This window comes from Cavia porcellus, unplaced genomic scaffold (genome assembly GCF_034190915.1).
Source record: "Cavia porcellus strain 051 isolate PalLab524CR breed Dunkin Hartley unplaced genomic scaffold, mCavPor4.1 scaffold_29, whole genome shotgun sequence".
Classification (NCBI taxonomy): Eukaryota; Metazoa; Chordata; class Mammalia; order Rodentia; family Caviidae; genus Cavia; species Cavia porcellus.
Genome location: NW_026947512.1, coordinates 27000638 through 27144816, shown reverse-complemented (window position 1 = coordinate 27144816; position 144179 = coordinate 27000638). Strand labels below are relative to the sequence as shown.

Here is a 144179-nt window from a genome sequence, read left to right as displayed (position 1 = left end):
CTAACTAATTTGATTCATTAGTTAGCACTTGCACCATATTAATATTAGATGAGAAAAGCAAGGGAAACTAGGTGTGAAACATACATCAGGAATTCTGTTTTATAGATTGAAAACTATTCTGAAATAAGAAAAAAATTAAAATACCAACATAAGAATCACTAGAAATGTTATATTTAGTAATGAATTTACTTTATAATTGTATTAATTAGTCTTCCACAACTACAACAATTGCCTGAGGTAGTCAACTTATGCAATGAAAAGTTTTAATCTGACTCACAGTTTTGGAGTTTTGGTCCACGATCAATTTGTCTCCTTGCTTTGGCCCTATGGCTGAATATCATGGAAAGATCTGCCATCTCCTAGTAACACTGTAGCTAGACACTGAGCTTTTAGTGCATGGACTTTTGAGGACGTTTAAAATCCAAACTATGACAATGATCAAATTCTTTCCACCAAAAGAAAAAGAAATTGCACAGAGGAAATTCATAAAACTCGACTACTAAACAATTGCATGTTTTTCAACATTCAGTTTGAGGTTCTTTCATATTTTAAGGTTTCTTTTCTATTATTTATGCTCCTTTTGTACTCCATGATGCACTTACTGTCATATTTGTAAGTGGCACTCTGTTCTTAATTCAGTAGGAACTATCATCAGTTTAACTGTAAATAGAGAGTGCCTATTAAATACATGCAGATAGAGATTGTGAAAGAGAAATAACTAAGGGCAGAGTTATGGGAATATCACACACGAAATGACTACGGAAAGACAACCCAATAAAGAAGAGATACTTACCCCAAGACGAGACAGAAAAAGTTCAGACAGTGAAGTTTCAAGACAAGAGATCAAAAGTGTCAAGCGAATCAAAGGATTACAGAAATATTTTATTAAGTCTAAATATTCAAGGTTCAACTGTGCCCCCAAAAGGTACTGTATGTTCAAGTCCTAATCCCTGTGATTGTGACTTTATTTGGTGATAAAGCCTTTGTAAATATAAGATGTGATTATATTGGATTAGGTGGGTATATAAGAGAAATTTAGACAAAGAGAGAGACACACACAGTGAAAAAGTTCACGTGAACATGTAGAGAGAAATTAAAGTGGCACTGCGCAGAGCCAAACACTTATAAGGAATGTCAGTAACAACCATAAAGTAGGCAGTGAGTGATTCTTGCTTAGTACCTCCAGAGGTAGTAAGGCCCTGCTGTCACCTGTGAGACGTCCACTAAGCTCCAGCATTGTGGGAAAGTAAATTTCTGTGGTTGTAAACCACCGATTTAGTGATGCTTTATTATAGGAACTCTAGAAAACTGATACATCAAAAAGAGTTAAATGATTACAGGGTTTACTGAGGGCTTCTCAAGGCAATTGTTTTAGAGTAACAAAGGGACAGTAAATTACAAATAGTTTGGAAGTTTGTGAATGGTAAAATTCATGCCACAATCATAGGCCATAATTTAAACAGTTGAAGTTATCAAAGATTTCATTCACTTCCATTAACAATTACTTAAATGGTTTATATTAATTTTGCAAAGTTGCAGTAAAGTGTATTTTTTATTTACTATCAAAATTTTGAGAATTAGATAACATTCTTGCACTGTGATTTAAAATATCTTGCCATACAAAATTTGGTGTTTGTATCTCATATGTTTATTCTATTTTAAAAATTGTCTTCCTTCATGTATTTTGACAATACTACATACATCCATTTTCACAGTTAAGTTTGTATTGAAGAGACATTTTTCCCCTTTTTGAGTTTCTTATCCTGCGGTATAATCTAACTCAGCTTTCTTTGTAGCCAGCTCTCTGTGCAAAAAAATCAGGATACCATTTCATTTTATCTTACTAAGTTCAAGATGTAGTTCAGTCTTAAAATAACATAAAGACTAGACAAATAATTCTCTCTGTGACATCTAACCCTGAAGCCTCTTCTGTGTTGGCCATTATTTCCAGGACAGGAATTTAACAACTAACAGCAATCATTATTTCTTCTATGATATATTTCAACTGACTTTGATGACTGTCTCTGTTTTTTTTTTTTCTTTAAATCACTTCACTGAGGTATGACTAACATTTAACTGTACAAATTTAATGTGCACAACTCATTTTTAACAACAAAAAAATGTATCTGTAATGAAGCACCTGGACGGAAAGTCTTGCTATAGCCAATATTTTCCCATCAATTAATGCATCTGTAGAATCAGATGTTGTAATGTTTCAAAGACACTTTAAAGATAGTCCTCTTTACCACTGTGTCCCACAAAATCCATCATTGTAATTAGTCTAACTTTGGCCCACTGGTGAGAAAGGACTAACGGTAACAAATAAAACAAGAATTATTGAATGTTTCATTAAGTTGTTCAATCATTTTTTGTACACAGTAATCTGACATGGTAGTCTTCAAGAAATGCCAGTTTTAACCTATGAACAATTTAAAATGTTTTTATATAAAATGTAAAGGGATCTTCACTTTCACATTCTATTTATTTATTTGTTTTTGAAGATAGTAAAGCACATTAGAACGAGACAGAACAAAGCCAATCGTGACAATGCAGTGAAATTGGTACAGAACTTCAGAGCAGGATACTGGGATAACAGTAATAGGTGTCGTACTGTATCTTGTTATCTTCAAAATAGTTGTCCATTCAATCAGGTATAGCAAAATGAAACCAGAAACAAAACATTTATAAAACCAGTCAAAGCAGAATAGTGAATAGAACAAAACAATCAGAGCAAAGCAAAAAGTGAAAACAATACTTGCCTTCAAAGAGAAGATAGAAGGAAATCTCCCATATGTGCTATTTTGCATACTGTCATCCTCCCAAGAGATGCTCAACCCCTGGCCCCAGGTCATCATAATCAACCCAACAATGCAATCATTTAGTTGCTATCAACACTGGCTGTCCTGGAAACCATCCAGCAGCTAATGGGTTTGGGGGTGGAGCATGTCTGATTCTCAGCTGGAGCTGGTAGGCTCACGGAGATGCTGACTTAGTCTCTCTCCTTGGCACACCCGCAGGCTTGTTGCTTTCTTGGTCAGCCCCCAAGTTCCAACACAGCTGGTCTCAGGAGATTCCAACTTGTTCACTCCCTGGTGCCTCATTTAATTTATAATTATTTGCCTTACAGAGATAAATAAAAATTCATATATTAAGGAAATTTCCAAAAAAAAAAATACTACGCTCTCTTAGTTTATTGAATTTATATATTTCCTTTCAAATTATAGTATTTCATAAAATAAAAGCCTGGAGTATATTAAAATATTTTTGAGTACTTTCTAAATGGAATTTTATTGCCTTAAATTGTCTAATAGAAAGGATTCTATTATATAAAATACATTTTGTTTATTTGCTCATGTGTCAGCTTGAGTTTTATTAGTAATATGATATTTAATTAAATTAAAGAGAATTTTAAATAAAACAATTAAACAAATTAAACCATGAATCAAGCAGTAGTCACATTTTTTGATACAATGAAACAATCTTTGATACAATCAAAACAATCTTTTGATACAATGAATACAACTTGTTCATGTTCCTATGATAATTTTTACACGTATTTTCTTTCTTTTACTTTTTAATTTAAAATTATTTTATTATGAGGAGAAAATAAAGGTGAAATAATACATACTAAGATTCAAACATATGTGAATTTTCAGAAATCATTTTTAATTTAATTTGAATGATGGAATATCATCTAAACCAATTGTTTATATTATCTGGGTAATTAACAGTTACTTTCAATTAATACATTTTTTTTTTTTTTGTACTGGGGATTGAACCCATGACCTAGTGCTTTCCAGGCAGGCATTTATGCCGCTGAGCTAAATCCCCAGCTACTAACACATTTTTATTAACAGCTTATTTTCAGCTAATTGCATTTCATAGACAAGATGTTTTATTTTTCCTAAGAACTATTTACTTCATTATGATGCTGTCCTCTAAAATTTGTTAGATATTAGTAGAATAACAACCTAGCATATGGATTATATTCTAATAAAATAATATCACTATACCAAATACTAAACTGCATCCTTATGAGTCTTCGCTAAAGACTGAAACATATCAAAAGCATCCATTTCCTCTGTCCAGAACAAAATTGGTAGCAAAGTTTAGAAATACCATACATTTATTCTGAAAACTAGTGAGCCCAGTGAAAGGTTTTTGGCCCAGACAGGACACTGTAGCCAGGTAAACCTCAGCGGGAAGCAGGAAGCCCCTATCTCCCCCACCCCTAGGAATTTACCTGTGACGCCATGTTCTCCGCCCCTGGGAATTTGCCTATGGCGCCAAACCTAGGACCAATGGGCTACCTGTGCATCCCTAATGCCCGCCTTAGGTTCCACCCCAAACCGAGGCTACTTACATACCCCCCCACCCCCACCACGAGTCAGCCGAGAGTGGGGGGTGCCGGTCATCTCTCTCCGTGTTCTCAGAATAAAGGCTGCTTTTTGTTTTATACTTCTCATCTTTTGGAAATATTTTTCATCTTTTGGAAATAATCCTACCACCCAGCACTTAAATATTCAGCTGAGGTTTGAAACAGCTTGGCTTCAAATTGCATGTTCACTAGTAACTTAACTCGCTTTGCCTAGGGGGAAAAAAAATGAACCTGTTTTATAAGGTTTAAAAGATTCAGAAATGTGTTATGTTGTACTGTATAATAAGTTAATTGCATGAGAACCTGGGAAAAAAGATGTTAGAGGCAGTTAGCATGGGGAAGGGAGGAAAGCCATTTTCTGTGAAGTCTTTTAAGGCAGTTTAAGATCCACCATGACTGAGTTGCAGGGGAAGCTGCAGAAGAACTTGTATATTTTCCTTTTTCTTTCAGATGGTCGATTTATTCTGAAGCGCTTCTAATCTAGTTTCATAAATATATCTAATAAAACAAGTTCAGTAAATGTCAGTGGAGAGACTTCTACGTTTTCCTTTTCTCACAGCTAGAATGAAAGAAAATCTGAAGTGACTATTCCTACTTCTACACTAATTATTAAGTTTGATGATCTCACCAGAGTCCTTTTGGGAAGAAGTAAAAGGCATTAGCCCCCTAAGGAGTAGGAAAGGGGAATCGGAGTAATTAGAACTTTTCATACAAATGAGAAAGATATTGTAAAATATCTTAAAAAGATGATCTTTATCTTAGGTCGTGCTTATATAGATTGCCCTGAGCATTATTTTTCACGTGATTTAAGAGGAAATATAAAGATAAGAACAATAATAAGTAAACTTGGCAGTTTGCTGCCAAGTTAAATAAGTAAAAAGGAGATTTTTATACACCTGAGTCTGTAGAGGAAGATTTGACCTAAAATTAGAAAATGACCAGTTGCTCATAGTTTGAATTAATTAAAGGGAAGAGAAAATATTCTTCACACTTTGGGCTTTTGCAACTTTAATTCATACTGTGTTTAATTTGCATGAGTTATACCCTCAAAGTATGGTTGGCTATGTCAGGTTACAGGCTCAATGTGTGATGGGTGAAAAAATACAACTCACACTTTGAATGATAGATGACTGAATATTTATATGTAATTTATATTACTGACATCTGTGATGATTAGAAAATGAATTATACTGATTCACCTATCAGTTGTATCTACGATAATTAAAATTTACCATGTTGTTTTATATCTTGATGAAGGCATCTTTTCCATCCTTTTTGAGCATAATAGGCAAAACTTCATTATATCATTTAAACAATACTATCTTACATAAATCTCTGTGATGATAGAAAGGCTGTATATTTTTGCTGTTCAAAATAATTGTCTCCATCCACTTGATAGAGCCCTTAAAATATACATAGTGAGACTGAAGAACTGATTTTAAACATTTTCAAAACTTGTAAGGAGATACAATTAACGTACAATAAGCAATGTAGCTACAATTTCCATTTGCAATGCTTTTTGTTCCACAAAGTTTATATTTAGTGGAAAAATAAATTTTCTTCTTTCTGAATTTTTCCAATGTCATTTTCTTGTGGTGTGAATCTGTTGGTGATGAATTCCTTCAGCTTTTGTATATCTAACAAGACTAAGCTTTGTTTTTAACAGTATATTTTTCTTTACTAGATAGAGAATTCTAGACCGACAGCTTTATGCTTTCAGTACTTTAACAATGTTTGAGGGAGAAATAATTTTCCTGGTAAACAAAAGATAAGGGAGTTCATCATTACTAAAGGCAATTTTTAAGTTCTAACAAAGCTTGCTGATTATCAACATAAATGTATAAAAGTGCAAAGTTGAACAATATAACATTAGCATTTATAATATTCTAACTGTAATGGTAATATAGAAACCAATTTTTATCGTTAACAAAAGGGTTTAAAAATAAAATTATAAAAACTATAGCTATAATAAATTTTTAGAGGATAGAAATAGATATAATTTATGTTATCAAAACTGGGCAGTTTAGAGGGGGAAGCAAAAGTGCAGAGTTTTGTGAAAACTCTGTAAAAAAATCTGTGAAAGTTAAATTGTTATCTTACAACAGCCTTGTTATGGTTTATGTTGGTGGCCCCCAGGCCTCATGCATTTGCATTGCACATTTGTGATTGGTTCATTGTCTAGCACTTGGATTGATGGTGTCAGTGCTACACCCATCTAGGGATGGAGCCAGCACCTTCAAAGATCCAATCCAAAAATGGGCATTTGAGACAAACATGCACTTGTCAAATGAAGAAATACAAATGGCAAATATATATGAAAAAATGTTCAACATTATCAATCATTCAAGAGATGCCAAGTAAAATAGTACTGAGATTCCATCTCACCCCAGAAAAAGAATGCAACCAATAACAAATTCAGGAATTCAAGAATTCAACCAATAACAAATGCTGGAGTGGCTCTGGGGGGAAAGGAACTCTTTTCCACTGTTGGTGGGAGTGCAGACTGATGTAACCACTGTGAAAATCAGTTTTGAGATTCCTCAAAAAACTAAGATTAGAGGTCCCATTTGACCTAGCTATTTCCTTTCTTAGTATTTTCCTGAAAGAATTAACAACATCATACCACAGCAATATATGTACACCCATGTTTACAGCATCACAGTTTGTAATAACTGAAGCTTGACAATTGTAACAATTGTAAATTGCCTACTGAGAATAAATAAAAAGATGTGGTATTTTTATACAATAAAGTATCACTCATCCATAAAGAAGGATAAACGAGATTTTTTAGGTAAGTGTATGCAACTTGAGACCATCTTCATAAGTGAAATAAATCAGACTTGAATGTGTAAACATCATATTACCTCCCTGGTGTGAGAAACTTAAAGAGTAAATAAGGACCAAAATGTACAATAGATATTGTGAAAGGGGAAGAAATCGTTCAAAAGTAAAAAGGAACCCAGACGAGGGAAAGGGAGACGAAGGAAAGGAAAAGAAAAAAACCAAGACAGTAGTACTCTTAGTTTCTCTTAGTTCACTGAAAAGAAAGATCTGTGCTAGTGCTATCTGGAGAATTTTTTATGCCTTTATCATGTACTCTTGAGTAAGTATTTTAAAGATAATAACATGCAACATATTAACTATTGTTATTCTCCTATTACTTTATTACAAAATTTTGGGTTTTCCCATAGACAAGCACCAATACCCCTAAATAAGTGGCCTAAGTCCTATATATAGAACAAACCATTCCAGACCAGGAGGCCCCCAGCTGCAGAAAAATAAGGAACCTTAGACAGGAAACAGCTGCTCTTCTGGCACTTCAGGGCCAGAAACGCTTTTCAGCTCTTTATCTCAGTGAAGCCTGTCCTTGCTGCAAGCCTCTCTCTGTCTCTCTATCTCTGTCTCTCTGTCTCTGTCTCTCTGAAGTTCTGAGGATTGAACCCTGGTCCTATGCTGCATTCCCAGCCTTTTATAACTTTTATTTTATTTTTTATTGTTAACTCTGTATCTCTTGGGTTTTACAATTTTTTTCTAATCTCATGCTCTACATGCACATAATATCCATTTTTTGAAAATGGGACAACATGAACATTGACAATAAACAATATTTTGACACAAAGTTTTGGTATGACCATTTGCTGTTTGTACTTGTTCATAGTAGTCTGATACCATGTATAGTTTTGTTATTAAGCAATGGTTTGGTCATTTTCATAAATTCTAAATTTCTCTGTAAAAAAAAACTATTTTTTAAGTTATTGAAGCATAAAAAGAAACAAGAACACTCAATTGTTATCTTAACCATCAATGTTTGAAATCAAATAGAAATAATACATATCAAAAACCACACCTTAAATAAATATATTTATTAAAATTCATTCAAGAGGGGCTGGGGATTTAGCTCAGTGGCATAAGCACCTGCCTTGCAAGCAGGCAGTCGTGAGTTTGATCCCTGGTTCCGATAAAAATGAAAACGACAAAAAAAAAAAAAAAAAAAATTCATTGAAGAGATTGCCCCCAGAGGGCAGGACCTTTGAGAAGAGTCAGAGTGTGTGCTTTTCTCCTGCCCTGGGATGGTGAGGGATGCAAGAAGAGCATAAGAGCACATGCTTTTGGCAGGTAGATGAACCAGAACTGCAAGGCCTAGAACAATAAGTGGCCCCTGGGCATACTGGTACACACACATCTTTATGGGGGTAATCAGAGAGACATAGAAATATCTGAAAAAGCAGTAATGAACCAGCACTTGAACTCTGGGGAGCTTCATCAACACAAGCCTAGTACCATCCCCACATCCAGAGGTCAAGATCAGCTCTATACCCCAGCATATTTCTGGAATGTAACATGATCACTGTTACGGATTAAAGACTGGTGGTCAACTTAACACCAGCAGAATTAAATCACCATGGTGCTGAGCATAGATGTTCCACCTGAGGGGAGTTGCCTGCATAAACAGAGATGTGGAGAAAGACAGAGGCGAGGCATTGTGGTTTCATTAAGTGTTGCGGTTTGAGCCATTGGTTCTCCTGGAGGATCTCTGGTCTTTACATCAAGCATCGCTTCCTGGCTCCAGAGGGGAAGACATGTCATTTAATCTCCAAGAGAAACTCATCATGCTGGCTTCTTGGCATGAACTCGACTGTGCCTACTGACAGAGGAGCTCAAGGCCTCCATGTCACTGAGGATGGTTGTGGTGCTTTACAGGACAGCCCTGGTCTTTATTATGGGCATGACATCTTGGCTTTAGTGTAGAACCCTCAGTCTACCATCACAGCTCCTTCACCCTGCTGGCATAGACTTTCTAGTTTTAACAGCTGACCTTTGGGCCTTTCCAGAACAGATCCATTCAAGAGACTTGCATGAGTCCTTGTGATCTCTAGACCTCCCATTGGACTTGTGAGAGGCATTGGCATGGGCTATGGGTCTTCATCTTAGCTCATACACGACATTGCTGTGGGATCCAGATCCTTGACTGAATATTCTATGTCTTTAATGTTGTGAACAGATTTCCTGTACTTTCTTGCATTTAACTCTGGGTGACCATCATAAATAATATAATCTCTGTGTCCTGATTCTGATTGTTCTCCACACAATCCCTGACTACAACAGACACTATCACAGAGGTGTAAACATCAGGGGTGTTTTAGTACTTTTATTCTCCCTTGTTTGTCTGATTGGCTAGTTGGAAGTCATCTTATTTATTTTGTATTCTATGGTTATTTTTGTTTTAGGGATTTTTTTCTCTTGCCTTTCTTTGGCCTTCATTTTCTTCTCTTCTTTTTTTCAATCCTTTGCTCTTTCTTCCTTCTTTTGTTCACTATTGAAGTTTCTTTTTTTTATTTTCTTCTATTAATCTTCTTTGTTTCTTTCTTCAACCACTTCTTGTTAAACTTTAAAGCAAGTAAACATTGTCTCTACCCTTTCTGATTAATCTTTTACATTATATTTCATTCTTTCCCTCCTGTGTCCTCCAGTTTCCCAAAACTTGAGTAATCATCTGTTGATCTCTATCTTGACTCTACCACATCTGGCACCACTCATCACTTTAGCCTGTCCCCTGCCCATCTAAACTTCCCCACCCTTTTCAGAAGGGCAAAATCACTTCACTAAGCAGAAAGTGAATACATACAAATACATGGTACAGGTTTCATTTTGTTATATAACCTTAGAGCTTGTTCCTGTGAATGGAAGCAGTTGATTAATGGTTACCATAGTTTGTCAGTAGTTAAGCTGTACTTGAAGCTATTATTATTATTACTAACCATACTTTAGCCAGGATGTTATACATGTTATAAACAATTTTTCTCCCCTGTGTAATAACACTGTGATTGTGTGTAGTCATAAACATCACCACAGCCTGGAAACCAATAAAATTAATGGAGAAATAAGATCTTTTCAAAGATATAGAATAATTAGTGAAACTTATGATCCCAAAATCAACCCTACAAAGAGTACTGAAAGATATTCTAGACAGCGATAAAAATGATCAAAATTTCAAAACAACACCAGAAGAAAACCACCAGGCAGGATAAGCAGTTAAACAGAGGGTAAAAGCAGAGACCAACATAAGAAAAATACCGTGACAAAGATAAGACAATAGATATTAGTTATAGCCATCAATGTAAATGGCCCCAATTCACCAATTAAAAGAAACAGACTGGCAGAATGCATCAAGAAACAAGATCCAATAATGTACTACATACATGAACTCATTTAACTTAAAAAGAAATTGGTAGAATGAAAGTCAAAGGATAAAAAACAAACTTTCATACAATAGAAACCCAGAAAGAAGCAAGAATAGCTACTTTGCTTGCAGACATTGTGAACTCTAAACCAAGTATAATCAAAAGAGATGGAGAAGGACGCTATATACTTGTTAGAGGAAAATTTCAACAGGAAGAGATAACAATCATAAACATATATGCACCAAATATAGGAGCACCCAACTATAAAAGACAATTATTAATAGACATGAAAAATCAAATAAGCAATAGCACAATTGTAGCAGGAGACATCAATATCCCTTTGAAACAGACAGATAGATCAACTAAACAAAGAAAAACAGTAAAGAAATATCAGAACGGAGCCAAATCTATGGACAAATGGACTTAGTAGATGGTTTCAGACTACTCTACCTAATATCATACAAATATATTCTTCTCAGCTACACATGGAATATTCTCTAAAATATACCACATACTAGCCCACAAAACATGATTAAGTAAATACAAAGGAATTGAAATTATCCCATTCATATTATGTGACCACAGTGCAATTAATTGCAAAGGAAACTGCACAAACTTCATAAATACATGCAAATTAAATAATGTCCTCCTAAACGATGTGTCATAGATAAAGTAAAGGAAGAAATTCAACAATATCTACCGCTAAACAAGAAGGCAGGTACGACATATAGGAACTTATGGGGCACAATGAAAGCAACTCTAAGAGGGAAATTTATATCAGCCAATTCTCAGATCAGGAAAGCAGAATGAGCACAAATAAACAACCTAATGTTACACCTCAAGCATCTAGAAAAATAAGAGCAAAATAAGCCTAATACCTGTACAAAGGAGGAAATTATAAAGATCAGAGCAGAAATTATTTCAATAGAGACCAAGAAAACAATACAAAGAATTAATGAATAAAAGATTTGGTTCTTTAAAAATATAAATAAAATTAACAAACCCTAGCCAAACTTATCAAAAGAAAGAAAGAAAAGATTCTAATTCATGTTTTAAGGAATGAAGAGTGAAATCATTACCAGTCCTGTGAAAATTCAGAAGATATCAGCTAGTGAGATTGAAAATGCAATTAAAAATTTACCAACAAAAAAAAGCCTAAGTTCTGATGGGTTCACTGATGAATTGTAGAAGAAATTTGGAGAAGATTTAATGCCAATACTCCTCAAACTCTTTAATGAAATTGAAAGAGAAGCAATACTCCCTAACTCATTCCTAGAGGCAAGTATTACCCTGATACCAAAACCAGAGAAAGACCAACCAAAAAAGAGAACTACAGGCCTACCTTCTTAATGAACATAGAGGCAAAACTTCTCAAGAAAATCTGAGCAAACAAAATACAGCAAGGCATCAAGAAGGTTATATACCATGATAAAGTAGGATTCATCCAAGGGATGCACCCTAACATATGCAAAACAGTATATGTAATATATCAATAGAGCCAAAGGCAAAATTCATATTATCATCTCAATAGATGCAGAAAACACTTTGGATAAAATCTATCATTCATTCATGATAAAAACCCTGCAGAAAATTGGAATAGATTGCCTTTACCTCAATCTGAAAAAAGCCATATATGACAAACCAACAACCAACATCATAATAAATTGACTAAAACTAAAAGCTTTCACTCTAAAATCAGGAACAAGACAAGGATGTCCATTATCACCACTCCTATTCATATAGTTCTGGGAACATGAGCCAGAGCAATTAGACAAAGGAGAGAAATAAAGGGATAAAAGGTAGGAAAGGAAGAAGCTAAACTTTTATTATTCACAGATGGCATGATACTCTACCTGTCAGACTCCAAAAACTTCACCAAAAGACTCCTAGAATTAATAATCAAATACATTAACATAGCTGGATACAAAGCCAACACTCAAAAATCAATAGCATTCCTGTACACAAAAGACAAAGTCACTCAGAGAGAAATTAGAGAAACCACACTCTTCATAACAGCAACCAAAAAATGAATCACTTAGGAATTCATCTAACAAAAGAATGTAGCATCTATATAATTGAATATTATAGTACTCTGAAAAAGAATATTGAAGAGAGTATCAGAAAAGTGAAAAATATATTCCTTGCTTGTGGACAGGAAGAATCAACTTAGTGAAAATAGTCATACTCCAAAAATTGTTACATGGATTTAATGTAATCCTGGTCAAAATATCATTAACCTATCTCACAGAACTAAAAAACATTACTAAATTTTAACCTAAAAGCAGAAGAGACATAGAGTAACAAAGGCAATGCTGTGCAACAAAAGTAAGACAGGAATCATCACAATCCCTGACAAAATCATCATGGTATTAGTAAAAAATAACAAACCTGAGGATTAGTGGAACAGATTAGAAGATGCAGACATACCTATAAACACACCCAGCCATATTACCTTTTACAAAGAGTCCAAACCTCTTCACTGGAAGAAAGGTAGCCTTTTTAATAAATATTGATGGAAAACTGGCTCTTTACATGCTGAAGACTAAAACTAACATATGTCTATCATAATGCACTAAACTAAAGTCAAAATGGATCAAAGATCTAAATAGAAAACAGAAATGCTAAATCCATTTGAAGTGAAAGTAGGTAAAAATCTTGAAAACCTAGGGTTGGGTAGAGAATTTATGAACAAAATCCAAACATCACGGAAAAGATTTCAAATAATCAGCAACTGAGATTTCATTTTATTAAAAAGCTTTTCACATCACAAAAATGACAGCAAGTGCACAGAGGAGGAAAAAGTTTTAGCCAACTATCCCTCAAAAGGACTTATATCTAAAATATATTAATGATTGAAAAAATTAGACCCTCCAAATTCAATGACCTAATCCAAAAATGGCAGCTGAGATGAACATACATTTCCCAGATGAAGAAATAAAAATAGGAAATAAATATATGAAAAAATGTCCAACATCATCAGTCAATTAAAATTAAAACAACACAAGATTCCATCTTACCTTATTAAGAATGGCTATCATCAAGAAATCAACCAAAAACAAATGCTGGATGTGCTATGGGGAAAAAGTAACCCTTCTCCACTATTGGTAGGAACATAGACTGGTGTAACCACTATGGAAATCACTGTGGAGATTCCTCAAAAACTAGGGTTAGAAATCCAATTTAAGGAAAAGATGATGGATAAATAAGTAACAAGGTACAGAACCTCTCTGAGAGAAAAACTCAGATGCTGGAACTTACCACCATGGAGAAGACCAGACAAAAGGAGAGGGATTTTCATGACACAGGAAGAAACTAAGGGGAAAAAAGAAAAGAAAGAAAAAAAGAATAAAAGAAAGAAAGAAAGAAAGAAAGAAAGAAAGAAAGAAAGAAAGAAAGAGAGAGAGAGAGAAAGAAAGAAGAAAAAGAAAAACTTGGATGGAAGGCTGGAGCCAGATGCTCTCTCACTGGAACTGGCCCAACTCATAGGTGTGGTGCTCTCTCCAGAGCCAGTTGGACTCACATCTTGGCACTCTTGCTGGAACCACAGTTGTGCTGAAGTTGTGGGCTGGCAAGACCAACAGAGAACAAAACTGGCATGGAGACTTGCAATAACCAGTGGTGAGTGCTCAGAATTTGGCTCTCCTGGAAGAGGGAGATGATCAATCAGACAACATACTGGTATTGGGCAGGACAGGACTGAACAAGAAAAGGCAATGACTTCAGCTAGCTGCTCCCTGCCCAGGGCACATTGGTGGAATCTGCTTCGACTGGAGCATGACCCTGACCAGGACCAAGTAGCCAGGGACAAAATTGTATTGAAGTTGTCCTGAACCAGTTCTGTCCGTGTGGTACACACTAACATGGTGAAGGCCTCTGCTGGTTGACTGGCTCAGAAGGGAGGGGCCAGCCTACACCACCGCTGCTTGTACCTCAGTGACCAAAAGCAACCTGGAGAGGGCAGCTACCCCTTGCCAGTGTACTTTAGAAGAACCAAAACTAATAGTTAAGGGGCTGAGACCTCCATCATACACCTATATGGAAGAAACTAGAAACATGACAAGAAAAAGAAGTAAGAAAAAGCCTCCAGGCAACCCAGGGAAAATGGGGCAGGGAGAAGGGATCAAGGGCAGCAAACATGCAATATAAGGCATGACAACAGCTGATATAAAGAAATATCTTTGTGACATTATAGATGAACTTAAAACTGGAATATTAATACAAATAAAGCAAGATATAAGAAGATTAATAAAAGAAATGCTAAGCACCTCTCAAGAAGACACAGATAGAAAAATAGAGGCCGGACAGGTGAGTGGAGCAGCGGCTGCAGGGAATCCCACCCAGCCTGAGGGAACTTTCTTCCTGACCTGTTTACCAGGCCGGTCCCTGCCAGACCTGTGAGTGGAGCAGCAGCAGCTGGGAGTCCCGCCTAGCCTGAGGGGACTCTCTCCCTAGCCCGGGGACCAGGCCTGTTCCCTGCTGGACAGTAAGTGGAGCAGCAGCGACTGGGAATCCCACCCAGCCTGATGGAACTCTCTTCCTGGCCTGGGGAAAGCCCTGATTCCCTACCAGGTCCAGTGAGTGGGGCCACCACAGGGAACCCCATCCCAGACTGGCAGAATTCTCTTCCACATCTGAAACAACACTTGAAGCTCCAAAATACAGGAAGATGACAAAACAAAAGACCAAAAGCAATCTCAAACATCCAACCCATCCCAAGAAAGCCTAGGAGCCATGTGCAGAGAAGAAAACACATGCCACATAACTGAAATACCTGAAATAATAGTAACTGAAATAAAGAAGCAACTCTGGGAAGCCTTAAAGGAATTCAAACTAGAAATAATCTCTCAGGTAAAAGAAGAAATGATAAAAGAAATGAAGCAGATGCTAAACATGGCTAAAGAAGACACAGTTAAAAAATTGGAGGAACTAAACAAAAAGATAGAATCCCTGGATGAACAATTTAAGAAACAAATAGAATATGTAAAACAGATGCAAAGAAAAATACAGGAAATCAAAAACTCCATTGAAAGTTGTACAAACCGCCTCAATGAATGTGAAGATAGAATCTCAGACCTCAAAGACAAGATTACAGCTAATGAACAGGAAAGAAAAGATCTTTTAAAAATAACAAGAAATCAGGAAATAACAATTCAACGCCTGCAAGATGACGCAAAGAGAAACAACATAAGGTTGATAGGGGACAAAATAAAGGATGTCAAGAGGATATTTAGAGAAATAATCGCTGAAAATTTCCCAAACACGAGATTGGAAACTGATATCAAGATCAATGAAGCATATAGAACCCCAAATAGCCATAACCAAAATAAATCTACACCCAGACATATAATAATGACCATCCCAGAAATCAAACAAAAGAATAGAATATTAAAGGCTGTCAGAGAGAAAAGACAGATGACCTATGAAGGAAAACCTATCAGAATCATAGCAGACTTCTCAGCACAAACAATAAAGTCAAGAAGAGCATGGAGTGAAGTATTCAGGTTCCTAAAGGAAAATGATTTCCAACCTAGGCTGATGTACCCTGCAAAACTGTCCTTCAAAATCGATGGAGAAATAAAATACTTCCATGACAAAGATCAGCTGAAAAACTTCATGATCACCAAGCCAATCCTGCAAAGAATATTGAAAAACAGCCTAGATACATTTAGGAAAAAACCACTAAACAAAGCAGACAATTAAACAGAAGAGAGGGGCTGGGGATTTAGCTCAGCGGCATAAGCACCTGCCTTGCAAGCAGGCAGTCGTGAGTTCGGTCCCCGGTACCGATAAAAACAAAAAAAAAAGACAAAAAAAAAAAAAAAAGAATTCACAAACAGAAGAGAAAGATAAACATGCTACAACAAGATAACATGTCAACAATAAACAAATATATAACAGTTCTAACTATTAATGTAAATGGTCTCAATACACCAATAAAAAGAAACAGAAGGGCAGAATGGATCAAGAAACAAAATCCAACCATATGCTGTCTACAAGAAACCCATCTAACCCAAAAGGATACTCACAGACTCAAAGTCAAAGGATGGAAAACAATACTTCATGCAACAGGAACCCCCCAAAAAGTGGGGGTAGCTATTCTGTTTGCAAACAAAGTGAACTTCAAGCCAATAATGATCAGAAGGGATAAAGAAGGTCACTACATACTGGTTAGGGGAAAACTCCAAGAGGAAGAGATAACTATCTTAAATATATATGCACCAAACTCCAGAGCACCCAGTTATATAAAACAAGTACTAACAGAAATGAAAAACCAAATCAGCAGTAACACATTTCTAACAGGGGATCTTAACACACCATTGACACCAATGGACAGATCAACCAGACAGAAAATCAACAAAGAAATAAAAGAACTGAATCACACCTGTGAACAAATGGACTTAATAGACATATATAGAGTATTCCACCCAACAACAACAGAATACACATTCTTCTCAGCAGTACATGGGGCATTCTCTAAAATAGACCATATATTAACTCACAGAACATATTTAAATAAATGCAAAAAGAGTTGAAATTATCCCTTGCATGGTATCAGACCATAGCGCTCTGAAATTAGAAATAAACGATAAAAGATATTGCAAAAATCCCAAAAACACATGGAAACTGAATAACACACTCTTGAGTAATCAGTGGGTCACAGAGGAAATTAAAGAAGAAATTAAGCAATACCTACAAGAAAATGAAAATACAGATACAACTTACCAGAATCTGTGGGATGCAATGAAAGCCGTCCTCAGAGGAAAATTTATTGCACTGAGTTCCCACATCAGGAAAACAGAACAAATACAAATAAACAACCTGATGCTACACATCAAAAAGCTAGAAAAAGAAGAGCAAGTCAAGCCCAAAGCCAAAAGAAGAGAGGACATTATAAAAATTAGAGCAGTAATCAATGCAATAGAGACTAAGAAAACAATTCAAAGAATCAATGAATCAAAAAGTTGGTTCTTTGAAAGAATAAATAAAATTGATAAGCCCCTAGCCAACCTTATTAAAAAAGGGAATAAAAAGCTCAAATTCATTCAATAAGAAATGAAAAAGCTGAAATCACTACAGACTCTATAGAAATACAGAAGATCATCAACACCTATTTCAAAAACCTCTACTCTCAAAGGTTTGATAACACAGAAGAAATAGACAGACTCCTAGAAACATATGAAGTACCAAAGCTAGATCAAGAGGATGTAAACCTGCTGAATAACCCAATCTCTATCAATGAAATTGAAAATGTAATTAAGTCCTTACCTACAAAAAGAGCCCAGGCCCAGACGGATTCACTACAGAATTCTACAAGAAATACAAAGAAGACCTAATGCCAACACTCCTCAAACTCTTCAATGAAACTGAAAGGGAAGAAATCCTTCCCAAGTCATTCCTGGAAGCAAATATTACTCTAGTACCAAAACCTGAGAAAGACCCACTGAAAAAGAGAACTACAGACCAATCTCCCTAATGAACACAGATGCAAAAATCCTCAATAAAATATTGGCAAATAGGATGCAGCAAATCATCAAGAAGATTACACACCATGACCAAGTGGGATTCATTCCAGGCATGCAGGGATGGTTCAACATATGTAAATCAATAAATGTAATCCACCATATCAATAAAGCCAAAAGTAAGAATCACATGATCATTTCTATAGATGCTGAAAAAGCCTTCAATAAGGTCCAACATTCATTCATGATAAGAACTTCACAGAAAATTGGAATAGATGGTCTTTACCTCAATATAATAAAGGCCATTTATGACAAACCAACAGGCATATCATACTAAATGGCCAAAAATTGAAAGCCTTTACTTTAAAATCAGGCACAAGATAAGGATGTCCTTTATCACCACTCCTATTTAATATAGTACTGGAAATACTAGCCAGAGCAATTAGACAAGAGAGAAAAATAAAAGGGGTAAAGATAGGAAAAGAAGTTAAATTGTCATTGTTTGCAGATGACATGATACTCTACATAAAAGACCCCCTAAACTCCATTGAAAGACTCTTAGATATAATAAATAAATTCAGTAATGTAGCTGAATACAAAATCAATACTCAGAAATCAATAGCATTCCTATACACTAACAACAAAATCAAAGAGAGAGAAATAGGAGAAGCCACTCTCTTCACACTAGCAAGCAAAAAAATGAAATATCTAGGAATTACTCTTATGAAAGAAGTAAAAGACCTATACAGGGAAAATTATAATACACTGAAAGAAGAAATTGAAGATGATATCAGAAAATGGAAAGACATCCCATGCTCATGGATAGGAAGAACAAACGTGAAAATGGCCATTCTCCCAAACCTGTTATACAGATTCAATGCAATCCCAATTAAAATACCATCAACATACTTTATAGATCTAGAGAAATCACTCCTAAAATTCATCTGGAACCAGAAGAGACCTAGAATAGCAAAGGCAATTGTAAGCAGCAAAGGCAAGGCAGGAGGCATCACAATCCCTGATTTGAAGTTATACTACAAAGCAACTGTAGTAAAAATCAACATGGTACTGGAATCAAAACAGAGCCAAACATCAATGAAATAGATTAGAAGACACAACCACAACTACAAACACACTCAACCACCTTATCTTTGATAAAGGAGCCAAGCAGGTTCACTGGAAGAATGACAGTCTCTTTAATAAATGGTGCTGGAAAAACTGGCTCTCCATTTGCCGAAAACTAAAGCTAGACCCATGTCTATCACCATGTACTAAGTTAAAATCTAAATGGGTCAAAGATTTGAATATTAAAACAGAAACACTAAATCTATTGAAGACAAATTGGGTAGAAACCTTGAAGACATAGGAGTACGTAGAGAATTCATGAACAGGAGTCAAACTGCATGGGAAATACTTCCCAGAATCAATAACTGGGACCACTTCTTATTAAAAAATGTCTGCAAGTCAAAAAAAATCTCCAGCATAGTTTAAAGAAAACCCACAAACTTTGAAAAGATCTTAGTGAACTGCCCCTCAGACAAGAGACTTTTGTCTAAAACATATAAAGAATTTAAAAAACTCAGACCCCCAAAATTCAAAACCCAATCTAAAAATGGGCATTTGAGATGAATACACACTTCTCAGATGAAGAAATACAAATGGCAAATAAATACATGAAAAAAGGTTCATCATCATTGGTCATTAGGGAAATACAAATTAAAACCACACTGAGATTCCATCTCACTCCTGAAAGAATGGCCAGGATCAAGAAAACCAACAACAACAGGTGCTGGAGAGGCTGTGGGGAAAAAGGAACTCTCCTACACTGTTGGTGGGAGTGTAGACTGGTACAACCTTTGTGGAGGTCAGTCTGGAGATTTCTCAAAAAACTGGGATTGGAAGTCCCATTTGTTATAGCTATTCTACTTCTAGGCATATTCCCAGAAGAACTGAAAGCATCATACCACAGTGATATATGCAAACCTATGTTTATAGCAGCACAATTTGTAATTGCCAGATCTTGGAAACAACCCAAGTGTCCATCAACTGAGGAATGGATAACAAAAGTTATGGTATTTCTGTACAATGGAGTACTACTCAGCTATAAAGAAGGATCAAATTGAGATATTTATCAATAAATGGGCACAGCCTGAAAGTGAAATAAATCATAAGTGAAATAAATCAAACTCGCATCTGTGAACACTGAATAGTTTCCCTAGTGTAGGAAGTGATTCAAATATATAAAAGTATGTGGTAACCATGATTCCCCATTATGTGGCCTTGAAGCCTTATAAAGTTTTCACTCATTAATTGGAATGGCTTTAATCTGGGCTGTTTGATATTATGGACTGTGATGCAGTGAACAGCTATTTTGAAGAAAACAACAATCATAATAGCTAGTGCTGATTTAATACCATCTTGTTTTAAAGCCGCACCAAACTGTGGCTCTTCTGTCTCCATTGGTTTTATTATGTTGTATCTTGCTGGATTTTATCATATGTGGTAGTATAAACAAAAATTGTTATAGGCAAAGAGACAATATAGAAACCATTGTTTATTTTTCTGTTAGCTGGTTCTAAATACTCTACAATGCTTTCATCCACTTGAATGGTGTTACACTGTCTTGATATGTTTGATGCTATAGCATATGAAGTTATATTCAAATATTTCAAGGAAAAAGACACTATGGTAACTTCTATTAAGTTGGGTTATTTGGTGGTGAAGCACTAGGTTGCTGAAACTGTCATGCTTTGACCTGTATTGTTACATTGTTAAGCCCTCTTTTATCTCAACCTCTCCCTTATTCATTAAGGAATTATTTTTTTTTCCTTTTTTAAAATAAGGGGAAAAAATCAAAAAAACTAGCAGGATATATTATAGTAACCTTTTTGATTTCCTATTAACTTGATTTGAAGTCCTGTAATACTCCCACTATCTTGTTTTGACTGATTAGACTCTGTTCCGCTCTGTATGATAGTATTAAGTATCAGAGTATAAGCAACTACTTTGAAGGCAATAAGATTCACTTGTTGCCCATTCTAGTTTGACTATTATCCTCTTTTGAAGTTCTGTAAGGTTTACATGTTTAGGTTTTATTGGACTTGTTCTCTACTGTTTTGTTAAACTTTATAATACCTAATGAGATGGACAATTCTTCTTAAGGAAGCAAGAGGCATTATGGTAACTATTGTTAATAACCTTGTACTCTTTTTTTACATCATGTGCTATGTCTATCCTTGGTTTTGACTGACAGCTTTGTTTTATCATGTTTGATTTTATTCCCTTACAAAAAAAGTAATAAGATGTATGGGAGCAATAAAACCCAAAATGTGTAAATTTTGTTTAATAAAGAGAGGGGGAAAAAGTGCCCAACAGATACAACAGCAAGTGTGTTTAGGTGTATTAAATAGATGACCATATTAATATTTTTGATTGGATCATTGAACACAACTATTTGCAGTCTCACTATTTGAATGTTCACTTTGTATGCTTTGATCCTGTGACCTGAATCACTGTTTCAAAGATGATAGTGTGTAATCTATTAACTGGTGATATCTTACTTTTTTTTTTCTTTTTGTAGTTCTGTATTACTTGTACCCTTACACTGTTTTGTTTTGTTCTATTTTTTCTCTTTTTCCTTTTAAATAAATAAAAAAATCATCAAAAAATAAAGTAAAATAAATGTTCAAAAAATCATCGAAAATAAAATAAAATAAATGTTCAAAAAAATAGAGAACACAAAAAAGGAGACAAATTTTTATGAAGAATATAAAAAAACATATAATACATGAAACAAACTCAAAGAGTATACCAGGAAATTAAAAACTCCATTGAAAGCTGGCAAAATTTCCTGAAAGAAACAAGAATTAGATTAAGAAAACATCAAGATACGTTTGCAATGCGTGATTGCAAAGAGAAAGATCTCTTAAAAATAACAAGGAAACAGGCAGTAGCAATAAAAGGCTAGAAGATGACAAGAGGATCTATAAATTAAGAATAAAAAACATGAGTGAAGAAGCAGGGGTAAACACAAAGGCAATACAAGGGCTATTGACAGAAATAATTAAGAAAAACTTCCCAAACATTGGAAAAGGAAATGATATTCAGATGTATGAGACATACAGAACTCCAGCCACCTACAACCAAAACAATCTACAACCAAGCATATAATAATCAAGATCCCAGAAATTTATCACAAGAACAGAATATTAAAAGCCATCAGAAAGAGGAAACAGATCACCTATAAAGGAAAACCCAACAAATTCATGACAGACTTCTAATCACAAACCATCAAATCAAGAAGAGTCTGGAGCAAAATATTACAAGTCATGAAGGAAAATAATCTCCAAACCAGACTGACGTACCCTGAAAAACTGTCCATCAAAGTTAATAGAGAAACAAAATGCTTCCATGACAAAGAGGAACTGGGGGAGTTTGTGACCAGGAATCCCCCCTTACAAAAAATACTGAAGAACATTCTAGAGAGGAAGGAAAAAACACCAGGATTTCAGGAACAGTGGCAGAGAGGCTTCAGTGAACAGGCAGATAGTGGAATGAAGGAGAAAAGTAGACAACCAATGGCAGAAAAAAGGCATAGCAGAAATGAGGCAGAGAAGGTTGGCTATAATCTCTAACATAGATGGCCTTGATACACTAACAAAAAGAAACACAGGCAGAGTAGATCAGGAGGTAGGGTCCATTGAGATGCTCTGTATAGGAAACATAATTAATCTGAAAGAAGGATTATGGACCAAAAGTCAAGTATGAGAAACAATGCTCTATGTGACAGGGAGCAAGAGAGAATAATGGGTAGCTCATCCAGCAGCTTAATATAGATTGGAAAGACATGTTTTGTGCAGTGCAGTACTACTCAGGTATAACGAAGGAAAACCTTGAAGCTTTTGTAGGTTAAAGAATACAACTTAAGATCAAGCCCAGGGTTAAAAAGATTCAGAACCACTTAGGTAAATAGCGGGTTGCCTCCCTAATCTACAAACTAAAGAAGTTTGTGGGACCCAAAATGTACAATGTACCCTGTGAAAGTGAAAGGGAAGGAATTGTCTAAAAAAAGAAAGCAGAGAACATTATTAATAATGTATCATGATTTAAAATCCATATTGTTCTTAGTTTGATTATATTCTGTTATATTCTGTTCCAGTCTGTCTATTTATACTAGACTTGAAGGCACAGATAGCTGTTTCAAAAATAGCAGGATATACTATGGTAACCATCCTTAATTTCCTATTAATTTAATCTGAAGACCTATATTACTTATACTGTTCTATTATGACTGCTCTTTTTTGAATCTGGTTTGGTAGATTGCTGTTTTGGATTGACTAATTTTATTCAAATCTGTTATGATTGATACTATCAAATCTGAGAGTATAGGCAAATATTCTGAAGATGACAAGATTTACTAGGATACCCACTCTGACTTGACTATAACCTGTTTTTGAAGCTTATAATGTCTCCATGTTTTATTTTTATTAATATTATTATGTACTGCTATGTTCAGTTATACTATGCCTGATGATATAGACAACTCTATTGAAGATAACAACAGACATCATAGTAACCATTGTGGATCACCTTGTGTTGTGGTTTTATATGGCTTTTTGTTTTGTGTTTTTCGAAGAATTTGTTTTGTCTTGTTTTGTTTTTCCCTTTAATACAGAAAGGATAGATATACATGTAGAGACTCATGTATGCATAGAACTTCTAAACAGTTTATGAGAACTGATTATATAATGCATGATGAAATGAACAACTACTTTGAAGAAAAAGAGACACTGTGGTACCCAGTGCTGATTCTGAAGCAATACTGTTATTCTTTGTTCAGAGTGATTTTAGTCTGTTTTGTTTAATTTCAACATATGTGAAGGTATGGAAAACTATTTTGAAGAGAATGAGAGACACTATCATAGCCATTGTTGACTTTCTTATTGTCTCGTCTTAAAGAACTAAAATGCCTTCATCATCCTGTTCGGATCAGTTTTATACTATGCTGTTTTGTATGAATTGACTGCTTGTGAAGATATAGACAGCTATTTGCCCTAAGGATATTTTTTTTCCTTTTTATCAGTACCAGGGATCAAACTCACTCCCACCTGCTTGCAAGGCAGGTACTTATGCCACTGAGCTAAATCCCCAGGCCCTAGACAGCTATTTGAAAGAAAATAAAAGACAATATGATAGATAGTGAAGATCTTCAGTTGTCTTGCTTTGAAATCTGTGTCTCTTACATTGTTTTCTTGTGTTCTGTTTTGTTCTGTTTAATTTTACCCTCTTTAAAATAAAAAAAAAAGAGATCCAATTTGACACAATTGTTCCCCCTTTTTAGCAGAAGAATTAAAAATCTTACACCGTAGAGAAGTTCTTTTCTCTGGAGAATGTAAAGAATTTCTATTATGCTATGAGTAAAAGATAACACAATAGAAAATATGTGCAAAATACTTGACTAGACAGTTCAACAATGACTTTGGATGACTGTTATGGATTAAGAACTGGTGGTCAACTTAACACCAGCTGGATTACACCAGCATGGTGCTAAGCATAGATGTTTCACCTGAGGAAAGTTACCAGCATAAATAGAGACATGGAGACAGAGAAGCTATTGTGTTAATGCATTGAGGCACTGTGGGTTCTCCTACATGTTTCAGTTTGAGCTGCTGGTTCTCCAGGAGAAGCTCTGGCCCTCACATCGAGAATTGCTTCCTGGCTCTGGAGGGGAAGACGTGTGCTGTTTAGTCTCCAGGATGAACTCATCATGCAGACTTCCTGGCATGAACTCGACTGTGCTTATTGTCAGAGGAGCTCGGGGCCTCTGTGTCACTGAGGATGGCTGTGCTGCTTTGCAGGATAGTCCTGGTCTTTGTTGTGAGTGTGACTTTTCGGCTCTAGCATAGAACCCTCAACCCACCAGCACAGCTCCTTCACCCTGCTGGCATAGGCTTCCTGGCTTCTACCACTGACCTTTGGGTCTTTATAGCACAAATCCATAAAAGAGACGGACATGAATCCTTCTTATGGGCTCTAGACCTCCAGCTGGACTCGTGGGAGGCATTGTCATGAGCTCTGGGTTTTCATCTGGACTCATGTGGGCCATCGCCATAGGATTCAGGCCCTTGACTAAATACTGTATCTTTGGTGTTGTGGATGGATTTCCTGAATTTTCTTATGTTAACTCCCAATGACTATCATAAAACAGTATTATAAACTCCATGTCCTGATTCTAATTGTTCTCTTCACAACCCCTGAGTACAACAAAGAGTAATTATTGGATGGAAGTTATTCACAATTGTAAAGACTAACATAGCCAAATGTTGAGTACGTGGAAGTATTCAAGTGCTACTGATGGGTATGTCAATTTGTATAATCCATATAGAAAACTGTCTGATGTTATCTATTGCACCGAAACAAAAATGATGTCCTAATATTTCACTCTTAGGTATGTATTCACCAGAACTGTGTGCACATATATACCAAAATTCACATAATTTAATGTTTACTGCAACTCTATTTGTATTAAATATTAGACTTGTAATAAATATTTGGACTTGGATCAAGTCCCAACTGGAATTACCCAAACAGTCATAAACATATATACAAAGTACATGTATAAATAAAAATATGATATATTCCAAAATGGAATATTACAATGACTTAAGAATTAGCAATATTTATTATATCCAGCAAAATGAAAGACTATCCCAAACATAATTTTTACTGGAAGCCGATAAACAGAAGAATAAATAACTTCTTTTCCACTTATATAGAGTACCCAAATCTCAAGTTCATAAAAGTGGAGCTAGAAGTCACCTTGTGTGGGGAAAAGCAAAGGTGAGCAGATTGAAAGATAGTACAATTGGGGGCTGGGGATTTAGCTCAGCGGCATAAGCACCAGCCTTGCAAGTGTGTGGTCATGAGTTCAATCCCTGGTACCAATAAAAAAGAAAAAGACAAAAAAAAAGAAAAAGAAAAGAAAGATAGTACGAAGTTTTCTGGGAGACAGGTCTTTAGGGATATGACCCACATATGGGTTACATGAATGTCTTAACCAGTATTCAGCAAATCACTCACCAATTTTCTTTCTATGCCTGTTGTACTTCATTGCAAAGTTTAAGATGACAGCATCTCAATTTCTTGAGCCAGTTACTTCCTACACATATACAAATAACTTTTAGAAGGTCAATTTCATGATTTCCCAAAAAAACAAGGTCTCTAATCAGCCAGTACGGGATATGTTCTTGGCAAAATTTGCTTACATTGTCTCAGTATGGGTTGTGGGAACATGCTCAAACTGAAGTTCTGTAAGTGATTTTTAAAAAACGTCCCTTATTTTCTGTTCTGTAGTTGATACAAAATAGGACTGAATAGTTTGAGCAATTGGTGAGTTTATGAAATCCAGAGGCTGACGCCAGCTGTTTCTCTGCACAAGCCACAGAATTTGAGCTTGTTCCAAAGAGAACATGCCTGGGTTTAAAAGAACAAATCAAAGAGCAGGGCAGGGAATTAGCATTCAGTGGGAGTGCAGTAGGAATCTGGATCAAATCTGGCACCGATGGGTTCCTGGTTTGATATTTCTGTTTATTTTGCAAGTTTCTGTTAGGAGGAGCATCTGGTAATCCCTTACTTCCCAAGTTATATTTCAACTTCCTTTAAAAGCAAGTATTTTTCTCCAGTAATCACAAGTTTGAGTGGAGAAAGAACTGGACAGTCAGAGCTCTCTTGCAAATATATGTGTGCCTAAAAGATCCAAAGCATGAGGCTGCAAGCAAAGATTATTTGGTTTATATTATGGGCTGCTTGTGTAGCACAAGGTAAGAACAGTAAGTGAGAAAGACTGTTTTTCCTCATAACTATATTATGAAGCATTTACTGATGTTTTTTTCACAGTGATCATTGTTTAAAAATGTAATTTAATTGTCACAGTAGGTTAGTATTTGAATAGTTTTTGACATTTGTAAGCATATAATTGGTCTATGTGAGTGGCATATCTGATTATTCATCATAATTTTGCTTCAAGTAAAATTCAAAAAATGTTGAGTAATATTTTTAAAAACTAAAATCTGGTGTAGTCATTTCTCTTATAGTTATTATAAAATACACTTTTTTGCTTAGAAGTTTCCCAAGAATGCTTTACGTAAAAATATTAACAACCACTTGTGACTTATTGCAATAGTCTTACAAGTCTTATATGCAAGAATTATTTGGGTTATTTAAAGATTAGAAAGATTATACAAATTTGAAACACAATTGAATGTACAGTATTTGTAACAGCCAGCTTCTTCAATTTGTTTCTTTTTCCTTGTGGTTATATATAATTTACACTTACAGATTGGTCTTTTGCATAAGTAATTGTTAATATTAGAGTTTTTCTCTGATATCAGTAAAACACACTCTGAATTTATAATTAAATTTAATTCTATGATATTTCTCAATAATTTAAAGTGTGTCACCAAAGGAAGTTTGCTACCCCAGCCCATGATAGGTAATTAGTTACTTAATTCATAACTATTTGATCCAAAATTTTTATTCCTAATGAATAGTAAATAATTTATAAATTCTGAAAAGTTTTTAATCAACAAACTTTTATTATTTATTTGTCATTCATTCATTTTGGTACGGGGCGCTGAACTGAGGAAGAGCTGAATTCTGCTTCTACCCTTTTAATTCCTGAGACTAAGCTGTTGCTGAACTGCCCAGGCTGGCCTCAGACTTTTAGCCTTCTCGTCTGTCTCCCAAACTGCTGGGATTACAGGCCTGTGGCAACTTCTGGGAAAAACAACAAAGTTTGTTTGTATAGGCCCTAAATAATAATATTAGCAAATATTACAAAATCCCCATCATAGATTGTCTTCCAAACTAGAAAATAAAGACAAGTATGTTTTTTGTTATATCCTTAAGTAATTTAAAAAATTATTTATGTCAAAGATTTTTGAAAGATTATGACTTTTTAAAGTTGTATTTTTAAATATTTAATGACTTGATTTTTACCATATAAGCCCAATATCCAGTCTCTTTTTAAACCAGGTTAACAACCACTTAATTGCACGTACAAACATAACTAGTTTTTAAAAACAAGACTTTATCATATTGGAAAGGAGTTCAAAATATTAACATTGCTAATCATAGCAAATAATTTTTCTTGAAATAGAAATTGAATATTTTCTTAGTTTAAGGGAATTCTTTTAATGTTTTACTATTTACACACTGTGTGCTGAAGTTTCATGCAGATATTATTTATCCTGTAAGGAAGATTATTGTATTACTGGAATTTCAAAATCAAGAATGGATGCCAACTTATATCAAACAGTTTGGTAATTACAGAGTAGAATCTGAAATATTATTAAATAAAACCCTAGGAATATATATGATAATCAAATAATAGTGATTTGAACTCCTTGCTTACATAACTGATTCCAGCTGGCTTGTTTCACTTGTTTTTTATTTTTTATTATTATGGGTTAAAAAGGTATATCAGTTTCTGCTGGTGAGTTGAGCAATAGTGTTATACATATGGCAGGGAAAATAACTACATATCTGCCTCTTTTCCTAACAGATAGAAGACAATTTTAGTATTTAAAATATTATCTAGTAACATAATATTCATAAAATCAACTTTAATTGGATATAGGACTCCTACTTGTTTGGCAGATAGCCCCTGAAACCAAATTAGCTTAAATGCCAACAATTTCATGTCTATGATACCTAACAGAAATTTACACAGCAGAATAACCTTGCTCACTGAAAACATAGGTGTATACTTTTATATTTACTTCTGATATTTCTCACATTGAACACTGACTACTAAGTTGAGAAACTGAAAAAATATGGATTCAGACATTATTAGAATTTGCTTTATTAAAAACTGGGTATAAAATGTAAGTGTTTGATAAATATTTTCTGTACCCATAACAGTGAACAGTCTTCAAAATATAGTATTACTGATAAAAAATAACAACAATCAATAGGAAAACAGATAAGCCCAGTTTTTAATTTGCTTTTCCTTTTTAGCATATTGAGACTATGTAGCTTTTGAAAGCATCACATTGTCTGCATTCAGATTCCTAGTTATATAGGAACATTAGTTGCTTTCTCTGGGGAAAATATCTTGGTTCTGGGACGAACTATAGGCTGCCAAGAATTGGGTCAGATTTACAGAACAAAATTTAAGTTTCTCAATCAAACTTTATATTTTCAGATTTTTATGACTAAGTAGACTTTTTAGATGCAGGGTTTAACAATTAAACCCTGTGTGATTTATTTATTTCATTTATGAGTATATAAACACAATCATTATGTAAAACAAAAACTCTAATTATGCGCCTACCACCTTGTTTTGTAGGCCTATATCGTCATTGTTTTGGGATCTTTGCTATTGTTATTTATTTGTCTTTTTTGTTTCATGTTTTTCTAGGAATTTGTTTTATTTTGTTTTGTTTTGTTTTTCTCTCTAGTGCATAAAGGATATATATACATGTAGAGACTCATATATGCATAGAACTCCTAAACAGTTTATGAGAATCAATTATATAATGCATGATGAAATGAACAGCTACTTTGAAGAAAAACAGACATTATGGTATCCATTGCTGATTTCATATTGTCATGCTGTGAAATCCAAAAATGCTATTATCCTTTGTTGAGAGTAGTTTTAGTCTGTTTTGTATTGTTTAATTTCAACATACATGAAGGTACAGCAATTTTGCATGCACTTTTTTTTTTTTAATATTTTACTGGTACCAGGGATCAAATTCATGACCACAGGCTTGCAAGGCAGGCACTTATGCCATTGAGCTAAATCCCCAGCCCTAGGTACAGCTATTTTGAAGAGAACGAGAGGCATTATGGCAACCATTATTGATTTCCCTATTGTCTGATTTTGAAGGCCTATAATGCCTTCATCACTCTGTTCTGATCAGTTTAATACTATTTTGTTTTGTATGAATTCATTGTGTGCGAAGATATGGTCAACTATTTAGAAGAAAACAAGAGACATTATGGTAGCCATTGTAGATTTCCTGTTGTCTTGCTTTGAAATCAGTGTCACTTAACACTATTTTCTTTTGATCTGCTTTGTTCTATTTCGTTATGTTCAGTTTTACCCTTTTTAAAATAAAAAAAAAATTTTAAAAACACTGTGTGAAATTAGGCTACAACCCAGTAATTGAAAGATGATTAAAATGAACAAACCAAAGAGTACTGAACTATGTCCTAGTAAATATTAACTATATACTTTGATAAGTCAATGCTTGTTTTCGAATCCTGAAGATTTAGGTAAAAATTGCTCTTTCAGGCCTGGAAAGATATTAGAGATCAAAGATTAAAGGATTTCTGGGTTGGGGGTTTAGCTCAGTGGCATAAGCACCTCCCTGCAAAGAACAAGGTGGTGAGTTCTAATCCCTGGCACAACACAAAAATTGAAGCATTTCATTTCAATCTGAAAAAGGACAATTTTTTCATATATTATATTCAAGTACAAGATGATTTTAAATTTGTGCTACTATAAAGTAGAAAACAATTAGTATTATATTATGAAACTAAATATAAATCATAAATATCTTTATCAAATATATTCTAATGTTCTGTATCATTATCAAAAAAAAACCAAGTGATAGCAGATATTATCCTAAATTCTGTATTTAATTTCAGAGTGATAAATGAAATCTTCCTCTCTTCTCCCTCAAACCCCTACATTTTCAAAGATAGTACTGTGGATATTTCCTTATATGGCAGGATTAGAACTATGCAACATCCTAATTGCCTTCAATATCTTCTCTCATCCTAAAATACTTTCCATGTTGATATTACCATAAATTTATGCAATACATAATTTGCATAGGATGACAAAAACTCTCAAGAAATATTATAAGATATTTAAATTTAGTATTATTCTTCATAATTTACTGTGAATTGTCGTCTCATAACTTCCCTGCAACAAGTTTAGTGGTGATAGTAGAAACAAATGAGTATGATGAGGGTAAGAATAGGACGCGTGAATTCTGGAAGATGAGGTATTTATCTGTGGACAGAGGAGACCTGATGCATGAAGCGGAATAGTGAGGAAAAAGTGGTCGAGAAACTTCCTGTAGGCATGTTCTGAGAGTGAGAGACAGGTTAAGGCAAGCCTTGCTTAGTGTAAAATTAAGTTTATCCAGGTAATGAATCTGGGGCTCCTTAGCTTGCATATAAACACAAGCTATTTTTAATATTAAAAACTAAAATTATTCTACAGTAAATCCCCACATAAAAGTTCTAAATAAGGTTAGCAAATATTCTTCGTTTTTGGTCTTTGGTTGTTAACGTCTGATTCTGACTCTAAATTGATCTGTTTTTATTGGCTCAGTCTCTGATGGTTTTGCAATTCTCATTCTTTCCAGTAATTCCCCCTCCACCTCTGCACACACACCACCTCCGTCTTGCCTAAGGCCTTTGAGATTCTGCCAACCAACCAATCTGTCCTGTGCTCCGTTAACCACTGTGTACCTCACCCATTTCTTCACTTTAATCAGTCTCCACACAGTGTGTGAGGTCACTGGAAAAAATGAGTGCTGTCTTTCCTTAAAATTACAAGGAAATATTATACAAATGGCCCAGAGAAAGTAAAATAACTAAACAGAAAAATAACAGCATGAGATATTAAAAGGAAAATAACATAAAGATCTGGCAAAGTATTTTTATTTGCTTTGACATTTTAACTTAGGAAGCCAAGTTTCTCATAAACCTTGTTAACTGGAAATATAATAGATAGAAAATTGATTACAGAAATATTCCTTCAAAGGTTACTGAAAGTGTATTTTTGGAGCTACTTTAAAAGTTATCACATAAATTCCAATTTGGGATACATGGACAAGCTGTACAATGGAATTACAAAAATTAGTGTTTCTGTGTTCTTGAGATAGAGCTTTCAAGTGCACTGAATAACTGTGTTCTCTATTGTGTTTTTACCACTGTCTACTAATGCCTTGTCCATACTGACCATAATCTACATTTATAGATCTCTTCTTTCCTTCCTTCCTTTTTCCCTTCAGTGATTACTTTTTGACTTCTAAGTGCTCAACAGTGTAACAGTTTCCAAAAGATCACATAGTGTAAAAGACAAAAAGAATTAATGTCATATTTTAGTTCATTAATACTGTATTCTATCATATGGACGATACTGAGGTAAGGAAAAGAAGAATAATTCAAGTAAAGCAAGAGACTGCAATTGGATGAATGGATAAGTCAGAATGGGTTTGAGAAGTTGTTTGTAAAAGGTGCAATAAAAAGAAATAGATCAAGATTGAGAGAACATCTCAGATAAGGAGATAAATGCAGTTTAGCAAGATGAGGAGAACAAACAGAATGCATCCCTTACGAATAAAAGATCAAGAGTAGGTGTGGTGGATGAGATAGAAGAATTAAAGATGAATAGAAAGAACACAAGGAAAATCATGATTTTAAAGTTATATTTGAGGGCTAAGGATATAACTCAGTGATATAAGCACTTCCCTGGCAAGTGCAAAGTCCTGATTTCAATCCTGGTGCCAATAAATAATAAATAAATAAACAAATAAATAAAATTTTACTTTAGCTAGGAGTGGTGGTACAGGCCTATAATTCCAGCATTTGAGGCAGAAGGATCATTGTGAGTTCAAGGCCACCCTGGGCTACATAGTGAGTTTAAAACTATCATAAACTACATCCCTAGATCCTGTCTCAAGAAATCAAAAATAAAATTAAAGAAAACTCAACTGCATAACACAGTCACCCAGTTATCCATATCTGTACTCCATATTTTTTCTCATGAGGTTTGCTTTATCTTTGAAGTTCATCAAACCCGAAACCTCTTAGTGATACTGTAAGTCTATACATTAACTTAGCTGATAGACAAAGAGCAAAAACCTACCTTAACATAGGGAGCAGCTTCAAAGGTTTTAAAGAATGTGTTTAGGGAAACAGATCATTCGTTCTTAAAAATACAGTAAGTGAGGCCTGCTCATTTCACCCTTAAGTTAACTCTAAGCTTTCTATACATTCATCGGTTCTTCAGATTTTCAACCTTCAAGCTGGATAAATATTCCCAGTTCTAAACTACGTGCATCTCTCTTCAGGTCTGGCATTACATTTTGTGTTTCTGTGTACTTTAGTTCTGCTAATAAAACCTTTCTAGGCCTCCCAAAGAGATCCAGCCCTCAACACACACACACACACACACACACACACACACACACACACACACACACAGAGAGAGAGAGAGAGAGAGAGAGAGAGAGAGAGAGAAGGGAAAGATCGTTTATATGTAAATAACTAAAAGCAGTTCTGTCAAACAGGAGACCTTGTCATCTCCTTATTTCTAATTCCACCGTCAATCTAATTTCCACAAGTACTAAAGATTGAATTTGGTACAACATGTGCTCTTTTCTTTCCTTTTCCTTGCAATATTTATCTCTTAGATCAAGTACTTGGATGCTAAATTACTCCTGCTATAGAACTTCAGGGTCTCATTTTCATGCTACCCTGTGGCTCTGCAGCTTTTTGTGGAAGCCAGTCAAGCCTGATAAACACATTCTATATATGCTGACAGTTTATTTTAAGAAGTTAAATTGTGAGTGGAACAGGAATTGGCATTAGGAAAGAGCGATTCAAACACTACACATTTCAAAATAATTGAAGTCAGTGGAATTTAAAGCTGTATCCTGAGAGAGGGTTGTTTGAACCCTAATTATGTGATACCTACTGTTCTGCTCAATTTCCTGTGATTGTTACTGATTCTGCCATTTGTGCTTTATGATTCTGGAGTGATCATCATCATCTATTTTACTATTAAGAAATCTGAAAAGAAATTATGCAATCATCTCCTTAAATTTTAAAACTAGAGTCTCATTTTTTTCAAATGTTTACAGAGTACAACCTGACTCTCTTTTTTTCTAGATCTTATTTTCTTAAAAATTTCCTTATTGCAACTGAACCTTTATTATAGAGCTTTTCTTTTCCAAACCACTGTTACTCTAGCTTTACTTACAAAAGAGCATGAATGTATTTATCTTTAAAAGCTAATTGAATGATATTGTATGCATGGATAAAAACAATATTCACATACATGAATGAGAAGATGAGCAAGAAATTTCATGCAAAATATTTATTTTGCTATTTATTTTGTTTATCTATAAATAAATATTATTTATTTTTTCTTAAATTTATTTTGTAATTTTGGCTTATGTCTATGGTCTACTAAGTTAAAATAGTAGATATTAAGAAAATACCTCTTATTCTGTTTTCCTAAAAAAAATTTTAGAAAAATTAAAAACTGAGCAAAGAGATCATCATTAGTTTACCCAAGCAATCTCAGTCAAATTTAATTGAAGTTTTCTCAAGTATTTAAATTTTTCATCATTTATTTCTTAACACTTCAGATTACTGTGTTGAGACATACTGACATGAAAATAATTAGTCCTTTCATATGTCAATAATATCTCCTTAAAATCGGAAAGTAAAATTAATTGGTAAATGATTATTAATTACACAACTACTATATTTCCCTAGGATTAGCATAAAAATATTCCTGTCCTTGTTCAGTAGCCAAATCCATTCAGAGTACTTGCTGTTGGACCTAAAATAATAAAATTAGAAAATAAATAAATAAATAAAATACTCACTGAAAAAGTGTTTGGCAAACAAGCACTTCTTGGCAATTAAAAATGACTGTAAACACATAAAACATTCATTATTTAAATACAAATTAATACTTGAATATTGAAAGCTACATCTTCTCACTAACCTGGAACTGAAAATAAAAGCTACCCATTTAAAAAAAAAAAAAACAACATAAAGCATACCTCAAAAATGTTTTGGCACTTTTGAAAATACTTTATGGTACTTATTTAATAAATTGTACTATTTTGTCGAAAAACACCAGTTTAATTCAGCTAAATGTGATTGTGACAAGTTGACTACTTGGACCAAAATAAGTTTTTGTTGTCTGATTAGAAGTCTGATTTAATTGAGGCTGAATTCTTAGATGGTTGTCAATTCTGGCACATAAACAGAGTGTAGTAAGACATGCTTAATTGTTACAATTCAGTATTGTGAATCATTATATATTTTTGCTATGGGAACACAAAATACACATGAAGGTGTATTTGAAGGAAAAGACCTGCACATTAAATATTAATGAAAAATAGAGGTGGCTTTCTTTTTAAGATACCTCACAATTGAAAAAGAAGGGGATAAAGTCTAATAGATAAAGTAATGCGAATTGTGTACAGTGTTGTGTAAGAAATAAAGCAGAGGTTGAGGGTAATAAAGATGGGAAAGTGGGATATATAGATGAAATGGATTGGATTGGGGACCTCCATACTTGAGTAGAGGCCTGAAAGACAAGGCAAAGCCACACATCAGAAGTCTGCAGTAACATATTCCAGAAAGAGAAAACCTGAGAAACAAAAGATCCAGCAAAGTATAAATGAACCAGGCTGGCTCTGGCACAGTGAACAAAGGAACTCAGGATAAATCAAGATCCAAGAGAATGGCAAGGGCCAGATGAGGGATTCACTTCCAGGCCAAGATAAGGTATTAGGGCTGTTAGTAAAAACAAAATTCAAGAAAATTTAAATCACAGCACTGATGTGATCCCATTTGCAAAACTCACTTGTAGCTTCATGTTAAATGGCCGTGCAGAACAGGGGAGCTGAGCACTGGAGATGAATTACACAAATTCAAAGTTAAAGTGACAGAGGATGATTAGAACTAAGGTTTGGGAGACAGTAACAGAAAAGTTGGAATCTGGAGTGGAGGCAATTATTTATTTTCTTACCAAGAAAAAGAATAAAAAGATACTATTTCAAATTAATGCAAAAAGTCAAGAGTACTGCATACTATCTGAAGTCAAAAAAGCAATCAATATAAGAATTCTATATGTGACACAGTAAACCTATATAGACGTAGTAAATATTGTGAGAAGCAGGTATTAAGAAATATATCATTGTCATTGATATCGGGATGTTAAAACTGATTAACTAACTTTGAAAAATATATGATATGTTATCTGGAAATATAATGATAAGCAGAGAAAAAGCATTGAGAAGTCAGAGTTGATGCTTTATGGGTGGACTACTCTTTTGGTATAGGCATTATATTAATAAAAATAATTTCAATAATTTCAATGATAAATTTATATCACTTTTTGTTGCATTAGTTTAAAAAATCAAATTTATCAAAGCATTAAGGCCTTAGCAAATATTTTTCTAGTCACAGTGTTGGATCTACATTTGAAGTTTAACATTTTTCCAATAATAATGACACTATGAAGTAGATCTGACTTTTGAAAGTGAAAAACACATATTTGTGCCTGTCATTCAAGAGACAATTTCCATGTTAAAACATGGGAGTGAAATTTAAAAATCAAAACAAATACGTCCGATCTTTGATGTTGGTAGGGGTAGGTGGGTGTGTCATTTCTGTTATAGGCTAGTGGCACCATCTAGTGGAAAAATGTTTATATAAATTATAGAAAAGCTGTAATATGGAGTCATACACTGTATGTCACAGGTCATAATACAATTGTGCAAAACAGGTGCACCATCATCAAAGAAAAATCAATGCATATGAAACTCTATTCTTATTTTTTCTTTTGTATAAAGTTAAACATTATTATAGCTTTGTTTAGATGTACCTCCAAAACTTCACACTATCATCAACAGGGTTTCAGAAGCGGCTGAATCTAGAGTGTCACACTGGAATTGATTCATGGTGCAATGCTAACTAAGCTCAAGGGCACTAGAATTAAGGGTATGAGTGCTATCTGTCCAAAGTAACCTGAATAAGATAAAAGGAGCCCAAAAATCGTTATTAAGGTCCTTTGTTGATTTTGCTACTTGTAGATGCCATGAAGTGTTCTCTACAATGCCTCTCTGCCTTGAAGCTGTTCACTTATGGATTAAAACCTCTACAGACTTTGAGCTAAATAAATCTTTACCCTTTTAACTTCAGGTGTGAGAAATAAGTATGACATACAATGTTTTGTTTTATAAAATGTTATAAACCATTTTTGCATGGATATTTTCCACAGTGAAATTTAGCTCTGTTAATTATGTTTTTCACCTTGCCTATTAAAAAAGAAATTCCAAGAGTGAATTTTGAACCATTATTATTAAACTAAGTAACAAAGGGGTTTACTCACTAAAACAAAGCTCTTTCCAAAATCCAACCATACTGGCACCATCATCTCAATACTACCTAGATTCCAGAAATATGACAAATACCTTGTGTGCTGCGGCCTCTGTGAAGTTTTTCCTGGCACAGCCCTAACTGATGAGATAGCAGTGCACATCTTAGACTCCACCACACCCTGCTTGACTCTTTTTCTGATGAGGTGGTTCTGATTTTCCCTCTGACCGCGGTTCTTACTATTTTACTTTTTTTTGTGAACAGCGAGATTTGTGTCACTGCTATGACTTTTTTGTTCTCTCCTAATGCCATATACTCTCTGATAAAACACATTTTACATGCGTGAATGTAAATACTCAGGTCTATCATGTACCATTTTCTTTATTCTCATTCCTTATTGTATGTACTATGTTCGGAGTAAGTTTCCTGTTTGTGCCATAAACTCTATTTTTGCTTCATAATAACATATCAGTGTCAATTTTATTTTGGTAGTATTTATGTGAATAATAATTTTTTAGCATTGTCCTTGTATTGGATGTCACCTGTAACTAGTTTTTAGTCCTATTTTTAAAATTTAGTTTGAATGTCATTGCTTTTTAATGGGAACATGCAATGCGTTTTAATATAATAAAGCTACTGATACTTTTTAGTTTAAATCTAACACTTAATTTAATACTTTGTTCTCTATTTGATTCTTGTTCATGATCTTTCAGTCTTTTGAGTTGCTAATTTTTATTATTTAAGTAGAATGGAATTTTTATCTCAATTCTGCTTCTGTAATTTGGAAATTAATTTAGAAATTAAAACATGCTTAGTTTGCATGCCTGCAAACCCAGCACTCAGCACTCAGAAGGCTGAAGTTGGAGGATGTCTTAGTTACTTTTTACTGGTCGCTGAGACAAAATACTTGATGTCCAAAGTTGGGAAAGGAAAGGTTTATTTCTTACAGCTTTTGGCGGTTTCAGTCCATACTCAGTTGGCTCCAAGGCAGGGTGGCATGGCAGGCTGCTGTTCATGACGGCTGCAAACAGCAAGCAGAAACCAGCAAAAGAGAGAAACACACCTTCTTCCTGCCATTACATTGTATCCTGGCTCCACCCCTAGGCCAGTGTAGCACTCACACCCCCAATCCAAATGTTAGACAATGAACCAATCATAAATGCATAATGCAAACGCATAAGGCCTGGAGCCACTGACATAAACCATGACAGAGGATCACTGCAAATTTGAGACAAGCCTGGGCTACAAAACAATTTTATGACTAGTGCGAATTGCACAGTGAGACCCTGTCTCAAAAGGCAAAGAAAGAAAAAGAAAGAAAGAAAGAAAGAAAGAAAGAAAGAAAAAAAGAAAGAAAGAAAGAAAGAAAGAAAGAAAGAAAGAAAGAAAGAAAGAAAGAAAGAAAGAAAGTGCTTAGTTTTAATTACTTAATCCATTTGGACTGCCAAGAATAAGTGCCATTTGAATTGCTAAAACAAAATGCCATCAACTGGAGAGCATATAAGTTTATTTGTTACAATTCTGGAGGGTAGGAAGTCCACAATCAATATGCTGGCCAGTTTAATGAGTCATGAAGGCTGACTCTCTGACTAACAGAGGACACCTCTAATTGTGCCCTTGCATGGTGAAGAGTTCAGGAAGTATCCTTTAGGAGCTAACCACCTCATGACAGACTCCATCTTTTAATATCATCACTTTGATGATTATATCTAAACATAGAAATTTGGAAGTGAAACAAGGATTGAGACCATAGCACAAGCCTTTTTAACTCATCAGTGTCGAATCAACTTATCAGTCAGAATTCAACAGAGAGGTCTAATCAGATCAGTTGATTGATTAATACATATACATGTATGCATTGATGATTAATATATATGTGTTTACTTATCTTTCAGAAAGATTTTTTCTGAATTTTCTAGTATAATTGTGGATACTCCATAAGCAATTCTGAAATCCATAAGTAATAGGTGATTTGGTCTGGCATATCTAGATAATTTAAAATAATCACCTTGCTTAAAGTCAAAGCTTCTAGCTGCAAATGTGACTTTTCAGTAAGATTTAGATTAGAGTTGATTGAACAGCAAAGGATGGATTCCAGCCACATTAATGTATCAATAATCTATCAGAGGTAGTTGATGTTTTTGTAAGATCCCCGTTGTGAAGAAGGCCCCAAGGATCCAGCTCTCATGAAAAATCAAGGGGTTTTTTTATTGTCCGCGCATGTGAGGGACTCTCTGACTGCACTCTGGTGAGAGAGGGGAGCAAGAGATTCCCGAGTAGGGAAGTGCAGGGTATATAAAGCCAAAAACCGCAAAACAAGCGTTGGTTACAGGAGCAGATGGCATTGGTTAATAGGGGTCGTGTCGTTTGCTTACTGGTGGGTGAGCTATCTGCTGTAGGTGGCTTGATGTTTTTGAAAACTCATATCCTGTTTGGTAGGGTCGATAGTTCATGGTGCTCTTATTTTTGGGTACATCGGATCACAACTTCCCTATCAGTTCAGAACATCTGTCGTTCGATCCGAGTGACAAGGCAAGAGGGGTTTCCTGAATGTTTTAACTCTTCAATTTGAACATTACATAATATATACATTCAAATTTCAGATGACTCTCAATAAATATGTACAATTAAGTGTCAATTTTTTAAAAAGCATATTTTCGCTGTAAAGAAATGGTAGACAATTGAAGAAATAAATACGGGTAATCTAATTTCATTAATGCACAATGTATATATGTTTCAGAACATAATATGGTAACTTGTTATGTACAATTTTTATGTTTTTATCCATCTGTTAAAACTTTTTAAAAAAGAAAAACTCAGAAAAGCTAATAAGCAGATATCATTGCACATAGCACAAACAGTAGTGAGTTAAAAATGACACAGTATTAAATGTAGTAGCTAAATTAAATTATGAGAATGAAGTAGGTGTATGTTTTCTTTCCAGTATTTTAAATATAACTCTTCAATCTCTGTAGATCTTGTGTGCATCTTTGTTTATAAAGAAAGAGAGGAAGGATTCAATTGCATATTATACAATGCTTATAATTGCTATGGTGGCTTTCAATCTTAAACTGTCAATCAGATTCACAAAATACAAGAGACATATCCATTGATAAGGTTATTTATCTCCCAAATAGAATAAGGGGCTTACCAGCATGCAAAACCAACAGCTTGAGAGAGACTTTACACTGACACAACATCTGATGTCTCAATCACTGCATGGAAAATTTTTGTCCATGGGGAATTGGAGTTGGTGAAAATGCAGGTCATATTTATGTAGAGTAACTACACATTTAGGGATTTAGGGAGTGCTGAGCTGCATCTCCAGTTTTTTATTTCATTTTGAGATAAGTTCACACTAAATTGCTTATGCTGACTTTGTATTGTCATCCTCCTGCCTCAGTCTGCTCAGTGTTGGCGTAACCGGCATGTGTCACCAGACAGGGTTCCTTTGCAGGAGGTGGGATTACAGGCTTTCAGCCTCAGTTTAAGTATTATTGTTCAACCAGATCCTGGGAGCCAACTTGTCCCCTCATCATTACTATTTGCCCCTTTTTATTTTCTCTAGAAATAATTTTTTTCTAGTTGCTTCAGCTTGAAATTGATGGGATTTTAGATTTTCACTTAGCCTTCACTATTTGAATCTATATGTCAAATTTATTAAAACTAATTACCATGTGCTTGAGTTTTCCCTTTTTGGTTTTCATATAACCTTTGTATCTTAAGTGAAGTAATGAATCCATTTGCCTTTATGTAGTTACAAAGACATTTAAGTTTAATATCTTGTTATTTAATGTTTGGCTCATTTCTTCTTGTTCTTGTTTTCCACATTTTCTGCTTTCCTTTATTTTAATTATACATTCTTTATTATCTTACTGTAGCATTTCTATTAGCCATTTTAAATATCTCCATATCCTTGCTTTAGTGATTAGCAATTATAAGCATACTTAAATTATTACAGTCTACACTGAATTAATAATGTCCTAAACTGCAAAACACCACAGCAGTTTAATTTCACTTTTCTTTTGGTATCTTCACTATTTTGGTACATATATAAGCAGTCAACGGTCTTTTTCATTGTAACAAATTTTGCATAAAATAATCTTTATCAGTTTTCTCTAGTTTTTTTTTTCTTACCCATATATCTGTTTTCTTCACTTGTGCTTTTCCTCTTTGTACCTCTTTATGTACATTTGGGATCAGTTTCCCCAGCCAAGAGAACTTACTTTGTGTTTTTGTAGCAATGTGGCTCTGCTATTGTTGAATTGTAAGAGCACTGTCATGAAGAAGGCCCCAAGGAGCCAGCTCTCATGAAAAATCAAGGGGTTATTGTCCGCGCATGTGAGGGACCTTCCAACCACACTCCGGTGGGGAGAGGGAAGCGGGAGAGTGCCAGGGTAGGGAAGTGCAGAGTATATAAAGCCGAAAACTGCAAAGCAAGCGTCGGTTACAGAAGCAGATGGCTTGATGTGTTTGAAAACTCATATCCTGTCTGGCAGGGTTGATAGTTCACAGTGCTCTTATTTTTGGGAACTTTGGACCACAACTTCCCTATCAGGCCAGAACATCTGGTTGTTCTGACAGTGTGACAAGGCAAGAAGGGTTTCCTGAATGTTTTAACTCTTCATTCCCCCTTTTCTTGTGAGGATCTCTAATCCTAGAGATTATTAGTAGGTATTGGGTCATATTGGTATCTCAAGACCATCATCTTTACCCGGGAGACCTGTGATGGCACCAGATGTGTAATCTTGTTTAGAACGCAAGGGCCAATGGTAAGGAATAAGAGCAAAGCAGCTAAAGGGCCTAGGAGGGGGACAACATAAGGAGCTAGCCCTTGTCATAGGGAAGGGAACGATGTCTCTGAAGAGTATTTTTTTTTTCTAGTTTTGATATTTTCTCTGAGTTTGGACATGGCATCTTTTACTATGCCTGAATGGTCAACATAAAAACAGCACTCTTCTTTTAGAGCGGCACATAGGCTGCCTTCCTTTAGGAGGAGTAGATCTAGTCCTCTCCTGTTTTGGAGAACTGCTTTAGCCAACAAGTCTATTTGGTCTTGAATGACCTGAATGGTACTAGATAATGCCTGTACATCACTAACAATCTGGTTGGAAGGTTGGACAGAAACCCCTACTCCTGTTGCCCCCATATCTAAGGCTCCTGATATCTTTAAGCCTACCAATAAGGAATAAATTGAATTGCCCTGTTTGAGTGGCCTGTGATGTAATCTAAACTAGGAATAGGGACAGGCTCATCCCTGGGTAGGATCTCTATATCAGGCAACTGGACAGCTGTTACACATATCCCTGTCCAGTTAGTTGGGAGGAAAATATAGGCCATATTTCTTCCACAAATAAATACTTGTCCTTTGGCAGGATAAAGGAGGTAGTCTGGTTAACTATGGAACTATAATCAGTAAATGTAACGAACTCCACATCAATGTTGGAGGTATCGTTATGAAAGCTCCTTGGAGACAGAGAGAGTCCTTGAAGTCTACTGGTTGTACTCTAAAGGGGGGACCAAGACTACAATTTAAGTAATCTTGTTTCTCCAGGGTAGCCAGAGAAACACTGTTGGGGATGGCAAGGGGGATGGGGGAGCCCTGTGCCATGCATAACCAGCAATTCTTCAGCCAAAGTTGGGTTGGAAGCATTTAAGCTTTATGAGTGGCCTCTAGAATATCATAAGTTTGAGCATCCAGACCAACTCCCCGCGATTTAGGCAGCTTATTTTTATTAGCAGCTTGACTCGTTCCTCAACCACCAGAGTTTTCTGATCTTATCTTGCGGCCCGCCCCTATCAGACACATGTATAGGGGCCACCCTGCTCCAGCACACTGATTTATCAACCATGTTGAGACATGAGGCTGGGGCATACTTTGAACTTCCTATCACTGTCAGATTTGTCAACCAATCACCTTTAACTCTTTTAGCCCTTGTCCTCATAAGCTCAGCAGTGAAGTAAGTTTTGCTATCTATTCCTATACATTCTTGTACAGAGTCATAGCAGGAGGAATGCATTTTTGAATACTAAGAACAATTCTGAGGGCATGGCCCTCACTGGCTGCCTTTGTTAGGTATCACACGGGGCTTTATCATTTACATCCACCTTTTAGTCAAACCCCCTGTAACTGAGGGTATAGCAATAAGGAATGTTAACTTGTCCCCACAATCTGTCCAAAGACTGTATGTATACAATTTATCATTTGTGTGGGAAGGATTTCGATCTTTGTTTCCTATTGTATGTATAATTCCCCCCAGTTGGTGTCTTTATCTTTAGTGATATAGCCCCCTCCACAATCACAGGAGCTCCCATATAAAGACCTTAACAATTGTTCTTTGCTTACAGAGGGACCAAAGCCGCCATGTAAGGTCGGCATCAATGTTATTAAAATCAAAGCAAGCAAGCTAAAACAGTTCATGACCAGCATAATCTAACTATGTCTTAGTCAATTTTAACTTTAAGGGGTGACCAGTCTGCTATGTAGTCTACTGAGTAAGTCCCTCGTTGTCTGCTGTTTCCAGTGGCTTTACATGAGTGTAGTGAATCTATGCAGTTTTTTTCTGCTACCTTGATGGCAGTGGGGGTACTGAGCACCACGGTGAAAGGTCCTTCCCAGCGGGGTTCGAGGGAGTCACGGTGGTGACATTGCACCAAGACCAGAGTCCCTGGCTTGATCGGCACCTTGAGAGGTGTCTCTGAAGGCAGATCTGGGTGTTTTTGTCTAGTCTAAACAGCTGGTGGATTGAAGTCAACACGGGTTGGAGAGTCTGTCGGGTCTTAATGAGATCTTGATTAGTTATTTTAGCTAGTTTATTTTTTGGCAATCTTGGAATCAATGGCAGGGGCCTCCCAACATGGCTTCAATGGGGGAAATTCCAGAAACATATGGGATACATCTAGCTCTTAGTGCAAAGGGAAGAAGGCTCACCCAATTATCGCCAGTTTTTGAAGACAGCTTAGATAAAATGTCCTTGAGACTTTGGTTCATATGTTCTACTTGCCCTGAGCTTTGTGGCTGATAGGCACAGTGGAGTTTTAATTAATTTTTAATGCCTGGGCTAACTTTTGGGTGACTCGAGCTATGAAAGCCAGGCCATTATTGGACCCCATTGATAGTGGGAGGCCAAATCAAGGTATGATCTCATGCAATAGCCTTTTAACTACCACTAAGGCTGACTCAGACTTAGTAGGGAAAGCCTCTACCCAGCCAGTAGAAGTGTTTATTAATACCAAGGGATAGCGGTACCCCTGTAAATCAGGCTTTACCATGCCATGAAGTCTACTTTTTAATGTTCTCCTGGAACAATTTTTTAATGTCAGGTGGTCTCCAGCATAGAGCTCTTGGCTGAGTTGACTAACAATCACTGTGGGCATCTGGAGCTCAAAGAGGTGGGCAGTTTGCAGAGTTTTGGAATAAAAAACCGAGTTCTGAACAATTCCACAAGTTTAGTTTTCTCTAAATGAGTAGTCTGGCAAGCCCGGTGTAACAGCTCCTGCCCTAGTGCTTCCAGTAATAGTACTTGTTTATCAGGTAACTGGTATCAGCCAGTTGAGATGCTAACTGTAGGTCTTTGTGTGTGTGTGTGTGTGTGTGTGTGTGTGTGTGTGTGTAGACTGGTTCTGACAAGGTTGGAGGGACTAGCATCAGAGCAGTTACTTTCTTGGTTGGCCCCTCTGATGTGGTTGCTATTTTTTGAGTGGCTTGATCTGCCAAACTGTTCCCTCAGGTGACAGTGTCATCTCCTGTCTGGTGAGTCTTGTAATGAATAATAGCAACTCATTGAGGCAGCCAGACATCTGCCAGCAAGTCTAGAATCTGTGGAGCATTTTTAATCTTAGTCCCAGCTGAGGTTAAGAGACCTTGCTCTCATAGATGGCTCCATGTACATGTATAGTAGCAAAAGCATATCTACTGTCAGTTAAAAATGCCCGTGGCTAGTTTTAGCCTCTCAGTCAAAGCAACAAGCTCCGCCTTTTTGGCAGAGGTGCCAGGCTCTACCCGCTTAACCCAGAGTACCTCCTTTTCAGTGGTCACTGCTGCCCCGGCCACTCGTTTGCAGTTCTGGATGAAGCTGCTTTCATCGATGAAATAGTTGTCCCAAAAGCTAGTTGGTAAGATCAGCCCGTAGGTTCTGCTGCAGTTTAAGGATGTCAGCACACTCATGGAGAGGTGTCCTTTGTTCCTCCAGGTCATCATCAGGCATAAGGGTGGCTGGGTTTAAAGCTGAAGAAGTCCTGAATATCACTGACTCTGGGTCTAGAAGCAGGCCTTGACAGTGTAGATTTCTGGCGTTCGAAAGCCTTTTTTTTTTTTTTTTCCAGGAGGGGTTTTGATTAGAGTCTCTAAACTGTGAGAGGTTACCACAGAAATCACTTGCCCAAAGTGAGTTTCTTTGCCTCCTTAAGTAACATTGTCACAGCAGCTAGTATTCTTAGGCAAGGGGGCCATACTCCTGTCACTGGATCAAGTCTTTTGGAGAGGTAGGCTATAGGCCTCTTCGAAGGGCCAATGTCTTGAGTTAGGACTCCTTTTGCAATGCCCCTGAGTTTGTCTATTAACAAGGTGAACACCTTGGTAACATCAGGGAGTCCCAGGGCTGGGGCCTCTGTCAAGGCCCGCTTGAGCTGCTGCAAGGCCTGTTCACATTTATCAGTCCAGTTCAGTGTTTTGAGTTTCTCCCTTATAGGAGTCATATAGAGGCGAGCTTTTTAGTAAAATTTAGCCTACAGCATCTAAACGCCCCCGGAAACTCTCGTCTGTTTTTAAAAAATTTTCTCTCATAGAGCAATTCTAATACCTTGGTTATCTTTTTGTTGGTAGCTTTTTGTAAATTTTCTAGTTCTAGGGCTAGAGCTAGGGCTTTGTAAATTTTCTAGTTCTAGGGCTAGCCCAGGCATTAAAAATTAATGCCTTTGTGCTATCTAGCCTTTCATGCTATCTCTATTAACTGGCTGAGGGGCATTCCCTCAAACCTCTCAAACCTTTGCAATTTTTGTCTAACATGTGGGGCTGACTGAGTTGCAAAGAGAACAACTGGTGATACTGGGAAACCTCCTTACCTCTGGATGTCTAATCGGGGCGGGGCAAAAGGAGAACATGGTTTTGGCATTCCGGGTCAGAGAGCGGGCTTCATTTGGATGGCACACCACTCTTTTTTTTTTTTCCAGGATGTCACGTGGTAGGCCATCATTTTACTGAAATTATATTCTTAACAAAAAAGGGTTTTTTTATAGGTAACAAAATTGTGCTGCATAATCTCCCAGATGTTTATAGCACATGCAAGAACTTGTATCTTATCTCTAGTATCACCTATAATCTCATTTTAATGGAAACATTTTGCAGCAAAGTACAATTTTATGAATACTTCTACCAAAACTGATCTAATACTGTCAAATTCTGAACACATTTACTTCTTGTCAAACCTGTTATTTGCCGTACTATAAACCAAGACAAATAAAATTCACATCCTCTTGAGCCTTCTACAACTTACAATATACCCCCCAAGTTAGGCTTTTATCTTTTTTTTTTTCCACATTTTGGCACAGCCAGACATTTTTACTTGAAGACAAAACACTTTTTTTGTCCCTCTTTTTACTATTACCAGTCAATTACCTTTCCTCTCGCTCCTCAGACAACATCAAAACTCTTAACAAAACCCTTGAAGTCACCTTTTAGTAGTCTAAAACATACTTAATTACTTTATGTCTTTTTACCACATAAAAATTCTGTATTTTTAAAAACAAAACTGTAACCTTTTAACTGGCTCAAATATAGTACAACCTGGTTTTTACTTGGTAAAGTTGATATGATTCTTACAAACCATAAATATACATGTATATGTGCACATATGTTTACATTTTAACCAGAAAGAAAAATACTCCTTTTAAAAGGCATGCCGAGATTGCAAGCAATCAATTGAAGACCTACATATCAAACAAGGCGCCACAACATTAAAGACACAAACAAAGGGTGCTTCGTGCATAGTTTGGTGAGCTAAAGGAAATAATTCTTATTATGAACCTTGAATCTAATAAGCCATATGGATCCTGCAACAGAAATGGGCAACAAGCCCATAAGTTAGCAACAAATTTAAACAGGCAAACAATTCTAAAGTACAAAAACTCTGAACATAAGTATCTAAATCCCTTAGTCCGTTTTGGGCTCGTAGAAGGGGTTCCTAGGAGAGAATTTCTGTTAGATTTGGGGTAACCAAAAGGAGAACAATTAGAACAAATGGACACACAAACAGACATATAAGACAAGACAAGCTGCAGCAACTCAAAAATCAGTCAAATTTTGGGATCTGGAGGAATTAACAAATTAACCAACAGAGCGGTTCCCCACCTGGGGCAGAGTCACAAATGGCAAAAACCAATTGACTCTGCCCTCGGGAGGTTTTACTCCCCAAATTAAGGGCATCCCCTTCCTAATGCAGTGGTTCCCCACCTGGGGCAGAGTCTCAGATGGATGGAATTTGTCCAAAAAACCAAATGACTCTGTCCTCGGGGGGTTCCCACTGCCAAAGAAATTAAAATTTGGGAAGCAAAGGCTTTATTTCCAGGCCTGGTGACACAGTCTCTCTAGGGTCAACCCAAAGACTGGGCACCTGACAGCTAAAAGTCAGGGCTTTTATCTTGTAAATCCACAAACAGCTGCTGGTCACACAATGTAAGGAAGGGGATGGGGGTGTGATGCACTACAAAGAAGAAACAGCAATTAACAACCTTAGTTACCTTACTTTAGCACCTTTTACAACTGTTATTTGTAGAGGGCAACAATGGTTAACGTATCAATTAGGTAAGATTTTACAATTCTTTACACAGGAGAGCATTGCTTAACATATCAATCCTTTACTCAGAGGGAAAGGAACACACAGGTATTGTTATGATACAAACGAAGCTATTACAATCAAATGCAATTAACACAAATTGTGACTGACTACCCGGTAGAGAAGGGGGGTTGTCAGGAGCTATTACCTCAGGCCTTTGTTTTATGGCCTTTTAGGAAGTTAAAACTTAACCTAGTTAGATTTGAAGGGGGAAGAGGAGGGAAAGCCTCAGGCAGGCTTATACAGAACAGGCTTTACAGCGTGATAGTTAGGGGGCCTTAGGTTATTACAGTTCCCTTACTTTCGACCATTGGTCTAGAGTAAGGGAAAGAGGGGTCGAGACACTTTGTCCCATGACAAAAGAGACCAGGACAAAGACTGAGACAACAGACAACACTAATAAGACAAAACACACCACACGTTCTGGCCGGCCACACTCACACGAGATCGGTGAATCCACTGCCAATGAGGGGGGAAAGAGACCCCTCCTAACAAACTGGGAGTCCGAGAGACAAATGGACTCTCAAGAGAATCTTTTTGGGGTGTCCCCCAAAGAAACTGCCTTATATTAGGATCGCGAGGTATGGGTCAGAAGCGATCTGGGGCAGTTAAGACAAACGATTGATCACAAAAATGAAACTAAAAGGAATGGCCGTACTTATCCCGAGAGACACTTTGTGGCCGTTGGGGCCTCCCTCGGCAAGCGGGGGGGACAGATCTCGCTGGGGCCTCCAAATGTAAGATCACTGTCGTGAAGAAAGCCCCAAGGAGCCAGCTCTCATGAAAAATCAAGGGGTTTTATTGTCCGCATGTGCAAGGGACCCTCCGACCGCACTCTGGTGGGGAGAGGGGAGTGAGAGAGTGCCCAGGTAGGGAAGTGCAGAGTATATAAAGCTGAAAAACGCAAAGCAAGCATTAGTTACAGAAGCAGATGGCTTGATGTTTTTGAAAACTCATAGCTGTCTGGCAGGGTTTATAGTTTATGGTGTTCTTATTTTTGGGGACCTTGGACCACAACTTCCCTATCAGGCCAGAACATCTGGTTGTTTTGACCATGTGACAAGGCAAGAGGGGTTTCATGAATGTTTTAACTCTTCAGAATGCTTTCTGGCTTTCTTTATTTGAGAATATGTTTTTGTTCTTCAGTTTTGAGGTATATTTTCGCCAAGTACAGCATTCTCTGTTGACACATAATTTCCAGTACTTTAGAAATGTCAAGACATTGATTTCAGACCTTAATATTTTCTATTACAGACTTAGCTGTTATTTTTACTGTTCTCTTGAAAGAAAAGTTTTGTCCCTTTGTTTTAAAGGATTTTTTTTTAATCTTTGGTTTTTAGTAGAGCCTAAATGTGTTTTCTTTTATAGATACACTTTAGAGGTTTGCAGAAATTTTTAATCTCTGAATTGATATTGTCAATCGATTTTTAGAAAGCTTTGTTTTCTTGTGTCATTACCTCCATTCACTCTCTTTACCAAAACATACGTTGTCTCATTTGACTCTACACAATACATTTTTATTCTGTTTTCTTTGCTATTCTGTTTTATATATTTTGTCTAAATTTCAATGTGGCTATTTCTACATTAAAATTTCTTAAGTTTAATAAGTTTCCTGGTGAAATCACTTGATTCTGCAAACCACCCCAAGTCACTGAGTTTATAGTTTGGGAACAACATTTTCTAGTCATATTATTCTGAGTGTCTTTACATTGTTTCCCATTTCACTTATTTTTTCAGGAGTTCTTTTAAAATACTCAGAATAACTATTTTTAACAATCTTGATACTAGTTCTAATACCTATTTCTGAGCATCTGCTTTTACTAGATACTTATTTTCTCTTCATGATCATATTTTTCTCTTTTTCTTGTGTATTTTAAAATTTTCATTCAAAGCCAGAACTCTTTATGAAATAAATGTAATGACTAAAGTTTAGATAATCTATTCTCATCAACAAGAGTTTTTGCCCTTTCTAACCAATCAGAAATTAAATTAAACTGTGTACACATCATTTGGGTCAGTCCTTGCCCGGTTTCAGAATTTCAAAGAGAAGACTACGTACTTTGAGTGTTTGTGTGTTATGTTTACGTATACAAAATAAAGAATTTAGTAGAACTCTCCTATATCCCCAAAACTGAATTTGTTTGTTTTTCTGAAGTTTGGGCTTCTGCTCTTTAAGTTTTACTCTGAGTCACTTTCAAATATAGCAATTGTCTGATGATGATGCAGTGGAGTACTTGAAACAATCCCTTCATTATATATATATATATTTTTTTTTTTTTTTCCTGAGACCATGGAAAATTTCACATTACTTTTAAGAAACACTTGAAACTCCAGGAAAGCACTCTCATTGTGCACAACTTCAGAATTTATTAAGCTGTACACAGTCTCCTGAAGTTTTTGTGATTCTTCCTTTGTACATTTTTTTTCCCTCATTTTACATGAATCTTGGTCATCAATTCATATCGAGAGTTAACAAAATTAACCAAGTAAGAATAAGGACAGATACCTGTGTTTGCCTGAAACAAGCCCTTCCCACTTAGGTTTAGCTCAGTTAATCTTTACCTCCCAGTTTGCTCTTAAACACACACACACACACTCACGCACACAGAATTTGTTGGTTTTATTCCAAAATATAATAGGAATATTGTTCAGCTCCATTCCATCTTACTCTGTTTGAATGTTTCCATATAATTTATGTTATCCCACTGTGGTTTATCTTACTGAGTAAAATGTTTTTATAATTTATATTGTACATTTTAAATTATTTTTAATATCCGAGTTTCCTGCTGTAATGAAAACAATTTAAAGAGAGATACTTTGCTTTATTCATGATTTTTCCTCCAAGTTTGTAAAAGAGCTTACTTAATTAGAGAGTGATTGAATGGTGTGCACCAGTTATGAATAACAAAGTTATCTCAAGGTTGTGAGTTCAATCCTCAGTACCAAAAAAAAAAAAAAAAAAAAAAACAAAGTATATCCAATAATCTGAAATTTTATTTAGATTCATTTTATCATGGATATTCTTACAGAATTATATGGATTAGTTTTTCACAAGATAATGTGTACACATATTAAGAATATACTTAGATGAAACTTTAACTGTATAGATACCTTTAAAACAAAGTAAATAGACACAACAGGCACTTATTTTGCTTTTGTTATTTGTAGATTGTAAAGGACCTCCCCCAAGACCCAGTATAGAAATGCTTTCGGGTTCCTGGCCTGACAAAATATATCCAGAACGCACTGAGGCCATATACAAATGCCGCCCTGGGTACATAACTCTTGGAACTATCATTAGGGCATGCAAGAATGGAGAGTGGGTGTCTCTTAATCCAAACAGGATATGTCGGAGTAAGTACTGCGCACATTTGTGAAAATTACAGAACTTTTACCAGGAGGTTTTTTTAAACTACAATCAGTGTGTCTTTACTGTTTCTTTCACTTCCACAATGTTTTAAAATTAAGTTTACTGGTACAATGTTGATGTACAGAATGATTATACTTATTGTAAGGAATTTGTACTGATATATGATGTATCCTGTTTCCTCTTTTTCTCGCAATCCCTTTCCCCTCCCTTTAACCCCTCCTCCTCTTGTTATTTACAAAGCTTTGTTTCCATTTTATCCATCATTTATTATTTTGTTTTTCCTTTTCCTTTCGTTCCTTTTTCCCTTCTCCTCCTTAGTTTCTCTTTCCTTTTGAACAATTTCACAATACCTATTGTACATTTTGGTCCTTATTTACTGTTAATCACAACAGGGAGAAAATGTGATATTTACACATGTGTGTCAAATTTATTTCACTATAAGAGCATGGTCTCAAGTTTCATCCGTTTACCTAAAAATGTCTACAATTTGTTCTTCTTTATGGCTGAGTAGAACTCAGTTTTATAAAAAAAAAAAAAAAACAGAAAACAAAAAACCAAAACTATCTATTTTATCCATTCCTCTGACAGGCATTTGGTTTTCAAGATTTAGCTATTACAAATTGTGTTGCTATCAACATAGGTGCACATATATCACTGAGGTATGATATTTTTAATTCTTCTGGGAAGATACCCAGAAGAGAAATAGCTGGGTTAAATGGAATCTCTAATCCTACTTTTCTATGGCATCTCCAAAGTAGGGGTGGGGGTTGTACTCTCCCCAACAGGGCAGAAAGAACCAACATATTGAAAATAGTCATACTCCCCAAATTTTTGTAGAGTTAGTGCAATACCAATCCAAATACCATTATCATATCTCACAGAACTAGAGAAAACATTCCTTAAATTCATTTGGAATCCAAAGAGACCTAGAGTAACAAAAATAATTCTTGACAACAAAGGCAAGGCAGGGAGTGTCACAACCCCTGACTTGAAATTTACCACAGGGCTACTGAGATAAAAACAAGATGACACTGGCAAAAACATAACAAACAAACAAAAAATCAGACCTGAGGTTCAGTTAAACAGATTGGAAGATGTATAAAGAACTCCACATACACTTAACCCACCTTATTTTTGCAAAAGGGCGAAACACCTCCACATAGCTTCTTTAATAAATGCTGCTGGAAAAGTAAAATAAGGACAAAATGTACAATATATTGGGAAATGGGAACAAACTGTCAGAAAACAAAGATAAACTGGGATGGGGGAAAGGAAAAAAAGAAAAAAATACCAAGTAGTTATATTACTAGTTTTTCTTAGTTTATTGAAAAGAAAGGTTTGTGTTAATCTTTTTTAGAGAATTTTTATGCCCATATTTTGTACTCAGAGAAACTACTTTGAGGATAACAATATGTGTTAATTATTATTATTTTTATTTTGTTTTGTATTTTTCCATAATATAAAAATTTTAAACTAAATAAATATAAAACTGGCTTTCCATATGCCAAGGACTATAGCAAGACCAATGTCTATCACCATGTATTAAACTAAAATTGAAATGGATCAAAGATGTAATTATTAAAACAAAAACACTAAATCTGATGGAAAAGAGAATAGGCAGAACTCTTGAGGAGACAGGTATAGGCAAAAACCCAAATTGAAAAGGAAATAATACAAAGAATCAAATACTTTAGATAAAAACTTTTGTCAAGTGTATAGTATTTGACATTGTACTATTGGCTGAATTATATCATATTGTCTTCTAAAAACAAAACAGTTCACTATTATTTTAAAAGAGAGGCATACATCAAGAAAATAAAAAATAAAACTGCACAGACGCAATCAACTGTAAAATAGTTTTTGGCATATTCAATTTTTCTTGTAGTTAATGTTAACCTCTGACCTAATACCACCTATGTTTGTCCCTCAACTCCTACATAAAATGCTTACTTTGTATGACATACTAATCTTATTCATTTTTTTAGAAAAGCCCTGTGGACATCCTGGAGATACTCCCTTTGGTTCTTTTGAGCTTGCAGTAGGAGATCGGTTTGAATATGGTGCGAAGGTTATTTACACATGTGAGACAGGGTATGTGTCAATACAAAGGAGGTCAATAATGAAATAGTAAATAGAACTATACCTTGTTTTATTGTTAGGTGACTGTATTTTTCTGTAAGCATTTAAAAATGTAATACACAGGGAAAAATAAACTATGGAATGTAAATGATTATATTTAGATTTTCAGTGTTATCTCCTTAACATTGAAAATTAACAGAAGTCATAATTTCTCTGGTACAATATTGTTGTTCCATGCATATAAGCATTCATCCAACAATTGTTTACTATGTTCTGCTATTTTCAGAGTGTATGAGAATTTCATGTGTTAGAAACAATGAGAATCATAATAAAATTAAATTATATGGCAACTATCTTGGTAAAACTTTATAAAATTATCCAGGGATTTAGCTCAGGGGCGTAAGTTCCTGCTTGGCAAGTGCAAGGTCATGAGTTTGATCCCTGGCAATAAAAATTTAAAAATTAAAATTTAGAGGAAGCAAGCATTTTACTCACTTATTATATATGGTTCCATGGTATGAAAACTATTCTTATCACAGGGACCAAAATGCAACTCTTTCAGAATCATTGACTCTGTGCCTTCTAATCAACTATCGCGTGTTCATGATTGATTGCATCAAGATAGCTCCTCAGTGTACTTCTTTTCTATTATTCCTCTCCAGGTCAAAAACAGTATTTTGAAGTAAATTTCATACATGGCAAAGCCAGGATCATATCACTATAATTTTATACTACATAAATATAAATAGAATCAAGCTGGTACAAATGGAATCTTGTTACTCTTCATTATTTCTTTTTTTGTTTTGTCTTTTTCCTTTTTATCAGTACTGGGGATCAAATTCAAGACTGCCTGCTTGCAAAGCAGGCGCTTATGCCACTGAGCTAAATCCCCAGCCCCTTTTTCGTTATTTCTTGAGACAATAATATGTAGTAACTTAAAGACCAGAATTTGGAGTGAGCCTGCATTCCAAAACCTTAACATAACATGTCTTTACAAGTCATTGTTTCACTCCCACTTCCTCTCTTAAAAAACAGAGTTGTAACATGTGCATCATTATATCAGTAGCAGAAAATGATAAGACCTACAGCTGAAGCCTTTAGAAGAGATCCAGTGTTGCAAACACCTAACAAATATTAGATTTGGTCACATTTAGCCTCCCTTTGGTCACTGTTAAAGGGAGCTTTTCCAGTTTTTTCAAGCACATTTCCATCCCAACTTTCAGTCTTAATTGCTGAGCTTGTTACATACAACCAGATAGATTAAGAAGACATGGGCCATGGGGCTGGGGGTTTAGCTCAGCGGCATAAGTGCCTGTCTTGCAAGCAGGCAGTCGTGAGTTCGATCCCTGGTACCGATAAAAACGAAAAAGACCAAAAAAATTTTAAGGATCACCTTGACATGTCTAAGAGCAGATGTGGCTAAAACTCACAGGCATCTTCCTCTTGATTTCTTAAATTTTAGCAATTAATATTTATAATTTCATGAGGAAATTAGCTACACACTTGTCCTTAACTCTGGCTCTCTTTAATTTAATCTTTATAACCTTCATACACTATGAACTATGGGCAAACTCTGATGTAGTCCTACCATGAGAGTAATTGTATCTATGCTTGACTTGGAATTCCACAACAACTTTATCAGTTCTTTAGGTTATTTAAAATTTCATTGAGGGGACACTTTACCTACATGTGAAGATGTCTATCTCTTAACCCACCTGTAGAATCTGACAGTGGAACAGGACTGCTATAACCATAATTTTTGCCAATCAATTTTCCCGTTTGATCCATGGCCCCCATTCATTTTTCCTTTACTGACTACTATGCATTTAACAGAATATTTAGTATGGATGTCTCATTTTTGCTATCCTACAGTGAGGCAGTTTTGAGAAGACAATGGGAATTTTTTTTTTCTGGTATTCTGCTTGTCTGAGCTACAGAGGTGTGAACTATTTTCTTTCTCCAACTGCTAACATACAGACATAATCTCTTTTCTCCCTCCATGTACATGGCCCCTAAAAGGCTTTGTGTGGAATCTTGCAGAATATCCAAAAGTCCTTTGGGAATGGGTAGGTCTGATGTGGATGGAAAATGCTGATCAAGGATATATGCTCTCTCTATTACAACAGGGTAACTTCTTCCATTAAAAAGAACCAGAGAATTTTCTTAATAATCAATTATTTTTCTTCATAAAACATAGAGTTAAATGCTGGTTTCAAGTTCTGTGACTAAAATTTAGTCTACTGAAATGTCTTACCTTATCAAATTAAAAATAAATCAAGAACAATAAAAGAAAAATACTTTTGAAGGATATTTACTTGTGCAATAAACAGAACAACGTTTATTTGCAAATGAAATAAACAGTTGCCCGTGTAGAATTATTTGATGGACTTGCAGGCTTTTCAAAAAAAGAAGAAGAGGAAGGGAGAGCAGGAAGGAGGGAGGGAGAAGTAGAGAAATTATAAAAAGGGAGAAGAGAAAGAACATAAGAAAGTGTTAAAGAGGAAAAGGAAGGAGGGAAAGAGGAAAAGCTTTAAAAATAGATAAATATAGAGAGGGAAGAAGGGAGGGAGGGCAAAAAGGGAAGGAAGAAGGAAAACAAAAGAAGGTAGAAAAAAAGGAGGAAGTTATATATGCATTTAATTTTTCATGAAATGGAGTTTCTAAAAGACATTCAGAACAGCTGTGAAGTTTAAAACTGCAATATAAACACTATTTCACCGTGTGTTATTTTTACATTTTCAGCTATCAATTGGTAGGTGAGATTGACTTCCGGATCTGTGATGCAGATGGTTGGACCAATGAGATTCCTATATGTGAAGGTAGACGTAAAATTGATTGACAAGAATACCTATTATCTTTCAAGAAGTTTTATTTTAAAATATCTACAGAGTCTATAATTAAATATTTCTTATTCAAGTTATTTTTATGGTTTCTAATACAATACCTAGTCATTTGATTAATACATTGTCTTATACTTCAGTGTATCCAATGTGGGGGCTGGGAATACAGCTTGGCTGTAGAGTGATTGCCTAGCATGGGAAAAGTCTGGAGTGTCGTGCTTGGCACCACATCCAAGGCAGGGAAAATCTGTATCTGTATACCAAGCGTGAACATGAGACAGTCTCATCTAACAATCAAAGTTCTGGATGTTAGGGAATCTAAAGCTTTTTTGTTTCTTTCTTTACGGCTTCTGGATTCTAAAGATATACATAAACATGGTTAGTTTGAAGAAGTTCGGAATTTAGCTTTTTAAATGAAAGTCTCAACTGGTAATAACCCAAATGCACAAATGCAGGGGTTGTACACTAATTAAGGCATATGATTCCTTTATACGTTTGTGTGTGTGTGTGTGTGTGTGTGTGTGTGTGTGTGTGTATGTATGTTTTGCTTTGTTTTGTCTTTGTGTGTAGTCATAGTTTTACCAGAAAAAAAGGCAAGAATTAAGAGCACTCTGGTCTGCAAACACCAACACTGAAAAAAAGGTGGATCTTGTTTCCAAATTTTGGGTGGCTAATTTAAATCTTTAGTAATCATAAAAATAAAAAGTTCAGTCAGAATAGTACTTACTAGTTTTATGGTAAATAGTAACTGCAGAAAAAGATGAAATAAAAACAAAAACATGATAATCACATAATAATCCTATCAATTAGAAAAGAATAGGAGATTTTTCAAAGGTAGAAATGAGGTATTCTAGGAAATACCTACATCAAAATTACCCAGGAGGCTAACCAAATTCAGATTTTTGGTTACTAAAAAAGACCTATTGAATAAAGGTCTTCAGGAAGCAGGGAAACAGCCCTAGAATTTCCATCATAACAAGCATTCAGGTACTTTCTCTACTAACATAAAAGTTGAATATCATATTTGTAGAAATTTTGAAAATATCGAATAAAATCAAAAGAAGTATTTAAATTTTTTCCCAGCCCTCACACTGCATATATTGAAGTATAAGACAATATATTAATCAAATGACTAGGTATTGTATTAGAAACCAATTTAAATTATCTTGAACATTTATTTAGAAGATGAAATAAACGCTATTGTAAGTTGCTTTGAAATGTTTTTCAGAATTAGAATTTCTGTTCAGAGTTCAATGGCGAATTATTCTGGAGCATCAGTGAAAATTTTGTTTATTTCAAGATTCATCTGTTTTAATTTTTTGAGACATTTATAAATTTTAAATGTTGGAATTTTATTGCCTACTCTCGTTAAAACGAATTTAAGATAAAATGTACTAGTATTTTTGTTGCTTAACCTTTACATCTTGCAAACAGTCATATGAAATTCTTCTAAAATATTTCAGTAATTTCTTCCATCTTGTTGACATTTTTCAGGATAGATGTCCTGGTCAAATTTTCAAATTTTATTTGAAAAAATTATAATTACTTTTTCAGTTGTTAAGTGTTTGCCACCTACGGGACCAGAGAATGGGAGACTTATCAGTGCATTGGAACCTGATCAGGAGTATTACTTTGGACAAGTGGTACAATTTGAGTGTAATTCAGGCTTCAAGATAGAAGGACATAAGGAAATATATTGTTCAGAGAACGGTCTGTGGAATAATGAGAAGCCGAAGTGTGTGGGTAAGATATACCTCCTGTTTATTTATATACATACTCTCAGTTTTTCACTTGAAAATACACTCTTAAAAACAATGTCCTCTTCAAAGAACACAAATAATTCTAAAAACAGGTAATGTATATTATACATGCACTACTTCCCCTTAAATGATCTAAAGGTATTTTTACATGAGTCATCTTATTTTACCTTCAGGACAACTGTATGAATTCTGTACTTTTATGTTATTTTTTAATGGAAGAAACTATGGTGCAAAGTTAAATTACATGTCCTGGTTTACCACAACACAGTCAAGATTTAAACCTAGGTTGTTACTTAATATGGGTAACTCTTGCTCTTACCATAGCAATCTTATCCTTAGCTCTTACAGTATGAAACAGAATGTCCATTATTTCTATTGCTAATTATAGAATTACTCTCCAGAAGAGACTTTTTAAATTTTAAAAGTCAAAATTGATTCTTTATTTCTACCAATCCAATAATATGACATTCTATTTCTGGAAAACATTCCTAAGTAATGAACCTGTTCTATATTTATAATGCACATTTACTATACATATTTCTTAAATGAATTGAGTCCACTAAATAAATCTATGTTTTTTATAAAAGTTCTATAATAAACTGCAGTCCACAATTTCCTCACTATCTTTAGTCATGATGATGATTTGTGTGTCTTGAACAATTGATGATTTGAAGTTTTGGAATAAACATTACAATGTGTTTAATATTACCATGCTTTACTTTGCCAATTATTTTTGAGCTCAATTTTCTGTCATATTTGTTTTGGTAACATTATCTAAAATCTCTATATGATTCATGCTTTTTAAGTATAGTCTCCTTACAGAAATAAAAAAGAGTTCTCTTCCCAAGAACTTTCTAACAGACTAGTTCATTTTGATAATAATGATAAAGTAATAGTTATATTCATTGAAGCAAATATTATACAATTCACAGATTCATGGATGAAATTTACATGCTTTCCACTAGATTTTCATGGCTAGTGAAGCCTTGTTAGAATTACTAATATTTAAAATGTCTTTTACTGTTGTTGCTTTTGGTTTTTGTTTTTTTTTTTAAATTTCTTTGTGTTTTGCTTTTCTTTTGTTTGCTTTGCTTTGAAGCATGGTCTCACCATGTAGCACAAGTTGGCCATGAACTCAGAACAATTCTCTTTCCTTGGTCTCCCAAGAACTAGGATAGTAGGGACGAGTGAGATGTTTTCCAGATGAAGATGAGGAAAGTGAAAACATACTGTTCAGGGGGAGTGAAAAGGGAGGGACATGGAAAGACAGTCAGGCTTCAAGTCAGTTATCACTGCTACAATTCCAGAAAAAAATATTTGAGCAAAATATCAAAGATGATGGCCATCATCTTCTTGTTTTTGACAGAAAAGCTCAACAACAGAAAAATCAGTTACTTTTCTATATGTAATGAAAAATGCGTTAAATGAATTTCCTTGTCAAAGTGTTCTGTCAACAATTACTCTAATCCATTACTAGAAAATGTGCTACTTTTGCACGTCATTCCATGAAAATACTTACTAAAATAAACCTACAGCTACATTAAGCTTCACATACACAGGAGATGCCTGTGACTGACTGCCATTTATATCAGGACACTAATTTACCTTCAGATGACATGACATTAGAAACATAATTTAATAAGAATTTTAATTTTCTTTAGAAGATAAATGTTAAGAATACCAGATCAGTCATCAAGCAGTCAAGTCAAAACAGAAATTTAATTTGTTTGGCAGCTTTACCTGGTGGAAACAAAATGTCTGCTATAAGTTGGTCATGGTTCTTAAACTTATAGTAAAACTTTTATAAATTTTATTCTGTTCATTTAGCAATTTCCTGCAAAGCACCAGAAATTAGAAATGGATATCCTATTTCTCCGAAGACCATTTATAAAGAGAATGAACGGTTTCAATATAAATGTAACCAAGGTTTTGAATACAGTGTAAGAGGAGATGCTCTGTGCACTAATTCAGGATGGAGTCCAGAGCCTTTGTGTGAAGGTAATGTCATTTTTACTCTCTATTTCATTTGCTGTAAAGTTTATCAATTATTTTATTTCTTCTGAGGATCAATCCAGGACCTTGAGCTTTCTAAGCATGCACCCTATCACTGAGTTATACTCCTAGCCATGATTAATTAACATAATCCTTGTAATTGTGTAACGTATTTTTCTCAAAAATAGAATTTCAACTTTTACAAGAATGAACTATTGCAAGCTCAGTAATGTATATTACAGAACTTAAAATGTATAAGCTCCGTTTTGACCCTAATTACCTAAGACTTTTACTCTTTACGTTGAAATAACCCAAGTCCAAAAGCTTCAACATCTAATTCAGTAGATAGGTCCAATTACAAGACGTTTCTAGAGTAGATCCAGGACTATGATAGGTTTCTTAATTTCCAGTAATTTATAATTCTTAATTTGATTGCTGCTCTGAAGCTCGGAATTTAGCTTGTAAAAGTTAATTGCATTATTATCATATGAGAAAACCTTGCATGGGCAATGAAATTAAGGGGAGGAAGCAGACATTTTATTACTATAGACTACCTACCATAATGATGATGATGGTCTGAGCTTTCCTAGTTTTCATCTGAAAGCATGTTTTGCAGAACCAAACAGTTCATCTCAACTCTACTCTGCTCATGGAAAAATAATCTTCACCATCACGTTCTATTTAACTTATGTCATTTTAAAAGAAATAACTTCAAATTACCCTGATTTAGAAAAGAAAGATAGCTGAAGAGTTTAAGAAATTATAAAGCAGTAAGAAGATACAGCTATCACGTAGTAATGACATTCTTTAGTTATTTGCAAACATTTTGGAAGAGGAGTGAATTTGCATTTGATGAGGTCCACAGCAGTAAGTGAAATAAGGACCCATATTAGGACATAACATCTCGTGACATAAAGGTGTGCTGTTATAGCTCTTGTGTGCTGTTATAGATAATGATGTGCTGTCATAGATCTTGTGTGCTGTTATACATAACATGGGGGCAAGAAAAGCTGAACTCTTAAGAATCTTCTAAATTTTAAAATCACGTTACATACTTACACATGTAAATCATGATTTAGCTCATTCCTTTACAAAAGTAGAGTTAAATTTGAATTGATTTTACATGCTGTAAGCCTATACACAATTTCTTGGAAAATATCTTTCTTCACAATTGAGTGACCTTCTTTTTTAGCATTGTTTAAAAACACATCTTTGAGGTGCTCATGGTTCCTAAGGAGAGGAAATCTGTGCTTGAGTCACCCGGTATTTTGATCTACCATGTGTTAGTTCCACAGCTCCCCTTAGACAGCTGATAATTATTTCATCCATTCAAACATCAAAATACAGGGCCTTGTCTTGTATAATGGATGAATTTTGAGATGAACCATCATTCCAGCATTCAAATAATTCATAGTAAGACTTTTGGAAAAGTTTGGGTGATTTGGTATACCATAACTGCTTTATTGAAATCATCTAATAATTTTACTCCTTTTACTTGTTAATTTACCTACCCCCTTACAATTATTGTTCAATAAATATGTTTTCAACATAGAAAATATCTGGCTTTCCAGAAAGTATTACTACAGGTCCTAAGCTTCCTATGCTTGAACAGTCAGTTCATTCATATACCAAGACACACACACACACACACACACACACCTCAAAAACTTCACCTTTACAAAATACGTTGTTATTAGATTTTTTTCATTTCTCAGTCACACATATGAGTCAAATATTAAAAAGACTGAATTCTTTAAGATCTTTTTTTTTTTTGAGATGGAGGAAGTATAGAGTAGAGATGCCACAAAGAAGGCCTTGGTGCCAGGATAGTCTAATAAAATAATTTATTAAAGTTTAATATAAAAAGAGATTTACTCCAAATTGGATAAACATGTACCCTTTTTAATAATATGCTGCATTTATTGAAATGCACTTTACATTAACTAAGCATGGAGAAGTCTCTTGTTAAGAAGAGTACTCTATTTTCTATACTCAGCTGAGGTGTTACAAAAACTGGTTTTTGTTTTCTTTGTACAATGCAAGGATCAACCTGCTGATATAGAATGAACCTCAAATCTATACACCTTAATTTCTTAGGAATAATAAAGTTTAAAATTCTCTTTATTATATTTGAATTTATAAGAAGCTTGGAAATTGGTAATAAACTAGACCTTAAACACAGTATTCGAGGACAAAATAATTAACTTGTCTCCCATTTGGTCCATGGCATGCATATGTCAGGGTCTTATTTGAGTGAATTGTCAAAACTTTTGTCTCTGTATCCAGTAGAGGACAGTCTTGTGCCAGAAAGTCATTTTCAGCAATAATTAAAAGCAGCAATATGTGTTGAATAAAATTACTTATGATTGAAGTCTATCTATTCCTTACACAGACTATATTTTTATCATCTTACAACAAAGAATGCTAACCTTCCATAGTAATTCTTACTTCAAATGTTTCAAAGAGTAGGAAAAAAACTATTTGGATACTCTAGCATATTATTGCTTTTTGGATTATGTATTCTGTCAATGTTTTAATAGCATCATTTATTTTAAGGGAAATTATGAATGTGAGGCATTAAGCTTCATCAAGGGATTCATGTCTACAGGATGACAGTAATCTTCAAAAGTTCTTCATTCTTCAATAATTTAAGAAAATCATGCCAATAGTTGGAATTTTCATATTTGATTAGTCTCTTAACTTTCATTTTTTTGTATCTTGTTACTTTTGACTTTTAAAAATTGGTATTAAGCTATAACATAATAAAATCGAAAATAGCTAAACTTAACAACAAATGTTGTATGAAAATGTGATAGACATAACAAAGTAAGGTACATGACAAAAATACACTTAAGGCTCATTTGCAGCTATTGTCAAATAACATTAAACATTTAAGACATATTTTACTTAACACTTTTGTTTAGGTTGGTTGTGGTGGCACATATCTGTAATTCCAGAACTTGGAAGGCTTTGGAAGGCTGAGGCAGGAGGATTGCAGCAAGTTTGAGGCCAGCCTGTGCTACTTAGTAAGTTAAAGACCAGGCTGCACCACAAAATGTGACTGTTTCAAAAAAGAAAAAAGAAAGAAAAACAAAGAAAGAAAGAAAAGGAAGGAAGGAAGAAAGAAAGAAGAAAACTATTTTTAGGTGCTCACATTATTTATTATATATTTATTTCTTCTGTGAATGTCCTATGGTGTTAGCAATAGACACATACTAAAACTTATCTTGTCACAATGGACCATAAATTTAAGAGCAATAGAGAGACAGCTGCAATACTTCCAGGAGCTAAACATAAAAGTATTCAAATCAGGATACAAATTTGTGTCTGACTGAATGTGAGAGTGATGAAAAGGAAGGGATGTGAGTGGATTTTCTAGCCTTCTATGAAGATGCTCTTTCACAAATGAAAATACAAAACATAAAAAAGTAGAGCAAAGGATTATGTCTTAATTACTTTTTCTCATTGCTGAGACAAAATACATGTTTCCCAAAAAGAAGGAAGGAAAGATTTATTTAGCTTATGGCTTTTGGAGGTTTCAGTCCATAGCTAGCTTCAAGGCAGGGTGACTTCGCTAAAGGGCGGCCATTCATGGTGGCAGCAAGCAACAATAGCCAAAGGGCAAAAAGGAAGAGCACCCTCCTTCCCTCTCTTATATTATATGTGAGCTCCCTGCCCTTGGGCAGGTGCAGCACTCATACCGCCAATCCCAATGCTAGACAACAAACCAGTCACAAATGCTAGACTCAGCTCCCTTCAAAAGACCTGGCCCTATGGCTGCATGAAGTTTTGGGGGACTTTTAAACACAAACCATAATGGATGGTAATTTAGTTTGTCATGTAAGTAAATTAGATAGGCTTTTGCATTATACATATGAGCCTATTGAATGTGAAGTTGCACTTGGATATATAATTTGGATCTCATTGAATAAGTCACTAACATGATGAGCTAGCATTTAATCACTGAGATATCTTAAAAGTCACTAAGAGTGTGAAAGGAAAAAGAAATAATAAATCAAGGACTAATGCTAACATAAAATCAATTGCAAGACATAGATATGTATTTAAATAATATCTTTAAGGGTCTTCACAGAAGAATTTTCTGAAGTAGTTGTAAAACATCCATGTGAAGCTCTAGGGCAGAATTGTGTGAAACATATGGGATGGAAAGTGCAAATGGTAGGAATGAGCTTGGCATGTGTGAGTGCCAGACAGAAGCCAGATTGGTGGTAACATAAAGAGTAAATAGGAAATTGACAGGGAGATAAGATCTAGAAAATAAAGTGTAAAATTAGGGCCAAATTTTAAGAAGAGTAGAGAAATAAAAGGTTTGAAAGTTCTTGTCACTGAATGTGGAAGGCAAGTTTTCATTCAGAATGGATACAGCAAAAGTTGGAATACTGAAAAGAAATATAGATAACACACTTAGTCTCAATTTATTTGTGTGAATTCCAAGACTTATGAAAGTGCAATTGTGTTAGGTGACTTGGAGAAGTAAGGAGACAATGAATCATGTACATCATAACATGAAATGAGTACATGAGAAGGACATAATAGGACTTTAGGCAAAGATGACTGGCCACCACAGGTTTTTAAGCCAAAATCTAACATGGAAAGAATATTGACATTTATGTAACTTGTCTACATACTTAAAATGTATGACATTTTATAAGAAAGAAAACGTGAACTAATCCATTTTGAGATACACTAGAGTTGAAGAATAAGAAAAAGTTTATAAATTATGACAAACAATAGCAAAGTGTAGTTCACAGTCAAATCTAGACTACACGTTTTTTGTAAACAAAGATATATTTGTTCATATATTACTTGTGACTACTTTTGTGGTCTAAGGCAGTCCAAGGCAGACTAAAGTAGCTGCAGGAGATACCTTCTGATCCATTGCAAAGCTGATTGTCCCTGTCCTATATTAGTTTTTCATATTTGAGTAAAAAATTTCAATAGGTGAATGTCATAACAAAGTTTATGTCCTATGAATTCTCCATTCCAATGCAGGTCAGATGAGCCTCTGCTCTTTATATGTGACAACAAGCAGAAACACTGAAATGCATCCAAAATTTGGATGCAGATTTATAGTACTTCAGTGGGCACTGATTGGGGTCACTCCCAAAGTATTAGACCCCAAAGACCCAGAAAGGGAGGTATTTACAGAATTGAAAGGAACAGTATGTAGGTAGAGTACTTGGCTGTCTTTAATTAGTTCTTATAATATGTATCATAGTGGCTAACCATGCATCTCAGTGATCAGTCATTTGTTTTTGTTTTTTTGTTTTGGGGAGGGTAGTGGGAATTGAACTCAGGACCTTGAGCTTGCCAAGCAAGCAGTGTGCTGCTGAACTACATCCCCAGGCCTGAGCAGCCATTTCTAAGAGACATAGGTAAAAGGAACTTGTAACAGGTACTGTTACGTGGGCAATAAACAGACTGGCTGCATGTGGAAGGCAGGAGCGGAGAGGGGGAGTGGATTTTCTTCTACATTTTCCTCCTGTTAGTTTCTCCAGCAAATGTTTTTTGGGCATGTTATATGATCTGAGTTAAGGCCCAACTAGAAGCATTAATATTGTCTGCGGCCTTAAGATAGGCCCTAAACCAGGCCTCAAAATTGGAAAATTTTACTGGTTACTTTTTATTCTCTTGGTCATAGAGCTATGGGAAAAAATACAATTCAAAATGGAAGCAAGGACTAGGATAAGCAGCTTTAAAAGGCATAAAACTCAAGAGGAATAATGCATTGAGATACAGAGCAATCCTGTAAATGGTGTCCTTAGTCTTCAGCTGTGTGTGGACCTGCCAGCATCGACAATAATCAGAGCAGAGCTTTGAGTGTGTTGTCTTTTCAGAGTGAACTTCAGAGGAGCTGTCTGGTCCAGACAGATTCTCAGAAATTAGGACTCTGGAATTCTCAGAAATCAAGACTTTGGAATGATAGATCTAAGGCTAGATTTAGATCTAGAAACTTGTAGAGGTAGTTAATATGCTCCTGGCTTATATGTGTGTGCAGGAGTATATATAGATATACCTGGTCTTTTAGCTAAACTCTTATGAATCTTGTTCCAAGATATTTCTATAGGGCTACACTTTATGTTTAAATTTTTTTTGTACTCTATATGATGTATGTAGTTTCTATTTGTTTACCTCTGCTACAAATGCAGGCCCATTGCCAGTGCCAGTGGTCAAGGGTAGGCCATATCTAGAGATGATTTTTCACAGCATGATCCTACAAACTTTTATTGCCCTCTCAGCATGGGTAAAGAATGCACTAGGCCAGTCTGAAGAGGTGTAGATGAGCACTAAGCCTCTCTGTATATCTTTAAATGGGGAGAAGTCAAGGCCAGCATGAGCTTATTTCATGGATATGAGTGCCAGACTGTGGTTTGAGTTTGCTGGACGTAAGTTGGGGGTAGGTCTGGTTCTGATTAAATGTTTTTCTGACAGAGGTTGATGTTTCAGTCAGTTGGATCTCTGAATGGGTACAGGTTTGGTGTCACTGGTGGCAGATTTCCAAGCAGCAGCAGGAAAGAATAATGGGAAAGTTTTGGCCAAATCAACTTTTTTGAGGTGACCACAGCATATCTAACTTGTCAGACTCCATTCTTAACAGAGATACTTCCAGGGTGCACTCAGCATCTGATGAGGATTCATTTTTAAGTCTGGTCAGCTTGAGAACAGTTGGATCACTCTATGCCAGAAAGTCATGATCTGGTGGGCAGTATGGGGCAAGACTGAGCGGTCCATAGTTATTTAGGAGGTCCAGTGTGATAGAGTTAGGTCTTGGCCTAAGGTGAGCTTGTTAGCTTTTTGGTCAGAACAACAGTGGCTATTAGAGTGCAAAGTCAAGGGAGAAGCAGTCCTTAGTGACTGGATCAAAGTATTTACATGACTAGACCATTGGATGCTGCCAGGAACTGACAGTCTGAGCAAGCATCATTGTTGCTGTGAACTCAAGTATCCAGATTCTATATAAATCAGTGGCTCCAAGAAATTTGAAGTTTCTTGTAATCAGTTTCTTCCAGGTATCACACCAGAGTTTTTGTGCCTTTTCTATCAGGCAGTCTGGGTGTCATTAATCAGAAGTGAAGTTTTATTTTGAGTCAGGAAACTAGTGGGGTCAGCTCGAAGGGCTCTTTCAGAGAGAATAAACAAATTAAACACTCTGTGGGAGGCTGAGTCCAAGTCAGTTAACCTTTGAGTTCAGAACTGGTGTCTTTTCCAAGAAGGGATGGCTTACAGGAGCAAACATAAGACAGAAAAAGGCATTTCTTAGGTACAAGAAGATGTACTAGCAGACTGTGGGTGGCAGAAGACTGAAGCAACTGCAGTGGCATTAGGAACTTGGAAATCTTGAACTGGCTTAACAGTCAGGAGAGGTGTTTTTCAGTAGTTTGAAAATCTATAAACATTTTGTGGTTTTGAAACCTGTTTCTTACCTCTCCCTCAGAGGACTATGACAGAGCTGAAAGACACAGAGAAACTGGCTATTTCAGAGAAAAGGTGCTAGTGGGTTGGCCAAATCTGTCATAGAGTTTCCCCAAAAACAATGTGAGAATTTCCAAACCTTTGTAGCAATTGAGTCCTAGTGATCTGGAGCAATTCAAGAAGACTGCATGGGTTGAGAACTGTAAAGTTCAAGATGATGGCTGTGATGTTGATGTCACAGTTTATCAGGAGAAGGTGAGTGTTTTTACTGTGATGTATGAGACTGTCTGACAGCAAGGGGCATCTCAAGGCAAAGACAACCCTTTGGCTCATAACTCTTGGAGGAGAGTTTTCAGAATTTCAAGATTGTGTTTATCTATCTCAGCGTGATGTAGACATCATCTTCCTCTAAGAGAACAGTGAGATTGAAAGTGCAGGGTTAAATGAGAAGGAAGATGACTGACTGGATGAAAAGCAGATGGTTGCTTTTAACTTGAAGAGGAGATCTCTTTCCCTGAAGTAATATGGGGTGATGTCCTCCCAGACTGCAAGTTTGTGTCTAGCAGAAGGGGTGAGAGTCAGAAGTCTCAGGTGCCCTGATGATTGTAACTTTTTAACAGAAGGGACTTTTGAAGACAGAGAGTTCAGTTCCATTGTCTGCCAGGAAATTCATAGATTGGTTTCCAATACAGATGTGGAAGTTTTTGAGACCTCTTATCTTTGAATTTGTAGAGGTATTTATTTTTAGTGTCCATAGTCCTTATATCAGGCTTCTTGATAATAGCAGTAACTTTTGACATAGTGTTGGGATTTTTGCACCCCTGTTGGATGACTGTGTTTTTCTAGATAGGATGGCCTTAGAGAAAGCCCGGGAAGCTCATTCATCATAGCTGACAGGGCAAATTTTTCTCAGTCAAAATGTAGAACTCAGAAGAAATTGCTGATAGTCATCTTGAGTAGTTGCCAGATGATACCATCTGAGCAGGATAGGAAGCAGAAGACTCCAGAGTGAGAGCCTCTGTGGATGAATGCAGGCATTGGCTATCTGAAACTAGTTCAACTGACTGGAAGTAGATAAGTTGGGAGTAGGAGTGAAGCTAAGTGTGTTGGCAGCAACTACAGAAGCCAATGAAGGTGCCAATGCAGAATACTCAGGGAAAATGCACCTCTTTATCCTTTTTTCTTTGAGCAGTTTAGTTGCATTTTTAACTCCACAATCTCAGAAAAGTCCGTTTTCCTATAGTCAAGGGCTTAAGGTTTTGACTAATTAGTTCCTATTTCTGGCTCCCTACATGTGTATTGTAGTCTCTTGAAGGATAGTGCAACAGACAAAGGATGGCTGCCCTTCAAAAAGAGACCATTCATGTGTCTTCCTGGCTATACCCCTTGCAGGGGCTTAGGTGCAATTTAAGGAGAGTGTAAGGGTCCCATTATGCCAATGTCAACTGCCTTGGAATTATAGGTGAGGGCCCAATCAACCACAACAACCAGTGCTCCCCAGTCGTGGTGCACAGACAGAGCAGCCTATTGCTGATTCTGTTGACTCACACATTCATTCAACAGACACTCAGGAATTAAAACATTGCAACTGCCTTCTCTCAAGGGTGGTCCTGATTAATGAAAGGTGATCAGTCTCTCCTGCTCTGAGCTGAGTAGGACTGACAGTCAGACTAATTGAGGTTCCTCTGAGAACTAAAAACAGAACAGGAGATGAAGTCACATATAAATGTAAAGATGATCCTGCAACTAAGTAAACTGTACAAGTAGTGGCTGGATAGCTGCTCCAAAATGTTTTGACTTACTTCTTAATTCAGAAATTACTTTCTCTTAAATACATATAAAAGGGACACAATAAAATGAAATATTTTTCCTAAAAGAATTAGGAAGGCAAGCAGACAGACAGACAAACAGATAGACTATGTTCTTTTCCTTTTGTAGTCCAGTGTGAGAAAGCAGGAAGCAAGGAATCCTCCTCCAGACCTCCAAGGAAACTTGAGGAATCTCAAGGGCACATCTTCCCATCTGTCCATGAGGGCTATGACCAGTGACCAAAGAGGTCAACATAGGCACTCTTTCTAGTTAACACACCAGATTCAATGGCAAGAAGAAATAATGGAACAACACCTAAGATTTGGAGTCAGATTTATTTTATGTTGATGAGCACTGATTGGGATCATTCCAAAAATATCAGGTCTTGAAGACTCAGGGAGGGAGATTTTCAGGGAGTTGAAAGGGGAAGTACAGAGGCAGAGAACTTAGCTGTCTTTTATTGGTTCTTACAATATACATCATAGTGACCCACTATGCATCACAGTGACAAGTCATTTATAAGTGGCAAAAGTAACAGGAAATTGTAATAAGAAATATTACCAGACAACAGAAGACTGGAGGGAGGATGCATTTTCTGCTACAGCGTTAATTGTTAAAGGTAAAATAAGAGAGGTATAATCATTTTATGGCCTTTCTTACTGCAGTTTTGGGAACAAGAACTTGCAGTCTCTTTTAAAACTTTCTCCTTGAAATAAAAATTCTGTTTCTATTTTCATTGCATTGTCTTATGCTAAACATGTGGTCACACTTACTTCAAGGAGGAGGGATATGAAGTCTCACCAACTGAACACTTTATAAACACTTCCTATGGGAACAAAAGTAATCAAAGAAGTAGAAGGATGTAGAAAAAATAGTTATATATGATGAAGTAATTGTCACATCTGGAGTAGCATAAAGTATATGGTAGCTTCAAAGAAAGGAAAGATTAGGAGTCCAGGAGGCACAAATATGTCTGGTGAAAATATATAGGGGCTGGGGATTTAGCTCAGTGGCAGAAGCGCCTGCCTTGCTAGCAGGCAGTCGTGAGTTCGATCCCTGGTACCGATAAAAGAAAATATATAGTGAAGGAAATATGAGTGATATATCAGACAGGATATAAAGATGTGTCTATTGTAATGCCATTTGTGCTTTGCTGAAGACAAATAACATTCATGTCTATATTTTCATATATTTAATTTTAATGGATCTGATTGCTGCATTATCCACATATCCTTTTTTTCTTCAGAAAAAACATGTACACCTCCTTATATTCCAAATGGTTTCTACTCACCTCAAAGAATTAAACACAGAGCTGGAGATGAAGTCACATATAAATGTAAAGATGGTTTTTATCCTGCAAGCAGGGGAAATACGGCAAAATGCACCAGTAGTGGCTGGATACCTGCTCCAAGATGTAGCTGTAAGTTTCATTTATATTTTGACTTGCTTCTTAATTCAGAAATTACTTTCTCTTAAATTTAAAAAAGGCTTATAAAGGGAGTTCATAGATAATATGACAAATAGTTGGTTTTATTGTGTCTTCTTCTTATGAATGTAAAAGAAAGTACATGTTCATGTACATAATGATTACATTCATTTTGTGAAGTTGGTACAGGCATATAATACACCTTGATTCTACTTCTTTACAAAATATCCAATTCTAAGTAACATAAAATGCACAATTTTAGTAAACTAGAACCTTGCCTTAGTTATTTTCTTATTGCTGGGATAAAATACTCACCACTCACAAGTTAAAGGAAGGGAAGTTTATTTTGGTTCATGGTTCGTAGAGATTTCAGTCTAGTATGGACTGGATCCAAGGCAGGATGGTCTGGCAGATGGGCAAAGGTCATGGTGGAACAGGTAGGAAACAGTGGCCCTCAAGAGAGGAAGAATATACCATTCGGCCATGCTCACAGTGCCCCACCTCTTCCCACCAGGCTTCACCTCCCAACATCACATCCAGCTATAAATCTATCAGTAGACTCACCCAGTACCACACACCCATGGTCCAGTCCCCTCCCAAAAGCTACACCTATGAGTGCTTGAGGCTTTGGGGACAGCTAGATAAACCATAATGAATCTGTTAATTTCTTGCCACCTAAAATCAAACACACTCATGTTTAGAAATATATGGTTCTCTAGTTAATAAAATTTTTCAATATTTGAATGACACAGTGGGTAAGAAGAGTGCCATTTAACACATATGTTAATCACAACAAATTTCCTTTAAAACGTATTTGCTTAATAACTAATCCTTGCTAGCTCATAGTTTCTATGGATCAGGAGGATGGGGATGACTTAGTGTAGTAATTCTGAGTCACAGTGTCTTTCTTCAGAATAGTTAGGACACTGCCGTAGGCCTTAATCATGTGAAGGCTCAGCCAGGCTGCAGAATTCACTTCCCACATATCATAGATTTTAGCTGTAATCCTTGGTTCCTTCCCCATGGTCCTGTCCATAAGTTGCTTGGATGATATATAATTTTCTCCAGAGTTACTGATCTGAGAGAGTGGAATAATACAAATGATAATGAATCTACATTACAACAGATCATGGAAATTCCTACATGCCAGGTTGAATGACATGTGGTAGGAATTCTGGGTTTGGGTCAAAGAAATTAGCTGTCCTAGGACAAAGTAAATTGGCAGCAGTTGTAAAAACTAGTAAATATTTTAGTCAGTTCAAATATTGATTTGCATAGACACTATGATCGAACCAACTTAACTTCCAGGGAGGCTATAAACTGTACTGACAGAAGTGTGTGATTAAAAAATGAGCTTATGCTAAGTACTCCCCTCTCTGCTGATCAATCTGTGTGGAATATTATGTTTGCTTCAAGGAATTACTTTATAAAGAAGACACAGATTCAAATGTGGCCACATGACATAGAATAGCAAAGGAATTTAGGCTGGTCATTATAATGAAACATACCTTTAATTAAGTTCTCTTTTCATACTTTTAGCTAGATATATCAATGATCTACTTTATTTTATTAATGTTCCATGAAGCATCTCAGTAAGATGGATGACTATATTTATTCTGCAGTGAAGCATTAGTTTTTAAATCTACTCTGCAACTTAATGAAATTTAATTGATTTTAAAAAAAATCTCACTTCCATAAAGTTTGCTTAAAACATCATTACTGCTAAATCACATAGGCCTTGACAAATCAGATGTAATTTGAAAAATCCAAGGGTAAAAAGAAAATATTCCATATCTTCAAGTTGTGGGGAGACAAAATAAATATTATATAAGAAGTATGAGACTAAAAACTAAACATTTTAATCTCATCAATAAAGTCTTCATAAAAATGGGAAAATAAGAGGTATGTACTGTATACAAAGAAAGTATAATTAAATATTGTCTAGTCTTTTGTTAAAGAAAGATATTTAGAACAAGCAAAAATTCAGTTTATAACCCCCAAAACAAATATGTGGAAATTTCTTTAAAAGTTTTTGTGTCAAATAAAACCATATAAAAAATAAAGAAAATTCACACTGTTTGTTTTATATCTTGGATGTATGTAGGTGTGAAAATTATTTTCAACATGGTAATAAGATTTCTTGAATAGAATGATAGCTCACAGAAAAATACTATTATGGTATTAAAAATCCTAGATTATATCTAAATAATTTTATGAAAAGGGCCAATTTTCAGAAAATATTCTATATAAACCTTTCAATATAGTAAATAAAATCACATTAACATAATGTTAATATTACATAACAAATAAGATGTATTCCATAAGACATAATTATACCATGTCTAATTTTGAAATATTTTATAGCACTAGAATAACTTCATTTTCCCATTAAAATTAGAAATCAATGTTTATCATAATCATAACTATTTGGATGGTAACAAATATCTTAGTCTTTTTGTCTAGTGAGCCACAAGAATAATTTCAGTTTCATTATCAAAAACCTTCTCACATACCTCAATCATTTGAATTCTGTAACTTTTGTTGTGCTGGAAACCTCAAATTATATATTTAATAATGTTAATAATAAAATATAATTCATTGATCAAATGAGTCATTTCTGGTATAGTTATTCACTAAAATAAAATCTGTTTTTGTTTTTAATTACAAGTGAAACCTTGTGACTTTCCAGAAATAAAACATGGAGCTCTACATTATGAAAGTTATTATAGACCATACTTTCCAGTACCTATAGGAAAGTATTACAGCTATTTCTGTCATGAGAATTTTGCGCCCCCTTCTCTGTCACGCTGGGATCATATCTACTGCACAAAAGATGGATGGTCACCAAAAGTACCATGCATCAGTAAGTAAAAGTCTTTGTAATTATGTATGTATAAATATATAATGGAAAATATATATGTATATAAATAAATATACATATATATATAAATAAATATACATATATATACATATATATGTAGAAAGAAGAGTTCATGAGTGACTTCAGGTAAGATGCCAGTATCAAAAATGAAGTTAAGATATCTATAAACAAAAACTTTTTGTCTTTCATGAAGAGTTCTTCATAAAAATCAGAAGATAAGGAGAAAATTTACAAGAATATTTACTTAGTTTTAGTTGCAAAAACTCAAAATAAAAGCACTGAACATTGATTTCACTTTTTAAAGAGGTACTGGGCACTAATTATAGTTAAATCATTGCACTTTATATTGGGTGCTTATGTATTCCTGTTTAATATTGTCAAGTTGTGTTTTAGTTTAGATTTTTCACCAAATTGTTTGTTCATTTTTTAAAAATTTGTCATTTTTGTGGTCTTTAGGAAAGTGCTTTCACGATTATGTTGAAAATGGAAATAGTCCACGTAAAACAGAAACATATGTACAAGATCAATCTGTAGCGGTTAAGTGTTTTCCTGGCTATAGTCTTCCAAATGGGCAGAACAGAATTACATGCACAGAGAATGGCTGGTCCCCTCTCCCCAAGTGCAGCCGTATCAGTAAGTAAAGTACTCTGTGATCTTACTATGCTCATAATTTTCTAAGACCATCTACATTCCTGTAGTAGAAGATTTATATTAACTTGCTTTGTTTTTTGAAGTGTACATAAATGGATATAAGATTTCATGATGAATGTAGCAAAATAAATGCACTTCTCAGTAGACTAATCAAGAAAACAAAGAATTAAATAATTTGTTTTTGCATTAAATCACATTAATATGTATTCTGAAATCATTTACTCATTAAACTCAAAATGATGATGAAATAATTTAAATAGAAAATAAAAACAGTGATAATCAAAAATGTGTATATTATGTTGAAGAAGTGATGTGACTTTTTTACAGTAGTTGATATTTATCTTCAAATTTCTCTGGGATATGTAGCTAAGATTGGATTTTCTGGGACATAAAATGTGAGAACATTTTCTTGAGTGATTGTACCAATATACAGTACATGAATGGCAATAGCTCCTTCTTGCTCTACAAGCTTGGTAATGACGGGGTGATATCATCTTTTAATATTTACAAAATAAATGGCTATGTTATAATATTTCAGTGTTGGTGTGCATTAATTTTTTCACTGTGTGGGCTTAGAATATGTTGTCATAGGTTAATTGACAGTTAATTATCCCAATCTTAATTTAATTTGGGGAGGGGTTCTAGTTTTTGTTGGAATCTTGGTAATTCTAAATAATAATTCTTTTTTAATTATATGTATTATAAATATGATCTTGATTTCTGTAACTTATAAATTTTCTTTAATATTTATTATAAACATAAGTCATTCCTTTTCTATAAAGCTAATAATAATTTAATAATTTTTAAAATAATGCTTGTCTTCTATAAAAAATAGATATTATATATTTTTATTCTGTAAGTTACAGTATATTTCCTTTTTCTTATTCATGTTTTAATTCACTTTATATTTTTTATGTACAACACTATTTCCATAATAAAAAATTTGAGATTTGAACATTTCTCGAGTGGCTTGATATTGTGTTTTTTTCATATATCCTAAATGCGTATGTATGTATGTATGTATATATATATATATATATATATATATATGCATATGTACATGTAATGAACATTATATATATATATATATACTAAACATATGTATTTAATTGTTATTCTGTGTATTCTCTTTTGTGATATTAGCAAATATACTTTCTTCTGGTGTTTTTGTAGCCCTCTGTCATAATTATTATATATTTATAAGCAGGAATATTTAATCAGATAATTTATTTTTAAAATAAGCATATCAAATTTTTAAAATGACCTTGCTGAGATTTTTATAAGCACTATCATGAATCTAAGAAAAAGTTATGAAGATTCACAGCTTTACAACTTTGAATTGCATTTAACAATTAGATATATTTCTAAATGTTTCATTGTGTTCTATTACATGTTCTTGCTGATAAGAAAGAAGCTTTTACCTTTAACTATTTTTATAGACAATATGTGTATTAATTATCTAAACTCTAAGATTATTCTTTTTATTTTGATGATTTTAAATTTCACAAAATTACTATCAATTTAAAATTTTAATGAGCTTTGGTAGCCTTTGACTTTACTCAGTGCAACATTTGTTTATATTCTTAATTTTCTATCTGGAGTTTCTGTTGTTTGATTTGACCTGCTTTGAATTTATTACTTTTCTCTGATTTTTATATCTCTTTTGAACAGATTGATGTGGCTTTTTTCTTTGAGTAACAATAAAATTTACTATCTTTTACAGCTGTATGCCTACTTTCTTAAAGGTCATTTTTTGCAAAATCACATTTATTTGAGTATGAACTATATAAACTAAAATTCACACATATTTAGTATGCAGACCAAAGACTACCAAATAAGGATGTTTATATAACTAGAAATCCAGTCACCCGAGAGACAGTTTTAAACTTCTAGAAAGTGCTCTTACTCTTTTTTTACTCAAGCTTCCCTCAGCTCCACCATCATAAGAATCAATGTTGTTTTTATCATTCTAAATTAGGTTTATATTTAGCTTGTTTTTCAATAAAATCTGTCATTCTATGTCATTTCTTGCATTAGTAACTTTTTGTGGAGTATGAGATATGGCTTAAAAAATTTGATTGTCTGTTCCTTTATTAATGAACATTTGGATTATTTCCACATTTTGGAAGTTATAATTGAGCTATTTGTGATCATTTAATCAAACACCAGTCTTTAGATAAAATACACCTATTATTTCTTGGAAAAATATCTAAATGTGAAATTGTGAGCTCGTATTTGTGCACATGATTAAGCTTACAAGATTCTTCCATAGGATTCTTGAAGCATTTTCTATTCCCACCAGTAATGTATATGGGTTCAGCTGGTTTCACAGTCTCAGTAACAAACAGGATGGACAGTTTTTCCATTTTAATCATTAGTATATGGAAAGTGCTATGTCATTTTTTTTAATCAGTACCGGGGATCAAACTCATGACCACACACTTGTAAGGCAGGCACTTATGCCGCTAAGCTAAATCCCCGGCCCCGGTATGTCATGTTTTAATAATGTTTCTGGTTGACTAATGATGGGGAGCACATTTTTATTTACTTTTCAGTTTTATCTTCTGTGAAAATTTTATATTTTTCCAGATTAATTATGTAGTTTATCTTATATCGTAATAGGCTTTTAAATATATGGGATGCAGCTATGTTTTCAGATACATATTTTGTGCATACGGTCTTACATTCTTTGTCTTACTTTCTGAGTTTTTATTTTCAAGAACATATTTCTTTACTTTTTGATGAAATCTAAATTAATTCATTTTTCTGACATGCTTTGTTGGTCAAATTTGCCATAAAAATTTTGTCCATAAAGTTTGTATATTTATTTATACATTTATGGCTGTGGCTGACTTCCAATTCTTTTATGTATGGAATGAAATTTATCTTTGTATGGATTTCCAGTTGTAGTACAATTTTGGCAGATAATATTCAATTGCTCTTTGAGAAATCTGAAATAGTCAAAAATTGTTGATGATAAGTTTGTGTATATTTTAGATTTTTTATTTTCCTTTCATATATATGTTTTTTCTTTCTTTAACGTATCGTCTCTTCTTCATTATAATTTGAATCACCTGACAGTTTTTAATTGCTGTAGATCGAATAATGACTTCTGAAAAGATACCTATTCCATGGAGTCCATGAGTTTGTTACTTTGCACAACAAAGGGGACTTATTATGACGTTGAAAAGAACAATATATTCTAATCATATGCGTGGACTCAAAATAATATATGGAAAAATAACAAGAGACAGAGAGAGAGAAGACTGGGATGACAATGAAAGATCAGATAGGAATTCAATGTTGCTCGCTATTTTTTGCCCATTGTACAGGACACCTGTAATAAAATAGATTCCATGATGACCTGACACACTACCAGGAGTCCAATTTAAGGCTATAGTCTTTAAGTAGTATACAAAACTTTGTTTCAGTTACATGATACAATAATCATATTTAGACTGATGTTCCAGTCAAGACTATTTAAAACTGGATAAAACAGACTTTATCATCATTATTGAAAAGTGAGTCATTGCCACATTTAGTATGATATTATCCATTATCTATTCTTTTCCTTGAAGTTATTATTTAAATTGACTGATAATATCCCTTGATTTGATATGATATCTCTCCTGCAACCCATGTTTGTTACTCTTGCTTTGGCTTTGGATTTGGCAAAATCTCCAACTTTTTGTTTAGTCTTCTCTTATGTTTTTGGGTTTTTTTCCCCCTGAAAAATGTTCTTCATCATTCTGGCTCAATTTATTCAAAAGAATTTTACTGTGACTTTTAAGCATTATAATAAATTGGTTCGATTATTTAACTACTTAATGATGGTCATTTAATGAATGTCTTAACTCAATGTTCAGACTAACTTACTATTACATCATCGATACATATTGTTGTTAGTTGTAATATTTTTAATTAAATCAAGTCAGAGTCTCACATAACCATATTGTGACCATAAGCAGAGGAATTCAAAATATACTTGAATGAGTGCAGTAGGGATGTACTGCAGTGTGTTCTGCATAAGTACAAATAGAGTGTGGATTTTGAAGTAGTCACTAAAAGAAACATATCAGTCAAATAAATCACCAAATACCAATTTCCCTTAGTTTATTGTGAAATTTGAGTTATTAGTATCATTTTGGCCAAAGCTGCTAAGTAGCTTAAATAAAAAATAATATTGTTAAATATGTGTGATTATATAAACACATTTTTAAGGAAAATGAGATATTATAGCAGCCATCGTTCATTTCCTGTTATTTGGTTTTTGAAGTCCTATGATGCTATTATTATCTCGAATGGTTTTATACTATTTTTTTATGTTTGATATTATTGTGTGTGAAGGTGTGATCAACTATTTTGAAGAAAAGAGACATTAAGCATTATAATAAATTGGTTCGATTATTTAACTACTTAATGATGGTCTTAACTCAATGTTCAGACTAACTTACTATTACATCATCGATACATATTCAGTTGTTAGTTGTAATATTTTTAATTAAATCAAGTCATATTTAACAATATTATTTTTTTATTTTAAAGATAAAATCCAACAAAATAAAACAGAACCAAGCCAATCGAAACAAAGCAGTAAAATTGGTACAGAATTTCAGACCAGGATACTAGGAAAACAACAATAGCTACCATAGTATATCTTGTGGTCTTCACATTAGTTGTCACATCAGCTATAGCAAAATCAAACCAAAACAGAATAAAACCAATCAAAACAGAGTATTGAATAAAGCAAAACAATTAACTGGAACAAAAAAACAGTGAGAACAATATTGGATTTCAAAAACAGACGGAAGGAAATACCCCATGTTTGCTATATTACTACTGTCATGCTCCCAATAGACGCTTTTAGGTACCTTGGTTGTTTATAGTGGTGTGGGGCAAGATTTGGGGTTGAATCTCAGCCCTCATTCTGGTAGGCTCACAAGAGGCACTGACTCTTCTCTTTCTGGACCCCGCGTAGTTTGCATGGCTTATCAGAAAAGCTGTTTAGTTGGCTTCTTGTTTGGCTCTTCCCAGGCTCAGCATGAACAATTCTTAGGAAGCAACTGACTTTTCTCTTCATGGGCCTTCATGGTTTACATGGCTTACCAGAGAGTCAAGCCAGTTGGCTCCTTGTTTAACAATATTTTTCATAGGCTATGTTTGATTAAGTAAAGAATATGTATCAATAATCTTCTGGCATCCTTATTTAAAGCTGAGATTTTTATATTCCTACAAAATAGCTTTGAAAAAAATCTACAAAACAAAGCATTTTTCACTTTACAGTTGTTGCTTATAATAAAAATCACAGTAAGCAACAGCTCTCTTTTTGCAATCTTTTCTCATGCTGCCCCTTTGTAGTCCCACCGGGATCTACCCCATCACCTGGTAATCACTAATCTGCTTTTGATACTCATAAATTTGCTTTATCCAGAGAGTAATACAATGAAATAACTCAGAATGTAATCTGCTGCATCTTTTAAATTTTTTTATTTTAAAGAGAATAAAACAAAAGAGAACAGAATAAAGCAAATCAGAAAGAACAATACAAGCAACACAGCACTTCACAACAAGACAACCGGTCATCAACAGTAGCTACCATAATGTCTCCTTTCTTCAAAACAGTTGATCACACCTTCACACACAATAATATCAAACATAACAAAATAGTATAAAACCATTCGAGATAATAATAGCATTATAGGACTTCAAAAACCAAATAACAGGAAATGAACCATGGCTGCTATAATATCTCATTTTCCTTAAAAATTTGTTTATATAATCACACATAATCAAATCAAATAAAATATAACAAGATAAAACCACTCAAAACAGAAGAACAAAAGCATGGTAGGATTTCAAAACAAGATGATAGTAAATCCTCAATGGCTGCCATAATGTCCTGTTTTCTTCAAAATAGCTGTATCATCACACATAATAAAAAAAATAAAACCAATCAACCAAATGAATGAAAGCACTATAAGACTCCAAAGCAACATAATAGGAAACCATGATTATCATAAAATATCTTATTATATTCCAAATAGCTGCCTCTACCATCTGACAGCATAAAGTCTAACAAAACAAGACAGAACAAAGCCAAACTTAACAAAATTGTGTAAGCAGTGTGATAATTCAAGATAAGATAATAAGAAACTGACAGTAGTTTCCACCTTTCCCTCCCATGTGTTTCATCCCCTGTGCTCTTACAGTAACTATTTTGCTTTTGGATGCCAATAACTCTTCTGTTTCATATGCTAGGGTTCATGTGTATGAGTTTGAACTGCTTCGGCCATGGACATGATCTCCAGTTGTGTTCATTTACCTACAGGAGCCTTGAGATTATTCTACTTTATAGCTCAGTAGCTTTCTACTACATGAAAATACCCTATATTTCTTATTTACTCTGCAAGTGATGAGCAAGTCACTCTTGCTTTTTTTTTTTTTTTTTTTTTTTTTTTTTTTTTTTTTTTTTTGGTCTACTGTCACATGGAACAATTGTTTTCTCCTCTTTTTCTCTCCTTTGATTGTCAGTCTATGAATTTCCTTTCCAGTTAGATGTGTTTCTTGTATACAGCATATTGAAGGATCTTGTTTTTAGATCCACTCTCCCTGTGTTTCTTTTTATTGCTGACCTGAGGCCATCTGCATTAATGTTACAATCAGTATACATTGGTTTGTCTCTGCCCTGCTATCCTCCTGTTGTTGGCCCTTCACTTCACTTCTTTGGTGATCTTCCTCTGCTGCTGTTCCTGGAAACATGGTCATCTTTATCTCTCTTTAGAATATTCTTTAGCACTCTCTGGAGGGTTGGTTTGGTAGTCATGAATTGCTTCAGTTGTTTTTTGTCATGGAAGTATCTTATTTTTCCATCAATTTTGAAAGATAGTTTTCCTGGGTAGATCAATCTGGGTTAGAAGTTGTTTTCTTTCAGGGTTTGAAATACTTCAAACTCTTCTTGACCTGGTGATTTGTGTTGACAAGTCTGCTGTGATTCTGATTGGTTTTCCTTTGTAAGTAATCTGTCTCTTTTCTCTAACCACTTTTAATATTCTGTTCTTATGCTGAATTTCTGGGATCTTTATTATTATATGTCTGGCTGTAGATTTACTTGATTATGGCTAGTTGGATTCCTATATGCGTCACTTATCTGCATGTCAGATCCATTTCCCATATTTGAGAATTTTTCTTCTATTACTTCTGTGAATATCCTTTTAATTTCATTTGTTTTGACCCCTGCTTCTTCATTGATACTTATCACTCTTAAGTTATGCTTCTTTGCATCATCTTGCAGCCATTGAGTTATTTCCTGATTTCATGTTATTTTTAAGATATCTTTCCTTTCACAATCATTAGATGCAAGCCTGTGTTCAAGGTTTGAAAGTATATCTTCAGTCTCTTTCAAGTGGTTTTGCCAGCTTTTGATTGAATTTTTAATTTCCTGCATCTCTCTTTGAATCTGTTTCATGCATTGTAATTACTTTCTACATTTACTCAAGGTTTCCATCATTTTCCTATGCTCCTCTTTATTGTCTAGACCTTCTTTAGACCTGCTGAACAATTCTTTCAGTATGTTTGTGATTTCTTCTTTTACCTGAGACATTATTTCTGATTTCATTGCTTTTACAGTCTCATGAAATTGTTCCTTACTTTAGTTGCTATCCTCTCAGAGATTTCAGATGTGTGACTTCCATTCTCTTCCATGATTGTATCTCCCAGACTTAATGTGTGTGGGCTAGAGGTCTGAGTTTGCCTTTCACTCCTTCCTCTTGACATTCTCCTGGCTTCCTCCCAACAAGCTGGTTTTGGGGTCCCCGGCACTTCTCACGTTGGTTGGTCCTAGGCAGCGTAGAAGAATGGGACAGGCACCTGGGCTCCTTTAATTCCAGATTTACAAGGAGTTAGCAAGGTGTGGAGCAGGCCTCTCCAGCGCTATGGAGCTACACTGGGGCCTCACTGATGATCAGGAGTGCATGTAAGTGAGGCTGCTTCTCTCAGCCTGTGTGTCTACACTGGGACTCCCACAATGGTGGCAGCCACACAGGGTGTGTTTTTTGATCCTGTTAGTGGATGATGGCTGCCTCAGGGAACCAAGGGCCTCAAATGGTGGCCTATGGATGCACAGGACTTATCTGGCTGTGTGTCCCTTGTTCCTGCTGGCTGCCTGCAGGAAGGATTCTTCTGATGGCAGCTCCCTGAAGGTGAAGGTGATCTGCTGGCTCTCTCTACCCACACTGGCCACCTGTAGGATTTAGCGTTTTGGTGGCTGCACAGCAGCCAGAGGTGGATCTGTCTGTCTCCTTTAGCCCTTGTTGGGTGTGTGGAGGAAAGGGCCTTCCAGTAGAGGCAACTGGCAGGCAAAGATGGGTCTTCTTGTTCTCTCTGCCCACACTGGGGGCGTGGAGGAAAGGGCCTTCCAGTGGTGGTTCCTGGCAGGCAGAGCTCTGCTGCGTCTTTGAATAATCCTAATTCCTCTTGTTGAGTCCATAGTACAATGTTTATATTAGGTTTAATGCATCAATCTCTTAAAATTTTTTCAAAATTTTGCTCTTGTAGTCTCTTTTCATTTCAATGTGAATTTCAGAATAAGTTTGTTCATTAGTAAGAAATTCTGTGCTTTATTCTTGATTTATTTTAAATATACTGTTGTAGTTAGAGGTTGAGCACAGAGAACAATTAGAATCAGGACTAGGAGTTATAATTTTTATAATGGTCACCAGGAGTTAACACAAGAAAATTCAGAAAATCTACCCACAACACCAAAGACATAGAATATTTAGTCAAAGGCCCAAATCCCACAGCAATGTCCCACATGAGTCCAAATGAAGACCCAGAGCTCATGACAATGCCTCCCACGAGTCCAACTGGAGGTCAGAGTCCACAAGAAGGAATCACACCAATCTCTTTTATGGTCTGTGCTGGGAAGACCCAAAGGTCAGTGGTGGAAGTGAGAAAGTGTATACCAGAGGGTGAAGAAGCTGTGCTGATGGGTTGAGGGTTCTATGCTGGAGCCAAGAAGTCACACTCACAACAAAGACCAGGGCTATCCTGAAATGCACACGGCCATCCTCAGTGACACGAGGCCCCAAGCTCCTTTGAAAAGCACATTCAAGTACATACCAGGAAGCCAGCATGACAAGTTCATCCTGGAGGACAAGCAGCACACGTCTTCCCCTCCAGAGCCAGGAAACAATGCTTGATGTGAGTACCAGACTTCTCCAGGAGAACCTAATGACTCAAATAGCAACTCGTAGGAGATCTCACAATGCCTCAATGCTTCAACACCTCAACACAATAACTTCTCCTTCTCCACATCTCTATTTATGTTGGCAACTTTCCTCAGGTGGAGCATCTACTCTTAGCATCATGCTGATGTAATACAGCTGGCATTAAGTTGACCGTCATTTCTTAATCCATAACAATCCACCCATAGTCAACTTAATAACCACACACATTTCCTTAAACTAGTCTTCAGTGGCAATTCATGAAAGTTAATGTATCATGTTCTATTTAGATTTACATACGTTAATACAACAATTACATGTATACAATTCTTTTTACACTTATTCCTGCACCAAGAGCAAAACATTTAAAGGGTGACCAAGGTTCAACATTAAAACACAGTACTTTGATACATTAACCTGGTTATAAACATATAGAAACATTAAAATCACACTAAAAGAGCAATTACAATCACAGTCCTTGCTTCCCATTAACTTTTAATGTGGCATGGCAAGACTAACACATAAGGATCTCCTGCAATTCAAATGTACTCTTGATTTTTCCATTGTCCTATTCTTCTAAACAGTAATGTTCTTTTTTGTTTCATATTTTTGCAACTCACAATTCCAATGGTGCCTTCTACTTGGCCGAGTGTTTTAAATTACTCTCCTGGCTCTTTGCTCTAAATTTTCAAATTAGATCTGGTCAAAAGTTCCATGCTCCCATCCCAACAGTAGGCTGCCTAGAAATTTTTCGGCCACCAGGTAATATCTTTAAATACAAACAAAACAAAGACCAACTTTCAGGCAAAGCACAATATATTACCTGGACTCAGCAGACATGCATTTCTTCTCCATAGAAGTCTCCCAAGCTTCATCTTAACCGGCAGCATTTCCATCAGTTACTCTGACTTTCCAGGTTCCAACCAGAGTCTCCAAAATAGTACATAGCACAGAGGGGCTGTCTTTTGGCCAGTCTCTCAAAAACTTTCCAAATTAATTTCTAAGGATCTTAAGACAAATGGCCAGGCAAGATAACAGCAATAACCCCACTCTCCTAATACCAATTTCTGTTATAGTTAAGTGTTGTGCAGAGAACAATTAGAATCAGGACATGGATTTTATAATATTGTTTTATGATGGTCACCGGGAGTTAACACAAGAAAATGCAAGAAGTCTGTCCACAACACCGAAGACATACAATATTTAGTCAAGGGCCTGAATCCTACGGCAATGTCCCACATGAGTCCAGATGAAGACCCAAAGCTCATGACAATGCCTCCCACAAGTCCAACTGGAGGTCTAGAGCCTACAAGAAGGTCTTATGCCAGTCTCTTTTATGGATGTGTACTGGGAAGGCCCAAAGGTCAGTGATGAAAGCCAACAGGGTGAAAGAGCTGTGCTGGTAGGTTGAGGGTTCTACACTGGAGCTGAAAAGTCACACTCACAACAAAGACCAGGACTGTCCTGAAAAGCACCACAGCCATCCTCAGTGACATGGAGGCCCCAAGCTCCTCCAACAAGCACAGTCAGGTACATGCCAGGAAGCCAGTGTGATGAGTTCATCCGGGAGACCAAGTGGCATCTGTCTTCCCCTCCACAGCCTGGAAGCAATGCTTGATGTGAGGGCCAAAGCTTCTCCAAAACTAATGGCTCAAACAGCAAATCCTAGGGGAACCCACAATGCCTCAATGCAAGAACACATTGATGCCCCCCTTCTCCACGTCTCTATTTATGCTGGCAACTTTCCTCAGGTGGAGCATTTACGCTCAGTGCCATGCTGATGTAATCCAGCTGGCATTAAGTTGACCATCAGTTCTTTATCCATAACTTATACATATAGATCAATTTAAAGAAAATTGATGTCATAACATTATTGGATTTTGAATCAATGAGTGATATTTTCTCTGTATTTAATTCAGATCATTTTTGTTTCTTACAGCAGGGTTTTTGTGTGTGTGTGTGGTTTTATCATGGAGATCTTGTATGTACTGTGTTAGATTTATAAATATTTCATGTTAAACATAATTGTATTGCTATCTATGTTTTTTAGTGACCTGTTGTAATATATGATTTTTATAGTTTTGTTAACCCATTTAGTTATTTAATTTATTGATAAGACAAGATTCACAATATTTTCTTGTTATTCATTAAATAAATGTAAAAACTATAATGATACTGTTTCTAGTTGCAGATATTGGCAACTTGTCTCACTTCAATTGTTTTTTATTAACAAAATTTTTAATGCCTGTCAATTTTAGAGATCTAAAATAATGAACTTTTGGTTGTTGCTACACATGTGCACACACACACTCGGGTGTGTGTGTGTGTGTGTGTGTGTGTGTATAGTACTTTTCATTATATTAGCTCAGGTTTTTATTGTTTCTTTTTGCCTGCTTACTTTAAGTTCAATCTATTCTACTTCTTACTATGTCAAGATAAAAGGTAAAATAGTTTATATGGAATATTATTTTTTTCTTATACAGACATTTTTTTTAACCCCTGGGGAGGTAATAAAGGGAAATCTTTTTTATTCCATATTTTTGTATATTTAAATTTTTCACAAAAGAAATGTATTCCATATTTTTGTATATTTAAATTTTTCACAAAAGCAATGTACTTATAGACTCTGCACATAAATTTATTTTTAGAAGAACTAGCGAAGTCCACTTAAACCAAACTTTCTGTCCATTATTTGCAATTAATCAAGGTTTCTGTCATTTCAATGAGCTCTAAAATAATCTTAACAAAAAATTTCCACTTTTCCTGCTTTACATGTACCAATAGTTTACAGTGAATCTACTTCCACACTCAGAGGTTAACTCCAATTCAGTGCATTAAAAAGGTTTAAATAATGCCTTTTACAGCCAAACTTATATATTTGGTAATAATAGATACTTTGTATTGCTATCTCTTGCATTTGTGTTGCTACTGGCAGAGTGGTTTAAGATCCTTGACTGGCCAACTAAAAAATCCACCCTTAAAAATGCATTCTCAGGCATCAAATCTAAAGAATTTAAAAGTGTAGCTATAAAGGAAGTAAATATTCTAGAAATGCTCTTTCCTAAATATTGATCAGTGATCAGTGATAATATAAAGGTATGTTTAAAAAATGGCATTGCCTTGAGAATAATTACAGAACACAGACTCATAGAGTACAAAAACAAAAACCAAAGTAAGGTTTTCTTTTCCTTGAAGGGGCACTGAAATAATTCTAGATGATGTCAAAAAGCACAAAAAACATTAAAAACATGTGTAAGTTGGTAATAAACACCTATTTTCTAACAGTGGGGTTTTGTAAGGGGACAATCATTCCTGGAAACCACACACTGAAAAGATTGAAAACAAACAATAAATATAATCTAATATTTGTTTACCAAATCTTATTGGTGTAGTCTTTGACTACCCTAGCTTTTAAAATAGGGCAGTTTTATTATACTGACATGCTTGAAAAACCAGGTAAGCATAGGAATCTTCTTCAAGATTTTAAAAATGGGATAACGCTGGTCAACATTTGATACATGAATATAATACAACCATTGAATATCTTCTCAGATGTCCTGAAAACTTGGAAGTTATCTGTTTAGTATGAAATGTCATTTTAAAAAGTTATGCACAAAAGGGGCATTTTTAGGGACAGCAAAGTGCAATTCTCTGTGTTCAAACTACAATATTACAACACAGCTGGCTTTTGATGTTACTCCAAGTAAATCATCCTTCAAGCTGCAGAGTATATAAGGCCATAAAACATGATTAGAGTTTTATATGACAGAAATCCTAGTCAGTGTTTCTTTTAATAAAATGGCTTATCAGCAATTCTCAGACTCAGTCTAATCATCCAAGAAAAAGTAGTTTCCACTGTTCATTTGTTCTACATCCTTAATTGAATTGAGTTTATATATTCATATTCTATAGTTATTTGAATTTATTCTGAGTGTAATTTCTAGATGAGACAAAAATTTGTTCATGCCAGTCAAAGGACTGTTGGCTATTTGTAATTGTGTTCTTAGATGGAACACCATCAAAAACCAGGACTTCATCAGCTAGATAGGTGACCATGATGAAGTCGTGTTTCACAACAAAGCCTGTTTTCTTTGCATGGAGTATGAAATGTTTCACAACCCAAGCTGCCATCAATCTTTGCTCTGAGTCCAAATAAGCAGATGTCAATAAAATAGACATAGCAGGTTTGGCCTAACGCAAAGTTAAAGTTACTTGCTGCAGTTCACCACCAGATAATGTCTGAACCTCTTGATGAATGATATTTTCAATTTGCAAAGTCTTCATTACATCAGTCACAAATTGTAGATTAGTATACGTATCTCGTAGCTTTTCCATGTCATAATTGGCAAATACTTCCAGTTGATTTTGGACTGACTTTGTGGCTTACATCTGACATTTAGAACTGGTAGTTCCCCTCCTTCATCAGGTTTCACTCTCCCAGCAAGCATTCTGAAAAATCTCATTTTACCTGTATCATTTTCCTCCATCATCACCATATTTCAGAATCAGCAAACTCTCCAATTTTAATTACTAGCTCAATTTCTACCATTTTATCCATTCCTGAATATTTATACAAACACAACTTTTTAACTTAACTTCATTTGCTGTTTCATTACTTTAACAAGCAATGTATTTCAGAATCTCAAATTTTCTGTTTGAAAAAGCCATCCAAAAATATTTATGCTTTCTATTACACTTAAAGGCATAGTGATAACATTGGGAGTACTCAGTACATCATGGTTAACAACAAATGAACTCAGAGAGATAGTGTCATACACTTAGATCATGCTCCACCACAGTGATATATCTATCTGAATCTATCAGAGATTGAATAATAATAATAGCATTCTTAAACACAGCTTGACATCTAGGTATCTAGAGGGCTCATCACACATGAAAATATCAGCTTTCTGTATGTAAACAACAACATAAGAGAATCTCTGCAATTCTCCTGAAAGATCTTCAACATTTTATTCTTTAAAATGGGTTAAATCAATCTGTTGACATACAATTCCACGTGTCTTTGTTTTATCCTTTCAATCCAAAATAGACTCTATTGTCCCCTTTGCATTCTTGGTAATCTGACCCATATACTGATTTGATAATAGACTTTAGATCATGTTTCAGAATCTTAATAAAGTAATTTTTTAATTCAGATCCATGGAAGTAAGTCAGAATCTCCTGCAGATAAAGAGGATCATCATACTTTCCAAGGTCGGCTTTTGCTTTCCTGCTAAAATTTTTTATGCTGTTGATTTTCCAATACCAATAGTTCCAACTAATCCCAAGACTTCACTTACATGAGGGACAGGAGACCTGTGAAGTTTGAAGGCGCTGGCACAATATCACTGTGTTGTTTCTTCTTCCAAGTTGCTTGGTAAATTGACAATTGATAAGGTGCCAAAGGGGCATATTAATATAAATACCACAACCCATCAGAGGGTCTCAGAAATCTACTCTATTTTGTTCAGCAGTATAATTTCTATACATAATTTTTGCATTTGAACCATGGGACATTTTTTTGTATTCCTGTGGACATTTCTTAGGTTTCCTTTTGTCATACTTGACAATAGTTATTCTTGTTCATTTGTCTGCCAAAACTGGAGAAAATGATCCCCTTACAGTGGAAAGCACAGAGGTGATTTGCCTTCAGGTTTAAGTGATATAAATATCACTTATACAGATATTTAAAGCAATTGATTTCTTCCATTTTGCTTCCATGTTATTTTATCAATTTTGATATGTAATTTATCCACTGATGTTTGGGTAGAGTAGGGTGAGCATTATAAAAATATTTGCTGTCTTAGAATTTGTCAACTGATTTCATCTTTTCTCTCAAGTTTTTTTAAAAGAGAATTTAAAAAACAAAATGAAACAGAATAAAGCCATTCCAAAAAAAATAATAAAAGTGATATAGGACTTCAAAACAAGATAGCAGGAAATCAGCATACCTACCATAATGCCTCTTGTTATCTTCAAATTAGCTGTTCATACTATCAGACATAAAGAATGGCTCATCTCTGCCAGGCTGTCCTCTGGCCATTGGCCCCGACTTTTCCCTTCCATTCAATTACCTGCCCTGCTCAGCTATCTCCATCTGTTGCTATTCCTGGAAACTTGATCATCTTTATCTGTCTCTAGAATATCCTTCAGAACTCTTTGTAGAGTTGGTTTGGTGGTCACGAATTCTTTCAGTTGTTTTTTATCATGGAAGTATCTTATTTCTCCATTAACTTTGAAAGGTCTGGGTTAGAATTTGTTTTCTTTAAGGACTTAAAACACTTCACTCCAAGCTCTTCTTGACTTGTTAGTTTGTGTTGAGAAGTCAGCCATGATTCTGATGGGTTGTCCTTTATAGGTGATCTGTTTCTGTTCTCTAACAGTTTTTAATAGCCTGTTCTGTTGAATTTCTGGGATCTGATTATTATATGATTATAGCTAGTTGAAATCTATATTCCTCACTTATTTGGATGTCAGGTCTGTTTCCCATGCTTGGGAAGTTTTCTGCTCTTATTTCTAAAAAATAGTCTTTTTACATTATTTGCTTTGAGCCCTGCTTTTTCTGTTGACTCCTATCAGTCATAAGTTTTTCTTTGTGTTGTATTGTAGCCATTGAATTGTTATTTCCTGTTTCCTTGTTATTTTTAAGAGATCTTTCCTTTCACTACCAGTATTTGCAATCCCGTCTTCAAGGTCTGAAAGTCTTTCTTCAGTTTCTTTCAAGCAGTTTTACCAGTTTTCAATGGAGTTTTTAATTTCCTGAATATTCTGAAAATGTTGACACTTACTGTTTGCTGTTAGTGATGTTCCCTTTCATAGTTATTCTTTGCCTGTTCTCATGTGGTTTTGTCCCACGGCACAGTATAGGAACACTCAGGCAGTCTATGCTGACTTGTAGCACTCTCATTCTAAAGTTTCTTCTTCTCTGGTGTCATACCCTCCACATTGTGGCAACCTTCACCTTTCTGAGCATCCTTTTGTTTATTTAAGTAAGGATAACTCTCATTTTATGTTTGCATTCTGAGCTTCTATTTTCCAGACGATTTTTCCAAGAACAAGTTGCTTTTATAAGACAGCTTACATCATTTCTTTTCAATGAAATTATAATCATATATTATTTGTCTCCCAACTCCTGGTAGGTAAGTTTCAAATACTTAATTCAATTTTCTCATTGTTTTTGGCTGAAACATGGGTTTTCTTGATTGTTCTTCTGTGGTGTCTATGAATCTTGTTACATTTCTTTACACAATCACCTTTACCTTTGTCAATTTCATCTCTTGTTGTTTTTCAGTTTGCTGTCTGCTAGTATTTTATTTTTTTCAAAATGTGTATTTACATGAAGCTTTGTTTTTCTAGTTTCTTAAAGTAAGACTAATTTTTTATTTTTACTTTCTATTCACTTCCTTTATGACTGTTTAATGATAAATATTCATCTCAACACTGTTTTTGTAGTTACTTAATGCATTTTCTTTACCAGCTAATTAGAAATACTTAAAATTTTCTCTTTATATTTCCTCCTATGAAACTGTGTTTAGGAAGAAGCCTGGTAACTGACAGAGGTCTAATTTTGCATGTTTAAGTAAAGTTTTGCATTATTTCAAGGGATCATCATTTTGGCCTGGGAAGATAAATAAATGTGTTGCTTTCTTATCTTTTTGGAACTCCCTGCATGTATTAAATTTCAAGCACACAATTATGATTACATTTGAAACTCTCAGGCCAAAATCTGTAGCAACTATATTAACATAGTCTCAAAATCTGCACATGAGGAAAGGAGCCCCAGTGGTGAAGTGATTTGTGGGCACCTAAATTATTTCCAGATTTAGAGTAACTCCCAGGGGGAAAAAACATAGTTCCTGTGGAGCTCGAGATATGATTTTGTAGGATTCAGGATGCATCAAACAAATAAGTTTCTAATAATTTCTTTTTTTTAAATCGGTACAGGGGATTGGTCTCACTTCTTGCAAGGCAGGGGCTTATGCCGCTGAGCTAAATCCTCAGCCCCCTCTAATAATTTCCTAAAAGGAATTATGAGTGTTTTAAATCTTGTGTTTTCCTCAAAACATCTCACAAAGGTTCTTGATGTGATAGCTGTTGAAACTGATAGCTTGTCTGATAGCATCATCCAGGCTAAAAAATCTGGATGATGATAATTCCAGTTTTTTTTTGCTGTTGGTAGATAAGTAGGTCTTGGGTTTCTTTTGCAAACAGGACCTGTTCTATCTACCTTTTCATTTAGGAGATAATTCCAGTTTTTCACATACAAATTCACTTATACAAATGATTGGTTTTTTTTATACTGTCATATTATTGAAGTCCTTGTAAAATGGTATTGAACATATGTTTATATGTTATTTATTTTTTTCCATTTTAGAAACATGTTCAAAATCAGATATAGAAATTGAAAATGGGTTCCTCTCTGAATCTGACTATCTTTATGTTTTAAATAAAAAAACACAATTTAAGTGTAAACCAGGATATTTAACACCAGATGGAGAAACCTCAGGACAAATTACATGTCTGGAAAATGGATGGTCAGATCAACCCACTTGCATTAGTAAGTAATTTATCATATTAGAGTAAATATTTTGATGGTGTAAAAATGAATTGTATTCTTTCTTGGGCTGACTTATGTGTATTCATCTGAAGGGTAAAAAAAAACAGAAAAAATATGCATCAGTATTTTATCCTTTTAGAATTAATTACAAGTGCTGTTTGTCTCTCCCCCCCTTTATCACTTTAAAGCATCTTATGATTTAGGAACTAGTTAGGGAGCTTTGTGTATATTCTAAGGTATGCTCATTTACTTTTTTTTGTTGTTGTTGTTTTTTCTTTTTTATCGGTACCAGGGATCAAACTCACAACTGCCTGCTTGCAAGGCAGGTGCTCATGCTGCTGAGCTAAATCCCCAGCCCCTTCATTTACTTTTAAACTAGACCTTTGTGTTACTGCTTTTTATGTCACTCACCCTTTAGATATAAAAGTAATGCTTTTGGTAAGGATGTGGGTTTGTGACATGTAATCTTATAATAATTTATCCTTTAGAACACAATTATAAGCATACTTCTGAACACTCTTCCTCTTAATCTTCATAAACATATAGATATTAAAAAAGTATTTCTAGATGCTATCCATTTTTGTTGTGTTGGAAGATTTTCCTGCCATCTAAACATTAATGAAGATTTTCTAAAATTGATCAGTGTAGTTATCTCATTTATACCTCATTATTGATAAGGTGGTTATATTTAAATTACTTTAAATAAAGCAGATATTTAAGTTTTCCACTCCTACTATCTTAATTTATTTTCTTTAAAATTTTTTTCTGTGGTTCTTATAAGTTCTAGCTAAAAAAAAGCAATAAAAGTCACACCCATGTAAAACTCACATACATTAAATTGATTATGTATTGTGTTTTATTATGAAGCAAAATGTATAATAAATGCAACAACCTTTTTATACAATTAGCCTTTTAAAATATTTTTCAGTAACTATTAAGACTGGTATCTTAATTCACTATGTACTACTGTGATGTTCTAAAAAATTTAAAAAGAGTAATATGTCTGTAATGACTTGTTTTATTACCAGTGTGGATAAACTCAAAAATATAATTGAATCCAGAAAAATGTTTTCAAATAAATTTCTCAGAGAAGGTTAATTCATGAGGAAAATGTTATGTAATAATGTAATTCTCATTTTTAGTAACTATTTTAGGACAATGATTTGTCATCAGCCTTAGATGATTTTTATATTGGGTTATTAGCACACAGTGTTGGGCATGGTGTCACACGCTTGCAATCCTAGCACTTGGGAGACTGAGGCAAGAGTATTGCTGTGAGTTCAAGGCTAGCCTGCACTATGTAGTGAGACACTGTCCCCCCAAAAAATTTAGTAGCACACAAAATGAAAAGCCTTTTGTTTTTGTGGTGGGTATTTCTTCAGTTATTCATGAATTACATCAGAAATGAAATCTTGAATTTTATTATGCATCAGAGTCTTGTGAATTGCCAGTATTTGAGAATGCTGGAACCAAAAACAATCGTACTTGGTTTAAAGTCAATGACAAGTTGGACTATGAATGCCATGTTGGATATGAAAACAAACTTAGACGTGCCAAAGGTTCCATAAGATGTTCTCACACCGGATGGTCCGACACACCCACATGTTATGGTAAGTACTGACATTTTGGGAAGATGTTTTCTTTGGGATAAAAATCTGCATGTTTCAATTTTTAGAAGATTAAATTTTCTACAGATGTTTTTAGAGAATAACAATGGAAATCAAAATGTTTCTTCTGAATTAACGTAAACTAGAAAGAGATGGTGCTTTGCACGTGAGATACGACGATCCGTTGATTAGAGCATAATTGTTTCGTTATCTTGAGTGCAAGCTGTTCAATTATTTCCAAGGCAGTATCCATTACTAAAATTTTAGTGTGTTAGAACTTCCTATCGTATTTTGCTCCTGAGTTTCTGCTTAAATTTTCCACCTTAATTTACACAGTTCCTGAAAATAAGTATATTTTTTTAACTTTGACAACTTATTAGAGACTATTACGTAATTCTCTCTCACGTTTGCCAATTAGTTGTCTGTTTTCTAAAATTAAAAGAGGGCTTGAATATTGGGGAAATGAACATCTGTAGGCTCTTCCAGTCCAAAACATTAGCATGTGCAATCTTTGAAAACAATATTGAGGAAATGTAAGACTGTAAATTCTAGGCAAGATTGGAAGAAGTTTTTGAACTGAGACTAGTTAAAACTCATAGGAAAGTTTATTCAGGTGAGTACATAGTATGTGAATGGTTAGGATTCACTTTGATGAAAAGCCTTAAAAATTTTTAAGGAAGGAAATTATTTAATTTGGTAGATTTTAAAGTTTGGGGAATTTTCTTCAGGATGCCATGCTTTGATGTGCAAAAGACACCACAATGAGTTTGTGTGGGGTAAGAAAATTGGGATAAGTAGAGTGAAAGCTGAGGACCGACTTGGAACACATTTTGGTGGTAGCTTGCATAGGTGGTGGTACCAAGTATTAGTGAAAGAAAGGGTGGGAAGTCAAGGAATCCAGTTGCTAGTTTTCATAAACATATGGGTGACTGACAGTGACTGACACCACTGAAAGCTGGTGCTGACAAAACAGATCAACTTTGGGGAAGATATCACAACTTGTGACTTGAGCAGTCCATAGACAATCAAAATTAGACATATAAAAGTAAAGGGCAGAGATGGATACACAGAACTGGAGCCTGGAGATGCAGACTGGAGATTGTCACCATCTAAACAAAGACATCAAATTGAAAAAGAAGAATAGAATAAAAAGAAAAGAGAACTTGAAATATTGCAACACTGACATATTAGAAAGTAGAGATACAGTTTAAAAATTACATCAAAAAAAGGGGACCTAGGGATAAAGGAGAAAAATATCTAGGAATGGATATTGTTACTGATATGGGGAAAAGACAATTCAAAAGAAAAACAGCTATAAAAGATTAGTGGCCAGGGGATATAACTCAGTAACACAGTACCTGCTTGGCAAATGTAAGGTCTGGAGTTTGATTATTAGTACAAAAAAAGGAAAGATTAGTTAATAAGAAAACCTGTGGAGTTACCCTGTCTTGATTCTAATTCCAAAGCCACCACTTGCTAGCAGGCTTATTGGAAGCATTGTTAAGTCATCCTTATCTGTATGATGTGTTAATATTTATAATATTTCAATAATTCAAAGGATTTTTCTGGTAAGAAGTTAAGTAGTCCTTCTAACTCTTGCCAAGAACTTGTGAAGATAATAAAGCCTAGCAAATTATAATCTAATTAAACTATCATGCTAGTTGGGGTGGTAAATATGTCTGACTGAGAAATATGTTAGTATTTGCAGCTAGAAAACTGAAAAAAAAATGTGATGATCTGGGAATATGGAGGCCAATACTAACTAACAGACAACTTTTAAATAGACTGGAAAAGGCACAGCATAAAGAGAATTTGCTTAAAAGGTAACAATAATTAGCAAGAAATGTAATACAGCGTATGGACGTATTTCTTCCAAGCCAGTTGGCCAGGCAGCAAATAGGAAGTTAAAATTACAAGAGGAAATTGTGCACTCAAGGAAGAACTTCTTTAAAGGGGACAAATGTAAGCAGTCTGAATGCATAGAGGATGTACAATAAAAAGGAGCCAATACTGAACACACAATTAGTAACTGAGAAAACAAGCAGGAACGGGAAGCAGAGCACCGCTTAGAAGTACTGGGATTTGATGGCACCAGGACTCCTTAACACTTCATAAAAGTAGAAGAAAGGAAGGAAAGAAAAATAGATGTATCTATCTAATCAAAACCTACTGGTTTCTGTCACATTTTGAAGTATGACACAAAGTTCTCTGAGACTGAATAGTGCCTGAGGGAAGAGATCAAAGATTTTAAAATAGTAGCAGCAGAGACCTTGAGATTTGACTCACAGCATCAAGGGCCCACTAAGATTAACTCGTGCAGGATGAAAACACTCCTTTACAGGACAGGGGAAAATGAAAAGCACAAATATGTTGTCCTGTCACCAGTTCAGACAGGGGATGTTCTTTTGAGACTCTGGAGGCTTAAAGAATTGCCAAAGAGCTTTAGTATCAGGTCCTGACCTAGATCCCTAATCTCCCAAAGGCTTAAATAAATGCTCCGCACTTTAGCTGAGTTCAAGACTCTGAGAGCTAAGACAAAGACTTCTCTGGACTGCCCATTTTTATTAGGTCCAAAACAAAAGGTGGGGAAACTGAGGAAAGCACAGGCAATGAGCGGGACCTTCAGAGTCACTTCAAGAATGTCACCAAGTAATGAATCATGTCAAGTTAGGAGAACTGTCTTGTCTCTGTGATGACATGGTAGGAGTAATTCCTACAGCTGCAGTCTCTATCTACTTAATTAATGTCTGAGCCAAGTGTCCACAGCTGTGGCCTTATCTTGCCCTTTAAGGTATCTCTGGCCTCACAGGCCACTACAGGCCTCAGCCAGGACCAGTGATTCATAGAGGTACACTTACTATGAATCAGCCCCATTTCCAGGCAAGGGGCCTAGGACAGATTCACAGATAAACATAGAAAGCCAATTAGTTATTTTAAATCCTGCTCAGAGCCCCTTAGTAGTGGTCCCCAACACCCTGGAAATGTCTGACACACAGCACCTCAGCTCAGTCTTTCAACCAGTCTTCAGCCACCCGGCTGCTGCTGTGTGATCTATATCTACAGTGGAGTACATAATAGAGGTTATGACCTTGAAATTTATTTACACTGAGACCTCGAGCTGTGCTTGCAAAAGAGTCCTGCTGACTCAGGTCTTCCTGTAACTGGAAATCACCCCTCCCACACTGACTAAATTACAGTGCAGCCATCTTGGGCCTCTTTTTTCCATACACATGGGTCTACCTTCAGAGCTTTCATTCTAGTATAGGAGAAGAAAAATATAGTTTAAGGAAGGTGGCTGAAGTTCTGGTTCTGGGCTTATCTTGCCTGACTCCAAAATGGCTTCCATCCAATCACCCTCTCCTGCAGGAAGACGGAGTCCTCTACACTCACCACCAGCCAGTGCAGTCCTCCATGTCCGCTGCTCCCCTTCACCACTGCATCTCTTTGCAGAGGCCTTCAGCCTTGCCAGTTACCTCCGTCAGTGTGACCGTGTGTCCCCAGGTTTCAACAGCTCCTCTCACATGGCAGGTCTGGCTCCATGTGAAGGCTCTGCCAGCTACCACCTTATTCTTTAAGTTTTTCTTCCTTTCTCCCATCATCTTCCTTTCTTCTTGTCTTCCACGTGATGCTGTATTCTAGCATCTGGACTGTTTCTCTCAGAGAAGCCATTCTATCTACTACTTACTCTGTCATCTTCCCAGAAGTCCCAGAAGTTTGAATTAAACCAAATAATAAACAAGGCATGTAGGTGGTTTAATATGCTTTACATATCTCTGTGTTCAATAAAATAAAAAGATCTAAGATATAACAGCAAACAGGAGAGAACCGATGCTCTTTAACATGCAAAGGCAAGTTGTTCAGAAAATTCAGTGATCTTAAAACCAGGAACTATACTATAATGAGGAGAAAGATATTTGATGACATTGGAAAAGTAAGTGAGCATTAGATTACAAAATGTTTGGATATTGTTCTAAGTGAGAAGGATAGCTTTTAAGATTATCATTACTTTCTCTTTCTGAGTATAAGGAAATCCAGATTTTTAGGAAGCCAGAAGCTAATACTGTTTCCCTCTTCCAGAAAAGATTGGAAAGCTGCAAAATATAAAATAAAGGAAATGCAAAATGATTCTCATGACATTTTCTATTTCCAAACATGAGAGAAAAATGTAAAGAAAGACAAAAAATAGGAGTGACTGTGTCATAAACTGATACAGAAAAAAACGACTTTTTATTATAAATTTTGCAACACATAATGACCATGTGAACACATAACTAGGAATTTGACAGCACAATATAAGGCTCCTGAAATTCAGTATACAAATGACTGAGTATCCTTGTTTTAGCAACATAGCAGAAACTATAAATAAATGGAGAAGGAGCAGATCCAGATAGCTGCTTTTCCTCTAGAAGAATGATCTGTAAAGCAAGAGTAAGTAGGTGCCCCTGTCAATGTATGGAAATGAGTGACCAGGAGAGTAACAGAAGTGTGAAGGAAAAATTTCAAAAGAGGGTTTTGCAATTATCTATTGTGATTATGGACTATTCCTAAGAACTACGCAAATGCTACCTGCTAGAATATGGCATTTTGGAGCAAGATCTCTCTTTGTTGAGCATCTAGTGGTACTACAATAACAGCTGGATCATGTCCAAAGAGCTGAATGCTCTATTTCCTCCCATAATCACTATTTTTGCTATTTGTTCTACATATCACTAGAGAGGTGTTACTAGTTGATTTGGCAAGAACAACCATTCCATAGGAGGAAGAATCTCATTAATACACTGCCCTGCGTTTCTCTAGAAGATTGATGGATCTGTAACACAAATAGATAAAGAGGTTGAGTAGCAACAACTCTAGAACACTGCCTAGAATGCAGACATTTCTCGATTAATTTCAGTTCTTACGTACCTGCTTCTGTGAGATGCTTGGTAGAATTTAAATCTTTGTCACCTTGAAGAAAATTATATAAATTTTGTAACTGATAGGTTACTATGACTAATTTTGGCCTAGGCCAGTTAGTCATTCCTAATTTTAGGAAATTATTTAAAGTTTCTAGCTTATGTATTCTTATCTGAATCTTCTATAGTTTAATTACCCTTTCAGAAACAATAGAGTCCAAATAACTATAAGGATTTATCATTTGTACCTTGTCGGGTGCTAGTTGAAGGCCAACAACAGCAAGTAAATCTCTCTTGATTTCTTCAAATAGCATCAGTAAGTTAAATTTAGAGGACATGGCTTGTAAGATGTTATTCATAAGGTGGATACTGTAAGCTTGAGATAATTGAGTTCTACATCTTTTCAAAGCTTTTGCTACAAGCTGGCAAAGTGTGGCACTATTTGCCATTCCCTGCAGGAGCCCAGTCCATTGAAGATGCTTCACTGACTCACGAAAATTATTGCTAAGTACTGAAAATGCAAATAAAGTTGATCTTGAGAGACAGCGGGATATTTAAAAAGCACTCATTAATAATAATAAACACCATAAACCAGTGGCATGGGGACACACAAGGAATACAAGGTTGCAATGCCCTCATTGGCAACATGCAAACATTTACAGCTCTCAAGTCTTGTATTAATCTCCACTTGCCTGATCCTTTTGAAATTACAAAAAAGGAATATTTCAAGGGCTAACAGATGGTTCAGTATGACCTAGTTATAGCTGCTTGTCTATAATGTTAGTAAGATTTTTAACGTCTCCTGAGTTAGGGGCCATTGGCAAACCCATTTTGGCTCTATAGTTTTCTATTGAATTGGCAGTGCAAGGATAGACGGAGAAGTGCCAATGGCCCCTGATATAAATTTAACTCATACCCGATTTCAGATCTACCTTGTTTTATTACAGGCTCAACTGAAAGTGTACAGCCCTGGAAGTTCTTACCTAGACATTTGTTTTCTTGACGTTCCATCTTAGCCATCATCTTATTAGTGGATGATACTCACATATGAAGAGCAGAGGAAACTAGGACAGCACCCCATTCTTCCATAATATCTTTTCTCCATAAATTGATGGGAATGAGTGCAGTAAGTGAGTTACAATGCCTGCCTGCCCATCAAGGCCAATATACAGAAGTGGTAGAGCACTCTGTGGGACAGAATGAGGGGAGCCTAAGTCTATCAGAGCTGTGGAGGCAGGTCTAGTTGGCCAAGCAGATGACTAAGATTGGCCATTGACTATACTGATATCAGCACCTATATCCATCAGTCCAGTAAAGAATTTTCCATTTAATTTAATAGTACAAGTAGGTCTATGAGCAGAAATAGTCTGAAAAAAATAAATTTCACTGCACACATGCTTGTCTTTATCAGACTCATATGAGGTGAGCAGAAGATAAATTGATTTTGGAAGGAGTAAAATCTGAATCATCAGATTATCAGATTTGATCACCTGTATGTCAGTGGAACACACCACAACTGATATTTCTTGACAATCACTATTTATTACAGTAAGAATTACAGTACGTCCTTTAGAAATTAAACTTCATTTTCCAGTAACTAATCCGATGGTCCCTTCTGGCACCGCCCAGACAAACATCAGTTCCTCTGCTGAGATAAGTAGAGAGCATGACATTAATTCTCTCCTGCAAGAAACCACCCAGAGTGCAGGATTAGATTTACTAACAGCTTCCTGAATTCATTTGTTGAGCAAGTGCTTATGCCACTGAGCTAAATCCCCAGCCCCCAGATTAGTTACTTTGGATTGTAGCTACATAAATGCTCTCATCTACTTTACCCCAAATTTTCATATCAAGTGTACTCACTTTGGGAAAGGAAGGATAGAATTTAGCCATCTGATGGAGCAATCTAAAACTTCTTTTGATGGGACTTGATGTCTGCATCATTTAACAGCTTCACAATCAATCAGCTAAATTCTTTCTCTTCTGCAGATAAAGCATGGGATTGCCCCATTATTACCCTTGACAAATGGACTCCTACAACAGATTCCTATTTGCTACTTGCATCTGAGCTATATAAATGAGTAAAATGCTCTACTCACCTTTAATTTGATCATGCAAGGTCCAGTGAAATGTCAGCACCTTGATAGTGGTTATTTTGGCTTGAAGATCATGCATTCTCGACACTTTGAGCACCAAATATCTGTCACTCAGTAAAGAGCCATAATTGTTTGTGTTAAGGATACAGTGAAAAAAACAAAAAATGAAAACAAGTTTAGTAACACATGAATGACTGGGAAGTCGATGTCTCCTGATGGATCCTCCTCCTCACAATCCTAAACAGTTACTATTTATTGGATGTATACAGTGATAGGTGAGGCTAGCAAAAGATTCAAATCAGCAAAAGACTCAGAGGTTTATAACTGTATAGGCAAGTATAATCCTGGATGACTCAAGAGGGTATAGATTAGCATATGCTAAGATGGATCCTGTCCTGGAATATAATCCTGTGATGATTCGAGAGGATGTAGATGATCTTGTGCTAAGAAGAGTCAATGGGAAATCTCAGACAAGTGATACTGATAATTCCAAACCCCCACTTTATCCCTAAGGGAAGTATGCAAAATTAACCATTGTAAATTTGTATTGATATCACAGAATTGATATCACATTTTTCTTCATCCATTCATCTGTTTTGGGCATACAGGCTGCTTCTAAGGTTCAGCTATTATGAACTATGCTGCTATACACATTGATATGTATGTATCACTGTGATATGAAGTCTCTAATTCTTTTGGGATGAGACCAGAAGAGGAATTTCAGGGTCAAATAGAATTTCTATTTTTAATTTTTTGAGAATCTCCATACTGATTTCTATAATGGTTATGCTAGTTCACTATCCCATCAGTAATTAGTAGGGTTCCCTTTTCACTGCAGCCTCACCAGCATTTATTATTTGACTTCTTGATGACTGTCATTCTTTCCAGTATAAAGTGAAATTTCAGTGTCATTACAATTTTCATTTCTCAAATGGCCAGTGATATTGAATATTTTTTCTTTTATTTGTTCACTGTTTGTATTTTTTCTTCTAAGACGTGTCTATTCATGTCAGTTGTCCATCTTTTGATTGAGTTTTTATTTTTGATGTCTTATTTTTTATACTGGGAATTGAACACAGGACCTTGCACTTGCCAGGCAGGCATTGTGCCTCTGAACTATATCCCTGACCTTGAATTTTTTATGTGTTTTGAATATTCATCCTCTGTGTGAAGTGTAGCTTAAATTTTTTTTTCCCTTTTTGTAGGTTGTTTCTTTATTATGTGTCTGGATTCCTTTGCTGTACAGAAACTTTTTCACTTGATGTAGTCCCATCTGTTGACTCTTGCCATTATTTCTTGTACAGTTAGAAATTTTTTCAGAAAGTCTTCATTGAGCCCTATGCCTATGACTCCAAGAGTTTTACCTATTTTATCTTCCAGCAGACTGTTTCTGTTTTCACACTAGACTTTGATCCATTTTGATTTCAGTACATGTTGAGAGATAGGGATTAGATCCCATCTTTTGCATGTGGATAGTTAGTTCTCTTTATATCATTTAGTAAACAGGCTACATTTTCTCCTGTCTATATTTTTGGCCTCAGTGTCAAAGATCAAATAGTTGAATGTGCTTAAGTTTTTCTGTACCCTCTATTCTGCTCCACTGATCCTCTTGTCTGTTTTTGTGTGAGCACCATGCTCTTTTCATCACTGTTGCTTTAGTATACCTTTAAGTCCTGTATTGCTATTCTGGGTCTCTTTTAGTTTCATATGAATTTTAGGAATATTTTCTCTAGTTTTGTGAGGAATTTTACAGATATGTTGATTGAAATTGCAATAAATCTGTGTATCAATTTTGGAGTCTAGCCATTTTGACAACATTACATCTGTCTATGCAGGCACAAGGGATATAGTTCCATTGTCTAGTCGTCTCTGATCGTCTTTTGTAAAGCTCTTTTATTTTTTAGTAAGATTAATTCGTAAGTATTTAATTATTCTAGATGTTATTGAGAATGGTATTGTTTTCTTAATTTCTTTTCGGTGAGTTTATTACTGTACAGGAACTATATTGATTTTTATTGATCTTATCTTGCTACATTGCTGAATTTGCTTATAATTCTAGAGGTCGTTGGTAGCATTTTTAGGGTCTTCTATGCAAACGATCATGTAATTGTAGATAATAATAATTTGATGTCTTTCTTTCCTATAAGTATTCCTTTGATCTCTTTCTCTTGCCTGATTGCTCTTGCTATTTCAAGACCTAGGTTAAACTTAAGTGGTGACAGTGCATATCTTTATCTTGTTCCTGATAATACAGGGAAAGTTTTCAGTATTTCCCTATTAAATATGATGTTAGCAGTAGATTGGTCATAAATACTTTTTACCAGATTGAGGCAAGGTCACTGTATACCTATTTTCTTCAGAGTTTTTACCAAGAGCAGATGTTGAATTTTTTCATAGGCTTTTTCAGCATCTATTGAAATAATCATGTGCTTGTTGTCCTTGCTTCTGTTTATGTGATGGATTATATTTATTGATTTATATACAATGAACCATTTTCACATTCTTGACTTCAAGTCTACTTGGTAATGGTGTATAATCCTCCTGGTGATTTGTTATATTCCATTTGCTAGTATCTTGTTAAGGATTTTTCATCTATGATGATAGGAGAGCTAGGCTGGTACAATAAGTTCCACACTTATGAATATGCAAGTTGTGAACTTTTACAGATACAAATGGACCTCACATTGTGAACATCCGTAGATGTGAACAAATCCCATGAGTAGCTAACATGTCTGCCAGACGTCGCAGTCGTGCTGTTGAGTGCTTACTGCACAGCGTAATAGTGTACAGTAGTACAGTCAGAGAGTTTATTTTTGTGTGCCTTCAAGTTTTTTATGCTTTACATTGTATATTTGTAAAGGGAGAATAAGATTCATTTTGTCAGGCTTACTAACGAATTATGAATGTTCTCCTTGAATGAAATTCATTTGTTGAGGACTTACTGTAGTTCGCTTTTTGGGTTGCATCCTTATCTGGTTCAGGGATCAGGGTAACAACACAGTCCTCTCCATTCATTTAAAGATTTTGAGGAATATTGGTGTTAGTTCTTAGAGAATTCAGCCTTGAATCTATCTTGTTAATGGACTATTCAGAATTTTTAAGTCTTCTTGGTTTAGTTGATTAATTCATATGTCTCTAGAGAATTTCTCTTGATCATAACAATATCAAAAAATACAGCATACATCAATCATATACATTAAAATGTGCTTTCATAATTTTACCCATTTGTCAGTGCCCCTTACGGAATGCATTGTAGTGAAATAAATGAAATATATATCATACAGCCCTAATTTCAATCATAGTAATTAGCTTTTAGAGCTAAGCATGGTGGCATACACTTGCAAGCCCAGCATTCTGGAGGCTAAGGCAATGAGTGAGTGAGGTTACATCAAGTTCAAGGACATCAAAGACTACATGCTGATTCCTTGTCTCAAAAAGTACGGGGGGTGGCAATTAATTATTAAGACAATTATAAATATAATAAAATAATCAAATATGAACGAAAATGTTCAAGACTCATAGAAAATGTCTATCAGTGTTGTCTGGACCATGTCTCTTAGCCTGTGCTCCTCATTAATAATATATTAATTTTGTGACTTTTAACACTCTTCTATCTTCAAACACATTATGTGATTTGTGCTCTAAATTACATTAAAGAAGCATATCAGTTTATAATGTGAAATGTAATTTAAAAATTGTGCATCATTACTATTTTTAAATACAAGAGAACATCATGTTTTGAGAGTACAAAATGTAGCAGTGAGTTCTATAAATATCCAAAGTAAGCCAGATTCACTACAAACAAGTTGACTTCACAAATTAATTTTCAGGACAAGTATATTTTAGAGAAATACCAAAATAAGTCTTAGGGACTTCTATATGAATTTTTGAAGGATAAAAATACCACAATGTAGCATATTTTCAAGGAAAAGACTATTTGACGCTCCCTGTGAATCACTAAGCCCCTGCATCATTTTTATATGAAAATATAAACTTCATTTTGTCAATGATTAATGTTGTATTTTTATAAATTAATTTAATTTTTTAAGAAAAAGAATGCACAGTTCCACAAATAGAGAAGTATGTACTTGCTGTTCCCACAAAAGAAAAATATAAAGTTGGGGACTTGTTGACATTCTCCTGCCGGCAAGGATTAACAAGAGTTGGACCAGATTCTGTGCAATGTTACCACTTTGGATGGTCCCCTAATGTCCCAAAATGCAAAGGTAAATATTTATCTTGCAATTATTGAAATGAGTAGTACAATCATGGATATACACATGCATGTCTCTTTGCTTCTCTTAATTTCTGAGAGATTTCTAGTGTACCTGCAGTTTAATGTATTGCACCAAAGACACAGCCACAGATGATATATTTTGAGTAATAGATATGGATTGATTTAAGAAGTTAATCACCTGTTGTTTCTTAAGATATGTATTAGTAATATAAAATTACGGTGAATGCTACTGGAAAGACTTGTGCTGTTACCTTTTATTCTGCCTGCACTGGCCCTTACTATTGAGTATTAGATAAATTTTGGACCTCATCTGAAATTTCATTGCATATATGTAAACAGTGTTTAGGATGTGTCAGTTAATAGCAGTTAAAATTTGCCAAGCAATTTGTTACAGGATGATACATCACTGCATTATAAGAGAGTGCTATTGGAGCACTATCATTTGCTAGTATTATAATTTGCTAGCAGTTTTCTTGTGAATCTTTACCTAAATTGTTGAACATAGTTAAAACCTAACTATATTTCCAATGCTATTTCAATAGAAGTAATAAAATTGAAAGTATGAATCCAACATAGACATGCTTTTTCCTGGGTTCTATAATAAGTTATATGATAAATAATAAATTAAGAAAAATCTCCCCTTGTCATTGGATTTTAAAATCATACAGTAGACAACTTAACCATTATTTACATAGTACTTGTGCTGTAGATCAGGTACGTGCATGTGGTCAACCTCCTGAACTCCTCAACGGGGAAATGACAGAAGCAATGAAAGACGTGTATGATCACAACGAAGAGGTGGAATATAAATGCCACCCTAGATTTCTGTTGAAGGGGCCAAATAAAATCCAGTGTGTTGACGGAAGCTGGACAACCTTGCCAATATGTATTGGTAATATATTTAAAATTAAAGAATTTTTGTATTCATTTAAACATATACAATAGATCTTCACTATAATCTTTTTATGAAATTTTCACAGAGGAGAAAAGAACGTGTGAAAACGTACCTGAACTTGCCCATGGCTATGCGCTGCCATCTAACCCTCCCTATCACCATGGAGACTCGGTGGACTTCAGTTGTACTGAAACTTTCACAATGATTGGACACAGATCAATTACGTGTGTTACTGGAATGTGGACCCAACTTCCTGAGTGCGTTGGTGAGAATACACTTCTCAAATTGACATTTAATATTTTAATATTTTATTGCAAAAATATTTTTAATCACTTTTTGAATTTAGGGACATTATTCAAAATGTATGGTCTTTAAAAAATCAGAAATTTTATTTATAACAGCTTATATCTACAAAAGAAAATTAAAACTTGCAGTAGAATTTTATGAATGTTTTGAGTTTGGTGTTATCATTTATAAGTATAAAAATGGACTTTACCTATAAACTTCATAGAATTGAAACAAGAATAATTATTACCAAGAAAAAGTAACTTTTTCTTTACATACATAGCATTGTTGTTACACAATATTCATGTGAGGACCTGGAAGGCAAACACCCACTTCATACTTTTCCATAGGATACTTTTCTGTTTTAAAACTCGTTTTAACAAGATAAACTCCCAATTTGTACCAAATGTAGCAGACAAGTTAGTGTGTTACCAATGGCCTAGCCACAGTCCCTGTCAGTTGGGGAGGGCATCGAGAATCGAATAAATTTCCTGATAGATTTCACCACTAGAAAATCATCCTGCCTTTCCCCGTTTTTTGTACCAGGAATCGAACTCACAACCTCACAGCTGCCAGGCAGGCACTGTGCCAGTGACCTATATTCCCTGCCCCCTATCTTTCCCTTTTTGTGATCAGTTTTTTCTAACTAATTAGAAGAATTTTCAGGGCCCTCATTCACTTTTCTCCTAGATTGAGTTTTTCCTTACATTTTTCTTGGGTCTTTCATTCAAAGAATGTCCTAGATATTCAGTTTTTCTCACTCAATGGGTTTCTGGAATACTATAAATGATTAATCCCAGGAACATGGAGAGCTCCTCAGGCACAAGGATTTATGCCGTGTTCACTGGTGCCGTCCCAGCAGCAAGAAGACAGACTGATGCAGTTGAGACATTCAGTGAGGGTTTGTCAATGAGTCAGTAAGTTTTACTTCTTGGAATCCCTTACATTTTTTTGCTAAGCACATTCCTGTTAAAGCACCGACTTCAATCCTTTCTAAAATTAACCTCGTCAGTGTTCTTTGCTGTTTCCCTCAATGACTTCATCCCTTTCATACTGAAGGAAAGCCTATAAACAAGGAAATCTTTCCAGAAACTGATCATAAGACATAACCGCAAGGACCACCATACTCCTTGGCTTCAGCCCTTTCCTTAGTCAACATCTGGTACAGAATGTCTTATTTCATCTTCTCAACACTGGATCAGAACTAATGATGACTAATTCTCAAGTCTAGTGTGCTTTCAATTAGCCTACTTAATTCTTTTTCAAGGTTGCTTTATAAAATCATTACCATATTTTGTCTGGTTACTTATTTTTCTTTGTCTGTTCATCCTCACATGGATTTGCTTTCCAAATTAACAACAAAAATTTTCAGAGACCTCCACTAACACTTTACCATATTCAAAATCAATGTTCATATGCACTTTTGCAGAATATATAAATTCCAATACTAGTTTACATTTACCTTATAACAGAAGTAAAATAATTTTATTATGATATTATAATAATATTAGTTATCTATTGGAAATACTGTAAGAACATGATTTAAAAGAATCATGACTTTAAGCATCCAGCTTCTTATTTCAAGCACTGGTCTATCTCATACAAAAAAATGTTAAAATTTTTATATTGCAAACACCTGAAATCTATTTTTCTTATGTATCTTGAACATGTATATATATATATATATATATATATATATGAACTAGGAATTTCTTATATTGTATTTCCTCCATATTTTTATTTTAAAATTTTCAATTGTGGATTTAAAAATGTAGTGTTGTTTACAATTAGGAAAGCAGGTGAATGTGAACATGTGCACAGATTTCAAATGTGGGTGAAATTTCATCAGGTAATAGTCTTTGCTATGAAGAGTACCTGAGAACGTGAGCCTCGTATGCTCTTCCTGTTCCCAAAGTACAAAATAATTTTATGATAGGTAGTCTGGCTGAAATTTAAAGATTGGGCATGAGACTTACATTCATACACAACAGTTCATCTTTCACAGTGTGTTCAGAAATAAATATCTGGTGGACGATAGAGGTGTAACTCACACTTCCCTTATCTATGGGCTTTGTAGTGTCTTACATGGTCATAGACTTGAGTCTCGTAATTGGTCTGTTCACGAAATTTCAAGAGTTTCTTGTAATTATTTTTTTCATGAAAATATTTTCATTTTGTAGCAATAGATCAACTTCAGAATTGTAAACCACCAAATGTAGTTATACACCAAGCAAATCAACCCGATAAGACTGAATTTCACCATAACACTAGCGTAAGTTACAAATGTCGAGGGAAGCAAAAACTCCAGCACACAACATGCGTGAATGGAAGATGGGAACCGGAACCCACCTGTACAAGTAAGTTCTTCTTTACGGTGTTTTCCAAAATTTATATTATGTTTCCTCCTTTGTAAAGATATTGTCTTTGTAATTTTTAAAATTTTGTTATTTAGCTATGAAAATTTTTAGGCAAGTAGATAATTTAGAAAATAACCAAACACAATCTTCATATACTTGTTGTATCACATTCATTGGTTACCTATAGCATTAAATATATACATAGTTCGATAACTTTAAGCTAATATCTAAGAATTATGTGTACTTATTAATAATGGAGTGTGAATGTTTCTATTTCTTTTATTTGCTAACAAATATACCTATGCCTATAACTACATCTGTGCCTGTTACATATATGACCATTCTGTCTGTTTATGTAATCTTTGGTCTAATGATACATGTTTCTATAATCATCTGTTTATCTATTTTTATTTCTATCTACCTTAAAACCTCTGAGCCCTATGCATGCCTCCATTTCCAACTGAATAACAAAGTTCACTCCAAGCTTTTAAACAAAAATATCTGTTTTTCTCTTTAATTTTGGATACCTTGCCTCACTCATCTTGATATTTTTAGCCATTCTAAAAGTTTAAAATATACAATAAACACTGATGTATCGATACCAAAACAAATTTGTGGTATGCATTTAAATTTTATTATAGTCTTTTTTTAGAGAAATAAAGTTCACATGCATTGCAGTTTGATCTTCATTTTCTTCTTGAAACTTTAAATTTTTTAGCATTGACATTTATATATACATCATCTGTCTAATATTTATTTCAAGAACAGTATTGAGTTGGAATTAAATTTCTTGCTATATGGGCAGTCAATTAATGTTCAAGCAGGATATGTAGAAAAGAATAAATTTATTGTATAAGTGTTATTTCAGGACTATCCATTTCATATTTTATTTATTTATTTATTTATTTATTTATTTATTTTAGGGGGGTATCGGGAATCTAACTCACAAGCTTGGACTTGTTAGGCAGGCACTTGTGCTGCTGAGCTATATCCCAGGCACCGTTTCATATTTTATTAAAATTGTGATATTGTCTTGGAATTTATAGGGATATTCTTTATAAGATTGGAAGAATTTTTTATTCTTAAAAAAAGACATTGATTTGTCAAGGGCTAATAAAAATTATTAAATACATTTTCTATTTGTGTAACTTTTCTTTATTCTGATAGTTCAGTGAATTTTAGAAATATGTGTATATATTAATTTTACAAATATGTGTATGTATTATTTTGACCCTTTTATTGTGCATATTTCTCAATTTTCTCCCTTATTTGCTTTTATATGCACACATTTTTAAAGGGTTCTCCTTTTTCAGTCTTTGTGAACTGCTGTTGGACAGGTACAGAACTTCATTAATCAGCCAGGCTGGACATTTATGAGGCTCAGACAGGTTTTCTGCAGAAATATCTTCTCTTGACATGCATGTGTAAATTCATAATTAGAAAGCTTTTGGAGTTTTCATTCTCATGAGCTTATAGTCTTTGGTCCCACTGGTTATGGTCTACAATACTGTGAGTGATCTGAGCCAATACAGATCTCTTTTCTTAGTGGTCTCAGTCATCAAAATTGTGACAATCCCTTCTATCCCCCACACTGGGCAAGTGAGAAACCAGTCATACTTCAAATGCCTAAAAATCTGGAACACTAGACTGTGTTCAGCATTTGTTTTTCCCTGAAGGAGAATCCTTAATGGTAGAAAACATTTCTTTTGTTCCCTAGGTTCCCTGGAAGCACTAGCACCCTATCTGGTTTTGTATCTTTCTCTGAAGCCACCAGACAACTAGAGTTTTCCAGGCCTTGTCAATTCTCCAAGATAAGTGAGAGAAGCCAGTCCTTTGGTGGCGTTCCAGAAGGATAGAATGATAGTGTTACAGTTCATTCTCTTTCTTTCCTGAGGGACAAACTGCCAAGAGATATAAGCCTCTATCTGTTTTGGTATACATCTTTGGAGAGTCAATATACAACCTAGATCTCTTTTATTCTCAGTGGCCTCCAGGCATCTGTACGATTGGTACAGAAGCCGGTGCCTGAGCAGATTCCCCCAGGAAACTCAGAATATGAGACACAAGCTCCACAAACCCAGTGAAAACCTGGCAGCTACCCTTTCTTAGCTGTGTGGCTTTACACTGAGAGGGGAGTGGGGGATGTCCCGAATTTCCTCACTGACTTTATTGCATCTAGTTTAATGTCCACTTGGCTATAGAGCCCTCTCAAGTATTTTCTGGATTTCTTACAAAATGCTTGGTTTGTGTATGGTTTTGAACCTGTGTCCATGCAGTTTCCTAGAGTGTCATCTTGTGGATGCAATGTCACATTTTTTTTTTCATTCTTGTTGCGTTTTTTTCTTCATATAATTATTTTTAGTTTTTTTTTCTATTTTGGTAATAACTTTGAATAACTAATTCTAGTACTTGGTTTTCTCATTTTTTTCTATTCTATGTTCAGCTTTAAGTTTCACTATTTTTAGCTTTGCTTACTCTCTCTTGTAATTTTCTCTTTACATCGACTATTGTTTTCTTCCTTCTTTGAGTTTAATTTTCTTTCTTCTTTTTTTTTTCCCATTGTGTATGTGTGTGGTGCTAGGAATCACACTCAAAGCCTTGTAATATTCTCATTGTTAGGGTAAAGAAAATAAAAAATGAATCTAAATGGTCATACTTTTAAAACACAAAACTTTAAAGAATCATTTCTTTTTTATTTTACTTTAAAGAGAAGAAACAAAAAAATGACACAAAATTTCAAAACAGGGTAATGGGAGAGTAACAATCGTTGACACACTGATACATTGCATATTTTTTTCTCCAAAGTCGCTGCTCAGATTATAAAATGTGGGCATGAAAAATCAATCAAACAATATAAGCACAAACCTTTCTTTTCAGTGAACTAATAGAAATTAGTAGTACAACTATCTTGTATATTTATGTTTGTATATACATACATATTTTTTTCCTTTTCTCCTAAAGCACCGTTGCTTATTCTTTTAGCTGTGTCCCACAAAGTTAGTGTTATAACTCATGCCCTGGTATAAAATCCAAGGAAACAAGAGACTGAAAATTTAGGTAGCAAAGGCTTTATTTCCAGGCCTGGTGACAAGTCTCTGGGAGCCAATTTGGAGACTGTGTCCCAGAGACTGAAGGGAGGACTTTAAAAAAAGGCTGGAGGAAAAGGGTGGGGAGAAACAAAGAAACCTGCAGAGCCATCAAACTTGTTGACCTGAGTCTGGAAACTGTATTGCTGTCCACTTAGCTCTGACAATCTTGGGAGTTCCTGGTGTTTCTCAAATTACTCCCATCCTACAGACTGACATTATCTCAGAGTGGTACATCTGCAGCAATATTTGGGGAAGAACGTGGACAGTTAATTATCCCAGGACAGCTCGTTTTCGCTAGTGGGTGCGAAGGGGTCAAGAGTTACAAGAAGCTGAAACTTAAGTTTTACAAAGATCTGATATCTAACTCATTTGATGCATACAGAACAAAAGGAAAGCACCGATTGGGGTTTGGGCCATAGTATTTCCCGGTAATTTCTTTGAAGCTAAACAGTTCTTAAAATGTGGGGCAGGCTCATTTTATGACAGATCATCACCGGGTCGGGAAGAGGTCACCAGAAACCCAAATTCTTTATGGCCTAGATAGATAGGTGAGGGGAGAGGGAGGCAATAAGGCGCCATACAGAACAGAAAACGGCGGTTATGTGTCAAGGTCAGGTAAAGGGTTAAACTCATACCCAAATCTCTCTGCACAGAAGCAGGTTACTTTAAACAAGTGTAAATTAGTGGGCCATCCTAGTTTTCTTTAGCTCTTTAGTGGAGAATAGAGGTGCCTAACAGTGATTAACAACCCTTGTTAGCTTGTTTTAGCACAACTTCTGTAGTTTGTAGAGGGCAACAATGGTTAACATATCAATTAGGTGAGATTCTTGCAATTCTTTACAGAGGAGAGTATTGCTCAACATATCAATTAGGTCACTTAACATATCAGTTAGGAAAAAAGGATAAAAAAACACATTTAGTAAGCCATGTTTGCAGGTTTGCTATAATACACATATAACAAAGCTATTTTCTTAGAGTACAACAGTTAGGTAGATAAGAATGTATATACATTTGACTTTTATAAGTAAATGCATACAGTTGTATATACATTCCATTTTTATCCCATTGAAATATTTCCAACTGCCCTTCTTTGGTGCCATAATTATTTAGAATTTTGTTTAATTTCCAAGTATGTGTTTTTATACCTAAATTAATTCTTACTGACTTCTTAATTAATTCTATTGTCAGATAACAGTATCCAAGATTTCAGTATTTTGAATTGTGTTTATATTTATCATAAAGTATATTGTCTATCTCAGTTATGGTTTTGTTTTTACTTAAAATTATGCATATACTGTGATTGCAAGGTTAAAGTCAAACAAGGTACAGTATTCTTCAAATTTATTTGTATCTTTTCAAAGTCTTTTTGTTCAAGAAGTCATAGCAAAGAATGGTGTCAGTTTTGTTAAGTAAGATTTTTGTGTATTTCTTTCTTTCTTTTCTCCATATTGTTTCATGTATTTTTATATTTGTAGGTACATATGCATTCACAGTTGGTTTGTCTTTTTTGAAATACTCCTTTTAACATTAAAACTATTTTTCCTCAACTGCCATAAAACTCCTGAAAATCTATATTGTGTCATTTTAAAATAGCTAGCTCATTAAAATCATGGACTGTATCCACATGGTGAAGGAAATCTGAGTAAGTCTCAAATACTAAACTTCCAGAAATTTAAGCAAATCTCAGATAACAACCTTCTAATAGTCTAAGTCTCAAATAACAAACTTTCTAGCACATTCTTCTAAATTAACAGCAAAACTTAAAGCAATAAGAGAGCTAACTACAGCTTTCACTTGCTTATCTCACAAATTTGAAAAATAGACAACCTCTGTCAATTGCACTACCAGAAAATATTTCAAATAAAAAGGCAATGATTGTAATATACAATGAATCAATGCAATAAAGAAAAGGAAGAAATATTTGTAACGTTAAAACACACATCAGAAAACAAAGAACAAAATAGAAACAATAAGTATAACAAACTAGAAAACAATATATGCATAAAGAGCACAGAAGGAAAATATTAAACCACATATTGCTTCTAACTAGGGAAATATATTCACAGGAATGAATTGAGAAGTCAAGATATTTAAGAAATGAGAAAATATTATTGATAAACTATAGGCCAAAATATCAAAAGAAAAAACAATTTTAAGTTTTTAATAATCATTAAAATATTTTATCAATCAAATATCTCTGATAATAAAACATTAGGTCATCAAAAAGACTTACGACAATTCCCAGGGAATACTTACATAAATCATTTAATGAAGTACAGAATATTATTATAGCACAATAGAAGAAAGGAAACTCAAAAAATCAGAGAGCTCTTCCAAGTTTATTTATAGTCTCTCCCAGTCAAAAGGGACAAACTTCATCTTCAGACTGTGAATCACCTAATATATCTGAGATATTAGTTTTATAAGAGCACTAACAAGTTTACAGAGTGTCTTTTATTTTATTTCATTTTATTTGGAAGATGACAAAATCCAACAAAACAGAATAAATGCAATCGAAACAGAGCAGTGAAATTGGTACAGAACTTCAAATCTGGACAATAGGAAAACAACAGTGGCTACCATAGTATATCTTGTTATATTCACAATAGTTGTCCATTCCATTAGACATAGCAAAACCAAACCAAAACAGAATAAAACCAATCAAAACAGAATGTTGTATAAAGCAAAGCAATTAATTGGAACACAACAAAACAGTGAGAACAATATTGGATTTCAAAAACAAAATAGAAGGTAATCCCCATATTTGCTATACTGCACACTGTTATCTGCCTTATAGATGCTCAGACTGCCAGCCCCAGGCTTGCAAAATCAACCAAACAGTACAAGCGCTCAGCTGTCCCTTGTACCTCAGTTGTCACCAACTCAGCTTGTTCTCTGAACCAGCCAGCCACCCACTGGGAGTGGGGGTGAGGGCCAGTTTGTGATTTCCAGCCAGCATGCTGTAGGCTCACAGGTGCTATCTGAATTTTCTCTTCCTGGGGCCCTGCATAGCTTGTGTGGCTTACCAGAACGTCTGGCTAGTTGACTTCCAGAGGGTCTTTTATATGTTAATAACTATGGAACTCAAGCAAAGCTGTATGCGTATTACACTGAATGTGTCTCATTAGTTCCTATAGCTCTGAATCGTGTAGGTGAGTTACTAAATGTTAAGGCCAAAAGAATATAAATATGTAATAATTAGGTTAAACAAAAATCAATGCCAATTATTAACTAAATAAACTTTTCTCTTTGCAATTATCTTCCATTACTATTGCATCTCATGATGGTTTAAATCTGATCTCAATATATTTAATTCCAATACATTTTCATCTCTAAAACACCTATATTTATTTTTTGCTGCTTGCCATTGAAAGTATAAGCTCATAATACAACCTAAAGCTTAGAAATAATTAAAATAAGCTTTATACAATTATACAAAACTACTTGAAAAAATAAACCACAAAGAAGACCATAAGAATAGGTAATATTGAACTGCAATAAAAACTTAAAATTATAAAATATATAAACATAGAATGTTACATTATAAGTTATTATTCATAATTATTGAATTTTGATGTATTGGTAGTCTTTTAATATATTGTTATAATGGTTTGAATCTGTTTTTATTGTGTTCCAGAAGTAGAAAAACCCTTATGTGCACCTCCACCTCAGATTCCCAAAGCTCAAAATATGATCACCACTGTGAAATATAAAGATGGAGAAAGGGTATCTATTCTTTGCCAAGAAAATTATTTACTTCTGGGAACAGAAGAAATTGTGTGCAAACAAGGAGTATGGCACTCGTTGCCACACTGTGTAGGTCAGTGGTACTGTATATAACTTGCTTTATTGTGCTTTAGCAGTTATGGTTCATAATTTCTTGTGTTCTAGATAAATGAAAGATTTGAAGGCCTTCTCTATATCCATTACACTCTATCTAAAACTATAAATTATGTTCCAACTACATCTATCTATCAGTCATTGTTTTTCCCTTCTGTGAACCTTATATAGATAACTGTTTGGAAAGTTGTGTAAATGCCAGATAAAATTCTCTTTGTATTTATTTTACACTATATAATGAATAGGACACAGGTGGGGGGGGATTTTGAACAAGAGCATGACAGCATAAGCATCGTGGAGATATAACTCAACAATGTTTGATTTTGTTGTTCAATTTAAACTTTCTATTTCTACTTTACCCTTTGATTCTGCTCTTCATGTAGAGAAAATTGCTTGTTCTCAACCGCCTCGTATAAACTATGGAACTATTATTGACTCATCTGGACCTTCAAAAGAAAGGAAAGAAACCCGTCAACGGAGACTGTATGCACATGGTACCAAATTAAATTATACTTGTGAAGATGGCTTCGTGTTGTCTTCAGGACAAGGGATAACATGTCACTTGGGCAAATGGAGTTTGCCACCTGAGTGCATTGGTAAGGGCAGTCTGAAAAATGACCATTTTGGTTTTAGAACAAATCATTAAAACTAATGTGTTTTTGAGAAGATCACAAGTCTGAGCTCAGGTGGAGTGATTTGACAAGACTCTGTCAGAAATTAATATTTTAGAAAAGATTTTTATTAAAAACTTTAAAAATATTTTTAGGAAAACAAGAGGATAAAGTAATATGGATTTTCATTTACATATTTATATTAATATATTCAATTATGTATTTAGCATTCAAGCACCTTGTGCCAAATCGTCAGTTTCATCATTATTTATTTTGTTGATTCATCATGGACTAATATTTTATTCTGGATTCTTTAAAATTATGATGTATAGTGAATATGAATTATCTATCTATGTAGATTGAAGAGTTTGCCTTGCCAAACAGGTTTTTTAAATATTTTTACATGTCTCTCCTACAGAGTCTTTTCTGAGTTCTTAAAATACATGGCATCTTTCTAAAGGAACTCTGTGTATGTCTGCTTTTGTCAGTCATGACTGATTAGAGAGGTTTTGGCTACCTCTTAAATATATTTCCAGTGTTGTCTTCAAATTGCTACTCAGTTTGCCACAGTTTGACAGGTGGGATTTGGATTTAGGAGGCATTTATTAACCTTCTCTGGAATGTTATAGTAGCTGCTATAGTACCATTTCATTCTTTTAAGTGAAAACTAGTGCATAAAATTAAATTTCTGAATTAATGAAACCGATTAATTCTTTCATTATTTTACTTTTAGGGCTTCCTTGTGAATCTCCACCTTCAATTCCTAATGGTTTTGTGTACCAAGAGTTAGAAAATTATCAATATGGAGCAGAAGTTACATACAACTGCTTGGAAGGATTTGGAATTAATGGACCTGCTTTTATAAGATGTTTAGGAAGAAATTGGTCCACTCCACCAATCTGCATAAGTATAGTGTATTTAAGTTTATTTTATGTGTATAGAATATCTCAATTCATTGTGTAAATGATACAAATAAGATTATAAGCTATCATTCTAGAATTTTACAAGATATCACTTAAAGGTTCTGAAATAAGGCAGAGAATTGTAGCCTTAGTGATAAAAAAAAACTATTACGATCAGCCATATCATTTCATTTTCACATCATTTTCTATGAACTGTCAGAATCCTCTGATGTACATTCCCAAACTTCTCCTTTCTGTTTCTGCAGCCCAGCCACCCCTACTCATCAAACTCATCATTATTCAATCTCCTGTCTGTGACCTCAGCACAACCATGTATTTTTCTAAAATTTTGAAAAATTACTATAAGCAACTTACATTTGAACAGAGCTAAAAAGTACAAATTTATAGTATAGATGTCAAGGACGGACAAAATAATTTGAGTGTCAACAGTGTGATCTCAAGCATTAAGTCACTAATATTTCATCAGGAATTTGATATTATCACCTTATACTGTACTTCCAATAAATTTTAACAGTCAACTCAGTGACACAGTTGCAACTTAGTGGCACAGTGTGTGCCTGGCAAACGTGAGGTCCTGAGTTCAATTCGCGGTACCAAAAGAAAAAAAGTCAATGTAATTAAGTGAAAATTGTGAATGTATCTTTCCAAGTTATAGGAAGCATATTGCATATTATTTACTGGTTCCATATGTAGCTAAAATTATTTTAGAGTATAATTATTATACATTACATACTATAAAATTTACTGAGTAAATACTATTTGATCCATTTTTTTCAGGAACAGATTGCTTTAATGTGCCTACCTTTGAAGGTGTCTTACTTGCACAACAGAAGAAGGATTTTTATAGGTCAGGAGAACAAGTGACCTACAGATGTCCAAGCTCTTACCACTTGGAAGGTTCTGATACTGTGACATGTGTTAATGGCAAATGGATAGGAGAGCCAAAATGCAAAGGTACTTGGATAGATTTTTACAATAAATTTATTAAATTGTCTTGGGAACTATAGAATGATCTCTACCATCCTTAAAAATATAAGTATGCACTCATTTTTAGACCAAAACTAAGGTTATGTTTTGAAATAATGAAATTGAATAACCACTGGCTAATCTCACAGCCCAGTGGTCCTCAAAATGTGGTCCCTGGACCAGTAGGTAGCATCATCATCATTCAGTCATTAGACACGCAAAACATTCATAAGCTCAACTTAGACCTCTAAACCAAAACATATAGACTTAGGACCTTGAAAATTTAGAAAGTGCTTTAAAATAAAGTTTTCTGAGGAATTTTATGCATGCAATGGTTTGTGAACTATTGCTGTAAACTGTTGTTAACTATCCACGCACCTAAAACATTCTCTGATGAATTTTACGTTTTTCATCACAGTATCCTTAAACATTTTCAAAAATACTAAACCATTGTTTTATAAGTATACATTTCTATATTTTCTGGATTTATGATTGAAAATATTCTTCATTTATCTATGTTATTCTTCAAACTGTGTTCCTAATTCTTTATTCTCAAGAACGTGCCTCTTTGCATTTATGTTTAAGAAATGCACTTAAAAACACCAGTTCACTAACAACTAATGTTGTTAAACCATGTTCCCATTTTTTTTTTAATTTTCAAATTCATGTAACATTTTCAGAACTTGTTGTATTTATTGTACCAAATTCAAAGGGAGATTATCAAGGAATTTTTTCACTGGCTTCCAAGGAGTAAAACGTGTGTCCGTGTTGCACTGGAGAATGGGGAAGAAATTTGAGGATATAAAGCTTAACTCTTACAAAAATATTGCTGTACCTTCTTGTCCTCATATTACATGTAAACTTACTGAAATCAGCAATGTCCCTTTTGAATGTTTACTTAGTGTTTTTCAGTACCCTTTGAAATATATTTGGTAATTCATTTATTTTTTTACTAAAGTGGGTAGAGTTCATTTTTGTCTTTGTATTCAGATATTTCCTGTGTGAATCCACCAATAGTGAAAAATGCTACTATAATATCAGACCAGATGGCTAAGTATCCACCTGGTGAAAGAGTACAGTACCAATGTAACAAACAGTTTGAAATGTTTGGAGATGCAGAAGTAATGTGTCTAAATGGAACTTGGACAGAACCACCTCTGTGTAAAGGTAAAGTAGCCTATTTCCCAAAATTATTTTGAAGACATAGTTTGGATAAAATATAATGCAGGAATAAATTGTGATTCTTGAGGAATATATTTTAAATCAAATAAAATGGCATTGTTAATATTTTAATTCTGTGGCAGCTTGAGCAAAGATTTATGATATCATTATGACATAATTTTATCAAAAAAGATTAATTCTGATTTAAGGAACAGTTGGGAATTTTTTACTTGAAACCTTAAGACATCCAATTATACATTTTGTGCTATGTATAACTGACAGTTATCTTTTGATAACCTCTGTGAGACACAGAACAGGCAGTTGAAGAGTGATCATAGAAAGGTATATAAATTTAGGTTGATCATACAATGGGATAAAAATTTGAGTATCTTCAGTGTAGAAGTTATATTTGAAGATATGTAATTGATTGAAAACATGCTGGGAATTACTGTATTTATCACAAGTTTGAGCACTCAATCATGAGGTGCTCCAATATTTAGAGTTCAAGAAATAAAGAAAAATTTTCCTTTTTTAAAAAATTAATTATATCAGGAATATTTTCTCTTCTTTCATCTAGATTATTGCTGTTTTTCAGGTTGAAGTGAGTTTTATGTAGGAAGTCAATATTTGGATCTTATCTGTCTATCCACTTTGCTATTCTTGATCTTACAACTGGCATATTTAAATAATTTATATTCAAAATAATTATCAATATATTAGGGGCCTTGTCTATTTGTTTTCTGAGTGCTATTTCCCTTTTCTTTCTTTCTTTTTGGAAAATATTTTTAAAGAATTTCATTTTGATTTGTATCTACTATTCAGTGATGCATCTCTGATAACATGGCTAACACCATTTTTTTTTAATTGTTGTTTCATGTATTGGAACATGTATTTTTTTTTATCCTGTAGAACTGTGGCCATTTTACACTTCAACTGCATTATGGAGACTTTACCTCAATTTAAATCCATTTGTCTTTCTCATATATTAAATAAAATTACTTTAGCATTTTCGATACATGCATTGATAGTCATTATCAAGTGACAAAACTTTATTCCAGAACATCAAATATAGCTGAACAAACTCATGAGAAGCACAATCTATTGTATATCTTTCTTTTGCCAATTACATAGCTTTTTTTCTCCTTCCTAAAGTCACAATCAACTTACCTTTTTCATTTCCTTAGTTATATTCTAAGGATAATTCTGAGGGAAACACATTCTCTTGGTCTTCCTTTGATAATTTCTTTATTTGTACCTTTAGGATAGAGTCAACAGATGTAGAATCTGAGGCCCTGTCACTTTCTTATCTGGCCTCCATAGTCACAGCTAAGAAGTCCATTGTCATTTCATTCTAGTCTCTCATAAGTAATGCAGTTTCTCTTTGGCTGTTTTCATTACAATGTGTATTCATGTGGATTTCATTATAAAATGTATTGGAATGAGTTTCATTGGGCTTATTCTTCATGCCTTGTGTCAAATATTAAAACTATCTTTTTTTCAACTCAGTGTCCTTACCTCTGTCTCATGGGTCTCCAATTTTTTTATTATAAGTCTCTGAGATTAATTTGTATTTTGGTTTTCAGTGTATTTTTAGTCCAAGGAATTTCAGCTCTTCTATTTTCAAGTCCATAGCTGTATCTGTCCATTATTTCCAGGCTACGAAGCCCATCCAATAAGGTTCCATTTTGTTTTATTTTTGTTTTCCATTCCTGTTGCATCAATCAATTTTAAGTTCCTATCAGTTCTAAGTTTCAGTGTCTATGTCATGTCTGTCTTCTCTTTTGCTGTCTTTTCTGATCTTTAGTATGATGAATGAATTTTAACTTTGTTCTAGACAGTTTGTGTATTTTATTTCAAAATATTTTGTATTGTATTGTTTAGTAGGTTTACATGACTTTCATACTGCTTAAATCCAGGATGTCTAGACTTTAAGTCCAGGGTTTCAGAATTATTTAAATCCTGCTGGTATTATAGGGGAGGAGACAGATATCTGGCCATCTCAGTGTATAAGCAGTCTATTAGGTCATATAGGAGTTGTCAGTCAGTGCCTTAAAGTGGTTTGCCTAGAGTAGGTGAGATATTATTTAAAACAATGTCTTGATCTTGCTAAGCCTATGCCTTTCTTAATCCTTTGGCTGAAGAGATGAGTGCCCTTTGGGGATTTTCCTCACACATCATAATTGTAGTCTTCTATGTCACATCTAAGATAGCTGGCACTCTAACGAAGAACTCAGATCATACACAGCTCTGCCATTCCTTTACCTATGAAGCTCCTGTGCTGATTGAATTCTCTGTATCTTCCTAAGTCCTCTTATGTTTTTAAAAATACTTTTAAATATTTTTATTGTGTAGTGCTTAGTATAAGAAATACATAAAAATATTTTGTGCTCCTTATGCTTGTATCAGCAAATCATTAATCATTTTTACCTTGTACAAGTATATGCTTTGACTTTTTCAAGAGTTGATATTTGTTTCATAATGAAAATAAAAACTGATTAGCAATACAATTAGGAACACAGTATGTTATCTATAAGAAAACAAGGTACTTTTATTGCTATTGCAGCTAGCTATCGTTTTAGCCTTTAACACATTTGCAATACTGTAGCACTGCAAAGCAGACATATTCATTGATGCTTTATCTATACTTTCTGGAAGGTGAGAGGTAGGACTTAAAATGTAACTGTTAGTTTATATGATTACAGTTTCTTCGAGCAATCATTTCTGTTAACAGAACTCACAAAAGTTTTGATATTATGCGTAGCACATTTAGCCTGTATTTTGATTTGTCCGTCAATAAAATCAATTGATTTTCTTTTTAGATTCCACAGGAAAATGTGGGCCTCCCCCATCTATTGCCAATGGAGACATTACTTCTTTCCCTTTAGCAGCATATCTTCCACACTCAACTGTAGAATATCAGTGCCAGAACTTATATGAACTTCAGGGTGACCAGCAAATAGTATGTAAAAACGGAGAGTGGTCCAAACCACCCATATGCTTAAGTAAGTGCTTCAATATTCTCTGGAATTCTGGAAAACTCAGGGCAACGAATAGGATATTTTCTCTCTATAACAGAACAGTCAGAGTAACAGCAACGATTCTGCTGAATGGTTGACTTCAATGAGATATGAATATATAAGGAAATAAAAGCTAGACAGTGTTATGAGACCAGACTGAATGGAGAAAGCTAACTGGGAGTGCAGCAAGCCCTCTGTAACCCTCTGGGCCAGCCTTGCCCAGAGTACATGGTCAGACACAGCGTGGAGGCAGGGTGGTGGCAGGAACCATGTAGGCAGCAGTATGGCAGCAGGAACTGGAGCATTCTGTCCTGCTGCTAAATGCTGGTGCTGGCCTAAGCATATGGTGACGTTTATAGCCATGCTTTCCCCCCAGTACCTTCATTTGCCAGGTATCACAATTTGTTGTATTTATAATAAAAATTACCACCACTTATTTTCGCATTCATCCTTAACCACAGTAACTATTTTGCTTATGTGTGATTTGAGAAACTTCAAATCTGCCCTCTTATCAATGTCAAGTGAACAATGTAGTATTATTAACTAGAGCTAACATGCTGTACATTAAATCCTCAATCTTATATGTCTTGTAATTCAAAGTTTACACCCTTTGATCAGTAACTGAATCAAATGCAAACAGCCATAATAGAATCTAAAAAGCAAAAGTCTTAATATGATTGATTCTGTGAATCTTTCATTTCAACATCTGATTATCACACATGAGAAACATTTTTACATCATTTACCATTTTAACTTTATTTAAATTTTTATGATATTTTTCTGGTTTCTTGGGAAAGCATTTCTAGCAAGAATTCCTGAAGCATGAAACAGTCTACTGGGAAACTGAATAATGGTCTTTATAGAAAATTTGCATGCTACTTAATAAATTATGATCTTTTTTTCAGAACCATGTGTAATATTAGAAGACACTATGGAAAAACATAATTTAACACTCATGTGGAAAAAAAACCAGAAGCTTTATTCCCCATCAGGTGATACAGTTGAATTTAAATGTAAAGATGGATATAGTTCACCAACTTCAAAATCTTTACGTGTGATGTGTCGTGATGGTCACATGGACTATCCCAGTTGTGTCTGAAATGTACGTAATATTAATTATGGTTAAAAGCATTAGTATGTTTGGCTTTATTCAGAATTTTTATTAGCAATCTAGTTCTCTGTTTTATTTTTAAGTATTGCTCAATTCATTTTTTAATCATAAATGGAAATTTTGGTTGTTGTACAGTGACGTGTTTAGAATTTGAGAGGCCAGTGGCACACTTCTTAAAATATTGCATTCAAACTTGACAAATCAAAGTGCTATATATCGTTTTTACAAAACTATGGCAAGAAATGGAATTACTTCAGTGTTTGTCTCTTTCCACCATCACTGTCTCAAGTCTCCCAAAGAATTCTACATAACTCCCGAGTTATGAGAGGCTTTGCTTCACAATGTGTGTATCTCTGAGAGGCTTTGCTTCACAATGTGTGAAGAGGATATTGTCTCCAACTTTAAAATTCTATCACTTATAAATGTATGAAAACCAAAATCACACCTGAGTACAAATATACACAATTACCACTTATTATTTAACTATTAATAAATGAATGCAAAAATTATTAAATGTATGAGCTTATCATATATATTAGTCTAACACATTTGATAATACAAACAAATCTTTAACAAAAATTAAAGCTGTGTTGTCTATATAACTATATAAAAATCTTCTAGCCATACTAGAAAACAAAAATAAAGTCAGAAATGAAGAGAAAATAATGCAGACTTTTGTCCAAACTCATTTATTAATATCATTGTTATTGTAACACCAGAACAACACAGGGATAGTGCAAGAAATTACAGGCCGAATATACTTGATGAATATCCGACATGCATGTAGACGCAACATTCCTCAGTTGGAAAACTTAATACAACAAAATATTTTAAGAACCATAAAACTTGATCAAGTGTGATTTATTTCTGGAATGCAAGAATGGCTTGATATATATCACTAAAACATTTATATGCACCAACTAAGAGAATGGTGAACAAAATTATATGACTATCAATAGGTGCAGAACAAACATTCAACAATAATAAATATGGTTCTGATTTTTATACATTTTGATAAATTTAGCATAGAGGAAATTACCTCAAGACAATAAAGACCATACACATATCTAGTAGCCTTAATTAAAAACTCAAAATCTGAAATGCTTCATTTTGAAATTTTATAAGTATTAATACTATGTATAGAAAACTGTACACCATGATAATTTGTTTCCTGCACAAAATTATATAAAATATTTTATAAAAGTATCTTCAGGGTATATTTATAAAGTGCAGAAGTGGTGATTAAAACACACAATGAATGTCAAAATATAAAATACTAATTACAGTAAAAGACACATTGCCAGTAATGGTGAGATAAATGTATGAGTGAGAGTATCCAAGGGGTTTGAGTTGTGACATGTTTTGTATTTAGGCTAAAGTCCACGTGCAAGACATCTTACTACGTATAAAAATTCTAAAATCTAAAAAGTGTGGCCCAAATCATTTGCATTAAGGATGCTCCACTTGTATTATTAGCCCAAAGCCAACAATGTATTTGATGCTGAGAAGTTGAAAAGTTTTCAACTAAGATCAGAGTTAAACCAAAAATGTCCATTATCTTAGTTCATTTCCTGTTGCCATAATAGAAAACTTGATATTTGATAAATGTAGCATCCTGTGCTTGTTTCTTTGTTTAGTATGACTTTTTTGATACAACATCCCACTACATAGCTCAGTTCAGGTTTGTTTGGCTTCACTGTGTAGCCCAGAATGGTCTCAAACTAGTGGTGACACTCCTGCCTCAGTCTCCTGAGTTCTGGAATTATAGGCTCAAATATGCCATTTTCACTTTGTCTTAGTCAATTTCCTTATTGCTGGAATAAAATACTTGACACCCAGAACTTATAGGACAGGTTTACTTTGGCTAAAAATCACAGTCCATGGTCAGCTGGTTCTAAGGCAGAAACAACAGGATGACAACACCTGGGTAGAAGAAAGCTGGTCACACAGTGGGAACAAGGCAGAAGAGAGGGCAGGGCAGAGCCAGTGAAGAAGATGTGCCCTCCAGGGTCCCACCTCCATTGCCCTCACAGTGTCAGTGACCCACCTCTTCCCAGCAGCAAGTCAGGTCTGGTGTCCTCATAATATAACCATCTCATAAACGCATGAGCACCTGGCGATCTCTGGAGACCTCAATCTCAGTGCAATTCAATAGCCTCAAAACTAACTCATTCCAACATTAGTTCTAGTATCTTGAGCCTAAGCCATATCTAAATTGGATATAAGTAAGAATAAAAGCATGAGTTGTATTGAGGCAAATTACCTGCAGCTGTGGAACAATAAAATCAAAACTATCTCACTTCCTAAACACCTCTGTGGGTCTGTGGTGAGATAGATATTTCCCTTTAAAAGGAGAAATAATAATGAAAGGAGTAACAGGAACCAAGCAAGTCAAAACCCAAAGCCAACAATGACTTTTTTCTCACTTATTTTTATTAATGTTTGCGATAGAAAACAATACATGTCTTAAAGGTGCAAAACAATTTTACTTGCCTCCATGTCTTACTTCATCTGTGTGAATCTTGAGCCCACAAGGACTTTGAAACATCTATTCTAACAGCTTTGTTGGGCTCAGCTCATGCTTCGTTCCTGTTGCACTGGTATAGTTCTACACTGTGAATTTCCCAGCTACCCCATTCCCAGGCTCTACTGTGAATTTCCCTAAGTAGGATTTACTTTGTTGGCTCTGCTCCTGTGGGGGACATACTAGATACTTACTTTTTGTGGCTTTCATCTTGATTTCACTTTTTTTGTTTGGAATTAACCTAGTGAGAACTCTCGGTGGTGGATCAAACTCTGTAAAAACACTCTGCCTGAATCACCAGGTCATCCTCTACGTCCTTTGGATTCTAGGTGGTGGCTGCCATACCCTCATAGCTTTTATATGCTGCAAATCTTCAGAATAAATACCACCACATGAATTGCTCCATTCTTTTTTTTTTTTTTTTTTTTTTTTTTTTTTTTTTTTGGCTTTTTCATTTTTACCGGTACCAGGGATTGAACTCACGACTGCCTGCTTTCAAGGCAGGTGCTTATGCCGCTGAGCTAAATCCCCAGCCCCGAATTGCTCCATTCTTTATGGCATGTACCATCTGGATCAGAGGGACCACCCACACCTCGAACTCTAACAAGGCAGCTTTTTCTGGAATTTGTCCTTAAAAGAATTAGCATCACATTTTCTAATTAAACCTTTAAAATCCCTTTACCAACAGTCTGAAACTTAAAGAGTGTCCACAGTTATTTAGGTTTAAATTCTGAAGACACTCTTGCTGATGAAGACCAAGCCTGCAGTCTTACTGGCTCCTCTCTCCATATAAACCTCTCACACGTCTCTGCTTGAGAAGAGTTGGAAGTCAGAGGAGGTATCTCCTCCATCTTCATTAGGTGTAGCCTTGTCAGTCTGATTCCATTTCAAGTTCTATCTCCTGAATTTCGACTTGAGCAGTAGGCAGCTCAGACATTTGATTCTGGTAAGACTTTTAGTGATCCCTATCTAGGAGAAACTTGCCCTCCACTCAGTCTCTGTTCCTATTGTGGGAAGCAAAAATCATTCATGATGAGGTTGGTCACTTGTAATAAATTAAACCTGCATTGGTTCTTCAGGGACATTTCCATAGCTATTAGGGCTTTCTTTTCTTTTCTTTTTATATCAGGAATTTTCCATTTCTTCCTACTGATGACCTCAGTTACCTGTAAATAAATGGAACAAGAATAGAGAGAAATTATATTTGGCATTTTGGGGTAGTGTCAGTGGGCTCCAGGCTGGATACAGCCTACTGGAGTGGACAATGAGGATTTTCTATCTCCACCTATTGGGACTTCAATAGCCGTACCTTCACTGGGTCATTTTTTATTACCAGTAGCTATGGGTGAGATTCAAAAGACTAAAATACCAAGGAAATTTGTCTTTTTAAAAAAATTTTATTTTAAAGAAAAAAGAGAAAAACACAAAACAAAGCGGTGTAAGGGTACAAGTAATACAGAACTACAAAAAAAAAATAACAGTAAGAAATCACCAGTTAATAGATTACATATTATCATCTTAGAAATAGTTGCTCAAATCACAGTATCAAAGAATACAAAGTGGACATTCAAACAGTGAGACTGCAAACAGTTGTGTTCAATGATCCAACCAAAAACATTAATATGGTCAGCTATTTAACACCCCTAAACACACTTGCTGTTGTATCCTTTAGAGCTCTTTTTTTCCCCTCTCTTTTTTACAACAAAATTTACACATTTTGGGTTTTATTACTCCTTAGTTCTTATTACTTTTGGGGGGGGAGAGAATAAAGTAAAATATGGTAAAACAAAGCTGTCAGTCAAAACCAAGGATAGACATAGCACATGATGTAAAACAGAGTACAAGGTTATCAACAATGGTTATCAACGATGTCTCTTGTTTCCTTAAAAAGAATTGTCTATCTCATTAGATATTATAAACAAAACAGTTCGTTTGAACAAAACAGTAGAGAACAAGACCAATAAAACTTAAGCATTGTAAACATTACAGGACTTCCAAAGGAGACAATAGTCAAACCAGAATGGGCATCTTAGTGAATCTTATTGCCTTCAAAGTAGTTGCCTATACCCTCAAACTTGATACTATCATACAGAATGGAACAGAGTCTAATCAGTCAAAACAAGATCGTGGGAGTATTACAGGACTTCAAAACAAGTTAATAGGAAATCAAAAAAAGTTACTATTATATATCCTGCTAATTTTTTAAATTTTCCCCTTAATTAAAACAAACATAAGAAATAACTAAATAATTTTTTTTAAAGACTAAGGGAGAGATTGATATAAAACAGGACACAACAATATAACAATACAGGTCAAAGCATGACAGTTTCAGCAACCTAGTGCTTCACCACCAAATAACCCGACTTAATAGTAGTTACCATAGTGTCTGTCTTTTTCCTTGAAATATTTGAATAAACCTTCATATACTATAGCTTCAAATATTTCCATATCAAGAAGCCCAGAATAAAGCCTTTCCAATTAATAAGTGAAAACTTTGTAAGGCTTCAAGGCCACATAATGGGGAATCATGATTACCACATATTTTTATATAGTTGAATCATTACTTACATTAGGGAAACTATTCTGTATTCACACATGCGAGATTGATTTATTTCACTTATGAGTATGGTCTCAACCTGCGCCCATTTATTGATAAATATCTCAGTGTGATCCTTCTTTATAGCTGAATAAAACTCCATTGTATAGAAATACCACAACTTTTTTATCCATTCCTCAGTTGATGGACACTTGGGTTGTTTCCAAGATCTGGCGATTACAAATTGTGCTGCTATAAAAATAGGTGCACATATATCACTGTGGTATGATGCTTTCAGTTCTTCTGGGAATGTGCCTAGAAGTTGAATAGCTGGAATAAATGGGACTTCCAATCCCAGCTTTTTGAGAAATCTCCAGACTGACCCCCACAAAGGCTGCACCAGTCTACACTCCCACCAACAGTGCAGGAGAGCTCCTTTTTCCCCACAGCCTCTCCAGCATTTGTTGTTGTTGGTTTTCTTGATCCTGGCCATTCTTTCAGGAGTGAGATGGTATCTCAGTGTGGTTTTAATTTGCATTTCTCTAATGACCAATGATGATGAGCATTTTTTTATATATTTATTTGCCATTTGCCTTTCTTCATCTGAGAAGTGCGTATTCATCTCAGATGCCCATTTTTGGATTGGATCTTTGAATTTGGGGGGTCTGAGTTTTTTTTAATTCTTTATATGTTTTAGACAAGAGTCCCTTGTCTGAGAGAGAGTTCACTAAAATCTTTTCCCAGTTTGTGGGTTTTCTTTTCACTATGCTGGAGATTTCTTTTGACATGCAGAAACTTTTTAATAAGAAGTGGTCCCAGTTATTGATTCTGGGAAGTATTTCCTGTGCAGTTTGAGTCCTGTTCATGAATTCTCTACCTACTCCTATGTCTTCAAGGTTTCTACCCAATTTGTCTTCAATAGATTTAGTGTTTCTGTTTTAATATTCAAATCTTTGACCCATTTAGATTTTAATTTAGTACATGGTGATAGACATCGGTCTAGCTTTAGTTTTTGGCAAATGGAGAGACAGTTTTTCCAGCACCATTTATTAAAGAAACCGTCATTCTTCCAGTAACCTGCTTGGTTCTTTTATCAAAGATAAGGTGGTTGAGTGTGTTTGTAGTTGTGGTTGTATCTTCTAATCCATTCCATTGATCTTAGGCTCTGTTTTGATTCCAATACCATGTTGATTTTACTAATGTTGCTTTGTAGTATAACTTCAAGTCAGGGATTGTGATGTCTCCTGCTTTGTGTTTGCTGCTTAGAATTGCCTTTGCTATTCTAGGTCTCTTCTGGTTCCAGATGAAATTTAGGAGTGATTTCTCTAGATCTATAAGGTATGTTGATGGTATTTTTATTGGGATTGCATTGAATCTGTATAACAGTTTTGGGAGAATGGCCATTATCACAATGTTTGTTCTTCCTATCCATGAGCAAGGGATGTCTTTCCATTTACTGAGATCATCTTCAATTTCTTTCTTCAGTGTATTATAATTTTCACTGTATAAGTCTTTCACTTCTTTCATAAGAGTAATTCCTAAATATTTCATTTTTTTGCTTGCTAATGTGAAGAGCGTAGTTTCTCTTATTTCCCTCTCTGTGATTTTGTTGTTCGTGTATAGGAATGCTATTGATTTCTGAGTATTGATTTTGTATCCAGCCACATTACTGAATTTATTTATTGTATCCAAGAGTCTTTCCATGGAGTTTAGGGGGTCTTCTATGTAGAGTATCATGTCATCTGCAAACAATGATAATTTAACTTCTTCTTTTCCTATCTTTACCCCTTTTATTTCTCTCTCTTGCCTAATTGCTCTGGCTAGTACTTCCAATACTATATGCTCTGGCTAGTATTTCTAGTACTATATTAAATAGGAGCAGTGATAAGGGACATCCTTGTCTTGTGCCTGATTTTAAAGTAAAGGCTTTCAATTTTTGGCCATTTAGTATGATGCTGGCTGTTGGTTTGTCATAAATGGCCTTTATTATATTGAGGTAAAGACCATCTATTCCAATTTTCTGTAAAGTTCTTATCATGAATAAATGTTGAGCCTTATCGAAGGCTTTTTCTGCATCTATATAAATGATCATGTGATTCTTACTTTTGGCTTTATTGATATGGTGGATTACATTTATTGATTTATGTATGTTGAACCATCCTTACATTCCTGGGATGAATCCACTTGGTCATGGTGTATAATCTTCTTGATGATTTGCTGCATCGTATTTGCCAATATTTTATTGAGGATTTTTGCATCTGTGTTCATTAGGGAGATCGGTCTATAGTTCTCTTTTTTAGTTGGGTCTTTCTCAGGTTTTGGTACTAGAGTAATATTTGCTTCCAGGAATGACTTAGTAAGGATTGCTTCCCTTTCAATTTCATTGAATAGTTTGAGGAGTGTCGGCATTAGGTCTTCTTTGTATTTCTTGTAGAATTCTGCAGTGAATCCATCTGGGCCTGGGCTCTTCTTTGTAGGTAAGGACTTAATTATATTTTCAATTTCATTAACAGAGATTTGGTTATTCAACAGTTTTACATCCTCTTGATCTAGTTTTGGTACTTCATATGTTTCTAAGAATCTGTCTATTTTTTCTGTGTTATCAAACTTTTGAGAGTAGAGGTTTTCGAAATAGGTGTTGATGATCTTCTGTATTTCTATTGGGTCTGTAGTGATTTCACCTTTTTCATTTCTTATTGCATGAATTTGAGCTTTTTCTTCCCTTTTGTTAATAAGGTTGGCTAGGGGCTTATCGATTTTGTTTATTCTGTCAAAGAACCAACTCTTTGATTCATTGATTCTTTAGATTGTTTTCTTAGTCTCTATTGCATTGATTTCTGCTCTGATTTTTATAATTTCCTCTCTTCCTTTGGCTTTGGGCTTGACTTGCTCTTCTTTTTCTAGCTGTTTGAGATGTAGCATCAAGTTATTTATTTGTATTCATTCTGTTTTCCTGATGTGGGAACTCAGTGCAATAAATTTTCCTCTGAGGACGGCTTTCATTGCATCCCACAAATTCCGGTAAGTTGTATCTGCATTTTCATTTTCTTTTAGGTATTGTTTAATTTCTTCTTTAATTTCTTCTGTGACCCACTGATTACTCAAAAGTATGTTATTCAGTTTCCATGTGTTTGCGGGATTTTTGCAGTATCTTTTATCATTAATTTCTAATTTCAGAGCGCTATAATCTGATAACATGCAAGGGATGATTTCAACTCTTTTGCATTTGTTTAAATATGTTCTGTGGGCTAATATATGGTCTATTTTAGAGAATGATCCATGGACTGCTGAGAAGAATGTGTATTCTGATGTTGTTGGGTGGAAAATTCTGTATATGTCTATCAAACCCATTTGTTCGCAGGTGTGATTCAGTTCTGTTATTTCTTTGCTCATTTTCTGTCTCGTTGATCTGTCCCTTGGTGTCGATGGTGTATTAAGGTCTCCTGTTACAATTGTGTTACTGATAATTTGAGTTTTCATTTCTGTTAATAGTTGTTTTATATAACTGGGTGCTCTGGAGTTTGGTGCATATATATCTAAGATAGTTATCTCTTCCTCTTGGAGTTTTCCCCTTAAGAGTATGTAGTGACCTTCATTGTCCTTTATGGTCATTGTTAGTTTAAAGTTCACGTTGTCTGCAAACAGAATGGCTACTCCTGCCTTTTTTTTGGGTTTCTGCTGCATGAAGTATTGTTTTCCATCGTTTGACTTTCAGTCTGTGAGTATCCTTCTGGGTTATATGGATTTCCTGTAAACAGCATATGGTTGGATTTTGTTTCTCGATCCATTCTGCTAGTCTGTTTCTTTTGATTGGTGCATTGAGACCATTTACATTAATGGTTATTACTGTTAAATGCTGGTTTATTGTTGGCATGTTCTCTCTCTGCTGTTGCATCTTTATCTTTCTGTTCTGTTTAATTATTTGCTTTGCTTAGTGGTTTTTCCTTTGTGTATCTAAACTGTCTTTCAATATTTTTTGCAGGGTTGGTTTGTTGTTCATGAAGTTCTTCAGCTGTTCTTTGTCATGGAAGTATCATATTTCACCATCAATTTTGAATGATAGTTTTGCAGGATATATCAGTCTAGGTTGGAAATCATTTTGCTTTAGGATCTGGAACACTGCACTCCATGCTCTTCTTGAGTTTATTGTTTGTACTGAGAAGTCTGCTGTGATTCTGATAGGTTTTCCTTTATAAGTGATCTGTCTTTCCTCTCTGACAGCTTTTAATAATCTATTCTTGTGTTGGATTTCTGGGATGGTGATTATTATATGTCTGGGTGTAGCTTTATTTTGGTTATGACTATTTGGAGTTCTATATGCTTCACTGATCCTGATGTTGGTTTCTGATCTCATGCTTGGGAAATTTTCAGCTATTACTTCTCTAAATATCCTCTTGACATCCTTTATGTTGTCTCCTTCATTTTCATTAATCCCTATCATTCTTATGTTATTTTTCTTTGCATCATCTTGCAGTTGTTGAATTGTTGTTTCCTGATTCCTTGTTATTTTTAAAAGATCTTTCCTTTCCTGTTCACTAGCTGCAATCCTGTCTTCAAGGTCTGAAATTCTATCTTCACTTTCATTAAGGTGGTTTTTACAATTCAGTGGAGTTTTTTATTTCCTGTATATCTCTGTGCATCTGCATTATGTATTCTGTTTGTTTCTTATATTGCTCGGCTAGGGATTCTATCTTTTTATTTAGTTCCTCCAATTTTTCATCTGTGTTTTCTTTAGGTATATTCAGAATCTCTTTCATTTCTTTTATCATTTCTTCTTTTATCTGGGAGATTATTTCGAGTTTGAATTTCTTTAAAGCTTCCTGGAGTTGCTTGTTAATTTCAGTAGCTATTGTGTCCAATATTTGAAGTGAATGGCATATATTTTCTTCTATATACATTGCTCCTAGGGTTTCTTGAGATGGGCTGGAGGTTGGAGGTTGTAATTTGGTCTTTCGTTTTGTCATTTTCCTACATTTCTGTGTTTCAAGTGTTATATGAAAGCTTCCTCAGGATCTGTTGGAAATCCCCTTCTTTGTTTGTAGCTACTGAGACTCTGGCACCACGCTACCCCAAGCCACTGGGCCTGCAGAACCAATGGGGAAATTTGTCTTTATGGATAGTGCTCATTTCTTTTTTTTCCCCCTTTCTTTTTCTTCTTACAACTACTTTTATTTCTAGAATGGGAAACTCAGTTTTGATACCACCAAACAGTCATCTGAGAAGCATGCTAGCTAGCAGGACAGCTTACAATTATGTTCTTTGTGACACGCTCTCAGAAGGAGTTGGTATACTATTGTAAAACTGCATTGTCTCTGTATGTGTTAGATTCTGACAAAATACAGTCAATTAATGGATCCTTAAATTATCCTAGCATTTTATTGCAATTGTTTCATCAAAGACCAGATAAATAGAATGAAATCCTTTACATACAATATTTGGGCTTCTTTTTAATGAAGGCTGATGACTCAGAGAGGAGATAAAAACCTTATTTCCCCCTACAGATAGTAAAATTGGAGGGGAAAGAGAAAATAAGGAAGTTTGTTTCTAAAGTGTTGTCAACCTCTATTTGTGTGGAGGCCATAATACTGCAAGGTTCCACATTGAAACTACCACTAACACTGTTTCCCTCACTGTGTTTCCACATTGAGGGAAGAAACTGTCACTGCTAACCTGGCACAGTACTGCACTCAATTTGTCCCATTAGGACAGGGCAATATTCCATAAGATAACATCCAATCAGAGGCCTGAATCATTATGGCCACAATGGTTCATTCTCAACTTCATATTTGTTAAATTTTAAAAGCTCCAATATGCCACATAGGACTGATTCATAAAAATTATTTGTCTATTTTTGCTAAGTACCCTCCTATTTGAGCAGATATTCATGATCTTTTAGGTACTTTACTGATCACAGGTGAAAGAAACCTAGTCACAGACAAAGCAAATGAGGAAGCACAGAACCTCCACCAGGCACACTATTGAAGGGCTCTTAAACCTGCAGGAGCTATTCCATTAATAGAAACTAATTGGAACCAGCATGGGACACATACCTGTAATCTCAGCACTCTGAAAGACTGAGGAAGAAGAATCACAAGTTTGAGCCCAGTCCAAACAACTTACACCTCTCTCAAATAAAAAACTTAAAGAAGGCAGAGAGAGAGAGAGAGAGAGAGAGAGAGAGAGAGAGAGAGAGACAGATTGGAAAACAAATTATAAGAGATGTATCTTAGCAGGTTTAACAAAAGGTGTTACTAAGCAAAGAAGCTTAAACAGAGAAAAGGAAAGCCAACAAGCAAATAAATGAGGGTCCTTCAGAATTTATATAAAGAATTTATCATGCATATAAGAAGGATGTGGAATTGCTGAGCTGCCCACATTCTACATAGCATGCTGGAAAGCGCGCGCAGTCCTACATAGCCCACCGAAGCTTTGATGCTTTGCTGGGAGACTGGTAAGACCCTGCCTCCCTCGCACATCACATGAGGACACACTGGGAGGTCCCTCTGGGCCTATCTAGGACTTCCCAGTGATACCTAGCTGCCTGCATTCCACCTGGCAGAATGGAAAGTGCATGCAGTGCTCCGCAACCCATGGGGAAGCTTTGGCACTTTGATGGGAGCCTCGTGAGTCCCGGCTCTGCTTCTCACATCACCAGAGGATGCACCTGGAGGTCCTTCTGGGCCCAGCAGGCCTACCTAGCAATTGCCAAGCTGCCTGCATTCTGCCTGAGCACTGGGAAGTGTGTGCAATGCTATCCAGCCCATGGAAGCTTTGGTGCTTTGTTAGGAGAGGGTAAGACCCCATCCCACCTCCCACATCAATGGAGAACAAAATGAGAGGTCCCTCTGGGCCTTTCTGGGCCCCACCCAATGACTAACAAGCTGACCATAGCTGCCTGCCTACAGCCTGGCAAGCTGAAAGTTCGAACAGTGCTCTCCAGCCCATGGGGAAGCTTTGGTGATTCACTCCTAAGCTGATAAGGCCCCATCTAGCCATTCCAAGTGACTGGAGCCATCTGGTAAGGTCTATCTAAGGACCTCCACTCATCTTGGGAAACTCCTTACAATAGGAATAGACATTCTAAACCCAAGAAACAACTGAGACCTTGCCTTCAGCTTCCCTAAAGAAATATAGGACAATGACAAAACGAAAGAGCAAAATGCAATCTCAAACATCAAGCCCATTCCAAGCAAGCCTAGAAGTCATGGACATAGAATAAAATGTAGAGCACACACTTGAAAGTCCTGAAATGATAGCAATTGAAGTAAAGAAACAATTCAGGGAAGCTATAAAAGAACTCAGATCAGAAATAATCTCCCAGGTAAAAGAAGAAATGATAAATGTAATGGAAAAAAAAATGCTGAACACATCTAAAGAAGACATAGTTTAAAAATTAGAGGAACAATGAAAAATATGGAAACCTTGAACAAACAATACAAGAAACAAACAGAATGCATGAAACAGATTCAAAGAAATATACAGGAAATCAAAAATTCCACTGAAACTTGGCAAAGCCACATCAACAAAAGTGAAGATAGAATTTCAGGCCTTGAATACAAGATTGCCGCTAGTGAACAAGAAAGGAAAGATATTTTAAACATAACAAGGAATCAGGAAATAACAATTGAACAGCAGCAAGATGATGCAATGTAAAACAACGTAAGATTGATAGGTATAAATGAAAAAGAAGGTAACAACACAAATGATATTAAAAGGCTATTTACAGAAGTAATAGCTGTAAACTTCCCAAACTTGAGAATGGAAACTGACATCAGGATCAGTGAAGTATATAGAACTCCAGATGGCCATAACCAAAATGAAGCTACACCCAGACATGTAATAATCAACATTCCAGCTATCCAACATAAGAACAGAATATTAAAAGCTATTAGAGAGAAGAGGCAGATCACCTATAAAGGAAAGCCTATCAGAATCACAGAAGACTTCTCAACACAAACAATGAAGCTAAGAAGAGCATGGAGTGAGGTATTTCAGATCCTAAAGGAAAATGACTTCTAACCCAGACTGATACAGCCTGCAAAACTATCCCTCAAAATTCATGGAGAAATAAAACACTTCCATGACAAAGAACACGTGAAAAAATTCATGACCACCAAATCAACCCTGCAAAGAATACTGAAAGATATTCAACATAGACATAAAAAAAAACCACTAAATAAGGCAAGCAATTAAACAGAGTGGAAAGGTAAAGAATCAACAATAGAAAAATATTGTGTCAAAAATAAACCAATATAGAGGCACACTGGCAGCTGCCCCACCTGGAGGAGAGAGCTGGGCCAAGCTGTGGGCTGTTCCAGCCTTGCTGACAGCCTTCTCTCCTCTGGATGGCACACCACAGCTGCCCCACCTGGAAGAGAGAGCTGGGCCAAGCTGCAGGAACCTATTCCAGCCTTGCCGGTGACCTTCTTTTGGCCTGGAGAACACCAGCACTACTGCCACCACCTGGAGGAGGGAGCAGCCCTGCTGAGGAGGGTTGAGGCCTACCTAGGCCATAAGGTATCAGCCTGAGTAACTTTGCCATCCAAGGAGGTGGATGGTTACACAACATCCAATCCCTGGGAGAGTATGAGATCCTTGCTCTATGGGGTTGGGGATCTGCTGGGCTTGCAGCCAAACTATATTTGGCTTAGCGGGATTTGGGCCTGCCTGGACCACACCAGGTAACCTTCTTTCCATCAGGGGAGCTTTGCTGCCAGAGGGTGTGGCTTAAGGTGGTTTTAGGTCTACCTGAGAAGAGCCTGGTGACCTTCTTTTAATCTGGGGCCTTGCTGCCCAAGGAGGGAGCTATGCTACCAGAGGAGTCCCAGGAGACCAGGACATAGGAGACAATTTCCAACATGCCCAGGGGGAGCTTTGGAACAACACTTTGAAACACAGAAATATAGGAAAATGACAAAATGAAAGACCAAAATGCAATCTCAAACATCCAGCCCATCCCAAGAAAGCCTAGGAGCCATGTACATAGAAGAAAATACATGCCATATGCCTGAAATGCCTGAAATAATAGTAACTGAAATAAAGAAGCAACTGTGGGAAGCTTTAAGGGAATTCAAACTAGAAATAATCTCACAGGTAAAAGAAAAAAATGATAAAAGAAATGAAGGAGATGCTAAACATATCTAAAGAAGACACCATTTAAAAATTGAAACGACTAAACAAAAAGATAGAATCCCTGATTGAACAATATAAGAAACAAACAGAATATATAAAGCAGATGAAAAGAGATATACAGGAAATCAAAAGCTCATTGAAAGTTGTAAAAACCACCTCAATGAGTGTGAAGATAGAATTTCAGACCTTGAAGACAAGATTGCAGCTAGTGAACAGGAAAGGAAAGATCTTTTAAAAATAACAAGAAATACAAGAAATTGGGAAATAACAATTCAACACCTGCAAGATGACAAAAAGAAAAACAACATAAGTTTGATAGGGATAAATGAAAAAGAAGGGGACAACACAAAGGATGTCAAGAGGATATTTAGAGAAGTAATAGCTGAAAATTTCCCAAACATGAGATTGGAAACTGATATCAGGATCAATGAAGCATATAGAACTCCAAATAGCCATAACCAAAACAAATCTATACCCATAGATATAGTAATTACCATCCCAGAAATCCAACAAAAGAATAGAATATTAAAAGCTGTCAGAGAGAAAAGATAGATCAGTTATAAAGGAAAACCTATCAGAATCACAGCAGACTTCTCAGCACAAACAGTAAAGTCAAGAAGAGCATGGAGTGAAGTATTCAGATCCTAACGGAAAATGATTTCCAACCTACACTGATGTACCTGCAGAACTGTCCTTCAAAATTGATGGAGAAAATAAGTTACTTCCACGACAAAGAACAGTTGAGGAACTTCATGATCACCAAGCCAACACTGCAAAGGATACTGAAAGAAAGTTTAGATACACTTAGGAAAACAAAGCAGAAAACTAAACAGAACAGAAAGATAAAGATGCAACAGTGGAAAGATAACATGTCAACAATAAACCAACATATAACAGTTATAACCATTAATCTAAATGGTCTCAATGCACCAATTAAAAGAAACAGACTGGCAGAATGGATCAAGAAACAAAATCCAACCATATGCTGTCTACAAGAAACCCATCTAACCCAAAAGGATACCCACATACTGAAAGTCAAAGGATGGAAAAGAATACTTCATGCAACAGGAACCCCCTCCAAAAAAACGGGGGTAGCTATTCTGTTTGTAGACAATGTGAATTTCAAGTCAATAATGATGAGAAGAGATAAAGAAGGTCACTACATACTGGTTAGAGGAAAACCTTAAGAGGAAGACGTAACTATCTTAAATATATATTCACCAAATTCCAGAGCACTCAGTTATATAAAACAAGTATTAACAGAAATGAAAAACCAAATTAGCAGTAATACAATTATAACAGGAGATCCTAACACACCATTGACACCAAAGGATAGATCAACCAGACAGAAAATCAGCAAAGAAATAAAAGAACTGAATCACACCTGTGAACAAATGAACTTGATAGACATATACAGAGTGTTCCATCCAACAACATCAGAATACACATTTTTCTCAGCAGTACATGGGACATTAAATAAAGGAAACCATGCATTAACTCACAGAACATATTTAAATAAATGTAAAAGAGTTGAAATTATCTCTTGCATGTAATCGGATCATAGCGCTATGAAATTAGAAATTAATGATAAAAGATACTACAAAATCCCACAAACATATGGAAACTGAATGACATACTCTTGAGTAATCAGTGGGTCACAGAGAAAATTAAAGAAGAAATTAAACAGTAACTACAAATAAATGAAAACACAAATACAACTTACCAGAATCTGTGGGATGCAATGAAAGCTGTCCTCAGAGGAAATTTATTGCACTGAGTTCCCGCATGAGGAAAACAGAATGAATACAAATAAATAACCTGATGCTACACCTCAAACATCTAAAAAAAAAAAAAAAGAGCACGTCAAGCTCAAAGCCAAAACAAGAGAGGAAATTATAAAAATCAGAGCAGAAATCAATGCAATAGAGACTAAAACAATCCAAAGAATCAATGAATCAAAGAGTTGGTTCTTTGAAAGAATAAACAAAATCGATAAGCCCCTAGCCAACCTTATTAAAAGAAGGGAAGCAAAAGCTCAAATTCATGCAATAAGAAATGAAAAAGGCAAAATTACTACAGACCCTATAGAAACACAGAAGATCATCAACACCTATTTCAAAAACCTCTACTCTCAAAGGTTTGATAACACAGAAGAAATAGACAGATTCCTAGAAGCATATGAAGTACCAAAGCTAGGTCAAGATGTAAAACTGCTGAATAACCCAATTTCTATTAATGAAATTGAAAATGTGATTAAGTCCTTACCTACAAATAAGAGCCCATGCCCAGACGGATTCACTGCAGAATTCTACAAGAAATACAAAGAAGACCTAATGCCGACACTCCTCAAACTCTTCAATGAAATTAACAGGGAAACAATCCTTACTAAGTCATTCCTGGAAGCAAATGTTACTCTAGTACCAAAACATGAGAAAAACCCAACTGAAAAAGAGAACTATAGACCAGTCTCCCTAATGAACACAGATGCAAAAATCCTCAATAAAATATTGGCAAACAGGATGCAGCAAATCATCAAGAAGATTATACATCATGAACAAGTGGGATTAATCCCAGGCATGCAGGGATGGTTCAACATACGTAAATCAATAAATGTAATCCACCATATCAATAAAGTCAAAAGATGCAGAAAAAGATTTGATAAGCTTTTTTTTTTTCATTTCAACATTCATTTATGACAAGAACCTTACAGAAAATTGGAATAGATGGTCTTTACCTCAATATAATAAGGGCCATCTAGGACAAACCAACAGCCAGTATCATACTAAATGGCCAAAAATTGAAGGCCTTTACTTTAAAATCAGGCACAAGACAAGGATGTCCCTTATCACTGCTCCTATTTAATATAGTACTAGAAATACTAGCCAGAGCAATTAGAAGAGAGAGAAATAAAAAGGAGTAAAGATAGGAAAAGAAGAGATTAAATTATCAATGTTTGCAGACGACACGATACTCCACATAGAAGACTCCCAAACTCCACTGAAAAACTTTTAGATATAGTCAATAAATTCAGCAATGTAGCTGGATAAAAAATCAATACTCAAAAATCAATAGCATTGCTATACACTTACAACAAAATCACAGAGAGAGAAATAAGAGCAGCCACACCCTTCACACTAGCAACCAAAAAAATGAAACATTTAGGAATGACTCTCACGAAAGAAGTGAAAGACCTATGAAGGGAAAATTATAATACACTGAAAAGATAAATTGAAGATGATCTCTGAAAATGGGAAGACATCCTTGCTCATGCATAGGAATAATAAATAATGTGAAAATGGCCTTTCTCCCAAAACTATTATACAGATTCAATGTAATCCAGATAAAAATACTATGAGCATACCTCATAGATCTCAAGATATCACTTCTAAAATTCATCTGGAGCAAGAAGAGACCTAGAATAGCAAAGACAGTTCTAAGCATCAAAGGCAAGGCAGGAGGCATCACAATCCCTGACTTGAAGTTATACTACAAAGCAACTGTAGTAAAGTCAACATGGTACTGGACCCAAAACAGAGCCGAAGATCAGTGGAATAGATTAGAAGATACAACCACAACTACAAACACACTCAACCACCTTATCTTTGATAAAGGGGCCAAAGAGGTTCACTGGAAGAATGACAGTCTCTTTAATAAATGGTGTTGGAGAAACTGGCTCTCCATATGCAGAAACTAAATGTACACCAATGCCTATCACCATGTACTAAAATACAATCTAAATAGATCAAAGATCTGAATATTAAAACAGAAACACTAAATATATTGGAAGACAAATTGGGTAAAAATCTTGAAGAGATAGGAGTAGGTAGAGAATTCATGAACAGGACTCAAACCGCACGGGAAATACTTCCCAGAATCAATAACTGGGATCACCTCTTACTAAAAAGTTTCTTCACGTCAAAAGAAATCTCCAGCATAGTGATAAGAAAACCCACAAACTGGGAAAAAATCTTAGTGAACTCTCCCTCAGACAAAGGACTTCTGTCTAAAACATATAAAGAATTTTAAAAAATCAGACCCCCAAAATTCAAAGATCCAATCCAAAAATGGGCGTCTGAGATGAATACACAGTTCTCAGATGAAGAAATACAAATGACAAATAGATACATGAAAAAATGTTCATCATCACTGGTCATTAGAGAAATGAAAATTAAAACCCCACAGACTTCATGTCACTCCTGAAAGAATGGCCAACATCAAGAAAACTATCAACAACAAATGCTGGAGAGGCTGTGGGGGAAAAAGGAACTCTCCTGAACTGTTGGTGGGAGTGTAGACTAGTGCAACCATTGTGGAGGTCAGTCTGGAGATTTCTCACAAATCTGGGATTGGAAGTCCCATTTGACCCAGCTATTCCACTTTTGGGCATATTCCCAGAAGAACTGAAAGCCTCATACCACAGTGATATATGTGCACCCATGTTTATAGCAGCACAATTTGTTATAGCCAGATCTTGGAAACAACCTAAGTGTCCATCAACTGAGGAATGGGTAAAAAAGTTGTGGTATTTTTATACAATAGAGTACTACTCAGCTATAAAGAAGGATCACACTGAGATATTTATAAATAAATGGGCGCAGCTTGACACCATACTCATAAGTGAAATAAATCAAACTCACATGTATAAATACCGAGTAGTTTCCCTAGTGTAAGAAATGATAAGAATACATAAAAGTATGTGGTAATCATGATTCCCCATTATATTGGTTTGAAGCCATATAATGTTTTCATTTATTAATTGGAATGATTTTATTCTGGTTGTTTGATTTTATTGTCTGTGATAGTATGAACAGTTATTTTAAAGAAAACAAAACATCATAATAGCTAGTGCTGATTTATTATCATTTTGTTTTGTGGTCCCATCAAGCTGTTGTTCTTCTGTCTCCATTGGTTTTATCATGTTGTATCTTATTGGATTTTAATATATGTGATAGTATAAACAAAAATTTTTGTAGGCAAAGAGATAACATAGAAACCATTGTTTGTTTTCTGTTATCTGGTTCTAAACGCCCTGTAATACTTTCATTCTTATGGTTTCACACTGTCTTGATATGTTTGATGCTATAGTATATGAAGTTATACTCAAATATTTCAAGGAAAGAGACACTATGGTAACTACTCTTGTGTCAGGTTATCTGGTGGTAAAACACTATGTTGCTTAAATTGTTCTGTTCTGACCTGTGTTGTTTTGTTGATATGTCCTCTTTTATCTCAATCTCATTTTTTCCTTTTTTTAAAAATTATTTTTATTATTTTTTTAATTAAGGAAAAAATAAATTAAAAATTAGTGGGATATATTATAGTAACTTTTTGTTTTCCTATTAACCTGATTTGAACCCCTGTATTGATCTCACTATCTTGTTTTGACTGATTTTACTCTATTCTGTGTTGTTTGATAGTTTCAAGTTTGAGGGTACAGGCAACTACTTTGAAGGCAATAAAATTCACTATGATGCCCATTATGGTTTAACTATTATCTTCTTTTGAAGTCCTGTAAGGTATCCAATGTTTAGATTTTATTGGTTTTGTTCTGTACTGTTTTGTTCAATTCTATTATACCTGATGATATAGGCAACTCTTTTTAAGATAGCAAGAGGCATTATGGTAACCATTGTTGATCACCTGGTATTCCGTTTTTACACCATGTACTATGTCTATCCTTTTGTTCTAACCGACTCTGTTTTGTTTTGTCACATTTGTTTTTATTCTCTTCAAAAAAAAAGTAATAAGAACTGTGGGAGTAATAAAACCCAACATGTGTAATTGTTATTGTAAAAAAGAGAGGAAAAGAAAGTGCTCTAAAGGATATAACTGCATGTATATTTAAGTGTGTAAGATAGAAAACCATATTACTAAGTTTTTGTTGGATCATTGAACAGAACTGTTTGAATCTCACTGTTTGAATGTCCACTTTGTATGCTTTAATACTGTAATTTGAACCACTATTTCTAAGATGACAATATGTAACCTATTAACTAGTGATTTCTTAATTTTTTTTGAAATTCTGTATTACTTGTACCATTTTACTGTTTTGTTTTGTTTTTTTCTCTCTTTAAATAAAAAAATAAAAAGAAAAAAGAAACCAATATATTTCAGTTGTATCCATTAATGTAAACAGCCTCAATTCACCAATTAAAAGAAACAGACTGGCGGAATGGATCAAGAAACAACATCCAATCATATGCTGTATACAAAAACATCTAATCCAAAATGAAACTCATAGACTGAAAGTCAAAGGATGAAAATACTCCATGCAGCAAAATGACCAAGAAAGCAGGGTTAGCTATTCTGTTTGCAGACAACGTGAACTTCAAACCACGAATGATCAAAAGAGATAAAGGTCACTACATACTAGTTAGGGGAAAACTTTAAAGAAGAGATAACAATATTAAATATATATGTACAAATTTGGGAGCACCCAGCTATACAAAACAAAGATTAAGAGAAATGAAATATTAAATAAGCAATAGCAAAATTATAATGGGAGACTTTAACACCCCATTGACACAAAGAGACAGATCAATTAGACCAAAAATCAGCAAAAAAATAATAGAACTGAATCACATCTGTGAACAAATGAACTTGGTGGATGTATACAGAATGTTCCACCCAACAACATCAAAATATATATTCTTCTCATTATCACATGGGACAGTCTCTAAAATAGATTATGTACTAGCCTACAAAACATACCTAAGTAAATTCAAAAGAATTGAAATTACCCTATGCATGTTATAAGATCACAGCACCATGAGACTAGAAATGAATGAGAAAAGAAACTGCAAAACCCCACAAGCACATGGAAATTGAATAATACACTCCAGAGCAATCAGTGGGTCACAGAGGAAATTAAAGAAC

The 144179-nt window shown here is 35.0% G+C and overlaps 1 protein-coding gene, 1 non-coding gene and 1 pseudogene across 2 annotated transcripts; 1 reads left to right on the top strand and 2 right to left on the bottom strand.

Moving 5' to 3' along the window:
- The first annotated feature begins 26606 nt into the window (after positions 1-26606).
- LOC100733902 (complement factor H) lies at positions 26607-123777 on the top strand. The gene is made up of 22 exons (XM_063239868.1): positions 26607-26839; positions 51170-51355; positions 53357-53462; positions 56193-56269; positions 57845-58033; positions 59878-60048; positions 70532-70705; positions 73380-73574; positions 74049-74225; positions 91839-92021; positions 93455-93631; positions 104669-104845; positions 105566-105748; positions 105837-106016; positions 108217-108393; positions 115120-115302; positions 115706-115918; positions 116667-116840; positions 117634-117810; positions 118813-118989; positions 121803-121985; positions 122906-123777. The coding sequence occupies exons 1-22, from the start codon at positions 26782-26784 to the stop codon at positions 123097-123099; spliced, it is 3711 nt and encodes a 1236-aa protein (XP_063095938.1). The 5' UTR covers positions 26607-26781; the 3' UTR covers positions 123100-123777.
- Positions 87292-90281, bottom strand: LOC106028726 (ATP-binding cassette sub-family E member 1-like; annotated as a pseudogene).
- Positions 91632-91716, bottom strand: LOC111758310 (small Cajal body-specific RNA 15). Its single transcript, XR_002792504.1, has one exon. It is a non-coding gene; the product is annotated as a small Cajal body-specific RNA 15 (non-coding RNA).
- Positions 123778-144179: the final 20402 nt, after the last annotated feature.

Bases quoted from the DNA above. Each gene is read 5' to 3' on its own strand.
- LOC100733902 (XM_063239868.1), top strand. From the start codon at position 26,782: ATGAGGCTGCAAGCAAAGATTATTTGGTTTATATTATGGGCTGCTTGT. The intron at 74,226-91,838 runs GTAAGTAAAGTA...TTTCCATTTTAG, and splicing joins CCCCAAGTGCAGCCGTATCA to AAACATGTTCAAAATCAGAT. The intron at 92,022-93,454 runs GTAAGTAATTTA...ATTATGCATCAG, and splicing joins AGATCAACCCACTTGCATTA to AGTCTTGTGAATTGCCAGTA.